Source organism: Ovis aries, chromosome 2 (assembly GCF_016772045.2).
Source record: "Ovis aries strain OAR_USU_Benz2616 breed Rambouillet chromosome 2, ARS-UI_Ramb_v3.0, whole genome shotgun sequence".
Lineage (NCBI taxonomy): Eukaryota > Metazoa > Chordata > Mammalia > Artiodactyla > Bovidae > Ovis > Ovis aries.
The window spans coordinates 205,628,831-205,765,004 of record NC_056055.1 but is presented as its reverse complement, the minus strand read 5'-3'; the positions used below and the strand labels follow the sequence as shown (position 1 = coordinate 205,765,004).

General features: G+C 41.0%; 1 protein-coding gene and 1 long non-coding RNA gene across 3 annotated transcripts; one reads left to right on the top strand and one right to left on the bottom strand.

Annotated features, from left to right (window-relative positions):
* Window positions 1–36,172: 36,172 nt before the first annotated feature.
* Window positions 36,173–68,365, bottom strand: CD28 (CD28 molecule). 2 transcript variants are annotated; one of them, NM_001009441.1, is given in 4 exon segments: window positions 36,173–36,301; window positions 42,347–42,471; window positions 42,723–43,076; window positions 68,041–68,092. In NM_001009441.1, coding segments are annotated over 4 exon segments (660 nt in total).
* Window positions 68,366–118,421: 50,056 nt separating this feature from the next.
* LOC132659328 (uncharacterized) lies at window positions 118,422–127,017 on the top strand. The gene is made up of 3 exons (XR_009599636.1): window positions 118,422–120,848; window positions 123,000–123,300; window positions 125,422–127,017. It is a non-coding gene; the product is annotated as an uncharacterized LOC132659328 (long non-coding RNA).
* Window positions 127,018–136,174: the final 9,157 nt, after the last annotated feature.

The following is a 136,174-nucleotide window of genomic DNA, read 5'->3' as shown; positions in this document are numbered from 1 at the left end:
TCACTACAACTGACTCAAATTCATTCCTTTTTATGGCTAATATACCATCACATATATATATATACATGTATGTATATATATACATACATGTATATATACACAGACACCATAATTTCCCCTTCATGGATCATAGCCTTGTCGTGATGAAGGGGCTTACATAACTCAAAACACCCTGCTTATTTAACTTACATGCAGAGTGTATCATGCAAAATGCTGGGCTGGATGAATAACAAGCTTGCTGGGTAAAATATCAACAAACTCAGATATGCAGATGATACCAGTCTGATGGCAGAAAGTGAAGAGGAACTGAAGAGCCTCTTGATGAGGGTGAAAAAGGAGATTGAAAAAATCTGGCTTAAAACTCAATATCCAAAAAACTAAGATCATGGCATCTGGTCCCATCACTTCATGGCAAATAGATGAGGGAAAAGTGGAAACAGTGACAGATTTTATTTTCTTGGGCTCCAAAATCACTGAGGACAGTGACTGTAGCCATGAAATTAAAAGATGCTTGCTCTTTGGAAGAAAAGCTATGACAAACCTCAGTTCAGTTCAGTTCAGTTCAGTTCAGTTGCTCAGTCGTGTCCGACTCTTTGCGACCCCACGAATTGCAGCATGCCAGGCCTTCCTGTCCATCACCAACTGCTGGAGTTCACTCAAACTCACATCCATCGAGTTGGTGATGCCATCCAGCCATCTCATCCTCTGTCGTGCCTTCTCCTCCTGCCCCCAATCTCTCCCAGCATCAGAGTATTTCCAATAAGTCAGCTCTTCACATGAGGTGGCCAAAGTACTGGAGTTTCAGCTTTAGCATCAGTCCTTCCAAAGAACACCCAGGGCTAATCTCCTTCAGAATGGACTGGTTGGATCTCCTTGTAGTCCAAAGGACTCTCAAGAGTTTTCTCCAACACCACAGTTCAAAAGCATCAATTCTTTGGCACTCAGCTTTTTTCACAGTCCAACTCTCACATCCATACATGACCACTGGAAAACCATAGCCTTGACTAGATGGACCTTTCTTGGCAAAGTAATGTCTCTGCTTCTCAATATGCTATCTAGGTTGGTCATAGCTTTCCTTCCAAGGAGTAAGCGTCTTTTAATTTCATGGCTGCAATCACCATCTGCAGTGATTCTGGAGCCCAAAACAATAAAGTCTGACACTGTTTTCACTGTTGCCCCATCTACTTCCCATGAAGTGATGGGACCAGATGCCATGATCTTAGTTTTCTGAATGTTGAGCTGTAAGCCAACTTTTTCACTCTCCTCTTTCACTTTCATCAAGAGGCTTTTGAGTTCCTCTTCACTTTCTGCCATAACGGTGGTGTCATCTGCATATCTGAGGTTATTGATATTTCTCCCAGCAATCTTGATTCCAGCTTGTGCTTCTTCCAGCCCAGCGTTTCTCATGACAAACCTAGACAGCATATTCAAAAGCAGAGATATTACTTTACCAACAAAGGTCCTTCTAGTTAAAGCTATAGTTTTTCCAGTAGTCAGGTATGGATGTGAGAGTTGGACCATAAAGAAGACTGAGTGCCGAAGAATTGATGCTCTCAAATTGTGGTGCTGGAGAAGACTCTTGAGAGCCTCTTGGACTGCAAGGAGATATAATCAGTCCATCCTAAAGGAAATCAACTCTGAATATTCACTGGAAGGACTGATGGTGAAACTCCAATATTTTGGCCACCTGATGCAAAGAGCTGACTCATTGGAAAAGACCCTGATGCTGGGAAAGATTGAAGGAAAAGGAGAAGAGTGCAGCAGAGGATGAGATGGTTAGATAGCTTCACTGAGTTAATGGACATAAATTTGGGCAAACCCCAAGACACAGTATAGGACAGGGGAGCGTGGCGTGCTGCGGTCCATGGGGTCACAAAGAGTTGGGCACGACTTAATGACTGAACAACAATCACAATTTCTTTAGCCGTTTATCTGTCTCATCTAGGTTGAGACACAGAACTTTTTAAAGTGAAGTACTTTGGTTCAAGGAGTTCTCATCAGTTGGGACAAACTTTTCCAGAATTGAACTGTGGTCCGACACACTTTATGCATGTTGCCGCTTCCTTCTCTCTCTTTCAGAGAAGTGGGAGCTTTATTTCCCCACTGCCTCTGTATATCTTCCCCAGTGGCTCAGATGGTAAAGCATCTGCCTACAATGCGGGAGATCCAGGTTCAATCCCTGGGTTAGAAAGATCTCCTGGAGAAGGAAATGGCAACCCACTCCAGTATTCTTGCCTGGAAAATCCCATGGATGAAGGAGCCTGGTAGGCTAAAGCCCATGGGGTTGCAGAGAATCAGACATGACTGAGCTACTTCACTTTCACTTTTCTGCATGTCCCTTCCTTTTCCTTCCTTCACAAGTATTTCCCCAATCAATCTAGTGCATGTTAGAAAAAACAGAAGATTCACTTTGATACTGGCTAAATCCTATCATATGGGAATTGGCAACCACATCCTTAAGGCAAAGTTTGAGGTGGACAAGCAGTAGATTTTAACTCCACTTCCCTGTATGATTCCTCAGTTTCCTCAGCACCCTCCAACACAAAAGCACTACTTACTTAACAGCTCCTCAACGCTCCCAAAAGCTTTTCATACATTCCTATCATGAATGCCTTCCATGTCTATCCACTTTAGACTCAACAAAGAAATCCTCTTTAAAGGATCCCTGCTGACTGCTATCCACAGTACCTGATACAAAGGTGTTAGGTCCCTAACAATGGTATGGCATAGGGTTTAAGTACACAGGCTTTGGGTCAGAAAGACAAGATTTAAATCTTGACTCTGCTCCTTACCATCTGTGTGTCACTTGGGCAAGTTACTTAACCACTCTGTGACTTGGTTCCCCATCTGAAAAGTAAGGATATTTATAATAGTACTACCTCAAGAGTTGTTGAGATTGAGGTCGATATGATTAAATGATTAAGAATTCAGTACAGGGAGATGCTGGGGCTTCCCAGGTGGTGCTAATGGTAAAGAATTCACCTACCAATGCAGGAGATATAACAGACGCAGGTTCGATCCCTGGGTCTGGAAGATCCCCTGAAGGAGGGCACAGCAACCCACTGCAGTAGTCTTGCCTGGAGATTCCTATGGATAGAGGAGCCTGGTGGGCTACAGTCAATAGGGTCGCAAAGAGTCAGATACAACTGAAGCAACTTAGCACACTTGCACACAGGGAGATGTTAATCAAAAAGTACAAACTTCTGGTTATAAGATAAATAAGTTCTGGGCGTCTAGTATACCCTAGAGTGATTATAGCTAATAACACGGTATTATAATACTTAAAAGATGGTAAGAGAATGGATCTTAAACATTCACACCACACCAAAAAAATAGTGATTATATGACATGATGGTGGTGGTAGCTAAAAGTATGGTGTAAAGGGTAAAAGTCATGCACACCTTTGGTGAAATTTATTCCTAGGTATTTAATGTATTTTGATGCTTTTGTAAATGGTATCTTTTTTACTTTATTCTGTTTCTCGCTGGTATATAAAAATACATTAGATTATATATATATATATATATATATATGTATCCCTTGTATATAAAGATCTTGCTAAATTCATATATTAATAGAGTTTGTAGATTCTTTTGGACTATCTGAATATGCAACCATGTCTTCTGTTAATAATGACAATTTTTTTCTTTCTTTGCACTGCTTATGCCTATCTTTATTGCATTTTATCTTTTAGTTTTAAATCCAAAATTCCAGTGGGTTGAGGTAATTTCAAGTCATGATTTTATAATCCAGAATGTTAGCTGCTTCCCCAACAATTTCTCAGATTTGCAAATGATAAGCATGCATTTTATGTGCTCATTCAAATCAGTGTCCAAAAATAATTTTTTAACAAGAAAAAACTGACAAAGGCATGGAGAATGCCCCCAGAAGACTTATTTTTAAGTTGAAACTAATCATTAACTAGTATTCTTTGGAGGCAAGTATTCACCTATGATTTGATTCATGTATACACTTCTCCACTCTCATCCATTTCTTCACTAGAATATCCCAAGATATTTTGTCAAACTTTACTTGAAATGCACATACACCTTGGGCCAACAATTCTCTTTATCTTCAGACTGAAGATCCTATGTAGAATGTATAGAGTTTATTTATTCCTTTCTCTTAATGAACCTATGCTGGCTTTTAAGCAAAATAACTTCTTTGTAAGTAATCATAAAATATCTGCTTAACAATTCATTCTGTCATTTTGGGAAGAGGCTATGGATATGAATTTTCTGGAAGCCACTTTCTGTCCTTTTGGGGGACAGCTGTTCATCTCTAGATTCCTGTCATGCCTCCTATCCACCACAATTTTTAAGAATTATTAACAATAATTCCTAGAGTGCTAATGCAAATGATTTCAGTTCCATGGGTCACAATCTGTATGTGTCTGAGAATGTAAATGTCCTGAAAGCAGAAAGGAAATGTCTTACTATAGCCTCACTTTTTGCATCTGTCAGAGTCATGGCAGAACACAGAATCCCCTCCTCACTCCCAGAGGAAGAGACTTTAATAGAAAGACTACTTACACGGAGGTGAGCAGGGTTAAGGAAACAAACATGGATGGTAAAGGACCAGAAATGATGGAAAGCTGGTAAGACCTTGAATCAATCAAGGGACCAGCAAGAACCAGATGACTAGAATAATGGCCCAGTGACATCTGGCCACTTTCTCATCCTCCATCCTTTAGATGTGGACTTTTAAACTCCAAGCTCACCAGCAAACCGTCCTTGCAACTTCACTGGTGCTGTTAGTTGCTTCTGTGTTTTCCTTACTGTAATCATTTTATATCATTTTGTCAACATTTCCTTTTAAGGGATAACCATCCACTTCGAATCCTCTCTCTCCTTTTGGAATCTCTGACCATGAGAAAAACCTCTGAAATATTTGAAGTCAGTTTATGTAACACAGACTAAGCCTGATATTGTCTTCAATGACTATTTTATGAGCTCTAAAATGGGTATATTCACTTTTTCCCCCAATGTTGGCTTAACTTTCACTGTAACTATTTTTTCATTGCTATTTAATTACTCCAGAGTTATGGTTCTCCTTATTGTGTACTCTTTATCCTGAAGGATTGGGTCACCAGGAATTTATGTTTAGAAAAATAACATATCAATTGTTTCTTTTAGGAGATTGAGACTAATATCAGTGTCTCTCGATTTCATGCTATTTTGTGCATAAAATATACCAACTTAATATATGCTGTGCTGTGCTTGGTTGCTCAGTCATATCCGACTCTTTGTGACCACATGGGCTGTAGCCTGCCAGGCTCTTCTGTCCATGGGATTATCCAGGCAAGAATACTGGAGTGGGTTGCCATGCCGTCCTCCAGGGGATCCTCCCAACTTAATATATACATGATAATAAACATCAACATAATAAACATACTGATGTAGAGTCCTCAAGCCACAGTGGTTCATCAGGGAGTCCCATATTTTGTAAAAAAGCCTGCATTACTATTCTCACCCTGTTTAGTCATCTGCAGGGAGCAGCTCATTAGAAATTTAGGCCTTTGTGTGAACGCTGTTGAATCCAATAAGAGGACAGCTGAGTGCATAGCCAAGCATGCTCCTTGAAGCAGGATAGCTGAGTGACATGTTTTCTTGGTCATCACAGCCACATTAATAGACTAAGACTAGAAAAGCTATACCATTATCTTTAAATGATAAAGGGGTAAAAAAGCTTATTTTAGTTCAATGTCTATTTGTGATTTTAAAAGAATCCTTTTTTGAATGGATACAAAAACAAGACCCCTATATATTTTGTCTACAAGAGACCCACCTCGAAACAAGGGACACATACAGACTGAAAGTGAAAGGCTGGAAAAAGATATTCCACGCAAATAGAGACCAAAGAAAGCAGGAGTAGCAATACTCATATCAGATAAAATAGACTTTAACACAAAGGCTGTGAAAAGAGACAAAGAAGGACACTACATAATGATCAAAGGATCAATCCAAGAAGATATAATAATTATCAATTTATATGCACCCAATATGTAAGACAAATGCTAACAAGTATGAAAGGGGAAATTAACAATAACACAATAATAGTGGGAGACTTTAATACCCCACTCACACCTATGGATAGATCAACTAAACAGAAAATTAACAAGAAAACACAAACTTTAAATGATACAATAGACCAGTCAGACCTAATTGATATCTATAGGACATTTCACCCCAAAACAATGAATTTCACCTTTTCCTCAAGTGCACATGGAACCTTCTCCAGGATAGATCACATCCTGGGCCATAAATCTAGCCTTGGTAAATTCAAAAAGAAACTGAAATCATTCCAAGCATCTTTTCTGACCACAATGCAGTAAGATTAGATGTCAATTACAGGAGAAAAACTGTGGAGGCTGAACAACACACTGCCAAATATCAACAAATTCAGCAACAATGTAATATCAACAAATCACAGAAGAAATCAAAATATGCATAGAAACGAATGAAAATGAAAACACAACAACCCAAAACCTATGGAACGATGTAAAAGCAGTGCTAAGGGGAAGGTTCATAGCAATACAGACTTACCTCAAGAAACAAGAAAAAAGTCAAATAAATAACCTAGCTCTACACCTAAAGCAACTAGAAAAGAAAGAAATGAAGAACCCCAGGAAAGAAATCTTAAAAATTAGGGCAGAAATAAATGCAAAAGAAACAAAAGTGACCAGAGCAAAAATCAACAAAGCCAAAAGCTGGTTCTTTCAGAAGATAAATAAAATTGACAAACCATTAGCCAGACTCATCAAGAAACAAAGGGAGAAAAATCAAATCAACAAAATTAGAAATGAAAATGGAGAGATCCCAATAGACAACACAGAAATACAAAGGATCATAAGAGACTACTATCAGCAACTATATGCCAATAAAATGGACAACTTGGAAGAAATGGACAAATTCTTAGAAAAGTACAACTTTCCAAAACTGAACCAGGAATAAATAGAAAATCTTAACAGACCCATCACAAGCACAGAAATTGAAACTGTAATCAGAATTCTTTCAGCAAACAAAAGCCCAGGACCAGATCGCTTCACAGCTAAATTCCACCAAAAATTTAGAGAAGAGCTAACACCTATCCTACTTAAACTCTTCCAGAAAATTGCAAGGGAGGCAAACTTCCACACTCATTCTATGAGGCCACCATCACCCTAATACCATAACCTGACAAAGATGCCTCAAAAAAAGAAAACTACAGGCCAATATCACTGATGAACATAGATGCAAAAATCCTTAACAAAATTCTAGCAAAAAGAATCCAACAACATATTAAAAAGGTCATACATCATGACCAAGTGGTTTTATCCCAGGGATGCAAGGATTCTTCAATATCTGCAAATCAATCAATGTAATTCACCACATTAACAAATTGAAAAATAAAAGCCATATGATTATCTCAATAGATGCAGAGAAAGCCTTTGACAAAATTCAATATCCGTTTATGATTTAAAAAAAAAAAAACCCTCCAGAAAGCAGGAATAGAAAGAGCATATCTCAACATAATAAAAGGTATATATGACAAACCCACAGCAAACATTATCCTCAATGGTGAAAAACTGAAAACATTTCCCCTAAAGTCAGGAACAAGACAAGGGTGCCCACTCTCACCACTACTATTTAACATAGTTTTGCAAGTTTTGGCCACAGCAATCAGAGCAGAAAAAGAAATAAAAGGAATCCGATTGGAAAAGAAGAAGTAAAACTCTCACTGTTTGCAGATGACATGACCCTCTACATAGAAAACCCTAAAAACTCCACCAGAAAATTATTAGAGCTAATCAATGAATATAGCAAAGTTGCAGGATATAAAATCAACACACAGAAATCCCTTGCATTCCTATACACTAACAATGAGAAAATAGAAAGAGAAATTAGGGAAACAATTCCATTCACCATTGCAACAAAAAGAACAAAATACTTAGGAATATATCTACCTAAAGAAACAAAAAACCTATATATAGAAAACTATAAAACACTGGTGAAAGAAATCAAAGAGGACACAAATAGATGGAGAAATATACCATGTTCATGGATCAGAAGAATCAATATAGTGAAAACGAGTATACTACCAAAGCAATCTATGGATTCAATGCAATCCCTATCAAGCTACCAACGGTATTTTCACAGAACTAGAACAAATAATTTCACAATTTGTATGGAAATACAAAAACCTCGAATAGCCAAAGCAATCTTGGGAAAGAAGAATGGAACTGGAGGAATCAACCTGCCTGACTTCAGGCTCTACTACAAAGCTACAGTCATCAAGACAGTATGGTACTGGCACAAAGACAGAAATATAGATCAATGGAACAAAGTAGAAAGCCCAGAGATAAATCCATGCATCTATGGAGATCTTGGGCTTCCCTGGTGGCTCAGAGGTTAAAGAGTCTGCCTCCAATGCGGGAGACCTGGGTTCAATCCCTGGGTCGGGAAGATCCCCTGGAGAAGGAAATGGTAACCCACTCCAGTATTCTTGCCTGGAGAATCCCATGGACAGAGGAGTCTGCCAGGCTACAGTCCACGGGGTCTCTAAGAGTCAGACACGACTAAGCAACTTCACTTCATGGAGACCTTATCTTTGACAAAGGGGGCAAGACTATACAATGGAGAAAAGACAATCTCTTTAACAAGTGGTGCTGGGAAAACTGGTCAACCACTGGTAAAAGAATGAAACTAGAACACTTTTTAACACCATACACAAAAATAAACTCAAAATGGATTAAAGATCTAAATGTAAGACTAGAAACTATAACACTGCTAGAGGAAAACATAGGCAAAACACTCTCTGACATAAATCACAGCAGAATCCTCTATGACCCACCTCCCAGAATACTGGAAATAAAAGCAAAAATAAACAAATGGGACCTAATTAAAATTAAAAGCTTCTGCACAACAAAGGAAACTATAAGCAAGGTGAAAAGACAGCCTTCAGAATGGGAGAAAATAATAGCAAACAAAGCAACTGACAACGAACTAATCTCAAAAATACACAAGCAACTCCTACAGCTCAATTCCAGAAAAATAAGCGACCCAATGAAAAAATGGGCCAAAGAACTAAACAGACATTTCTCCAAAGAAGACATACAGATGGCTAACAAACACATGAAAAGATGTTCAACATTACTCATTATCAGAGAAATGCAAATCAAAACCACAATGAGGTACCATTTCACACCAGTCAGAATGGCTGTGATCCAAAAGTCTACAAGCAATAAATGCTGGAAAGGGTCTGGAGAAAAGGGGACCCTCTTACACTGTTGGTGGGAATGCAAACTAGTACAGCCACTATGGAGAACAGTGTGGAGATTCCTTAAAACACTGCCATATGAACTGCCATATGACCCAGCAATCCCACTGCTGGGCATACACACCGAGGAACCCAGAATTGAAAGAGACACGTGTACCTCAATGTTCATCACAGCACTGTTTATAATAGCCAAGACATGGAAGCAACCTAGATGTCCATCAGCAGATGAATGGATAGGAAAGCTGTGGTACAGATACATAATGGAATATTACTCAGCCATTAAAAAGAACACATTTGAATTAGTTCTAATAAAGTGGATGAAACTGGAGCCTATTATACAGAGTGAAGTAAGCCAGAAAGAAAAACATCAATACAGTATGTTGCTGCTAAGTTGCTTCAGTCATGTCCGACTCTGTGTGACCCCATAGACAGCAGCCTGCCAGGCTCCCCGGTCCCTGGGATTCTCCAGGCAAGAATACTGGAGTGGGTTGCCATTTTCTTCTCCAATGCATGAGAGTGAAAAGTGAAAGTGAAGTTGCTCAGTCGTGTCCGACTCTTAGCGACCCCATGGACTGCAGCCCACCAGGCTCCTCCATCCATGGGATTTTCTAGGCAAGAGTACTGGAGTGGGGTGCCATTGCCTTCTCTGCAATATAGTATACTAACTCATATATATGGAATTTAGAAAGATGGTAACAATAACCCTGTATGCAAGATAGCAAAAGAGACACAGATGTATAGAACAGTCTTTTGTACTCTGTGGAAGAGGGTGAGGGTGGGATGATTTGGGAGAATGGAATTAAAACATGTATATTATCATATGTGAAACAAATCGCCAGTCCAGGTTCAATGCATGAGACAGGATGCTCCGGGGTGGTGTACTGGGATGACCCAGAGGGATGGGATGGGGAGGGAGGTGGGAGGGGGCATTCAAGATGGGGAACACATGTACACCCATGGCAGATTCATGTCAATGTATGACAAAACCAATACAATATTATAAAGTAATTAGCCTCCAATTAAAATAAATACATTTATATTAAAAAACGAAACATAAAACAAAATAAATAAATAAAAGAATCCTTAGCAAATAAAATTAGAAGTGAACATACTTAACTGGTAAAGAGCAGCAAAACAAAACAAAACTAGAGCAAATTTCAAACTTAATGGTGATGAAATCATTTCTTTTTAGATAAAAACCAACATAGGGATATCTACTCTCACCACTTCTATTCAGCATTGTATTGAAGCTCTTAGTTATTACAGTGAAAAGCAGGGAAAAGAAGTAAAAGGCATTAGCGTTGGAAAGGAAGCCATCATTATTCACGTGTGACTATATAACATGTATAACACAAAATAATAGCCAGAAAATTATAAGAATTACAAAGAGGGTTGGGTAAGTTGTTTGGATATAAGATCAGTGAATAAAAGTTGATTACATTACTGTATATCAGTAATAAAACATCAGAAAAATATATCAATAATAAAGGTTTATATCTCCTTTAAGTTATTATATTGACTATTTTCTCTAGATTTATTCCTGGATACATTTTATTTTTTAAAATGGTATATTTTAGGAAACTTACTATTATAAATATGCTAATTCTCCCCAAACTGACCTTTAAATTCAATGAAACTGCAATTCAATTCCCAGCAAGATTTCTCATAAACTTGACAAACTAAAATTAATATAGAAGACCAAATAGCTAAGGTACCCCTGATGAAGAAGGTCAGAAAGCAAGATTATACAGCCATTATCATTAGGGGCGGGTAGTTTTAGCTCATCAAAATAGACAACTGGACAACTGGAGCAAAGTAGAGAGCCCATAAATAGATCCATACCCATATGGAAGCCTGATGAAAAGGCAGCGCTGAATATCAGTGTAATAATCCTGGGACAAATGGGATCTATTCAGAAGAAAATAAGATTGTATCCCAGCCTCATGCTTTTTTCAAAAATCAATTTCAAATCAATTGTGAACTTAAATGTAAAAAGCAAAATTTAAGAGCTTTTAGAAGAAAATATATTTGTGATCTCAGGTGAGAGAAAATTTTTTAAAATGAGAAAAAGAAAACACAAAACTGAAGGGAAAGACTTATAAACATAAGTTATCCATTTTATCTTAGCCAAATTTATAAGGAGACACCATAAAAATCAGGTAGAGGTAAGCTACAAGATGATGGGAGAATATATTTATAACACACATAAATAACAGAGAACTGGGATTCAGAAAATATAAAGAATTTTTTTTAGATAAATGAGAAAACAACCCTCCAAATTTTTTTAATGGAGCTATTTCACAGAAGGAAAACCAGAAATGGTCCCCCAAATCAAAGAAAATGTGCTCAGTTGTAATCTGAAAAATACAAGTAAAACACATTAAAATACTATTTTATACCCATAAGACTAGCAAAAATTAAATGACAATGGTGTTGGCCATGGTATGGAGAAACCAAAGTCCTAAACATTGCTGATGGGAACGAAAATTGGCACAATAACTGGAAACATGTACCACTATTTGAAGAAAATTAGTATAACCAATAACACAACAATTCCTCTCCTAGGTGTATATATTTTTGGAAGAAAATCTTACATGCACACACAAAAAGATAATAGCCTTATCCTTAAAATGGGAGGGGAGGAACTCAGAAAACAACTTAAATGAGAGACTGGGCTGATAAATCGTCAAGACAATAGAAAAAATTGTAATTTAGTGAAAATGAATAGCATAAAAATGGAGAAATATCTCGTCTAATAGTGAGCAAATTGCACTATGAAACATACAACATGACTCTAAATAAAGGCCAAAAACATAAAAAATTTAAAAATATATTGTTTAAAGAGGCATACATACATGATAAAATTAAAACAAAACAAGAATATGACAAAAACACAAGCCAATATTTTTCTCCGGCAAGGAGAGACGGAGGTAGAAGAGGAGGGACACAGGAAGCTTCCAGAATACTGGTCATGTTCTAGTTCTTATTCTAGGACAGCTACACACAGGTCTTCATTGTATATTTTAGTTTGAACCACATGTATTGTGACCCAGAAGTATGTGCTTGCAGCTGGAATTAAATGCCAGGTGGATCGCATGTCCTTTCCATGTGGCTGTTCCCTGGATGGCTGTGGCAACATGGCTGGGCAACAGGGATTGAACTGAATCCAGTACGGGTCTGGACTCATTACCTCCACACCATCATGAAGCTGGAGCTGGAGAACAAGCTGCAGGTGAGCCGCCCGCCAGCCCCAGATGAGGAGCCCTCTCCCACCACCAGCTGCAGCCTGGCAGCAGCACAGGGTGCGGAAACACAAGACTTACAGGAGTTCATTACTGAGAACCAGACGGCGGTGATGCACCTGCAGAGCGCAGAGGAACTGGAGCAGCTCAAGGCGGAGGAGGACTCCAGCGGCTCCAGTACCAGCCTGGACTCTCGCATCCAGAGCCGAGACTCTGGCATCGAGAGCCTGGAAGTGTGCATCCCAAGTGACTGTATATATGCAGACACACACATACTGCATTTACATTATTTGAACACTTTTGTAAGTATGATGTATTTCACAGTAAATACAACACTTAAATAAGACAGGGACTTCCCTGGAAGTTCAGTGGTTAAGACCTCCCCTCCAATACAGGAGATATGGGTTCAATCCTTGGTCAGGGAACTAAGATCCCACATGCCTCCTGGCAAAAAAAAAAAAAAAAAACCACAGAAGCAATATTGTAACAAATTCAATGAAGACTTTTAAAATGAAAAAGCTCATGAAGGCTTTTGCCCCTACAATCTTCTTTCAGAATATTACACAGGCATGATTCAAGAAATAAAGCAAATAACATAAAACTTGGAGACAACAGCCATGTGCTAAAGATGGTGGCACAGGAGGATAGAAGAAGCCTGGTTTTGAACATGTGGTTGGGCTCCTGCACCATCCCTGTGCAGCCTAGGAAACTTCTGATGATAGGAGCGATTTGTTATTGAAGCAGGACTGTCTTTCACTCACAACTGAATGAAATCTTAGGAGATAGAGTATTAGTGAAACTCTGAGAATTCCAGTGCCTACTAGAGTCTTCAGTCTGGATGCTCTGATCACATTCATGTCAAATAAAAATTTTTAAAAAAATAAAAAATAAAAAAATAATAAATAAAAGATAAAGTTTTCAGTCATATTCCCAATAGCAGAGGAAAAAATGCTTTAAAGGGAACTATATTACTACATTTAGTATTATACATCATAATATATAATATTAAAAAATTGATCAGACTAACTTCATATGATGCCTTTTACATATTATTATTAAATTATATTCAAATAAAAAAAATGTGATGTATGGGCTTCCCAGGTGGCTCAGTGGTAAAGAATCCACCTGCTGTTATAGGATACATGGGTTCAATCCCTGGGTTGGGAAGATCCCCTGGAGAAGGACGTGGCAACCCACTTCAGTATTCTTGCCTGGGAAATTCCACAGACAGAAGAAACTGGTGGGCTACAGTCCATGGGATCGCAAAAGAGCTGGACACAACTTAGCAACTAAACAACAACCACATTCTTGTATCAAATCTGACAGCACACACAAATTACAACATATCCCCAGTTTCTCTTCCCCAACTTCCATTTTAACCCAAACTTTCTAATTCAACCACTTGTCTAATTAACTGTGTCTCTATTGGTATAGTTTATTATACTCCTGAATGTTATTACATATATTCCATGCAAATGCTGAAAATTCAGGAAAACTCAGCAAAGCTTGTATAGAATACATTCTAGAATATTATCTTCAAACTATCTCCTAGGAAAGACCTCCATAAAGTGGTTTCTATATGTATAAAGATGATATTTTTAAAGATCTCCTTACCTGAGGCAGGAAAAACGTGTGGCTTCTGGGCTTAGTGTGACCTGAATTTCTCTCCTCCATTATTCATAAGTCTTTTCCTTTTTATGGTTGTTTTTTGATTCATACTATGAAAATTCCTCCCACCCTTGAATTCAATAGGTTGACCTAAAAAAGTATGTTTCTTGACTCATGAAGATCTCATACTCTTAACTTATCATGCCTAACACAGCTATAGAAAGACATATTCACATTTACACACACGCAGAGGCACATGCATATGTATTAAAGATTAAACTTTTGATTCTTGAGAACAGTATTATGCAATTTTAAATTTCACATATCATTAAGAATTCTTGTTAAAAATGTTTGGCTCTGACCATTCAGAAATCCTACTGGAACCTAACAAACATTACTGTCCTTGTTTTAGCCATCATCTAATTACAGTGCGGTGGTAGAGAACCCTCAGGAGATGTAAGAGAGGCAGACTGGATCCCTGTGTTGGGAAGATCCCCTGGAGAAGGGAATAGCAACCCACTCCAGTATTCTCTGTTTTTCACCCCAGTATTCTTGCCTGGAGAATCCCATGGACAGAGGAGCCTGGTGGGCTAGAGTCCATGGGGTCACAAAGAGTTGAACACAACTGAAGTGACTTAGCACATATAATTACCGAATATAGGAATAAGACATTCTGCAATTCAGCAGCAGTTCTTGGCATGTTCTTTCTTCCCAATGACTAAACTGTTTAGATTTTAAAATTTAAGATTGATTAAGTCAAATCATAATAAGCATGGAGTCATTATGGAATCCATGTTAATGTGCGTGAGTCACTCAGTTGTGTCTGACTCTTTGCAACCCCTGAAGATTGTAGCCCACCAGGTTCCTCTGTCCATAGAATTCTCCAGTCAAGAATACTGGAGTAGGCTGCCATTTCCTTCTCCAGGAGATCTTCCTGACCCAGGGATCAAACCCACATGTCCTGCACTGCAGAATTTTTTCCCATCTGAGAGTTTAAGAAATTATCTTAAATTAAGAGAAGAGTAGGCTGGGCTGCTCCGGAAGGGCTGACCAAAGGACGCAGAGTCTGCCCATCTTCAATATCTCTTCTCTCCTTAAACTATTAAACACTTTGGTCTTCTTCAAAGCAATTCCCCAAAGGTGGATCCTGACCTGAGAAGGACAAGAAATCTCTAGCTGGGAGTGTTGATCATCCAAAGAGAGACTGGGCTGTTCACTGATATATATGTAGTTACACACTTCTCTCTCCTATCTCTCATCAATCTCCACCCAAATCAGTTACATTTGTTTAATCAGCTTAGTAGATTCACAAGAAACATTTTCAATAGCATGGCCAATATGGGCTTGTCATTTAGATGCAGAAGACTAGGGTTCAGCCCTTTTCTCATCTGCGTGTGTTACCATGACAATTTCTTAAACTCTCTATGCCTTGGTTTCCTGGGCTTCCCAGGTGGTGCTAGTGGTAAAGAACCCACCTGCCAATGCAAGAGACATAAGAGGCCTGGGTCAGGAAGATCCCCTGGAGAAGAGAATGGCAACTCACTCCAGTATTCTTGCTTGAAGAATCCCATGGACAGAGGAATCTGGCAGGCTATAGTCCATAGCATCACAAAGAGTCAGACAACTGAAGCGGCTTAGTGTGAACGCCTTAGTTTCCTCACCTATAAAATCAAAACAACAGCGTCTACCTCAGCGTGTTTCCGTGAAGATCAACAGGGAAAGTGTATGTGGACAGCATTTCACAAACTGAAAAATGCAATATGACATTATTATTATTATTATTATATTAATTATCAGCTTCAAATAGAGTAAGACTAGCAACCTTCTAAAGAGGTCAAGGGTAGAACCAAAGAGAGTCCCAGACCAAAATCCCCAAATATGGTACAGAACACTAGCTCCATGAGTTATTAATAGATATTGTGTATGTGTGTGTGTTTTAAGTAAAAGAATCAAAATTAGATAGGAAATACTTGTTTAAAAGATAAATCAGGGTTTTTTTTTTTAATTACAGGACTTCTCAGAACCTTTAATATGCAATGTACACAGTGATGCTCTGAAAGAAATATCATCTGTAGTATTTACTCCCAATTTTTGCACCCTCTCCATTTTCTTTTTGCAAAATGCAAACTTTAGGAAGTACAATTTTATCTTTTGCCCACTCTCTTCCATGTCTGCACTCCTATTTTCTTTTTTATTTTATTTTTATTTTATTTAAATATAAATTTATTTATTTTAATTGGAGGCTAATTACTTTACAATATTGTATTGGTTTTGCCCTACATCAACATGTATCCACCGCAGGTATACACGTGTTCCCCATCCTGAACCCCCTCCACCTCCCTCCCCATACCATCCCTCTGGTTCATCCCAGTGCATCAGCCCCAAGCATCCTGTGTCCTGCATCGAATCTAGACTGGTGATTCATTTCTTACATGATATTATACATGCTTCAATGCCATTCTCCCAGATCATCCCACCCTCTCCCTCTCCCACAGAGTCCAACAATCTGTTCTATACATCTGTGTCTCTTTTGCTGTCTTGCATACAGGGTTATCATTACCATCTTTCTAAATTCCATATATATGTGTTAGTATACTGTATTGGTGTTTTTCTTTCTGGCTTACTTCACTCTGCATAATAGGCTCCAGTTTCATCCACCTCCTTAGAACTGATCCAGATGCATTCTTTTTAATGGCTGAGTAATACTCCCTTGTGTATGTGTACCACAGCTTTCTTATCCATTCGTCTGCTGATGGACATCTAGGTTGTTTCCATGTCCTGGCTATTATAAACAGTGTTGTGATGAACATTGGGGTACATGTGTCTCTTTCAATTCTGGGTTCCTCGGTGTGTATGCCCAGCAGTGGGATTGCTGGGTCATATGGCAGTTCTGTTTCCAGTTTTTAAGGAATCTCCACACTGTTCTCCATTGTGGCTGTACTAGTTTGCATTCCCACCAACAGTGTAAGAGGGTTCCCTTTTCTCCACACCCTCTCCAGCATATATTGCTTGTAGACTTTTGGAATCCAGCCATTCTGACTAGTGTGAAATGGTACCTCATTGTGATTTTGATTTGCATTTCTCTGATAATGAGTAATGTTGAGCATCTTTTCATGTACTTGTTAGCCATCTGTATGTCTTCTTTGGAGAAATGTCTGTTTAGTTCTTTGGCCCATTTTTTCATTGGGTCGCTTATTTTTCTGGAATTGAGCTGCAGGAGTTGCTTGTGTATTTTTGAGATTAGTTGTTTGTCAGTTGCTTCTTTTGCTATTATTTTCTCCCATTCCAAGGGCTGTCTTTTCACCTTGCTTATAGTTTCCTGTGTTGTGCAGAAGCTTTTAATTTTAATCAGATCCCATTTGTTTATTTTTGCTTTTATTTCTGGTATTCTGGGAGGTGGGTCATAGAGGATCCTGCTGTGATGTATGTTAGAGAGTGTTTTGCCTATGTTCTCCTCTAGGAGTTTTATAGTTTCTGGTCTTACGTTTAGATCTTTAATCCATTTTGAGTTTATTTTTGTGTGCGGTGTTAGAAAGTGATCTAGTTTCATTCTTTTACCAGTGGTTGACCAGTTTTCCCAGCACCACTTGTTAAAGAGATTATCTTTAATCCATTGTTTATTCTTGCCTCCTTTTGTCGAAGATAAGGTGTCCACAGGTGTGTGAATTTATCTCTGGGCTTTCTATTTTGTTCCATTGATCTGTATTTCGGTCTTTGTGCACTCCTATTTTCTGTTTCTTAACTATTAGAGCACTTTCTCTAATTTCTGTTTTTGTTGGATTTCTGTTAGCAGGTGGAGAATAACAGATTTTTCCAAAACAGTGTTTTATTGGAGCAAAAACCCCATGGCTAAGCCCACTCTATATACTACAGTTACAGGAACTCAAGGGAACAAAATATTAACAGGAAACCAAAGCCATCGAAAACATGAATTGTGCTGTAGCAATACTTACCCCTCTCTGACCTACAAAGCAGGTTTTTGTAAAGGTAATTAATCAACCATCACTATTTATACTTAATTATCCTTTCCTATGAAGCAATACTATTATATGAAATCTTCACATGTCTCTTTATGCTAGATTTTTAAGATCTACCATCTCAGCTACATGTTTTCAAGTTCCATGGTAATTTTAGGAGCTTGTACTCTTTGACATGGAGCTCTTACAGGCACTGGTTTTACACTAATATAAAAACAGAGTGCAGAGTAAGTTTTTTCACATGGCATATTTTAGGCCTTAGCATAGCCTAAGTGACACTCACTTCCTTATTTGGGGCATGAAAAGGTTCTAGCACACTGTCAAAGTCATCAACTTGCTGTACTCTCTGCATGCATTCATATCTGCCTGAAGCACGCACCTTCCTCTGCTCTCAAATGTTTTCACATCTATGAGTCAGATCTCAAGTTCTTGGGCCAAACTCAACTCCCCTACCCCTCTTTTTTTTCCTTTTGTATCATATTTAGTATTACTTATAATCCTTCCCAAACACCCAGAGGCCACCCAGGTGTGGAGTGTCTCTGATCATGGCAGTTGTCTTTCTAAACTTCACCTACACCTCCCCCAGTGCGACCCCCACACTCCCACAGACCCTCATGGCTCATTTTCTCCACTCCCTTTAGGGCAGCCAGACACAGGCTCCACCTAATTTATAAATGACTACATCTGCAAAAGTCTGTCTAGAGTCAGAAAACAACTTGGGTTTGATTTGAGTGTGAAAACCAATGTACTCACTTGTTTGTTAAAAGATTTATGAAGCTGTATTAATCATTTCAATTTCTGGACCCCCCTACATCCCCTAAAAATGAAGGAAAAAACAAGTGGGAAGGAAACCTACAGTATTGTTTCATCTCCTTTTGCTACCATGCCTTGACACAAAAGTTCACAGACTTATAGAATCTCTGAATGAGAAGGTCAAGACGGTTTAAGCACCTAACCCACGATGAGATCAACATGTGTACTAGTGAAAAGAAAGTAGGCCTTAAAGCCACACAAAATGGGTTGGCTTTGCTGCTTCCTAGTCAAATGGCCTTAGACAAGTTACTTAACTTCCCTGAGTCTCAACTTCCTCAAATGAAAAATGAAGAAAGTAATGTGCAAAGGTTATAAGGAAAATATGAGGTTACATACTTGAGATGCTTAAAGTTGTGCCAAGCACCAAACAAATGGTAGCTATGATCTCATTTATTTAGCTATTTAATTTCTACGTATTTGATAAATGATCATCCTGCTGTCTTAACTTCAGGGATGAGAAACTCTGTGCTTCCTTAGTCAGCCCATTCCATCTTTGGAAAGTCCTCCAAGAAATACAAAGTAGCTCCTTATTGTTGGGATTGCCAAATTCCCAAGGAAGAAGAGATCAGGGTAAATGGTAGAGAGGGCTACATTAAAGAATAGCAGAGGAGGCTGTGTATTCAGATCGATCAGAAAAGAAAAAAATTCAGGCTCAGTCAGGTCAGTGTGTTCATTAACTCTCCTATTTGTGCATGCTGAGACACTGCAATCATGTCCAACTTTGTGTGACCCTATGGACCACCAGGCTTCTTGGTCCATGAGATTCTCCTGACAAGAATACCAGAGCGGGTTGCCATGCCCCTTTCCAGCTCTCCTGCACATGTATGCGTACCTATCTCTCAAGCCCCAAAGACTTGTTCAAAGAAAGTTCACTCTCCAGCTGTTTCGGTGTGGGTGGATTGGAGGGGGAAAGGCAGCTTCAATTAAAGCTGTTTAGTCACTCAGTTGTGTTCGACTCTCCGTGGCCCCATGGACTATAGCCCACCAGGCTCCTCTGTCCATGGGATTTTCCAGGCAATAATACTGGAGTGGGTTGTCATTCCCTCCTGCAGGGGATCTTCCCAACCCAGGGATCAAACCTACATCTTTCATGCTCCTGCATTGGCAGGTGGATTCTTCCCCACTAGCGCCACCTGAGAAGCCTCAGCAAGGAATCATTGTTTCCCATACTGCCATCTGAGGAAGTTTTGAAGGCATTTAGGAGATACTAGCTATTTGTCCCTCTTACGAGGCATGAGTTGTTAGCCAAAGCTCTGATGTCAAATAGGTGAATACTCATTCGAAGTCATTAGTAAGATCAGGTGACTTCCCCTATTGCTTTGGCTTGGAGTAAGGAATTTGAGGACCTTGCATTCTGGTCCCACATAATAAACAGATTACCTCTCCTGAGCCCAACCAAACCACCACATTCTTGCTTTAAACAACATATATATTTTGCCATTTTGGAATGAAAGGGACAGAAGCTTCAATAATCTTTCTGAATTTAAATTGATTCCTCTAGGATTTCAACTCATTGGTCCTCATTCTATTTAGCCCCTGGGTCACACACACAAAAAAGTCGAAACTCCTTGGCAGAGCTCATTCTCTAGGTAAGTGGGGGAAATTATCATATTCTTGCCTAAGAACAATTACAAATTACTACAAGACATAGGCCTTGATTGTTCTCAACAAGTTGAAAGAAAAAGACCATGTAAAGCAAAATGATTAAAAATGTGGCTCTGGAAAGATTAAAACTTTAATCTTTAATTTAAAAGATTAAATGATTAAAAACTCTGGCTCTGAGTTTGAATCCTTGACAAGCCATTTAGATTCTCTAAGTCTTAGTTTCATTGACTATAAAATAAACAAAATACTCTAATAACAAAGCCAAGTGCATAGATGAGTTGCAATGATTGGATAAAACCCTGTGTGTAATGCACATGTTATGGCACTTCTCTAAACATGGACCATAATATTATGATGGAAGCTTCAAATGTTTGCTTCTTGAATGCCAGGATATGAAAGCTATACTTATATACATGGCATTTGAAAGGAATTTAGAATTTATAGGAGCTTCTGAATGCCAGTGAAGGGTTTCCAGCCAACACTGACCTTTATGTTGTCTTTTGACATCTCTCCCTCCAAGGTTTAAGGCGTGGAGAGTGTTAAAATGATCTTACACAGCAAATTAGTATCACCAAGTTAAGTCCTCTGACTCCAAATTCTATGACCTATCCACTTTGCTTGTTTCATGGCACTGTGTTGATTTGGGATATAGCTATTTAAAAATTCTTTCCCCCTCCTTCCATCTTGAGCTAGGGACTAATTCTCCTGCTTTTGAATATGAGTTGGTCTTAGTGACTCAATTCTAACTTCTAAGGCAAACTACTTCTGTCTGGATCTCTCAAAGGATCCTTGCCCTTAAATTCCAACTGCCATACTATTAGGAAGCCCAGGGCTGCTGGAGAGGCTCTACATAGGCCAACAGCCTCCAGCTAACAGCATTCTCTGAAACCCCAACTGGAAGCCAACATCAACTGCCAGATTCTACAAAGAAGCTTTCAAGATGGCCCCAGAGACCCAAGAGAGGATTATTAAACTGAACCTAGTCAATCCTCAAACTGTAAGACACAGTAATAATATATTGTTGTTGTGCGCCACTAAGTCTGGGATGGTTTGTTACACATCAACAGTTATGTAGGTAACAGAATGGAAACAGTGGTGCAGAGGGAGGAGACGGCACTCACGCCTTCGGGTACCATTTGTAGATGTAGGCAAAAGCCCTCAAAAAGCCAACTGATCCCATGAAGGGAAGGCTCCACTGCTCTTCCCACACATAAAAGAAATATAATGCAAGCTCTGATGGTTTGTCTTTGCCCCTGTAATATCAAATCACCCTGTGCGCTTTGCACCCAGAGAAGAATAGAAGAGCTTGCTTTGCAGGAAGCAAATCCCCCACAGTACATTCATTGCCTAGTGCAGCAAAAAAATAAAAAAGAGTTGAGAGCAAATGAATGCAATGGCCTTTACCCACACGCTAAAAGTAATGATGCTCACTGCACCGTGCCTATATGTGTATGGGTAAGAAGGAGACCAGCAACCCTCTCCAGGCCAAGATTCTTGTTCCTCCCTCCCTACTGTCTACCTTCTCCAACTCTACCACCCCACCTCAGTGCTCAGGAGTCTTTTTCCATCTGTTATTTTCTCTTATTCTTTCAGCTTTCATTTCTCTGTTCCTACTAGACTCCCCCTGTCCTTAGACAGCTTAAATATTTGCCTTCTAACATCAGCAAAACTTTCCTTCACCTTATCATTTTCCTCTTGCTCTCCAATCAACAAATACTTGTAAGCCTACCATGGCCTCCGTTATCGCATCATGTGCTAGACTTTGGAAATACCACCAAGGAGTTCCCAGACCAATAAAGGTGCCAAGAAGCTTCTCTTCACAAAAAAATGTCTTGCCATAAGTTCTGCTCTTTTGACCTCCTGTTCTTCATTGTCTGATCACAATTTTCCCTGCTAGGACCTCACTTCTAGCCTCACTATCCCACTGAAACCAATCTTGCCAAGGTCTTAGTTGCTAATTACAAGAGCTGACCCATAGCTTATCTCACTTACCTAAAGTGTTGAGCACACTCTCAGATTTAGGATTTTCTTCTTTTTTTTCTTCTTTACATTGAACTACATGAAGTAACAGTTTCAGTAAATCAAAAACAGTCAAATAGTCAGGATTGGGGGGAAAGAAAGGATGAGTGGGTGGACCATGTGAATTTTTTAGGGAAGTGAAACTATCCATATATTATAATGATGCATGTGTTCAGTCATGTCTGACTGTTTGCAGCCTCATGGACTATTGCCCACCAGGCTCTTCTGTCCTGGAAGTTTCCAGGCAAGAATACTGGAGTAGTTGCCATTTCCTGCTCCAGGGGATCTTCCCAACCCCAGGATCAAACCTATGTCTCTTGCATCTCCTGCCTTGGCAAGTGGATTCTTTACCACTGGCGCCACCTGGGAAGCCCAATGTTGCATACACATCACTATTTATTTGTCAAAAATCTGTGGAAAGTATAAAAGCAAGAGTGAACTCTAATATGAACTATGGATTTGGCTGGTAATGATGTGTCAGTGATGGTTCATTGATTGCAATAAACGTACCTCTCTGGAGGGAGAAGCTGATGATGCAATAAGCTGTATGGGGTGTGGTAAAGCAGGGGTGGGGAGAATTTATGAGAACTTCTTGTACTTTTACTCAATTTTGCATTAAATTTAATAGTGCTTTTCAAAGTGAGTCTATTAATATTTTTTAATAAAAGGTCAAATGTCAGCAGTTTTACATGGTTCAACCTAACAGTTCTACTTGCTTCCTCTGGCTACTCCTGCTAGGTCGTTTTAGGCTTACCTCCCTCAGTTCCTGTCTTAGCTGTTGGTGTTCCCCAGGGTTCCATATTTTCATCTCACTATGAAAACCCCCACGGGAAAAAGAATTCTGCCCTGAGAATTCTGCATATCAGGCTCCAGAAAATGCTCTTCCACATCTCTTGACCTATGACCTCAAAATACTGGGCAACTGCCCTCCGAATGCCATAAATTCTGTAGTTTGCCCCTCTGCCAATCTCAGACAGAAGTTTGGGGAGGTCCGAGAGCCAGAAACTTTTCATCAAAGGAAAGGGAAAAGTAGCCTTTTAAATTCTTCCTCTCAGATAGCATGAATGCAATGGATTCTTTTACAAGAAGATATCACGTCCCACTACTGCTAAACATCCTTTTTCTTGTTTCTCTTTGGGCTCCAATTTGCAGTTCCAGAGGTTCTCACAAAGTAGCACTAAAATAGCATACTATTTTAGTTTCACATGATATTTTGGACCATTTTGCAATATAAAGCCATTTAAATGATCTAAAATATGTAAATCTGTAAGCCTAGAGAGCATACACGAAAGCTGATGCTGGTTTTTTACTATCATAGGTTTGGTTTCCTGGGACCAAACTCTGAGAGCCTGAAATTTATTAGAGTTTTTACAAGGAAAAAATGCTCAGTGGAAAAGAGCAGTGAAGGAAGCAGGATGGGGCCCAGGGAGAAATTGAACTGTGGAGCAGTCACTGTTAAAACAGAGCCGTGGTCAATACTATCACAAGTTTCACAACACTGGGGGCTGGTCCTTTAGCATTATCCCAATGGTGGTACCGCCAAACCGACCTAGCACTGAATAAAGCCTGCTCCCAGGGAGAAGGCATAACTCAGGGTGAGTCAGGTCCTTGCAGGAGAGAGCAGTTCTTGGAGAGGGGACCATCAGAAGCAAACACAGCAAGCCGCAGAAATAAGGCCTCAGTCCTGCATGGAGTCTGGATGGCACCTCTTTGTGTCCATCATGTTGACATGGCAACTAAATGGAAGCTAGATGGAAGAACTGCAAATTCTGATCTATTTAAATGTTTAAATTTAAAAGTTTTTGTGATAAAAGTCACATAATATAAAACATACTATTTTAGCCCTATTTAGCTGTACAATTCAAAGGCACGAAGTGTATTCATACTGCTGTGCAATTCTCGCTATTGTCCATCTCCTGAATTTTTCACCCTCCTAAACTGAAACTCTGTCCCCATGAAACACCAAGTCCCCAGTTCCCCTTTTCACCACTCCCCTGACCCCTGACATCTACCAGTGTACTTTTGATGCTATCAATTTGGCAAGTCTATGTATCTCATATAAGTGGAATCAAACACTATTGTCTGCACCTAATGTATATGGGAATACATTTTTAAGGTTAACTTAATATATGTCCTGGAGGAGGGCATGGCAACCCACTTGAGTATTCTTGCCTGAAAAACCCCATGGACAGAGGAGCCTGGCCAGCTACAGTTTATGGGGTTGCAAAGAGTCAGACATGACTGAGCAACTAAGCACAGCATAGCACAGTATATGTCCTACAAACAGATTTTTTTTTCCCTGTGCTGTATAGTAGGTTCTCATTAGTTATCTATTTTATACAAAGTATATATATGTGTGTGTGTGTGTGTGTGTGTGTATGTGTATTATATATATATGTTTACTTAAATCTTAAAAAAATTAAACAATTTTAGCTTTATTTTGTTCTTCTTTTTTTCATTGTAAAGGGAAAGCCTATGAAAGTGACACTAACAGGGTTGAAAATAAAAATGTATACAAGCCAGAATTTTGGCCAAAAATACAAAAGTCACATATGTCTCACTGTTTATATTTGGCACTGTGAGTTGTGAGTTCAAATGTGTGGAAAATAATGACATTCTTTGGAAAAACTCAAAGATTATGCAGTGTTTTATGGATCTTCTAAAACAGAGAAAGTGAAAGTCTCTCAGTTGTGTCCAACTCTGCAACTCCAGGCTAGAATACTGGCGTGGGTAGCTGGTTCCTTCTCCAGGGGATCTTCTCAACCCAGATCTCCTGCTTGGCAGGTAGATTCTTTACCACTGAGCCACCTGGGAAGCCCTCCTGGAAAGGAGAAGGGGACGACAGAGGATGAGATGGTTGGATGGCATCACTGATGTGATGGACAAGCTCTGGGAACTGGTGATGGACAGGGAAGCCTGGCGTGCTGTAGTCCGTGGGTTTGAAAAGAGTTGGACATGACTGAGTGACTAAATTGAACTTATAAGAGAGAAATCTTGATGAAATACATAGCAAATTCAACCTTATAACTGCTTTGAGTATATGATGAGAATGGCAACTAAATACTATTAATATTGCACTGAAGCAAATAGACTTAGATAAGTCTCAAATAGATAACACATTAGAATTATGTGAAACAATAGAAGATCCTCAAGTAAAGAGCAAATTGTGGTCTTTGTTAGAAAATTAAGTTAATTCTATACTTGTTCTGGTTATTTGGCATGAAATATTGCCTATCATTTATTACAAAAATAAAGAAATCTAAATGTGGATGTTTTATTTTTAAAACTACTTTAAAGTATTTTCATTTTAGAGTAAATTATTTTTCTAGATGAAAAGAATGCAAATGTGAAAAAAGAGGCATTTTAACAAAATATAAAGAAACTAGAACAAAAAGCAAAACTGTTTGCACGGACATGAAGGAAAAGATTCACATATAAATAATCCTGAAGCTAAATTCTCTAGGGACTATTTTCTGGCCATTTGAGATAAAGACACAATCTCAGTTGAGACTAAGAATGACAATGAACACAGATAAGTTGTTTCATTTAATCAGAACCCCAAGGAAAACAAGTTTTGCCTGGGGATCCACTACGAGTAGCTAAGAGAGACTGAAAAGATGAGGGTGCCAGGCCTGTATACTGACTGTGACTTTCTGATAAGATTATATTAGGAGAAAAATGGAGATAGATTCTGCCACTTGGAAAAAAAAATTATAATTGGAGGACTTCCCTGATGGTCCAGTGATTAAGAATCCACCTACCAGTGCAGGGGACCTGGGTTTGGTTCCTGGTGAGAGAACTAAGATCCCACAGGCCTTGGGGCACCTAAGCCTGTGCACCACGGCTACAGAAGCCCACGTGCCCTAGAGCCAATGCTCTGCAACAAGAGAAACAACCACAATGAGAAGCCTGTGCACAGCAACTAAAGAGTAGCCCCTAGTAGCCTTGCAACTAGAGAAAACCCACTCACAGCAGCAAAGAGCCTGCGAGCCACAGTGAAGACTCAGTGAAGCCACTAAAAAACGAAAAAGGAAAGAAAAGTTTAAGCCACTGATCTAGATTAACAATGTGATTTTTTATTTTATATTTTCATACATTTTTAATTTTAAAATCTAATATATTTTTAAAATATTTATTATTTTATACTTTCTAAGGCCTGTCTTTCCTACTTATTTAATAAATTATTAAATTTAAAAGTTATAGGAAACTTTAGCTTTATTCCAATAAACCGGATTGACAAATATCAAACATAAAATATTTATATCTATAAGACTTGGGAATGTGATGATGGGAGAAAAGCCAAAACAATGGCATTTATTTTGGGGAAATTATCCTGGAAGAGTTATAACAAAAAATTTGAAAACTCATAGGAATTAAATTTGAGGTTATTTGGTCTAGCCCCTTCACCTACTGATAACCATGAAACAAGAGAAGACTCTGCCATTAAGTGAAAAATTTCAGGGACATCCTAAGAGTAAACCCCAATCCTGATACTCTCCAGGTTACAAAAATTTGTTTTCCTCTGAAATCTGAACCAGGAAGTTTCTTCTCACTTTACTCCTAAAAGACAACCCCACCAGATGAATGTCAAGAAAAACCAACCAATTGAATTAAACTCTGTAGAAATGCAGGAAAGAGAAGACTATAGAGAAGGGCCCCCAGAGAGAAATTGTTATGGTATGCCATGTTTTTTTTAACTATTGTTCATCCTGGATCATTCCTGTTTTGAGATAAGGATCTAACCTATTCCATAAAGAACTCAGTAATCAAGCTTTAGAAAGTCAAGCATTCTATTAGGACTTCAATAGCCCTTCAGTTTCAGTTCAGTTCAGTTCAGTAGCTCAGTTGTGTCCGACTCTTTGCGACCCCATGAATCGCAGCACACCAGGCCTCCCTGTCCATCACCAACTTCCGGAGTTCACTCAGATTCACGGGCATCGAGTCAGTGATACCATCCAGCCATCTCATCCTCGGTCGTCCCCTTCTCCTCCTGCCCCCAATCCCTCCCAGCATCAGAGTCTTTTCCAGTGAGTCAACTCTTTGCATGAGGTGGCCAAAGTACTGGTGTTTCAGCTTTAGCATAATTCCTTCCAAAGAAATCCCAGGGTTGATCTCCTTCAGAATGGACTGGTTAGATCTCCTTGCAGTCCAAGGGACTCTCAGGAGTCTTCTCCAACACCACAGTTCAAAAGCATCAATTCTTTGGCACCCAGCTTTCTTCACAGTCCAACTCTCACATCCATACATGACCACTGGAAAAACCATAGCCTTGACTAGACCTTAGATGTTGTCATTACAGAAAAGTGCCCTTTTCAGGTGGGCATAGCTCTTCTAGGGGAGTAGCTTATTTTGTTGTCCTTCAGTTGCTAAGTAGTGTCCAACTCTTTGTAACCCCATGGACTGCAGCATGCCAGGCTTCCCTGTCCTTCACCATCTCCCAGAGTTTGCTCAAACCCAGGTCCACTGAGTCAGTGATGCCATCCAACCATCTCATCCTCTGTCATCCCCTTCTCCTCCTGACTTCAGTCTTTCCCAGCATCAGGGGCTTTTCCAATGAGTCTGCTCTTCACATCAGGTGGCCAAGGGATTGGAGCTTCAGTTTTAGCATCAGTCCTTCCGATTGATATTTGAGGTTGATTTCCTTTAGGACTGACTGCTTTGATCAGATCCTGACTGTGTCTTAGCCTCCTCATCCCTTTGGCTAGAGTCCTCGCTCAGGGCATACAGCACATAAGAGTTCACAGTGGCCCTGCGTGCTGGAGAAGAAAACTCTTGGAATTCCTGCGGCTATTCACCCAGACCCAGAACCTGAATGCCATGTACGAAGTGAGGATAAATCCATTCTACCAGAATCTGTTTTCGTTGCTGGCATCCTTGACTGTTGGCACAGTCATCTTAATCATCTGACCTTTTAGAGGCGATTTCCTCATCTTGGCTGGATAGCTCAGGTTAAATGCTACATTTGGCCCTATTTTTAAATTGCCCAGATGGTGTGAATGGGTGTGTGGCACAGGGTCCACACACAGGCTGGGGCTACTTCCAAGGACTATTTGTACCTTGGGTGTAACCAGCAGCTGTAGACAGAAGGGAATGGAGGTGAGGGAATGGTAAGGGTCAGGTCAGGGCCTTTCTTATCTGAGTACAAGTGATTTCACCAGTTACTTGGGAAATGCTGAGTCTCAGTTTGAATTTCAGAGGGATCACTCTTGGTCACCCATTAAATGGCAGCCAAGTGCAGACTGAAAGAATGTGATGGACAGAAAATAGGAGGCCAATGTTGTGCCAGCTGCTTCTGATCTCTGTCATTCCCCCACCCCCCGAGTTGGATTTGAGGGGGCTGGGTGTGGATGAATTAACAGGAAAATGGTCCTTCCTTTTCATTACATAAGACACAGGTCATTTTTTGCCCCTTCGTGCTGTGACTCAAAATGTACTTTGTTTCCCTGGAGATTAAACTGATGTGATGCTGAGAAAAGAAGAGAAAGAACAAACAGGACTAGAGAGAAGAGGAACCACAATTCCTAAGATTGGTAAGCTTTTAGCCGTAATGTCCAGGGCCACTATCATCCCGAACTGGCTTCTCTCCCTGTTTATTTATAATTTCCCATCTCTATCAAAAGTGATTTTCCCTCAGAGGAAGTTTCCTCTTCTTCTTCCACTGATCCAGGTCCTTGTTTCAAAACAGATACTTACCATTCACCACTCCCAAGTTCACACATATCCAAACTAACTCCTTCCAGCTCCAAAAGTATGGAGAGTGACTAGAACCCAAAGACAAGCTTGTAGCTAAAATTGTGGCTTGGATCCAAGTCAAGAGCCAGCAAAGGCCAAATCCAGCCCACCATCTGCCTCTGAGCAGCCCCTGAGCTAAGAGTCGGTTTTACATTATGAGTGGCTGGGGGTGGGGGAGGGCAGACTCAAAAGAATATTAATATTGTGTGATGTGCAAAAGTTACATGAAATTCAAATATCCACAAATAAAGATAAGAACACAGACATGTTCACTAGTTTCCATATTGTCTGTGGCTGCCTTTGGACTCCAGTGGCAGAACTGACTGCAAGAGTCAGTATGATCACAAAGCTTAAAATATTTGCTATCGGGCCATTTCCAGGAAAAAAATTTGTCAATCCTGAGCTAAGATGTGAAACATGTTTGAGATGGGAAATAAGAACATCTCAAAAAAATGTTTCAAGCAAACCCCAAATCAAGTAGCCACATTCAGGTCTGAACACATAATTAGGAATAAGTGGTATTATCCTGATTAGGGTATTTTTAAAAAGAAGAGACATACAACATCTACACTCTGTACTTGGTGAGCATCGAGATAGTAACACTGTGTTGCCTGCTGCCACGTGCCCATCCTAGCCTACTTCTTAGAGCTGGGCAAGTGCTCATTAAATAGTTATAAGGTGGATGGGAAAAAAAGAGAAGAGGAAGAGATATAGAACAAGTGAAACAAGAGTTGCATAGGGTTGGGAATACAAAGGGGACCCCAAGAAAACCTCAGATTTGTCTATTCGTCCATATTCATGGAATATGTCACAGGTTCTTGAAAGTTAGCAAGAATGCACATTTTGGAAGCTAACATATCAAATGCTAAGTGTGTGCCCAGGAGACCAAGATATGACTAAGTAACCATGGTAATTGCCATGACGCCTACTCAAGCCCACCTTGTCCCACCCCCTTCCTCAGTCACCAGACACTCATCTATTTAGTCCAGAGGCTAAATTCAGACTTGGAGATTAGCAAGGGGAAGGAAGTCAAATCTGACGCTCACGAAATAAACAGCACCACTTGTCACTGTTGATCTTTGATTAACTGGCTCTTCTTTCCGAACCAAGGCCTTTCTTTCTCTCTCTCTTTCTCTGTGCTTGCAGGTGACACCCACACATATCCTTCAGTGTTGGCAGAGATGCTCACTCAGATAACAACTGGAGTTCATGCTGCACATTTTCATCGTCGTGTGTCATCATCACCAAGCAAAACCACAACTATAGGAAAACAAAGCTGTTTGCTGCTCTTCTGTCTCAACTGACATTTCCACCTAGCTCTCACAATGTGTTCTTTGGAGCCAGAGGAGTGTTTCAATCTGCCACTGAGATAGCTCTGCCCGTTGAAGTGTAAGTAGAATCCAATCCACCCTTACGCAAAGATAAATTCACCTTTCTGTGACATTTTGTCCCCTCAAATTCCCAGCATTCCAAAACTTTTCACCGAGTTTATACAGGCAAATAAGATAAGGAAATGGACTTAGGAAGCACACATTCTGGCCTTTAGAGTGGCCTCAATAATGAGATTAGCTCAAAACAGATGACATATTCTTGGATCACCCATATTTCATCCTTAGTGTTTTTCAGGCATGGAGTCCAGTGTCTGTACTCTGAAAGGAACAAAAGTCACCCTAAGGAAGTGAGCTCCACTTTGCCCTGGACAGTGGCCTGGATCTCTAAGTGCTGAGAGCCTGGGAATCTTCAAAGAGAAAGCCACACATTCCTTTGGGATGCCAAATCTGAGAACCACCCACTGAGATTCATTCCAGAAGGGCTAAATTTCTGAGCACCACTGTTGAAAAGCTAAGAGTTGGTGCCTCAGCTAAAGAGACACAGATAACATGACCAACTAGTTTCTGGTAACTCCCAGATCATCCCATTTACTACTGCTTAATTTGGTGGTCAAGCCACCAGAGAAGCCCAGGGTAGGGGTTAGGGCCCCTATTATGATTGATCCAGAAGTTTCTTTGATTTTTTTCTCACTCATCCATTATCTCTGTTCCACACAAGGAGAGGAGAAAGTGTTCTGCTTTAAAAGGAATCAATCTCTCTTATCAGACTGGATTTTAAAAAGTGAATTCAGGGCTGTGGCACACTGGTCTCTTAGTTACATAGTTAGAACAAGGTGGGAGGTCTGTTAGGTAAAGTCATAAAAAGTTTGCAATTTATTTCATTTTGTACTTGAGTTACAAAGGGCTGAAATCTTTTCACAGAACCAGATTATACTATTTTTATTAGCCCAGTAAAGGAATATTTATTAAGTCTATTCATTTAATGCCTGATTTTCTTTTACCAACTTATCCTTTTCTGGTTGATTTGGTCTGAGTTACTAGCTAAGTTGAATCTTTCTTGGAGTAGGAGATTTTGGTTATCTTAAAGTTTAATGAGCTCCATTTCCACAAAGAAAATAGTCCATTTGGAGATGAAGTCATAGCACACCTAGGCCACACTCAAAGCACAATTTGCAATCAAGTAGTGGTAGCTATTACATGAAGTAATAGCTTGTGTCTCTTGTGCAAGGGCCTTTCCCTACCCCCAAGAGGGTAGCACCGTGTGTGGTGATTAATATACCTATTTGAATTTTTCAACTTGCTCCAAATGCCACAATTTTGTTTATTTTTCTACTTTTAAACTATTGCATGCCATTAGCCTGTTCAGTTAAGACAAGAGTATGACAGGAGAAGAAGCTTAAACTGTCTGTCCTCAGCATCCTTGAGTTCTTTTAGAATCATAGCCAGGCAAGGCATTTATAGAACTTAGTGGGTCAAGAAAAAAGGAAAAGAAAGAGCAGCGATTTTGTAGTAGGATGAGATTTTAACAGCAAAGCCAACATTTTCAGATTATTTATACTGAATGCATGTTTAAAACATAGTCAATACTCCATTAAGAGGCGATTTGGAGACTTCAATGAGAAATCGACTTAATCTCTAACTTAGCGTGACTTTTTAAGATGACTCTAACAGTATTGGTTTTTCTCACTGCACAAATATTTCTAAAATGTAAATGAACTTATAGCTATCAGGTTTTCTTTCACCAGGTTTGGCTGTGTATATGTTTTACTTCCTGTCTCATGAATAAAGTAGATTTTTGAGCTTACTAATAGGAAAGTGGAAAACAGAACTGGCTCTCTTCTTCTCAGAGTCTGATTACTTTCTTTAGACTGGCCGTTAATTTATGAAGGCTGGTGAAATTCATTCATTCGGTCAATCAATATTTGTTAAACACCAGGCTCTGTTCTGGACACTGGAGATAGGACAACAAACAAAGCAGTCAAAGCACCATCCCTCTTAGATCTAGTTTGGGGAAATAGGCAGGAAACAAATAAGTTTAAAAATCATGTGAAAGAAATTGTGAAACACTATGGGAAAAAAACAAGCAAGAAAAGCAGGTGTTTCTTGGAGAGATTTCACAATGGTAGAAAGTGACTCTTGAGCAGGGACCTGAAGAAAAGGAAGGAGGAAGCCAGGTAGATATCTGGGGGAGACGTTTCAGACAGAGGAAACAATATGTGTAAAGGCCCTGAGGCTGGAACGTGTAGGTGATATTTGAGAAGGAGTGCATCAGAAAGTATACATATACTTATAAGAAAGAGATTTCCTGAGCCTCAAGTGCCCTTACAGACACCAAGCCCCGTATAGTAACAAGTCTACAGCAGTGATGCCCTTGGTTCCAGGTTCATCACTGCCACCATCTCAACCTCCAGCATGCAGTTAAATTTAGCACTGTGGAGTCAGTCCCCAGGCCTGCCATGGTTCCTGTACAGCAGTACAGAAGGCTGAGATGAGGGATCTGATATCCATTTAACCACCAACATCCCCATTAAATTAACCATGAGAACTAGTGGCTCAGTTAGTTAACCTGAGGAACAGACAGAATCAAGGCTGAAGTTTGATCTTTCTGATTCAGCGTTTACATCACATAGAATGCACAGGTAAGCCCTGCCTGACATCTCAGAGACATAAACTATTGCTCTGATGAGAAGCTGTGACTAAAGCCATGCAAATAATCCAAAAGTGTACTTCCCTTTGAAGTAAAACTAATATTTAAAAGTCTGGATTTTTTTTAAAGGTTAAACTGGAGATTTACTAGAAGGGTTTATCCCATACTTTTTTTAAATAACAGATTTTCTCCAGATTCATCACCAAAAGTAAAGCATATCTGCTCTACCCAGTTAAAGCACAAATTTTTTTAAAAAGCACATGGTAGTTCAGTAGTTTTATCACTGAACACAGAACATCATGTACACTAAGTCTCTTTAAACTGGTATGTTCATCCCCAAATAAGTGAGCTCACAATCAAAAATTACAGAAACATTGTTAATTATAAGACTCTTACAAAAATAGCAGCAAATGGCATTGTTTTCTTCACAACTGCCATATCTGAAGCTGTAAAAGCCTTGCTCCAACCACTGTTTTTAAACCATTTCTTGGTTCATAGTAATAGTGAAAACGGACTTCCCTGTTAACATTTCTACTCTGGTTCTGTTCAGAGTGAGTAAGAGAAATCTAAAGTATGATTCATCTTCAGTAGACCTATTTTTCCCATCAGAAAATAAAACCATGTATTACCAAAGAGCAAATCTTTCCATTTTTTAATTTATTTTTTGCCATTGCCCTTTCTAAACATTCTCTAGCTCTGTCCTTTTCTAATTCAATCTGATAACTTGGATTAAGGAACTCTGTATGCCAAGAGCCTGGCAGTGTGTCACGTGCCTCACATAAATTCAACAGTTCTTCATCACCCAAGTACCGCTAGGTTTGACCTTCTTTGAAAATAATTAAACTCATGGAATGGAAACCCATTTTAAAATCAACCACAGTAGAATATCCTCTGTCTGGAATTATAAGATTTCTATTCTTCCATATGTTACCAAAAAAAGTTAAAGGAGACCTCTTTATATACATAAAAGTGGGAGGCAGAACGCTGTACATTTTTATTACAAGCTAAAGTATTTTGAAACAGGGAATGCGAGGGAGTTTAGAGGCTCTCAAATTTTGTAGCACCTCATCCCTGGGTAGTGGGTTTAAATTTGTGTTATAACAGTCTCTTCTTTCTCAGGTCATTGCCCGGCTTAATTTTTATACATAGGTTATCTACACGACGATAATAATAATAGCTAACATATGTCAGGCATGGTACTACGTGTCAGGGACAAGCAGGAAAAAAAAAAAAGACGAACTTGGGACATGCCCTCATGGAAATGATAGTATAAAAACAAACATTTTTGATCATTATCTTCATTTTATAGTTGGGGAATCAGAGTTTTAGAAAGGCAGGGACTCTCCTGAGGCCAACTAGCAATAGAACTTGAACCAGGTCTGCTGCTGCTGCTAAGTCGCTTCAGTCGTGTCCGACTCTGTGACCCCATGGACTGCCAGGCTCCTCCATCCATGGGATTTTCCAGGCAAGAATACTGGAGTGGGTTGCCACTGCCTTCTCCATGAAGCAGGTCTACCGGCCTCTAAAACCTGGACTTCTCCAACATCTGAATGAATCAAAGCCCTGAACAAATTATAACAGCAACAGTCAAGCTGTTCTTCAAGGTCCCCAGACATACTTCAGTTGACCCAAACTGGAACCAGAAAAATATCCATAGTGTGTCCAGGGTCTGGCCTTGCAGAGTGTCTTGAGAACTTTGATGCTATCTCAAAAGCATCAAATATTTTTCCATGTTGAAGGATCTCCAGGGTAAACAGGCAGCCGAACCACAGATTTCTGGAGCTCTGAGCCCTAAAGCCAAAAAATCCCAGAAAGGAGCTCTCATCATGGCTCTTTCTGCCTGCTGTTTCTGGAAAACTCCCACCAAATGCTGGCCATCCCTTCAGCACATGGCAAGAATTGTGTCATTCCCTTCTGTTCTCCCTCCTTCAGAGGTTTCTCAGGACTCATCCCTCCTGTTCTAAGGGACGCTAACATCCTTCTTTCACAGTATCTTTACTTCTCTCTCTGGATACGCCCTCTGCATCCCACTTTAGATTTCATGCAAACAATAAAGAAACCAACTGTGCAGATCTAAAATACATGAAACAGAAGAGGCCCCTATATGATTGGACTGAAATGAGCGGCTGAATAAATAGCCCTTCATCATATTCAAATAATTTTTGACCTAAAGCGACCTTATTTCCTGACACATTCTTCCTTGGTGTGGGAGGACTACTTTATTCTTTCAAAATCATATTGTGAAGACTACATTGAGTTCCCATCATAGGGAGTAAGGAAAGCAAGTTGGTTTGCCTCCCATGACTCTAAAGAAAATCTCTTGGTCAAAATGACCAAATAGGACTGGAATTCAAAAAGAGTATCTACATCTTTACAAACTAAAACAGCGTTAAATAGGAACTAAGTGGCTCATTTCATGAGTGAGAGACAGTGTTTTAATGGTTTTAAAAATGTTTACGTCTCACCACTCCCTCCCCATTTCTAACCTATCCCCACCTTAAATCCCCATTTTTTCAAAGGGAGTGATTTCCTAACTTCTTCTCCATCTAAAATGTCTTTCAATATCACGCTTCGCTTGACCACAACGTGTGGGTGAGTTAGAAAGGAGTGGAACTGGAGGCAGATTTCAAGGCTTAACAGAATGCACTCACTTTTGGTTTTCTGCCCTAACCTCTCAATCCAGTCAATAAATACACGGTGAGTTTGAATTTGGGCTGTGGCTCTCGGAGATAGAGACTGCCACAGTAGCCTTCCTTCACTTCATCTCAGAGTCTCAAAATGACGTTCTTTGGTCTAGTCATTCAAGAAAATTTGGCATCAGTGGCCTAACAGGAGGCCACGGTGGCTGGCTGAAGACAAGGCAGGCCTTTCCTATCCAGAGCAGTGGTGTTGAGCAGGTGAAGAGGGGCCAGCCGGCTTGCATCTGGATAGGCGTCCGTGTCAGGAGCGGTAGGCCGCAAAGTCTCGTGTTGGCGCATAGGGCTGGTAGTGCCTTCGGGTGGGCCCTGGCCTGCGGGGGGTCATGTTCATGTAGTCGCTCTGATGCATCCTGTTTCTCTTACTCTTTATCTGTGAAAAAAAAAAAGAAGTGTCATTGTGCAGGGGGTAGGACACAGAGAGAGGTGTCTGGGGAGGAGTTCTACGATTTGGGGACAACCACTCAGAGCATGGCCAGTCAAATGAAGCCATGAATTCACTGAGCACCTTGGAGTTCGATGGTTAATCCAACCCAACTACTTTGGACTCTTCCAAATTAACTTGAAAATTTTGAATCAAAGAAAGTGTTTTAGAGAAAGGCACCCCTGTTAGTCTCAATGCAGCCATGTGGATGAATTCCAAAAGCATGTCTAATTAACATATCAACCGTTGATATGTGAATATTCTTAAAGGTCCTTCCTCCTTTGAAAAGGTTAAGCATCCCCATGGCAATCTTCTTACGTTAATCATTTGCTTAAATAAGCCATTTTTCCCCATAATTAACCAGAGGAACTTCAGCCCTCCAGAGTCTGAAATAGTCACAAATATATAGCAGTGGAGTCCAAATTAATTGAGTGTTACATTCTAGGCAACTAGTTACATTCCTGTTCCTTTATGTGTATGTACATTTCCATTCGGGTTTCCCTGGTGGCTCAGGTGGTAAAGAATCCACCTGCAATGTGGGAGACCTGGGTTCAATCCCTGGGTTTGGAAGATCCCCTGGAGGAGGGCATGGCAACCCACTCCATTAAAAACAATAGCATCATTCATCTCCATTCCTCAGACTCAACTCCCTCTGGATGAATTTCTACCAGGGCTGAGGGAAATAAGGGTGATACTAACCCTGGAACAAGAGCTATATACACCATGAACCTTAGCAAAGTTTTGACTGAGGGTTAAGAACATCTTTTCTGGATCAATGTGCTGGTAAAATTTACTTGTTTCATAAAAGACCCATAAAAATTCTAAAAATAGAAAGCCATCCAGATTTCTGGATTTAGAGTTCTCTAAAATGAAAAAAAAAAAAAGTCTATTTCTTGGCATATAGGCCCTGATGCAAAAGTGAATACGTTGGACAGGAATGTCATGAACACCTGAATAAGCAAAAGACTGGCCTTGTTTCCATGCACTCCTACCTGAGCCCTTCCCATCTTCTTTGTGAAAGGGCCATGAGTTAAGTGCTGAAAGTTGGCAAAACACTTGTTTTCAGGCCTCATCTTTTGAATTCTCAGCTGCATTCTAGATGATCCATTATTCTCTCCTTTCTGAAACGCTCTGTTTTGCCTTCTGTGAGATGGTACTTCCAGGTTTCATCCTACCTTGAAGAAGGATGGCCACTGTCTCCTTGCCTCCTTTGCAAACTCATTCTTTCTTAACTAGACATTCAGTGTTAGAGTTCCTCACGGTCCTAGGCATTCTCCTCTACTCATCCTCTCTCCTAGGCAACTTCATGCATATTCACAGCTTCAGTTATCACCTATTCACCTGAATTTATATCTCTGGATTAGACCTCAAAGGTGCTTTAAACTCAACATGTTCAAAGGCATGAAGGCTGGTCCCTTCTAGTGTGTCTCATCCCAATGAGTGACACTATCCTACATATAGTCGCCCAAGCTAGACCTCCTAAGCTTCATCCTTGATACTTCCAGTTCCCTTATCCCCTGTCCGAGGGGACATCTGACAACATCTGAAGACATTCTGGGTTGTCACAACTAGGATGAGTGCTACTGGTCTCTAGTGGGTCAAGGCCAAGGATGCTGCTCAACATCCTACATTGTACAAGGCAGCTCCTGACGACAAAGTCTTATCCAGCTCAAAATGTCAGTAGTGCCAAGACCAAGAAATCCTGGTCTGAAGAGTCTGATCATGAAAAAGAAAGGAATGAAAAGGAAGCAATGGATACAAATACATCATCAAGTTAGAGTGAGTTTTGTTAGACTGTTTGGGTCCTCCTTCTTGCTCATACTCAGAGATGACTGATGATCGGAGCCCGGGTGACCAAAAGGATAGTGTTCCATCCACAGGTATAAGGCAAGAAGAGAGGTGAAGTAGGTTTGAGAGTGGCTCTCAATTCAGTTTCGGTTATTTGGGATTTGAGATGATGGATGGATTATCTAGCTGGAAATTAGAAGAGGACAGCATTAAATAGACATAACTGGGGGATTCATTCAGAGAGAGAGAGCTATGGAAACCAAGCGTGTGAGGGAAGTTGCCCTTGAAACATCTTGGTTCTACATCCTTTTGATAAATAAAAGACTAGAGTCCTCTTGAGCACAGGGTTATGGCAGGGAAGGGATGACACAAGAACTGCCCTGAAATAAATGTGAAAGGCTGCTGCTGATATCGTGGGAGGCAGGATAATACTTAGTAAGTTAGTACTTACTCTAACTCTGAGGACTCCTCTTGCCAGACTTCTAAGGACAGTTTTTGCCTCTGGACACTCAAATTAAACTATAGCCAATTAGAAGGACCCCCATAATGAAGATGTCTTGATTCTGAAGTTCTCTGGAGTGCACCAAAATTATGAAAAATCTGCTGCAGTCTGCTCCCATGCTTACCCTCTTGCTGTTATCAGATAGAAGATTTAGTCATTTTCACCCTAACTGTAAATACAACAGTGGGGTAGAAATGACACATGCATGGCTGGGAACAGTAAACAGAACCCACAGTGTCCATGAGCATGTAGCGTATGTGTATGTGTGTGCAGAGCACTCACTTTACATGCCTGGGTGACTAAGTCATTCAACCCTTCACCATTCACTCTATGCCACAGACGTGTGATTTTTATTTCAGAACCACTCCTCCCTTTCTCTTCCTCCTACCCCATCCTTACCCATTCATTTCTTGGAAGCAGCAGAAAGACACAGGTAAACATAAGACAATATATTTAAAAGACATGGTCTTCAAGAACCCACTGGAGGGACTTCCCTGGTGGCCCAGTGGTTAAGAATCCCCGTTGCAATTCAGGGGATACAGGTTTGATCCCTGGTCAGGGACTGAAGATTCCACATACTGCTGAGCAACTAAGCCCAGGTGCAGCAAGTACCGAAGCCCAAACTACAGGTCCATGTGCCGCAGTGTAAGATCCCACGTGATGCAACTGAGACCTGTTGCAGCCAAATTAATTCATTATTAATAATTGATTTTTAAAAGCATATCCACTGGATTTAAAGAGATACTACCGTACACACACTCCCCACATTCCCCACAGTGTGATTTATAGAGGAGAAAACTGTTTTTTAAGTGTTCCTTTAGACTAAGAAGGAGAGTGGGCTTACCAGCTCCATGGAGCAAATGGAGGATTGAGTGAGGGTGACAGGTGCTGGTCTGTGGCCGCCTGGCAGAGGAGAGCTCTTTGTTTACTCAAATGTCAGCAACAGGTCAAGAACTGAGATAGCATCTGCAGCTGCTCCCAAAAACCCACTCAGCCTAGAACTGCTTAAGGCAGTACATCACAGGTCCTCAGGAAGTTCCGGAAAACAGCAGCTTACACCAAGGCACAGTGCAGACCAGCCAAAAATAGGATCCTAGAAAAGTACCCCCGACATGGCTAAACCCTAGGGATCCCTAATGATCTGCCTGCCTATCTCAGTAAAGTGCTGGTTGCTTGAACAGTAACAGTATTGGACGAGCCCAGGTAAAAATCCTGTGTTATTCAATGAAATATGCATATATATTTATTCCATCCCCTTTTGGTCAGAGAGTACAAACACCTATGTTTGAGATGAGAATAAAGGGTACTTCTTATTGAGTAACCTCATTAACCACAAGAGGCCACAGAAGAAGATAAGGTATACCAAGCACTGAGACTTCCCAATTTTCAGGGAGCTCATGAGACAGAAAGAGACCAGAACAGGTTTGCTCAAGACAAAGCAAGATGAACCTCACTAGGAGTTAGTGTTAGTCAGTCATGTCCGACTCTATGTAACCCCATGGACTGTAGCCCATCAGGTTCCTCTGTCCATGGAATTCTCCAGGCAAGAACACTGGACTGGGTAGCCATTCCCTTTTCCAGGGGATCCTCCTGACCCAGAGATCAAACCCAGGTCTCCCAGATTCTTTATCATCTGAGCCACCAGGGAAGCCCTAGGAATTAGTAGTGCTGCCAAAGAAAAATGTATTGCATTATGATATTTCCAAGTTGAAAATCTACTTTTTAAACTCATTAAAAATGAGAAGCCACTTTTGTCCCTCTGGATAATTCGAGCCACTTAGTATATTAGTTATATAATATATAATTATATTATAGTTATATAATATATAACCAGTTATATATTATAGTTATATAATATATAATTAGTTATATAATATATAACCTAGTTATAATAACTGATACTCTAGTGCATATTGACAATACATTTTAAATGGTGAGTAATACCCTTCTGGCCTCAAAAAGTTAAAACAGTTTCCAAAATTACTTTTCACAAAGCTAGGAAAGTACATTGACCTAGGTCAGCATGGTACAGGGGAGTACCTGTCCTAAAATGTACCCCCAAAAGACACTGCACCTGGATTTTAATTAAGAAGTTGTTATTCTAAGGGGATCAAGATAAAAACAGGAACTGAGTTTCTAAATTATATCATTGACAAACTCCACAGAGGTTCAAAAATAGAAGGTATCTTGGATGAAGATAGCAAGATCCACAAAGATGAAGGGACTCAACTAACATCAGAGAAAGAACTTGGGCAATATTTTACTACATAAAAGTCCCCCAACAGGGCTGTGCAACTTGCAGAAGGCAAGGCAGGCACATTCTCAAGATAATATCTGGTATAAAGGATTTCCAGGAACAAGCAGCCACTTTGGTGCTTACAGATCTTGCTGGAGGTACAGATTAGGCAACAGGCTGCCTGACAAATGTCCATCTGTCCCTTGGTCTCCCCAAATGGGAGAAGCATGCGGGAAACAAGGGAGAGGCAAACTTTGGCCATAGACCAACAAGAGTTTAAAAGGATTACAGGCTGAATTCATCCTGGGCATGACTGTGAACCCAACTGCCCTCCCCCTCCACTCATGCCCTGCCCAGCACCAAGGCAATAGTAAATAGGATGGCTTCAACATGACATGACTCCCAGAAATCACTGATTCATGTACAAATCAGACGTATGGACTGTGCCTTCAAGAAGAGTATGGTGCGCCAAGCATACTCATTTAAGTCCTTAGTTTGGCCTCTCTAGGGGTTATCAATTCATAGGTATTCTATAAACACTAAACTAAGTGTATTTAATACCAGAGGGATGGTGAATATCCAGAGAAATAGTCTTTATCCTTGAGGAACATACATCTCTTGTTGAGGAAATGATTCATGCATGCATCTAACTACTAGAAAAAAAAAATTCAAAGACAATATGGAATGAATGCCATCCTGTGTACATAAGAACAGCAAGCTTCTGAGTAAGAAAAAGGAAAGAAAATAAGGAGGTCCCTGATTCACAGTATATATGGTTATCAATATGTGTTCAAACCTAGGCCGAAACTTAAATACTGAAGAAGATAGAGAAAAACACTATAAGTTAGTTGCGTGAACAATTGCAAAACGTTGTAAACTCCAATTCAGCAGTGAGAGCTCAGAACAGTCTAACTCCCATTATAGTTTCATAATGACAGCACCATACTTGGCCTCACAAAATTTAATTGCTTCAGAAGAGATAAAATATGACTCAGATAAACAGACCTAGTTTCTTTGCTAGGTTTGAATGTGTAATTTCAGTAGTCAAATTTCTCATGATTTTTGACCATGAACAAAAATGGTTCATTGGCTTCAGTTGCTTAGATTCCCAAGTCACTTATGTTTTTATACATATTTTATATGTCATAATGACATTGCAAAATGGCAAGAAGAAAACTAACGTTCTGCCTTACTTTGTCCCCCACCCTAATTTGCCTGTTTAGCTTCTTACTTGCCTAGCCACCTAATCAATGGCTTCTGGAACATAAAACTCACATCAGATTTTTATTTCAGGTAAAACTGAATAGTCTAAAAGAGAATCTAGCAGGGAAACCTACTCAAACCTAGCAGAGAAAAAGAAAATAATCACATGTTAAATGGAAAATAAGCCACATAGGCAAAATTCTTGAATATGTCCAATTGCTTATGCAATAGAAAAGTTACATGAAAGCAATGCTGTTTCTCTTACCCAGCAGTTACAAAGAGCCACTGTTACTAGCAAGCTATAGAAAACTAGCACTCCGTTTACCACCACCAAGGCCCAAAATGGCTTAGAAGACTCAGGAGACTGGGGAGATGGACAAAGATGTTTCTCTGAAAAACAGAATAGAGTAGATTAAACGATATGGGAATGGCATTTGAGTACGTTTCCTTCCTTCTTCCCAGGGCAGAATGTGAGAGGAAACAAAATTCGCAAAATATCACTAGCTTAACGTATGTAGACCTCCTCTCTGGTTTTCCTCTTTGAGAGTTAGCCAACCCCCACCACTGATCATGACCTAGTTTTCAAGACTGTAGTTGAAAACTGTTACTTGAGAGCAGACATTGGCCAAGTGGTACATTACCTTTCACATGGATAATGGTGCCATTACTCTTCTCATTGTCTATGTAAGGAGGAGGATAAAGAACCTCAAGTTTGCAGAAATAAATATCTGTTTGGTTGACATACAGATCCTGGAGGTAGAAAGTCACTGTTTCATTGCCTACTTTCACGGTGCAGTTGAATTCCTTATTTGTTGACTGAAGTGGATGGGAGTGGTTTCCATTCACAGCACAGACCTCCACAGCGCTATCTGCTCCCTTATAAAGGGATGCCCGGAACTCCTTTGAGAAGAGGTTGTACGTGTACTTGCAGCTGAGATTGACCTCATTGTCGTTTACCACAAGCATGGGCGACTGCTTCACCAAAATCTTGTTTTCTGGAGGGGGAGAAAATTATTTGCTTAAAAAAAGAGTATGCTAAGTCACTTCAGTCATGTCCAACTCTGTGCGACCCCATAGACGGCAGCCCACCAGGCTCCCCCGTCCCTGGGATTCTCCAGGCAAGAACACCAGAATGGGTTGCCATTTCCTTCTCCAATGCATGAAAGTGAAAAGTGAAAGTGAAGTTGCTCAGTCATGTCCGACTCTTCGCTACCCCATGGACTGCAGCCCACCAGGCTCCTCCGTCCATGGGATTTTCCAAGCAAGAGTACTGGAGTGGGGTGCCATTGCCTTCTCCAAAAAAGAGTATAAAGACTTAAAAAAGATAAAGAGAGAGATAGGGATAAGAGGAGAGACAGAAGGGGAGAAGAAAGCACTGATAGTTTGGACTCCATCCTAAGTTCTATTTGTTTGTCACTAGCTTGCTTCATGGGCTTCTCAGGTGGCTCAGTGGTAAAGAATACACTTACCAACATAGGAGATGCAGGTTTGATCCCTGGGTTGGGAAGATCCCCTGGAGAAAGAAATGTCAACCCACTCCACTATTCTTGCCTGGGAAATCCCATAGGCAGGCTACAGTCCACAGGGTTGAAAAAGAATCAGACGTGACTTAGCGAATAAACAACAACAGCTTGCTTCATAAGTTGCTTCCTCTCTTTAGTCTCAATTTTTTAATACACCGTGACTGCTGAGCAAAATAAAAATTCTAGGTTTATTAACTTTCTCTAAGTGAAAAATGGGTGAGAAATGGGATGTTAAGGTTATTCAAAAGTTAATATAGGTAACATATATAACTACTATTAATAATTAATAATAGTATCTTTGTTTGATTTCTTAGATTTCAAAGCACTTTTCAATATAACATCTCATTTTTTTCTTCCTCCAGTTCCACAAGGAAGGAGGGCATGTATCATAAGATGAAACTGAGAACCAGGGCTATTTTGTAGTAGAATTGGGACTTAAAGACTAACTCTGACTCTAACAAACCATGCTAACTTTCTAATTTGTAAGTAATTAAAGTAATGGAACACACCCAGAAAAAAGAATATAAGGACTTTATTTTTTTTTTTTTCTGAAATCAAGATATGTTAATTAACAAACAGATCTCCAGCAAAGACTTTCTCTTGGCAGACAAAGACACAGGAGCTCTTTGGGAGATAATTGCACTGAATGTTTACATTTTGATATTATTTTCATTCACCTTTGAATGGAACAGTGGAGTAAGTTGGAAGGCACTTGGAAGGCAGAAAGTGGCCTTCTGTTGCTACTGAACACCACAGCTATGCATTTGGAATTTTTTAATCTATGCTGAGATTTCTAACATGCTAATCATGCTTAATTGTATTAATTTACTAATCAAGTGGTTTACTTGAAAGTGGCTTTTAACACCTGACATAGATAAACAAGTAGATTTGTATTGATATTTTAAGCTATGATTCATCCTTTTATGAAGGAATTTAAGTGTTTTGAAACATTTTTATTTTATTGTCCACTCCAAGAATAGGATAAAGAGGTAACAAAAATGTTACCCAATGAATTTATCCTCCATAGCAAATTCTGAAGGCAACCTTCCAAGACACTTGCATATTTATTTCTTTAAATCACAGAAGACGGAAGAGGCCCAAGAGGCCCACAAGTTATTTCTCTAGTCTGTCTTCTACTTTTATGTTATCCTCAGTGAATGATCAAAGAATTTGGAGACCACCTAGTTCAGTCTCTTCACTTTTAAGCAAAGAACCTGAAATCTGCATAAGGGAAGAAAGCATATCTATTCTATCTTGTTTTTTCCCCACTATATCCCCATTCCCTAGCACATGACATTATATTCCCTTTTTGGGTAGTGACTATATGAGGCCTAGAAACACTGGATGATCTACCTAATATCACTGAGCAGATGGTGAGCAAAGTGAAGACTAAATCCCAAGTAAATTACAATCACTTGAAAAATAGGCCACTGAAGCACTGAGAATCAACTTTGCAACCAAGACTTTCCAAAATTATCTAAAGCAATAAACCACTTGGTGTCTTTGATTCAAATTTCAACACAAAATACTTTTTTTTTCCCTATTGCTTTGAGGTATACTAACAATTGTCTACCTATTTGCATTTTTTGAAAAGGGTTATTTGAAGCAATACACCCACATATCCATACTGAAGGGTCAATAAAATAATCTCTTACAATGAAATTTACAGTTGAAACTGGATTTGAATCTGTGAAAGTTATGACCAACCTAGCTAGCATATTGAAAAGCAGAGACATTGCTTTGCTAACAAAGGTCCGTCTAGTCAAGGCTATGGTTTTTCCAGTGGTCATGTACAGATGTGAGAGTTGGACTGTGAAGAAAGCTGAGCACCGAAGAATTGATGCTTTTGAACTGTGGTGTTGGAGAAGACTCTTGAGAGTCCCTTGGACTGCAAGGAGATCCAACCAGCCCATCCTGAAGGAGATCAGTCATGGGTGTTCATTGGAAGGACTGATGCTAAAGCTGGAACTCCAATACTTTGGCCACCTCATGCAAAGAGTTGACTCATTGGAAAAGGCCCTGATGCTGGGAGGGATTGGGGGCAAGAGGAGAAGGGGACGACAGAGAATGAGATGGCTGGATGGCATCACCAACTTGATGGACATGAGTTTGGGTGAACTCCGGGAGTTGGTGATAGACAGGGAGGCCTGGCGTGCTGCAATTCATGGGGTCACAAAGAGTCGGACACAACTGAGCAACTGAATTGAACTGAACTGAACTGAACAGTCTATGGGGTTGAAAAGAGCTGGACATGATTGAGAAATTTCATGTTCAAGATATAGTTCATATACCATAAAACTCATCTTTTTTAAAAGTTCACCCTTTTAAGTATATAATTCAACGACTTTTTATTACAGTCACAAAGTTGTGAATGGACCATCACTATCTGATTCCAAAATGGTTCATTACTCCCCCAAAAAATCTCATACCCATTAGCTGCCCCTCTGCAGTCCTTCTTTTTTCCAGCCCTTGGCAATCACTAATCTATTTTCTATCTCTATGGTTTACCTATTTCCATATAAATGGTATCATGTAGTATGTGTTCTTTTATGTCTAGCTTCTTTCACATAGCATGTTTTCAAGGTTGATCTATGTGGTACCATGTATCAGGACTTCATTCCTTTTCATGGCCAAATGATATCACACTGTATGGATATACCACATTTTTCTTCATTGATCAGTTGTTTCCACTAGTTGGCTATCTTATGAAGGCTGCTATGAACATGTACAAGTTTTTGTGTGGATGAACATTAACAATTCTCCTGGGTGTATGCCAGGAGTGGAACTGATGGTCATGACGGAAACTCTATATTTAACTTGTTGAGGAACTGCCAAAATGTTTTCTAAAGCAACTGCACCATTTTACATTCCCACCAGCAGTGTATAAGGGTTCCAATTTCTCCACATGCTTTCCAACACTTGTTGCTGTCCATCTTTTTTTTATTATTATTATAGCCATCTTAGAGATGTGAAGTGGTATTTCTTTATGGTTTGATTTGCATTTCCCTGATGACTAATGATGCTGAGCATTTTTTCATGCACTTGTTAGCCATCTGTATATCCTTTTTAGTGAAATGTCTATTCAGATCATTTGCCCATTTACCTGAATTATCTTGTTAGTATTGAGTTGTCGGAGTTTTTTACATATTTTTGATGCACATTCCTTTTATCAAGATATGTGAATTGCAAATATTTTCTCCTGATTCTGTGTGTCGCCTTTGGCATTAGTTTAATAATTCCCCCAGGTGATTCTAATATTCAGTCAGGATTGAAAACTGCTATAGCCTAAGAGAGTTCTCAAGCTGACAGCACATTAGTGACCTGGGAGCTTAAGAAACTCTTGATTCTCAGGCCAATTAAATCAGAATCTCTGGGTATAGGACCCAGACATCAGTCTATTTTAAATTTCTCAGGAGATTCTAATATGGCTTAACAGTTGAAACTCATTTCTTACCCCCAATTCATGGGCTTCCACAGGCTTTTCCAACCTCATTTCCTCAAACCAAAACCCCCCAGGTTAGCCAAATCACCTAAGGTACCTTCCCAGGACACACTGTGAGTGCCTCTCTACGTACTTTTCTCAGTGACTCCTTGGCCTACAGTGTCTCTCTTTTCTTAGGTCTCAAAACAATCACTCTCTGTTCTACATTTTGAATATCTCTTGTTTCAGAGGCTTCCAGTTGTTTAGCTTTTGATCTACATGTATTTTCTCTACACCCCTAGTTTCTAAGTCTCCTTTGAGCAAGGACAAGAGGTTACACTTTTTTGTACAATACTGTCTGAATAAGGGAGTCTCATTAAATAATTGACAAGTGAAAGATGGTGATAAGACTGTACCATTCCTAGCAGCTAACTCTGCCTAGTATCTCATTAAGTCCTTATTCGAAATCTGTGTCTCAATAGCAACTTTAACTTCATTTATTATTCACCCTAAAAAATCCTCGCTAAAAGCACTGAGCAGTTAACACGTAAAGACTCCAAAAGTTCAGCTTGTCTTGATAGGAAAATCCAACTCATCTTTTGTTTTATCTTCCATGGCCTTTTTCTTTGCTTACTTAGAAAGAATCACTGAGTTGGTTCTGACTGGAAGAATCAACCCCAGCAAGAAATGCTAGCATTGCCACTCCTTTTCAGGTTAGGTATCTGTATTTCTGCCTATTGAGGACCCTAGGAAGTGTGTTTCCGTGACTAATTACTTGAATTTTGTTCTAATGAGCATTCAAATTCTTCCTGATATTCTTTTGAAAGCTGACGTAAGAAAAAACTTCCTCCTCCCAGCAGCCACAGTGACATGGAGAGGGAAGGAGGGAGAGAAGCTCAAGCATCTACACCCCAGAAGTTTGCTTAGTGCATCTTGATAACTCAGGTGTGACACCCGTCCAAGATGCACTGGGAGAGAGAAACCAATTTCCCAAAGGGGAGCAGGGCTCAGCTTCTATCCTTGGGCAGCTCAGAATCTGGTGGGGAAGAAAGATACATAAACAGACAGCTCCTTTGTTTTTCTGTAATTGGAGGATAGTTGCTTTACAATGTTGTATTGGTTTCTGCCGTACAACAATGTGAATCAGCTCTAAGTATACATATAGCCCCTTCCTCTAGCGCCTCCTTCTCACTTCACCTTCCATCCCGCTCCTCTAGGTCGTCACAGAGTACAAAGCTGAGCTCCCTGTGCTGCACAGCAGCTTCCCACTAGCTGCTGTATTTTACACATGGTAGAGTATATATGTCAATACTACTCTTAATTCGTCCCACCCTCTCTTTCCCCCACTCTGCCCGCAAGTCCATTCGCTATGAACAGTCACTCTAAAAACAGTGGCACAGTGATCTGCATTAGTAGGGGCAACGAGGGAACCAGCTAAAGATTTCCGGATGAGCTGACTGCTGACCTGAGTCTTCTAAGGATTATGCAGATGTTGATTCAGCACATTTTTATGAAGTAAAATTTCCTAGCTGAGTCTTTGTTTTAGGGGATGTAGGTGAGGTAGGGGACTGTAGGAAAGATAAAGACAAAGAGAAAAATACAGAGTAAGGCAAGTGTTGGGAATTGCAGCTACCTCCATTTGCTGGACCTGAGTTGTTAAAGACAAGGTTGGCAGTGAGCACAGTTCAAAGCTTGGGCTCTCTCCTGCAGATGAGGAGGACCTGCTGAAGGAGTTTAAGCAGAAGAGTCATACACACAAGTTTTCATTTTATATAGGTCCCTGTAGCATAAATGTGGAAGGTAAATTTAAAGAGAACAAGAGTGAAAATATGGAGACCAGTTAGGATGCAATTGCAGTAGTCTAGGATCACTTTCCTGCATTGGAGAAGGAAATGGCAACCCGCTCCAGTGTTCTTGCCTGGAGAATCCCAGGGACTGGGGAGCCTGGTGGGCTGCTGTCTATGGGGTCACACAGAGTCAGATACGACTGAAGTGACTTAGCAGCAGCAGCAGCAGCAGGCAAGAGATGATAAGGGTCTGAACTATGGTTACAAAGAAGTGGGTGAACTCAAGAAATATTTACAGGCTAAAATTGGCAGAACTCAGCATGGGCTTAGATGTGGTGAGTGAGGGAGTTAAAAATGCTGTCCTCAGACCACACAGACCAACCAGTAAGTAACCCTGTTTTCCTTTTGCCTATGTCTTCATTCATTACATGACCAGAATAGACAACTCAATAACTGAGGGAAACGTTGGACGTCAGGGCTGTGAGGAAGACATTCTTCCAGCATAGGGGATCATTGCAAAGAAAAAGCAAATTCCCTCAAAGCTTCCCAGGCCCACAGTCAACTCTATGGAACTTAGTCAGTATTTGCTCTTTTTCAGAAGGGAGAAGCAGTAGTCATCCTCTGCTTTCCTTCACAAAGCATAATACAATGAGAGAAATGACAGATAGATTCTCTTTCTGTTTATCATGAAACCTCCAGTTCAGACCTCAGCAGTGTTATTACTGATCAATGAGATTTCTCCTGAGCCCACTCTCCTCCAATACTACTTCAGTTCAGTTCAGTTCAGTCCAGTCGCTCAGTCGTGTCCGACTCTTTGTGACCCCATGAATCGCAGCACACCAGGCCTCCCTGTCCACCACCAACTCCCAGAGTTCACTCAGACTCACATCCAGTACTACTTAGGGAAGAGCAATCCAAGATCCTAGTATTTAGGCTGACTGTTCCCGTCAGTATTCTCCTGGTTGATGGCTTATCCAGCAGTTGAGCAAGGGAAGGAAAAGTGCCTTCTTGCATGACCCTTTGTACCAATATTTTGTTGAGGAAAAAGCTCAAAAAATGGTTAAATGGCCGTTTGAGGGAAGAGAGATATCCAGTTCATCTATCAAGGTTTACTTTCCTCTCTCTTCCATATCAGCACATATCTTTTAAAGTTAGCAGCTATGCTTGAAGTAGTTCATTTAATATGTGCTAGTGTGGACAACAGCCTCCCAGTTTAAGGTTCAGGTTGAATTCATTCTGGCCAACAGAACCTCTTGTTTTTCAACGTGTATAGCCTTGTAGTACTTACTCCCACCTCGGTTCATTCATGTCCATCATTCAGAGAAGCCTAAGTGAGAAACCAGTTCATAGGACTTCAAAATCTACATCTGCTTTAGAGAAACGCTAAAGGAAGGAGATTACTTTTGGTGGTAGAAAAAGACAATCAGTTGTTCTAAGTGATATTGAATATATGTCATCACTGTGACTTCCCATAGACACAATAATTCTGACTCCTCTTACTTTCTTCTTAAAACGGAGCATGTGTAAAAAATGCACATCCCTTACTCTGTGATACTAAAGTAATAACATGGATCCAGCGAAGCAACCAAAAACCAGAACCCCAAATGATATTTGGATTTGATACACATTTTGATTCTCTGAGTTTTAGGGATTCCACAGTACTTCAAATAATTTAGGACATATTGTAAAATTCAAGGACCTATCTAGACTCAGAAGAAGAAACCAAAGAAATATTTAGCTTCCCCATACTAAGTTCTGTTTGATTCCTTTTTTCTTTCCAGTTAGTGTTAGGAGTGGAAAGCATCCTTCTCAGGTTAATTTTCTCTTAGCAGATCCATCTTTTTCCCTGGAAAATAGTTGGTTTTCCATCTTGTGAGTAGTTAGATAAGGTCTACCTAGGTCAAACCTACTAGATTAAAAGAGAGACATTGTCAATCCATCAGTTGTATTGACTTCTGATCTCAAAAGATTGGCTTGATTGACATGTCTCTAATTGAATTGGCAAGTTGTTTTGATGATGAATTTAGTGCTTTGCTTTTCAAAGCCTTTCCTAGCAGCTAACCCAGCTAGAGGTGTGGAGACAGGAAGCAGTAACCTCAAACCTCTTTCCCTCACAACTCCTCCTTGACAACAGGCAACATGAAGAGTAAGATGGGAGGTGAGAAGGTTCTTATCTGCTGCTTATGAGCAGGGCAGTGAGAATTGAAAGATTTCCCACAGATAATCTGTGAATTTTGTGATGTAGCTGACTTCTGGAAAATTGAAAGTTGCTTGTGCTTCCATGAGAAAGAGGGGAAGGGAGCTTGGTTACCAAAAACAAACCAAACAAAACTTTCCCTTTTGGCCTATTGTAAATGGGCCAATTACTATAAAAATAAACAATGCTCTGAACAGGTGGAGTGGATAACCATCTCTAAGGTGTGGTTCCAAACACCAGGGAAGGAGCCCTGACCCTAAAGGACACTCCCTGCCTGTTCAGTTAATGCTTTGACTTCAAAATAAAGTGAAGCCTAAAATGCAATGTGGGAAACACACTGACAAATTAGTACCTAGGGTCTATATTCATAGAGCTGCAAAGTGCTTTCTCCTATTTTATCTCATATGAGCTCCAGATTAACCTGTGAAATACAGGACAGTCATCTTTACACCCATTTCATAGATGAGGAAACAGGTCCAGAAGGCCTCATTCTTCCCCAAGGTTCCCAGACAAGTATGTGACCCTTAGGACTTGGTTCATGCCTCAGGACTTCTAGTGTTTTTGTTTTTGTTTTTGTTTTCTTAATTGAAGGATAATTGCTTTACAGAATTTTCTGGTTTTCTGTCATACCTCAATAAGAATCAGCTATAGGATTCTTGTCAGCTGTAGGAGCCATGTCCCCTCCCTCCAAACCTCCTTCCCATCTCCCTCCCCATCCCACCCTTCAGCCTGTCACAGAGCCCCTGCTGAGTTCCCTGAGTCATACAGCAAATTCCCATTGGCAATCTATTTTACATGTGGTATTGTCAATTTCCATATTCTATTCCCTCTTCTAGTTTGCATCAAAATTTCAACATAATTTCAGTGATTGTTTCTGCTGCTGCTGCTGCTGCTAAGTCACTTCAGTCGTGTCCAACTCTGTGCGACCCCCTAGACAGTGGCCCACCAAGCTCCCCCGTCCCTGGGATTCTCCAGGCAAGAACACTGTAGTGGGTTGCCATTTCCTTCTCCAGTGCATGAAAGTGAAAAGTGAAAGTGAAGTCGCACAGTCGTGTCCAACCCTTTGCGACCCCATGGACTGCAGCCTACCAGGCTCCTCCATCCATGGGATTTTCCAGGCAAGAGCACTGGAGTGGGGTGCCATTGCCTTCTCCAGTGACTGTTTCTACACCTTCTCAAAGTGGGACCTGATTGTTGGATGGCACATAAGTGAGAATTAGGGAGGAGAATACTGTTGAGTAGAGGAGTCAGTGGAGGGGGAAGAGGACAGGACCAAGATAAGTTTCATTTTCTACCCTATTTTCCTGGAGCACCATCCTACAAAAAGTGCTCAGCTGGAAGGAAAGTTGGAGGTGATCTCAGCCAATCCCTTATTTTCAGAAGAGGCAACTGAAAACCAAGGAAGGAAATGGCTTTGTAAACAAGGTCACACAAATTCGAGAAGAGCTAAGATATAATTTACGTATTCATGATTCTAGGAGTAATGTATTAAATCATGAATGAATAGAAAACCAATTTTGTACTTTTAGCAAGACTGACTTGATTTCATGGTCATATTTAGAAAAAGTCTCACCAAACTCACTTTGTCTCTACACAAAAGATCTTGCTTACAATGTCAGAGACTACCTAAAGGTCATAGATAGAGCCCAGACAAGGCCTACAGACAGGATTGCCACTGAAATGTCTCTTATCAGTTATTTCAGATCCACAAGCAATAATTATGCCATGAAACAATTCCATTTCAGCTTGCCCAAATGTCCAAGAGAGTTTGAACACAAACATTAGTCAATACACAAAGTCACTTTCAGTCTATACTTCACTGGGCAAATCCTAACTTCAAGGCCTTTGTGAATTACACTTATTTGTCATATTTAATTTACAATATTCCATCTTTCCATTTCTTTACCATAGCACCATAGAGAAATCCAATGGCATGCAGAAGCTTGTGAACCAAAACGGGAATAGACAGCACTTAAGACTGAAGGCTGTAAGGAAGCGCTAAAGAAGAGAGAATACATGTTGGGTTTTTTCTTTTTTGGTCGTTTGTAAATAGTGCATTCTTTTCACTTTTTTTTGTTGGTGTATAAATGCTTCACAATGTTGTGTTAATTTCTACTTCACAACAAACCACATCAGCTATATATATACATATATCCCCTCCTTCTGGAGCCTCCCTATCTCCCAGCTTCCCCTGCTCCTCCACTACAATCCCACCCCTGCTGCTGCTGCTGCTGCTAAGTTGCTTCAGTCGTGTCCAACTCTGTGGGACCCCATAGACGGCAACCCACCAGGCTCCCCCGTCCCTGGGATTCTCCAGGCAAGAACACTGGAATGGGTTGCCATTTGCTTCTTCAATGCATGACAGTAAAAAGTGAAAGTGAAGTGGCTCAGTCGTGCCAGACTCTTAGTGACTCCATGGACTGCAGCCCACCAGGCTCCTCCATCCATGGGATTTTCCAGGCAAGAGTACTGGAGTAGGGTGCCATCGCCTTCTCCAACCAGGCTCCTCAGTCCATGGGATTTTCCAGGCAAGAATACTGGAGTGGGTTGCCATTCCCACCCCTATGGATTTCCAAAGAGCACAGAGCTGAGCTCCCTGTGCCTTACAGCATACATGTTTCTTTACCAACATCATTTTTCTTCAGAACTTCTCAAGAAGTTCATTGGGGCCATTCTGTCAGGAAGATCCGCTGGAGAAGGAAATGGCAACCTACTTCAATATTCTTGCCTGGAAAATCCCATGGACAGAGGAGCCTTGTGGGCTACAGTCCATGGGGTCACAAAGAGTCAGACATGACTGAGCAACTAATACTTTTCCTCTGAACATCACAATCAGAGTTTCTTCTGCCATTCAACAATCAGATTGTAAAGATCTTAATCACCTTGTTTCCTTTTTAAAAATTTTAACTGAACAGAATTTAGCATGTTAGGCAGGAACCAAAAAAAAAAAAAAAAGAAAGAAATCCTTCTCTTCTCAACCATCTTGCCCTGTGATGTTTGTGAACATACTGTGAAGGTGAAGCTGGTTCCCCTGGCACAGAACACCTCCCCCTGACCACAGAGCTGGTGAAGTTACCGTAACTTTCCTCTAATCACATTTCCTGTTCATGCCAGGGATACCCTTCCACACGTGGCCATCTGACCACTGACTCCTTTTTCAGGCTCCACAAGGGGCAGGTGGCTCACAGTCCAGCCCATTATTTGCTCAGGAACTTAGAAGACAAACTGTGCTTCCTTGGAGGTCAGGGACACCCAGCCATCTGAGGCTCTGGTGACTCTAGCTGGTGGCTTGGTTTCACACAAATGTGAGAAAGAACACAAAACCTTCAGACTACAGCGTCTCTCACCATCCTTTTCAGTGAAAACAAAGAGGAAAACAAAGTTATCAAACTTTGAAAGGCTCCAGACTCTCTGAAATCCATATTAAAACAGGGAAATAAAAAAGGGGTAATTCACACGATGTTTCAAAATAACTTTGGAGTCATTTCATCTAGTTTTCTATTGATTGTCATCTTGAAACTCTCCTCATTTTCATAAGGAATAAATATTGATGGGAAGCCCCTCCCATCAAAAGGGCTTTGAAAAAGCATAGTCCATGTATGTATACTTTGTCTCATTCAGAAAACAGCACACTCAAAACTGGGCAACAGGAGGTGAGTAATTTATAATAATAATAGGAAAAGACTGTTGACAAAGGTTTGGAAGCACAAGCTATAGTATCAGTTTGGCCAAAACGTTCACAGCTTACAGAAAAACCCAAATTAACTTTTCGGCCAACCCAATACTAGAACCTGTAGCTAAAAGCGGCCGAGTTATAACCACCCCCAGATCTAAAGGGACAAGGGGAGGGCAAGGTTTCCAGAATCCGAAGGAAAAGAGAGTCACATAAAGGAGGCCACCATGACAGAAGCAATGACTTCTGTAGGGAAGAACAGTCAGGCCAAGCCACCAGCCCTGCCCGGGATTGTGTAAGCACCACTGTCAATTATATGTGTACATTAAGTCTTATCAAGAGCAAGTGTGACTTTCAAACAAAACCTAAAGAGACCTTAGTTCAAACAAGTACCTACAATGACAGATGATAATAGAAACAGAAATAGAAGCTTCTATTGGCCCTCACCAGTCTAAGCACCACCTTTAGCCTTGATCTGTGTTTTCACACCGCCAGACACTGTACTGTAGAGGACAGTCGTCCTTGGCCTTTTAAAACCTTGCTGTGCTCCAGGCAATTGTCAGAAAGTAACTCAGAGGTCAGAGAGGGACAAAAAGTCCCATCCAAGCACCTAGATCTAAGGCACTAATTCTTGAGAGAGAAAAATTATCAATACGATCAACGAATACTTTCTGAAAAGAAATTTTGATGTGTCAGAAAATTACTCTTTGGTATTCTGACTTCTCCCTTGACAATGTCAAGCTTTCACTCAGCAATAAAGTAATGGGGCCTACTGTACTAGGTTTCTGGGAGATGGGAAGATGTAAAGATGCAGTCTCTCCCTTCTAGGAGAGATCCTAAGGCAGCTTCACAATTAGCTACGCTCCAAAGCCAGGTACAGTGTGTGAGGCCTGCAGAGGGTCACTAACAGTTGTGCGGGAAGAGCCCTTGTTTCCAGACATGAGTCTGCTTTTGTGAAGACTGGGGTTTAACTGGGCCATGAACTTCTGGGTAAATTTAGACAGGCTAAGGTGAAGGAAATGCCCTTTAGTGTAAGGGTTTATTGGGGATCAGCTGAACATTGTATCTACATAGAAGGAAAATAAGTGAAGATGCCTGATGCCTCATGGCGAGCTTTTGATGCCAAGACAAAGGCACATGGATTTTACTAGAAAGACAATGGGAGACACTGAAAACACCTGAGCTGAGACTAAGGTAGTAAGTGCTGCTTTGGCAAGGTTAGCACAACAGCAGGGAGCGCATTAGCCAGGAGTGAGGATGGGGCTGAGGCAGAGGTGGGTAAGATCTAAGCCAACAGCATCACTGTGAGCTCCTAGGGCCTGAGGCTCAGAGGCAGCAGCTGAGATAGAAAGGGTGGGCGAGGTGTTGGTACTGGGTTATGCTTGGTGATGGTGAGCAGGAATCAAAATGACGTGTAGCTCATGGACTAGAGAGACCAGTGACAAAATTAGCTAAATGAAGAGAGGAAATTTGTTTGGAAAAAAGCTGTTGGGTTTTACATATGTTGTGTTTGAAGGGCAGGTAAGGCATCCTAGAGGAAAAGTCCAGGAGTTTGACGAATTGGACTAGAGCTCAAGAAAATCAAAGATAGACACATACATTCAAATGTCATCTATATTAGGGCAATAGTTATAATTAAACCTGCTAAATAAACACTGCCTGTACCATAATCCATCCCCACCATTCAGAGACACTACCCAGCCACATACATACAAAGCAACAGAAACTTGAGTGGTGGGACTTTTCTGGCAGTCCAGTGTTTAAGACTTCACCTTCCAATGCAAGGGGGTATGGATTAATCCCTGATCGGAATGCTAAGATCCCACATGCCTCGCCACCAAAAATCCAAAACGTGAAACAAAAGCAATATTGCAACAAATTCAATGAAGATGCTTAAAAAATGGTCAACATCAAAAAATCTTAAAAAAGAAAAAACTTGAGTATGATGGGACTCAGGCCCCACCATCAAGGCTTTGCATTATCCTCTCAGCTCCTAATGCTGGAAAGATCATCTAAGAGGACAACATGACAGGGCATCGTAATTTATATAAAAGAGTTACTTATGACAAAAGTTGGAGCTTCCCAGTGGCTCAGTGGTAAAGAACCCACCTGCCAATACAGGAGACACAGTTTCAATCCCTGGGTCAGGAAGCTTACCTGGAGTAGGACATGGCTACCACTCCAGTATTCTTGCCTGGAAAATTCCATGGATAGTGGAGCCTGGTGGGCTGCAGTCCATGAGCTGAGCAACTGCGCATGGATGATACCAAAAGCCACCAGACCAGTCTAAAAGTCAAACTTTGTTACCCTAAAATGTTGCTTATAGTTCAAGTGGTAGGTAACCAGGATTTTATAACTTTCTACATAAATAATATGGCAGTAATTCAGTTAACAGATGCCCATAGGTGTCAATGAACTGGCTGTGTTAATATATTGTATTCTAAATACATATTTTAATCCGGTAACCAAATCTTGGAACCTTGTTTTCCTCCTGAGCCACCATCAATCCGAGTCCTCATTCAAAACAACTCTGTAAAGAAGACAACAGTACTTTTCCCCTGTTTCTTTCTCCCTCAATCTTTGGGTGTGTGTGCTCAGTTGTGTCCAACTCTTTGTGACCCCATGGACTGGAGCTCACCAGGCTCTTCTGTCCATGGGAACTTTCCAGGCGAGAATACTGGAGTGGGTTGCCATTTCCTACTCCAGGGGGTCTTCCTGACCCAGGGATCAAGCCCTCATCTCTAGTGTCTCCTGCACTGACAGGCAGGTTCTTTACCACTGCGCCACCTGAGAAGTCTACACCTTTGAGAAGTCTGCTTAGGGTCACCTTGACTCATTCAGAATCTTCTAGGTAAGTCATCACCTGGAAGTTCGAAAAATAATTAGTGTTAAACCTTAGCATATGTAGGAAGATGGGGAGAACAAAGGCAATATTGTTCCTCAAAACCCTGCTGTCATTTCTAAGCATATTAGCATCTAAGACCCTGATTCACAATCTCTCCAATTTCCAAGGTGACCAGTTACAGTTCTTGTGTTTTCTCTATTATAAGAGCATCCACAAAGGGGTGGGGTGATCTGGTTGCCTTGCTAGAGCTAATAAAAGCTAAACCTTTTATCCCACTTAAGAAGAATTTTTAAGCCAGAAATAGACCTGAAATGTCTTCTTGTCCCAATCCCGTTGTATATCAGATGAGGAAATGAAGGCCTAGAAAAGTTAAGTCATAGTGTAACAAACTAAAACTCTTCATCATATTCCCCTCTCTTGATAAATCAGGGGTTTTAGCTTTTGAGTTTGGAAAAAGAATAACAGTCACATTCCCCCTAAAGCCAAGGGCAAGCCACCATGTCCTTCCTCTGAAAAACACAGACAAACAAACAAAACACAGATGCCAAGATTAACATCCCTGACTGGAAGCTGGAGCCCTGCCCATGATGCTGGGGAGGCTTGGTCTGAACCTTGTGATACTGTTATCAAAGCTGTGAGCTGAGGCCAAGTCTAGCCACATGTACAGTTTTGAAGACTCAAGCAAATTTATGGTACAAACCAACTAACTCTTCAAAGTTAAGGTATGTACTGTCCCAGTCACCATTGTTGAGATAGGTTTAACACAATGACCTATCTTGAGAGAAATCAAATATATATATATATAATTATATTTATACACATACACACACACACACATACACACACACATATATATATATCTATTTCACAGACATTTTCCATGTCAGGTTTGCCAGTGTAGAATCACTCGTCTACCCTGGCTTCATCCTCACACATCTCTCCCTCTGTAAACCTCTTCCCTTCCTCCCATTCTTCTTAGACCATTCTTCTTGGTGCATTCTTCTTTCCTCTCCTCTTTCTGATGCTCCCATTCTCCAAATCTCCATCCCCATCTCCTCAAAGAAAATTGCCCCCATTCTCTTGCTTTTCTCTCTCTCTTCCTCTTTCCTTTCTTAATAGCCTTCTCTCCCTACCACCCATGCAACACACACACACATTCAAGACCAACACGTGGCTCCTTCCACATGTCAAATGTAGTTAAGTCATTTGGCTTGGAAACATTACATGTGGACTATGTACAAATTACTATGATAAACTCTATAGGTGATATAAGTTCCTGATGGTCTTCACTTTATCTAGAAATTTCCTCTCCTTTTCACTATCTCGTTTTTATCCCCCTCCATCTCTTCTCAACCCTTTGAAGAGTTATCTTCCTTCACCATCTCTGCCTAAACTCAAAAAACCCCAAATGGCCTCCTTTCAGCCAAAATCAATAATCTTTCCAGGGCTTCCCTGGTGGCTCAGTGGTAAAGAATCCACCTGCCAATTCAGGAGACATAGGTTCAATCCCAGGCTCAGGAGGATCCCCTGAAGAAGAAAATGACAACCCACTCCAGTATTTTTGCCTGGGAAATCCCACAGACAGAGGAGCCTAGCAGGCTACAGTCCATGGGGTCACAAAAGAGTCGGACATGAATTAGCAACTAAACAATAGCAATGACTTTGCGCATCTGTATGTGTGTTATTCACTCCTCCTTCCCTTATACAATCAATGTATTAACCATTGCCTCTGTTTGAAACTCTTCTTCTGGCTCTGGTGACATTCCATGAGCCTCGTTCCCCTCTTCTCTCTCCAACACACTCTCTGTCCCCTTCACTAGCTCAGCCTCCTCTTCAGCTAAGCCCTAACTAGGCCTGTTTCCCAAACTTTCATTCAACTCTCTGTTTTTCTATAGTTGTCCCCTCTCCTTTCTACTAGCCATCAATTTCCATCACTTCAATTTTATTCCAAAGTTGAGGATTCCTAAATGTTTTCTTCTTACCTGGTTCCCATATCTTCAGCTATGTACTGACATCTCAAGTCTTTACTTCAAACTCAGTACATCTAAACTTAAACACTGTTTTCCTCCAAAACTCAGCTGAACAACAATATCTTGGTTTCAGGTGGTAACATCACCATTCCTCTTAAGCTAAAATCTTGACATCATTCTTTATCCCTCCTTCCCTTTCACAAGCCAGGTACTAAGCCCTGAAAGATCTACTTTCAAAATATCTCTCAGAACAGTCACTTCTTTCTATTTCCACCTTTGCCCAAATCCTATGACCCTCTTCCTGACAAAGTGACAGAGTGACATGATCTCCTGGTCACTAGTCTCCATACATTCTAGATCATCCTGCTTCTGCAACCTGTCAGCTGCTTCCCAATGTCTTGAAAATGAAGTTTGAATTTTCATTATGAGCATTCAATCTTTTTGACCTGACTCAAACCCATCACTCCAAGCCTCTATACCTTCAGACTGACCATCTGTTCCAAGAACATGGAATGATAATCCTGGTATAATTTCTTCATTTGTATTTCTTCTCCTTCCTGAGGCAACATAGCATTGGTAAGAACATGAACCCTGGAGCAAGAGTGCCTGGACTGACTCACTGATTAGCTGCATGACCACAGATAAGTTGTTCTATCCGCTCCATGCTTCAGTTTTCCCATCTTACAGACAAGATAATCACTGTAACTACTTCAAAGGATTTAGGGTAAGAATAAGTGATTTAATACAGAGAAGGCCAGATAAAACAGTGTATGGAACATTATAAGTGTAAAATAAATATTAGCTAGCAATTATTATTAATAACATCATGCATTCACATCTCATCTAGCTTTAAAGTCCAGCTTAACTCCCAGGTTTCCATAAAAGCTTCTATATTAACCTTACTAATTATTTTACAGGCTTCCCTGGTGGCTCAGAGGGTAAAGTGTCTGCCTGCAATGCAGGAAACCAGGGTTCGATTCCTGGGTTGGGAAGATTCCCTGGAGAAGGAAATAGCAACCACTTCCTCTTTTTAGTTCATTCATTTCCTTCTTCAACAAATATTTGCCCAACACCCATAACACATCCTGCACTATACATAGTTTTGAGGTTATAAGGATGGATATGATACAATCCTGTCTGTAAGGAGCTCACAGTCTAGAGGAAAAACACAGATGTACCAGCACACAATAATAATTTTAGGAATCCTGATGAGGAAAGAAGTCCCTCACTTTGCCATGTAGAGTCTCAGAGAAGAACTTCTTAGGTGAGAGGAGTAGGGAACATAATGGATTACAAAAATAATATATGTAAATCCATTATAGCATCAAATAGCGTGATGAAGTAGGAAACTGCCAAGTTTTATTTATCTGTTTCCAGCTGTTATATCCTGTTATATATAGTCTTTCCAACTAGAGCTGAAGTCTCTAAAAGCACAGAGAACTACTTAATTACAGAAGCAATTCTTGTGTGCCAATTAAGTCTATATCTCTTTTCCTGTTTTTATATTCCTTCAGATCCCAGTAGAAATCGAAATATAAGAGAAGTTTAACAGATATGTTAAATTGAGTTACACTCCCACTGGGACTCCTCTTTCAAGACCATAGGAAAGACTGAATACCAGGGGAATGCTTCCTCGGGGAGATGGATCTTGCACTAAAGACTTAAAGTGAAAGTTGATTGGCGTTTGGATGCATGGAAAGGAGGCATGCATGCTCAGTCGTTAAGTCACTGCTGACTGTCTGCAATCCCATTGACCATAGCCCACCAGGCTCCTCTGTCCATGGGATTTCCCAGGCAAGAATACTGGAGTGGGTTGCCATTTCCACCTTCCATTCCCTCTTCCATGGAAAGGAAGAGGGAATCCAAAATGGAAACAGCATCAGAAAGGTCATAAACATGGAGTACAGGTGTGTGAGACAGTGAAGAAAGCCACAATATAAGAAAGGGTTAAGGATCTTTTACTAGAGTATGAAAGGAGATAGATTGGGTAAGTAAAATGGGTCCAGTCTAAAAGCATCCCAAAATGCCAGGAAACATTGCAATGTCATCTTCTAGTAGCATCTTCTAGGAACCATCAACACAACTTCCTTTTCTATAAATTGAGAGATGTCTAAGTTTCCTCTTATCTTTAAAAAAAGTCTGTGGTTGAATTCAGCAATTCTATGGATGCTTCAGCTTATACCTGTTTTCCTTAAAATCTAGTAGTATAGATAGGAAATCATTCACAGTGTTCCTAAATTGAAAGAGGAAAAAAAATCTGGAAAGATTTCACAATTTTCATTTTTAACTTCACTGAAGCTCAAACTGGGTTTTGTATCAGTCACATAACCTAAAATAACATGTTGTTATTGTTTAGTCCTTAAGTGGTTTCCAACTCTTTTGCTACCCCATGGACGGTAGCCTACCAGGCTCCTCTGTCCCTGGGGTTTCCTGGTGAAGAATACAGGAGTATTCTGCCATTTCCTTCTCCAGGGCATCAATCCAACCCAGGAATCAAACCTACGTCTCCTGCATTGGCAGGTGAATTCTTTACCCCTGAGTCACCAGGGAAGCCGTAGAAGATGTTAATAAATACCTGTTGAATGATAACATGAAGATCTGTCTTCCCAAGGAGTAAGAAGGAGCAAGCACTTCAGAGAAGAGTAACTTACTAGCACCCATGTTAGTCTCCCCAAGAGCCTTATGGCGGGAGGAAACATTCTTCTCCCAAGATTCCATTCTGACCCACTTTCTATAGGATAGAGTCTGTGAATCAGAAATGGAATCCTCCTGGACTCAACATTCCTGAAGCTGGTCTAAATTATGTACCCTTCTTACTAGTCCTGTTCAATTTCAAAGCAAGTCATCAGGGTTACACAGAAGCTGCAAATACAGCCACAGTGATGTTCTGACACTTCAGTTCAGTTCAGTTCAATCGCTCAGTCATATCCGACTCTTTGTGATCCCATGACTTGCAGCACGCCAGGCCTCCCTGTCCATCACCAACTCCCAGAGTTCACTCAAACTCAGGTCCGTCTAGTCCGTGATGCTATCCAGCCATCTCTTCCTCTATTGTCCCCTTTCCATCCTGCCCCCAATCCCTCCCAGCATCAGAGTCTTTTCCAATGAGTCAACTCTTCACACGAGGTGGCCAAAGTACTGGAGTTTCAACTTTAGCATCATTCCTTCCAAAGAACACCCAGGACTGATCTCCTTTAGAATGGACTGGTTGAATCTCCTTGCAGTCCAAGGGACTCTCAAGAGTCTTCTCCAACACCACAGTTCAAAAGCATCGGTTCTTTGGCGCTCAGCTTTCTTCACAGTCCAACTCTCACATCCATACGTGACTACTGGAAAAACCATAGCCTTGACTAGACGGACCTTTTTTGGCAAAGTAATGTACACGTCAAATATCCCTAAGCAATGAAAAACTCTATCTTTTCAAGTTAAAACAAAATCACCCACCTAAGTTCTTAGCAGGGGAATCTAAGTCATTGTTAAAAATGTAACATGTGTCCATAATTAATATTCTTGTTTGAGTGAGTGGGTAATGACTAGGAGTTACTCTTATAATCAATACATTACATGGTAGATTGTGAACCAACAAGGTGACTCAGATATGCAGAAAGGGGCTCACGATTAGATTAGAGATCAGAGTGAGCTGCGAGTGGGTGACTCTTACGACACCATCAGGAACTATAAACCTGGTTACCTTGGCAACCAGAGTCCCCAAGATAATGAAGATGATGACAAATGAAAAAGATGACGGTAATGGTGATGCAGAGATAAAGTCGTAGCTCAGTTAAGTAAGAAATTCACCACCACCACTCCCTTCTCAACAATGAAAATATAAGCTAAAATAACCTGAATGGTCACACACAGACTGAATTAAGATGCCTAGGAAATTAGTATTGAAATCTTAATGTCCAAGAAGTCTAAACTCTTTCTCATATCCTCTAACAAGCGGCTGAGTAGCCCTTGAACGTATCCAGCCCACCTCTCTTCTAGTGCTGAGAGTCATCAAAATGAGAATTTAACAAACAAGCAATTAGATACCTACTTTCCATGGGGCCTGGGTTACCTTACTTCCGGCTTCAGGGACCAATTCTCATACAACGATTCTTAGACCGAAAACTCTGGGTACAATTTTTTTTTCATGACAACACCATGTCATTGACCAAAAAAGAGTCAAAGAAATTACCAAAAGAGACACAGATTCCTTAACACTTCTTAGAAAACCAGAGACCCCTCAGTCTGTCACACAGCCACCTAGCTGTTAATTTTTTTTCTCAAGTTCAGCATAACCGTCTACTAAGAAGAGAAGTCCCAGCCTCTGTGAACTTTCGTAACCAAGAAATTTCTTTTAGAAAATGGCAAACAAAGATTGAACCAAGATGAAAAGGAAAAAGGATAAATAACTGTGCTTTCAGAGGGCCTGCCCTCTGATTTTTAGACAAGAAAGTCTGCAGTGAAAATTGTGTATCGTTATCAAAGCCAATACGTGTGAATAAAGAGCTATTGTTTTAAAGATGATAAACCACAAACGGCATTTTCTTCTGGGATGTTGGTGGCATAATAATTTTCATTTTGTAAAAGTCAGCACATTGCAAGCAGGAAATACTTGGAGGAAGATAGCCACACATGATAAAAGCTGAATGGTAGCCATGGGGCATTTTGACACGAGAATAGAATAAGGATATTAAAAAAGAGGATGGTGTATGTTTAAAGGAGAGACAGTGAGGACCTTCCCCTCCCTATAGTAAAGGTTTGAATGTGGGAGCTTCAGAATAACCATTACAGATTCATTTCTTTTTCTAATCTACCTGTGAAAATGACTCATCCTATTTCCTGGTATTGATATATTGGCATTAATTTTACAATCCTTGTTGTAAAAGTTCTTTCTGTATGGCTGCCTTTAAAAAAAAAAAAAAAAGAGTATCTTTGGGTGTAAGAACAGAGTAAAACAATTTTTTTTTTTTTTAATTTTTAGTTGGAAGCTAATTGCTTTACAATGGTGTGTTGGTTTCTGCTGTACACCAACATGAATCAGCTATAAGTATACATGTGTCCCCTTCCTCTAGAGCCTCCTTCTCACCCCGCCTCACATCCTACTCCTCTAGGTGGTCAGAGCACCGGACTGAGCTACCCGTGTTATATAGCAGCTTCCTACTAGCTAGGTATTTTATACATGGTAACGTGTATGTTTCAGTGCTACTCTCGCAATTTAAAGCAAATTCTTAATTGCACTTTGGAAATGTCCATTAATTTTACTTGAAATGACAAAAATCACAGTCAATTTTTAGCAGTCAGAATAACTGGCTACTATGTATTGGTTGCCATATAGACACAGCAGTCTTGCATTTTCCATGTCCATCTTTCTCCCTAACTTCCCCAAGCCCAGCCTCAGAGCAATACTTTCCTGAGAGAAGTCAATGACTTTTGTGTACAACTACCTCGAGGGGTCATTTGCTGAACTAAAAATAAAGTATTTAATTACCTTGTTTTGCTGATGGTTTTTTCATTAAATACCAATCATTTTCCTGCCTTCTGTGCCTCTCTCAGAAAAAGAAATGCTGTGGGGAATAGAGCAGCACCAGAGAAATCAATCTTGTTCAAATTGGCCATTTTGGACAGTTTCCTTGCTAAATTTAGGGAAGAAATGAAAAGAAACGCTCTCATTGAAAAAAAAAAAAACAGTGTTGTCCTGATTTTTGCCTTCATATTGGATGATTGGCTTGCTGGAAAAAATAACCAATATTGACTGAAAAATCGATGAACAATACTATGTATTATAGGTACCCTCCTTCTATCGTCAACCACAAATTGTTTCCCTTTCAAGGGCCTCCAGTTCTAAGCTGGATTCATATTACAAAGTCAACAAAATCCTCTGTTGTGGATCTCAACTGCACAATTATCCAGTAAAAAAGGACATGCCATGTTAGTAAAGGAATTGTGTCAGCTAAGGTTTTCTTATGCTTCCTAAGTCACTCTTCTTTAATTTTACTCTAAAGATCTTTTATAGTGTCATTAAAATCATAAAGAATCAGGTTCAGGTTTGACCTTCAGAGGATAAATATTTAAAGCTATGCTGTGAGACAAAGAGTTAGAACGTTAAAATTGGTCAAAAAAACTGTCCTTCACACACAGACACATCCACACATCTCAACACAGAGATAGCATTAGGCTTTCACAGTCCGCAAGAGAATGGCTACACTTTGAACAGAGAATTTCCTTAACTATAACTTTTTCATGGAAGGTAAAGAAGAGAGAAACAAAAGCACATGGAAGATTTTGCACCACTGATTAGAAGGAACCAGACATTTTTGTATGTGGTAATTATTTTTTCTCATAAGTTTTCTTACTGAAAGAGGCATTTTGGTTTTTTGTTTGTTTGTTTTCAAGTTTTTTTTTTAATTTTTTTATTTTTACTTTATTTTACTTTACAATACTGTATTGGTTTTGCCATACATTGACATGAATCCATCACGGGTGTATGGATTCAGGATCCCAATCCTGAATCCCCCTCCCACCTCCCACCCCATATTATCTCTCTGGATCATCCCCATGCATCAGCCCCAAAGAGGCATTTTGAAAGTACCTTCTCAAAAAAAACAGAGAAAGAAAGAAATTGCCTTCTCTACCCCTTTCCTACTTCGTTAGATGGCCACTCAGCACCAAATGTTAAAAGTGATTTTGGGAGGTGAACTGGCATTTGAAACATAGATGTACCTCAAGTCAAAGACAGTTTCCATGGGTATGATCTTTTCATGGCTTCTCTCGCTATCCCCCTTTTAATAAATGCGCTAAAGGAAATGTATAAAGCCTTGAGTCTTACAAAACACATCTGCAAAAGAGAGTGAATGAATTGATGATGATGGCTGTGCACAAAGAAAAGTATTTTGTAGACAGTTGCCAATTTTAAATAATTTTCCATTGGAGTGAGGCTTCTCTCTCCTTTCTGCCCATTCTTTATAGCTTAATAAACTATGAGATTTTAAATAGTCTTTAAAAATAAATTTTAGGGATCCTTTAAAAAATAGACATTGAAGATTCTTTAAAAGTATGTTAGCTCTCAGTGCTGGGTATTAACCTACCTCATCACCAGCTCATGTCTTTTATTATATCAACACCTTTTATAAATACACAGAATTTTTAAGGTGCTCACTGGCACCTCAACAATGCAATGGATGGGTGTATTGCACAGGTTGGGTAATTACACTCTTTGGAACTCAGGCACATGATATTTAAAGGACAGTAAGAAATCATGCAATCCCCATACTACCAACATAAGTGAGAAAGAAAATGGAAGATGCTGGCCTTTCATTATATCGCCAATGGAAAAATAACTATCCTTACTTCAATATGCCAATTAACCCCTATCTGTCCAATTTTTGAGCCAAGTAGGACCATTTTCAAACTCTGAGAACAAGTTGAATGAACACCTGACTCCAGCCCACCCAAGTAAGCAACAAACTCTTTCTGTTGGGAACTGTGATTTACCAAAGATGATCTAACCCTGGACATATCTGGAGCTAAGAAATTGTAAAGCACACCCTATTAGGTGGAGTAGCAGAAAAGCACAGGCCCTAGAGTCAGACAAAGGTGGTTCAGACCCTGGTTCCAACAGCTCCTACATGTAGATCTTTAGCCAAACTAACATTCCTTCCCCCAACTCTTTATCTGAAATGGGGTTAACTGTGATCACATCAAGTTTTTCATCTTCATCCCCATCATCACTGAAAACTTAAAGAATTTCAGCCACTTGAAATAGATATCAACCAATTATTTAAAAAAAAACTAATTTATTAGCATCTGTATGGCACCAGCTTCTGTGACAACTCCAGAATTCATTTTGGCACCCTTTCAATTTCAAGCAGACACAGCAAAAGAGTCAGACAGGACTTAGTGACTAAACAACTAGACATGATAATTGTAGCCAACGTTTATCTTGCCGGCCAAGCACTGACTATGCTAAACATTTCACATGGTTTGTTTCATTTCATCCTCGCAATGACCTTGAGAAGAAGTTATTATCATTCCCATTTACAGATAAGGAAACTGAGGCTTAGAGAGTTTAAATACTAGTCTAAGCTCAGTTATCAAGAAATAGATCTGTGATATGAACCCAGGCAGTCTAAATCCAGAGCTTTCAGAACCAACATGCATACAGCAATTTCTTTATATTTAAAAATATATATGTATACACAAATGCTAAAAATTCTTGGGACATTACCAACTAATAGTTAAATAAATCTGATTTCATTCCAAAGAATGCTTATTTAAGTATTTTGCTGGCTATAGTCTGAGAATCAATGAGTTTCTTCAATAACAGGTTGCCATTTCATAGCAAAAACTACACTTCAAATGCCCAAATGTCCTGAGTTCTTTGAAATTTAAAATGAACCATTCACTGATAAATGAAGAAAAGTATTGCACCTTTTGAAATATACCAAATAGAGGGTGCATGATTTTAAAACATTTTTTCCTAAAAATTAAATGAAATTAAATGAACCAAAAGCCTCAAAAGAAAATACTGGAGGAGCAAAGAAATCAAAACTGTTTACCTGCTACTTGAATGGAGGGGAAGAAATTGAGAGCCAGGAGCAGCCTGAGGATCATGGTGCTGACGGTGGGCCACGGCTCCAGCCCCTCCTCCCTGAGAAGCCCAAGTGTGAGGTGAACCGAAGACACACTTGAGTGACTCGACTCGTCATCCACGGCCACCACCGCCAACTTACTTGTCTTGGGGCACATGATCAAGGGACTCAAACCTCAAACATTTCACACAGGATATTACATTGTTTTGATGACTTCTGACTTTTCCTCTTCTTTTAAAGGCAAAACTTTTCTTGTCACTGAAAGAGTATCAGCCACTCTATGATGGTCTCATGGAAATCATGCTCTGTAGAGGGATGTCGGAGCTGTGAAAAACAGGTGCTTGAAATCTGTGCTTGAAATCTAAAATGTAAGGGTAGACAGATGAGACGATTCTAAGAGGAGAGCTTTTCATAAGACAGGGGTAGACTGTGTCCAAAAGACACCAGTAAGAATTATACTGAGGGACTTCCCCACTGGTCCAGAGGTTAAGAATCTGCCCGCCGTGGCAGGAGACATGGTTTTGATTCCTGGTCCAGGAAGATCTCACCTGCTGTGGAGCAGCTAAGCCTGTGTGCCACAACTACTGAGCCCACATACCGCAACTACTGAAACTCACACCACACTGAAGAGTAGCCCCCGCTCACCGCAACTAGAGAAAGCCCAATCACAGCAATGAAGACACAGCATGGCCAAAAATAAGTAAATAATTTTTTAAGGGTTATATTGAAGATTTGGGAAATAATTGTTATTAGCATTGAAATGTATAAATATGAGGATTTGAACGTTTGTGTTGGACGTAGGCAGCCCCATGGAGCATGGAACATAAACTGTTTAGTTTATGCCAAACCTTTCCCAACTGACTTCAAGGAACTTTGAGAGAGACACCCCACTTGCAAGCACCCCACCTACTGAATATCTGGAGGAGGTTCCCTAAGCAAAGAGGGAGTCGAAAGTATCCTGTGTCTTTAGGGGGCAGTGAGGTGACAAAAACCTCTTGGTGTCTCGTGGTCTATATGTTCCTCAAGGAAATTAGAGGTTAAGTGGCAGGCATGAAAGGAGGCTCCAAGCAGCCTCCCCGAGGCTGGTGACCAAGCCTCTGCAGGCCTTACCTTCTGAGAAAGTCTTCTGTGTTTAGGGGCCTTCCCCTGTCACGGCCAGCCTCGCTATCCTCTTTTGGAGCCTGGGTCTCAGGATCTTGTAGTCCACAGCTTGTTAAAACACCTTCCAGGAACTTTTTTCTGCTTTCCTGAAAAATCTAAGCTTTATGTGATTAACTTAGTTTGAAGTCTGTGTATATGTCTTAAAAAGTAATAATAATGTTTTGTATATTGATTTTTATTCTGACTATAAATGATCAAACCAATCAATCCTAAAGGAAATTAATCCTGAATATTCATTGGAAGGACTGATGCTGAAGTTGAAGCTCCAATATTTTGGCCACCTGGTGCGAAGTGCTGACTCATTAGAAAAGACCCTGATGCTGGAAAAGATTGAGGGCAGGAGGAGAAGGGGACAACAGAGGATGAGATGGTTGGATGGCATCACTGACTTAATGGACATGAGTTTGAGCAAGCTCCAGGAGATGGTAAAGGATAGGGAAGCCTGGTGTGCTGCAGTCCATAGGGTCTCAAAGAATCAGACAGGACTGAGTGACTGAACAACAACAATTAAAAGAGGACACATTTCATATAGAAAATTTAGAAAAAGATACTTTTATTTTTGTAAATGTCAAAAGAATCACTAAAACAAAATTCACCTATGACCTTACCACTCTGATATAAACACTGTTACCATTCTGCTGCTGCTCCTGCTAAGTCCCTTCAGCTGTGTCTGACTCTGTGCGACCCCATAGACAGCAGTCCAACAGGCTCCCCCGTCCCTGGGATTCTCCAGGCAAGAATACTGGAGTGGATTGCCATTTCCTTCTCCAAAGCATGAAAGTGAAAAGTGAAAATGAAGTTGCTCAGTCGTGTCCAACTCCCAGTGACCCCATGGACTGCAGCCTACCAGGCTCCTCCGTCCATGGGCTTTTCCAGGCAAGAGTACTGGAGTGGGGTGCCAATTCTGGTCCTTTTCTATTAAGATTTTTACATATTTAATATCTGGTTTTATTTACAGTTTTCAACAGATCTACACTATTATCTGTTATATACTGAACATTTTTTTCCATGTAAGCATACTTTATAAACATTATTTGAAACTGATAAATAATGTTTCACCCTATAATCACCTCATAAGCTGTCTGTGCGTGTTAGTTGCTCAGTCATGTCCAACTCTTTGCAACCTGTGGACTGTAGCCTGCCAGACTCCTCTGTCCATGGAATTCTCCACGTAAGAATACTGGAGTGGGTTATCACCCTTCTCCAGGGGATCTTTCCAAGGATTGAACCCAGGTCTCCAACACTGCAGGCAGATTCTTTAGCATCTGAGCTACTTGGGAAGCCCATAAGTTGTCTTACAATCCCCTGATGGAATTAACAAGCTTTTGCTATTTTCAAGTACTACATTGAACATCTTTCATGATTCAGCTATAAGTGCAAGAAGACTTCATGTCCTCCCTTCTTCTTGTCTGGCAAATGACAAATCAAAAATATTTCCTCTACATAGAAAACCCTAAAGACTCCACCAGAAAATTACTAGGGCTAATCAATGAATATAGTAAAGTTGCAGATATAAAATCAACACACAGAAATCCCTTGCATTCCTATACACTAATAATGAGAAAGTAGAAAAAGAAATTAAGGAAACAATTCCATTCACCATTGCAATGAAAAGAATAAAATACTTAGGAATATATCTACCTAAAGAAACTAAAGACCTATATATAGAAAGCTATAAAACACTGATGAAAGAAATCAAAGAGGACACTAATAGATGGAGAAATATACCATGTTCGTGGATCACAAGAATCAGTATACTGAAAATGAGTATACTACCCAAAACAATTTACAAATTCAATGCAATCCCCATCAAGCTACCAGCCATATTTTTCACAGAACTAGAACAAATAATTTCAAGATTTGTATGGAAATACAAAAAACCTAGAATAGCCAAAGCAATCTTGAGAAAGAAGAATGGAACTGGAGGAATCAACTTGCCTGACTTCAGGCTCTACTACAAAGCCACAGTCATCAAGACAGTATGGTACTGGCACAAAGACAGAAATATAGATCAATGGAACAAAATAGAAAGCCCAGAGATAAATCCACACACATATGGACACCTTATCTTTGACAAAGGAGGCAAGAATATACAATGGAGTAAAGACAATCTCTTTAACAAGTGGTGCTGGGAAAACTGGTCAACCACTTGTAAAAGAATGAAACTAGATCACTTTCTAACACTGCACATGAAAATAAACTCAAAATGGATTAAAGATCTAAATGTAAGACCAGAAACTATAAAACTCCTAGAGGAGAACATAGGCAAAACACTCTCAGACATAAATCACAGCAGGATCCTCTATGATCCACCTCCCAGAATTCTGGAAATAAAAGCAAAAATAAACAAATGGGATCTAATTAAAATTAAAAGCTTCTGCACAACAAAGGAAAACTATAAGCAAGGTGAAAAGACAGCCTTCTGAATGGGAGAAAATAATAGCAAATGAAACAATTGACAAACAACTAATCTCAAAAATATACAAGCAACTTATGCAACTCAATTCCAGAAAAATAAACGACCCAATCAAAAAATGGGCCAAAGAACTAAATAGACATTTCTCCAAAGAAGACATACGGATGGCTAACAAACACATGAGAAGATGCTCAACATCACTTATTATTAGAGAAATGCAAATCAAAACCACAATGAGGTACCACTTCACACCAGTCAGAATGGCTGCGATCCAAAAATCTGCAAGCAATAAATGCTGGAGAGGGTGTGGAGAAAAGGGAACCCTCCTACACTGTTGGTGGGAATGCAAACTAGTACAGCCACTATGGAAAACAGTGTGGAGATTCCTTAAAAATTGCAAATAGATCTACCTTATGACCCAGCAATCCCACTGCTGGGCATACACACAGAGGAACCCAGAATTGAAAGAGACACATGTACCCCAATATTCATCGCAGCACTGTTTATAATAGCCAGGACATGGAAACAACCTAGATGTCCATCAGCAGATGAATGGATAAGAAAGCTGTGGTACATATACACAATGGAGTATTATTCAGCCGTTAAAAAGAATACATTTGAATCAGTTCTGTTGAGATGGATGAAACTGGAGCCTATTATACAGACTGAAGTAAGCCAGAAAGAAAAACACCAATACAGTATACTAACACATATATATGGAATTTAGAAAGATGGCAATGATGACCCTGTATGCAAGACAGCCAAAAAGACACAGATGTGTATAGCGGACTTTTGGACTCAGAGGGAGAGGGAGAGGGTGGGATGATTTGGGAGAATGGCATTGAAACATGTATACTATCATGTAAGAATCGAATCACCAGTCTATGTCCGATGCAGGATACAGCATGCTTGGTGCTGGTGCATGGGGATGACCCAGAGGGATGTTGTGGGGAGGGAGGTGGGAGGGGGATTTCATGTTTGGGATTGCATGTACACCCGTGGTGGATTCATGTCAATGTATGGCAAAACCAATACAGTATTGTAAAGTAAAATAAAGTAAAAATAAAAATTAAAAAATATATATTTCCCATTCTAGTAGACCCTCTTTGTCCATATTTTAATTTTCTCACACAGTTTTTGTGACCTTCCCTCTCCCATACCAATATATCTTTCTGCCATTTGGAGTAATCTGTCCTTGGAAATGATTCTCTTATACCTCTGAACTAAAGGTAAATGATGAAGTCATGCCCCCAGTCATGAGGGGGACATCTTCAAGAGAAGATTCATTTCTCAAATTTGACCCAGTATTCCTAGTTCCTCGAAGATATAGAGGAACTTCTAACTTACCCTAATGTCTTTCTAGCAACAATTTGTAAAAGGCAGGATATGACTTCGCTGGTGGTCCAGTGACCAAGACTCTGCTTTCCCAATGGAGGGGGCCTGGTTTCAATCCCTGGTCAGGGAACTAGATCCCATGAGCCGCAACTGAGAGTGTGCATGCTGCAAGAAAAGACTGAAGATCCCAGCACCACAACTAGGACCTAGCACAGTCAAATAAATAAATAAGTCAAGATACCCTTCTCCAAAAGTTTACCCCTATGCTGGAGTCCCCACACCACCCAGATCCAGAACAAGAGACTAAAATTCAGCATAGAGATTAAGAATGTGTACAGTAGAAACAAAGACTCCCCCATATTTTCTGTGATTGATAACAAAAGATTAAAGAGCAAATTAATAGCTGCATAGAAAAGAAATATGCTTCAAGCATAGAGCATCTAGTTGATATTATGTATGTGGTAGTGCTTAATTGAATCAACCTTAGTTGGCAAGGTGTGCAGTGATGTGGACTGGCTCCTTTATTTTGTGAAAGAGGATGTTGATGCCCAGAAAAGTTAGCTGATTTACACAAATCCACAAAATAATAGTTAAGTATACTTGATTTTATTACTTGACTAAGGATATTTGATGTTCACTCTTTAGAATATAAAGAAACACAAACTTTGGCATTTGCCTTCCCAGTTCCCTGGTGGCTCAGAGGGTAAAGCGCCTGCCTGCAATGCAGGAGACCTGGGTTCAATCCCTGGGTCGGGAAGTTCCCCTGGAGAAGGAAATGGCAACCCGCTCCAGTATCCTTGCCTGGAGAATCCCATGGGTGGAAGAGCCTGGTGGGCTACAGTCCATGGGGTCGCAAAGAGTCAGACACTACTGAGCGAGCTCACTTTTTTAACATACTAAAGAAACAAATCATTTCATTACAGACCTTTCACATTTACTCCTGAAATTCAATGGCATTCACATACACTAAGGAGAAATGATAGAGATGAAATAAGAGGCTTTCAATCCATCAATTCATGGAGTACTGAGACCATCCTTCTTGCTGTTGTTGTTCAGTAGGCCGTGTCCAAATCTTTGCAACCCCATGGAGTGCAGCACACCAGGTTTCCCTGTCCTTCACTGTCTCCTGGAGTTTGCTCAAACTCATGTCCATTGGGTTGGTGATGCCATCCAACTGTCTTACCCTCTGTTACCTGCTTCTCCTCCTGCCCTCAATCTTTCCCAGCAGGAGGGTCTTTTCCAGTGAGTTGGCTCTTCCCCTCAGGTGGCCAAAGGATTGGATGACATTTCCCATAATAATAATAGCACTTATGAACCAAGCACTTTACACACCTGATCTCAAAGTACACTCACACAATCTATATAAGAAACATGCTCTTATATCCTCATTGTACAGATAAGAAGACTGACACTGAGAGCAGGTTAATAAGTCTCAGGAAGCAGTGGAGCCAGGATTAGAACCTAGACCTTTCTAACTTGAACTACCATGCCATAATCACAGCCCTGTACTGCCTCCCCACTGTCAGCCCCCTCCAGGACTGTCAACTCCTTCAGGACTAAAGGATAGGGAATATGCATTGCCTTTCTGGTGCGTGCACGCTCAGTTGCTTCAGCTGTGTCTGACTCTTTGCGACCCCATGGACTATGGATTGCCAGGCTCCTCTGTCCATGGGATTCTCCAGGCAAGAAGAGTGGAGTGGGTTGCCATTTCCTCCTCCAGGGGATCTTCCCAAACCAAGGATTGAACCTGATTCTCCTCCATCTCCTACATTGCAGGCAGATTCTTTACCCACTGAGCCACCTAGAAAGACTTAAAGAAGACGTGGCATATAAACACAATGGAATATTACTCAGCCATAAAAAGGAACAAGTTTGAGTCCATTGTAGTGAGGTGAGTGAACCTAGAGCCTATTATACAGACTGAAGTCAGAAAAACAAATATCATACATTAACACATATATATGGAATCTAGAAAAGTAGTAACAAGATCTCTTATGAGACATGTGTGACCAGAGGGTGGAGAAGAAAGAGAATAGTGACCCAAGATGGCACTGCTGCTGCTGCTGCTGCATCGCTTCAGTCGTGTCCGACTCTGTGCAACGCCATAGACGGCAGCCCACCAAGCTCCCCCGTCCCTGGGATTCTCCACTGGGAAGACTTAATTAAACAGTACTTCATAAAAATTTTCATAAAAATTCAAGATTCCTTAAACCCACATACACTCTTGCAATTCAAGGACATATGCTCTATGATGGAACAAATGACCTTAATAAATCAACAGGTGTACTAAAGTCCACACTACATGACTCATCAGAGAAAAACACAAGTGACCAAATTCTATAGGCTGTTTGAAACATAATAGGAACTAACCCTAGGGGTAAGATCCTTTAAAAGAAAAAAGTCTCAGGGTATGTAATATTGTGATATAGTAAGAAATATGTATTTTGGTCTTCATCCCTGGCTCCTACCAATAGCTCCTAAAACTTTTTCAATTCCCTAATCAATAAAAATGCTAGGAGGATCTTTTGTTTCAATATTTGGTCTTTGGCCCCAGTTCCTGACACAGAGCTCCTAAATCCCTTGGAATTTCCTGGATGATAGGAACATTTTTTTTTTCTAATGAGGTAACTCTTGCTGGGTCCCTGGAGAGCTTTCAGAAGCAAGTTGGTGACCAAAAAGTTCAAGCTATGATCAGAAGCTTGGAACTTTTAGTCTCATCCCCTATTCTCTGGGGAGGAGAGAAGGGCTGAAGATTGAGTTAAAAGTTAATCACACCTAAGTGATTAAAAAAAAAAAAAAAACTTCATAAAATCCCTGAACTACAGGTTTTGGGGAGCTTCTGGGTTGGTGACCACATCACAAGCAGGGAGGGTAGGGCACCCCAGTTTCATGGGACAGAAGCTCCAGCACTTGGAATCCAGAATCACTCTACATCTGTCTCCTCCCGTGGCTGTTCAGTTACCAAGTCCTTTATTGTGTAATAAACACTCAGGAAGCATGAGTATTTTTCTGAGATCTGTGAGCCACTCTAGCACATTACTGAACCTGCAGGGGCATTGTGGGAACCAAATTTGTAGCCAGTTGGTCAGAAGTACAAGTGACAACAGGGACTTGCAGTTGGCTTCTGAAATGGAGGTGGTCTTACTGGACTGACCCCCTAACCTATGGATCTGACGCTGCTGCTGCTGCTCCTGCTGCTGCTGCTGCTGCTAAGTCCCTTCAGTCGTATCTGACCCTGTGCGACCCCAGAGACGGGAGTCCACCACACTCCTCCGTCCCTGGGATTCTCCAGGCAAGAATACTGGAGTGGATTGCCATTTCCTCCTCCAATGCATCAAAGTGAAAAGTGAAAATGAAAGTCAAGTCTCTCAGTCATGTCCAACTCGTAGCGACCCCATGGACTGCAGCCCACCAGGCTCCTCCATCCATGGTATTTTCTAGGCAAGAGTACTGGAGTGGAGTGCCATTGCCTTCTCGAATGGATCTGACACTAACTCCAGGTAAATAGTGTCAGAACTGAGTTGAATTGTAGGACACCCAGCTGGGAGTAGGGGGTGGGAGGCGGGACAAGAATCACATATTTGGGAACTCCAATGGCAAAAAGCAAAGGATGTGAAGTCCCACAGTCGTAGGAGTCAAAGCCCAGCTGGGTCACCTTGTAGCCATATAATCTTAGAAAGTCATAATGTCAATTCCTCATGTGTAAAATGAAGATCAAAATGCCTCCCTCAATAGGGTGCATATGTCACACAATGAGTGAATCTCTCCACTCTTAAGCCCATCAGGCTCCTCTCTGTCCATGGAATTCTCCAGGCAAGAATATTGGAGTGGGTAGTCATTCCCTTCTACAACGGATCTTCCTGGCCCAGGTATCGATCTTAGGTCTCCCACGTTGCAGGAAGATTCTTTACCATCTGAGCCACCTGGAAAGCCCACTCTAAAGATAGAAATAAGATTTAATGAACCTCCATGTCATGTTTATTACAAGAGATGAATAAATATTGGGTCAACCAAAAGATCATTGAATGTTTGATCTGTTTCTGTGGATTCACTTTACTTCATAGCAACAGTGCCACCAGAATCATTTCAGAAACTAGCATAGTATTCCTCCTTGCCAGGCAATTCTTTAACAATAACATAAACCAATATAAACTATATGAATTATCACTGAAGAAACTTCAAGAATCAGAGTTGCCAAGTCAGTCAGTGGGAAACCCTTGTCAATCTCTAACTCGTATAAAGCAAGCCTACGAGGATAAAATCTTCTTTGATCTGAATTCCTGCTAGAAGCTTATCTTTCATATTAGTTTCTAATTTTTCCCAAACATCTGCCTCACAGAGGTTCAAATGCTCACATGGTGGGTGTAGGGAAATAATGAGGCCTGAGATTCTCCCTTTGAGCTATGGGGTATCACTCCAGCTGTTTGTATGAAAATCTTATTCAAAAGAGCAGATAAAAATGAGGTTTAAAAACCTGTATATTACCACAAGCCAGCAGAACCAAAGCCTGAAAAAAATTAGGCTACCACTAAAAGAAATTAAAAACCACTAAAAGAAACAAAAACCAAGAAATAATTGCCATATTGGTGGACTAATCCTAAGTAAAGAAATATTAAAAATGACATATTTGCAGAAAGAATCTAGGGGGCTTTATCAAGGATTTCGTGAAAAGTACAGTGAAAAGTAACTTGAAACAATTATCTAGGGACTTCCCTGGCAGTCTAGTGGTTAAGATTTCACCTTCAAATGCAGGGGGTGCAGGTTTTCAATCCCTGGTCAGCGAACTAAGATTCTACATGCCTCCCAGTCAAAAAACCAAAATAGAAAACAGAAAACAATCTAGTAACAAATTCAACAAACACTTTTAAAATGGTCTACATCAAAAAACTCTTAAGAAAAACAATTACGTAAAAATCTTTTAGGGGCTTCCCTGGTGACTCAGTGGTAAAGAACCTGCCTGCCAATGCAGGTTCAACCCCTGGGTCAAGAAGATTCCCTGGAGGAGGAAATGGCAACCCACTCCAGTATTCTTGCCTCATGGACAGAGGAGTCCATAGGGTCGCTAAAGAATCAGAAATGACTTAACGACTAAACAACAACAAAAATCTTTTGACCACTTGGCCTGGGTGGGAGGGGGACTGGAGGAGAATGGATACATATATATGCATGGCTAAGTCCCTTCACTGTTCACCTGAAACTATTACAGCATTGTTAATCGCCTATACTCCAGTAAAAATAAAAGGTTTAAAAGAATCTTTTGACCAGTAACAGAGGCAGGCCTGTCTCTCCACGTGTAAAAGCAGTATCTAGAATAGCATTTCCTGGGAGCTGCCTGCTAGCAGGTATGTGCTCAGCATCACGCACGCATTATCTCCTTCAATCTCCACAACAACCCAAGGTGGTTGGTACTATTAATATCTCCATTTTATAGGTGAGGAAACAGAAGTTTAGAGAGTTAACAATCTACCCACGATCACACAGTAAGTAGCAAAGCTGGGATTTGAACTAGATTTGAACATCATGGGAGAAGAAGTCACCATCCCAAAATAAAAAAAAACCAACAGCTTGACTCTATTACTGACAGGGCAGTGGCTAAGAGCAAGGTTTTTAAAGAGGCATGCATCGTCCTGATGGACACATCTATGCTTCAGCAACAACTTCATAAACGTTCTGCAAGAATTCTATAAGATGTGCAGAGCCTTCCTTCAGTCAGCAGCATGGGGTTCTCATATTTCTCTGTGCTTAGTTGCTCAGTCATATCTGACTCTTTGCGACCCCATGGACCGTAGCCTGCCAGGCTCCTCTGGGGCTTCTCCAGGCAAGAATACTGGAGTGGGTTTCCATGCCCTCCTCCAGGAGATCTTCCCAACCCAGGGAGCAAACCCAGGTCTCCCACATTGCAGACGGATTCTTTGGCATCTGAGCCACCGTGGAAGCCCATATTTTTCTGCTGATCCTATATTCAAGCAGACCCAGTCAAGAGGAAAAAACAAATTTTGTGTAGTTGTGACATCATCCTAGAGGATTTAATCCTGATGAGACCTGGAATTTGTGTGCTGTCAACAAGGATACATCACAAGCCCAGGCAATGCTGATCTAAGCTTTAGGACGGTTCTGTGACAACAAGCTCATCCACTTGGTCATCTGAAAAAAAGCAGAAGGGGAGGGGTAGCTACTGAAAGCATCATCACTGTCCCTAAAGATCGAGAGACTATTACCAATCAGACCCAGGCTAAACCACTGTGTGACAAATGGCAGTCTTAGGATCCACAGATATTGTTATCAGGGAAGTCTACTGTGCCATTCTCCAATCCTCTCATTCTGGATATCTAATGGTCTTATGAAGCCGTGTTCCTTCGGCCTCAGAAGGCCAGCGCCTGCCTATGGCAGTCGTTATACAGAGTTACCGAGGGCCCTGAGTCGGCCGAATTTTTTATTTTTTTGGAAGCCGCTGGGACATTTTGGATATTTTCTAGAAAGAGGAATGTTAATTAAACACGATTGGGGTTGGGAGGGCAAGGTGAGGAATGTATTTCACTTCACATCTTGTTTTGAACCTGATCTGACCCTCTTCTATTCCCTGCTGTGCAATCAGAGGGATGGTGAGGAGATGACCTCTGACCTCTCCAGGAAGTGCGATCTTGTCTGGGCCTTGGGAAAACTGTCATGCCTGGTTTTCCTCCTTTCAGAAAAAATGTAAGGACCTTCCTCCCCCTCACATGTGTTTTAGCACAGACCCTCCAGGAAATAGAACTGTTAACTTCAACATTGCTTTCAATGCTCTCTCGTATTACTGGGCCCCCATGGGAACCTTCCCACCCTCCCCCTTGTTTTATCTCCCTCCCCCCTACCCTTTCCAACCGTTCCCACACTCAGTGAATAAGGAAGGTCAATCTGAATACATTTGTCCCCATTTCTGGAAGCCACAGAGGAGAAACAGCTGTTGACCTCTGTTCAGAACACATGATCTGTTTGTCCCAAAAGTAGCTTGGGTGAACTCCAGCTAATATATACAATCTCCACTTCCTATGGAGAAGGTAGGTCCAGGGCAGTATATTCCCCACACTTGCTTTGTTATAAAGACAACCTGCTTCCAAATCCTGGGTCCTATTCCTACTAAGAATAATACTGATAGTTATAAAGAGAACTGCAGCTAAAATTTATTAAGCATCTGCTATATTAAAGATAAAGAACAAAGTTAGATGCAACCCAAGGTTTAGGCCTTAATTTTTCTTGTAAGTTTTGGGAAAAGTAGTATTTTTCTCTCTTTCTATACTTGCACATCTTAATACACACAAGAGAGACTAAAAACCTGTACTAACCTCCTGTGTGTATAGGCAATAAAATTGAGGATTTTTTTCTTCTAGAAATATTGGAAGGGAAAAAAAGAAAGTTGAGGAGGGAAGGGGAAAAACTATAACTGGGATATTACAAGAAGCCCAGTAGTAAGAGTACAGAGCAAGAGTACAGAGGCTATGGCCCAGCATCCAGACAAATCTAGGATTTGTCTAGAAATTCATCCACTAACACCGCAGTGCATCTCATGTCTTATATTCACCGTCTTAAGGAAAATTCTAGACTGAACTTGTCCTCAGAGCATTTAGCTTCTGTTATAATACAGGCTTGAGCAAACTCCAGGAGATAGTGGAGGACAGAGGAGACTGGTGTGCTCCAGTCCATGGGGTCGAAAAGAGTTAGACACAGCTTAGTAATTCAACCACAACAGCATAATATAGGCTGTTCAGGATTGGGGCAACCAAAATCCATTCTTCCCTGAGGGGCCAGAATCGACATTGGAAACATAGGGAAATCTCATCCACATCAGAAATCTAATCTATTCTGGTTTCACTGTATGAAATTTGCCCAGTTTTGCTATTCAAAATTGTTATAAAGGAACTTCTAGAAAAGTTGAAATTGTTTAGCTGGCTTGTTAGAACTAACAAGAGGAGGAATGTCTGTAGCACCCTTGAAAATGCACTCATTCATCCAAAAAACCTGGGTTCCAGGCCCATGAAAGGAAAGACCTTGTTCTGCACCCTGAGGAGTGAGGGGAGAAAAAAGCAGCATCCTCGTCCTCAGGGAACCCAAGTCTGGAAGAGCACCGAGGAAGAAGCCCCTCCCTTACCAGGAGCGGCTTTCAGGGCAGGAATGCTATGATGTGCAGGGTGAACGAAACTGGCCAGACTAGCAGTCGGGGGGAAATGGGACTTCCCTTCCAGGCCAAGCATACACTATTTGCAAAAGCCCTTATGCATGGTTTGCATTGGTGATGTCATCCAGCCATCTCATCCTCTGTTACCCTCTTCTCCTTCTGCCTTCAATCTTTCCCAGCATCAGGGTCTTTTCCAATAAGTCGGTTGTTCGCATGAGGTGATCAAGTATTGGAGCTTCAGCTTCAGCATCAGTCCTGCCAGTGAGTATTCAAGGTTGATTTCCTTTAAGATTTTTGGGTTTGATTTCCCTGCTGTCCAAAGGAGTCTCAAGATGCGATGGACATGAATTTGGGCAAACTCTGGGAGATGGTGATGGACAGGGAGGCCTGGCATGCTGCAGTCCATGGGGTCATAATGGAGTCACAAAGAGTCGAACACAACTGGGCAACTGAACAACAACAACATATGCATGGTTTGCTGAGGGAAACACAGGGAGCGCAGTATGGCTGGCGTAGAAACAACACTAAGGAAAGGCAAGGGAGGTGACAGGCAGTCAGAGGCTGGTCAAGCCATGGTGAGAAGTTTGCCCTTTGTACTAAAGACAATGAGGACCCCTCACTGTATGGGTCAGAGAGCAGGTTAGGAATGCTATTACTGTTTTAGGAGACATCAGCATATGGGATCCCGGTTTTCAAATAGGTTTAATCTCTCTCATTAACTCCAACTGATTGATCTCGACTGCCCAAATCACAGTTGAATGGGATTTCTGAGACCTCATACCAGTTTGATGGGAGCATGGCAAAGACATGGGGGAGGATAGGAAAAGCTCTCTGGCTCCCTGACCATGACTGTGGATCAGATTGCAGGCTGCTCTTCTCCACCTGTCCCTTGAATCTTGGCATTTTCCCATCATTGATATTTGAGGAGGCTAACAAAGTGCACCCTTCTAGTTGCTAATCTGGGGCTTCACAGGTGACACTAGTGGTAAAGAATCTGCCTGCCAATGCAGATGACATCAGAGACTTGGGTTCCATCCTTGGGTTGGGAAGATCTCCTGGAGAAGGGTTAAGCTACCCACCTCAGTATTCTTGGGCTTCCCTGGTGGCTCAGACAGTAAAAAAAATCTGTCTGCAATGTGGGAGACCTGAGTCCAATCTCTGGGTTGGGAAAATCTGCTGGAGGAAGGCATGGCAACCCACTCCAGTATTCTTGCCTGGAGAATACCCATGGACAGAGGAGCCTGGTGGGCTATAGTCCACAGGGTCACAAAGAGTTAGACATGACTGAAGGGACTTTGCACACATCCACGCCCTCGATAATTCAGTTATAAATCAAACCAGAGAGACTAGGAAAGACAAAGGAGTCGTGATGGTGGAAATGCTTAGATCCCCAATAAAGTACTGCTGGAGAATGTGGCTAAGTGTGTGGCCATAACTAGCACCCCAGACTCACACAGACTTACCCACCAATCATAGGCATCGCTAGAAATCCACAGCCCCCACCCACAAGGGCAGAGTCTTTACCATTCAGCTCCCATGACGCCCAGAGCAGAACACTGTCTACCTGCAGGAAAGCAGGTCTCAAAAGTGGGGGTGGGAGGCAACAGGAACCAGAGGAAGAGGGGAAGTCAAGACAGGGTTTGTTTGTGAGGAGACAGAGGGAAGCACGTTTTCATGCTCAGGTATGGAAGACATCACAGAGAGAAAGGCTGAAGAAATGGGAGAGAGAGGATAATCTGTGTGTGGAGGGGGAGGGTGGAGGAGATGATAGGAATACACACAGGACATAAGCTAATACCTTAGCATTGACGAAAAAGAAGGAAACTACTTTGAGGCCATCCCACTTGTCCAGGAAAATGGAAGTTAGTTGAGAATAACTAACGTGGACCAGGCATGTTTCAAGTCACGCACATTATCTCATAAAAACCCTCTATAGGAGCCATTATTTTTGGTACATTTGATGGATGAGAAGACCTAGTAAGTAACAGAAAAGGACTAAAACACACTTCTTTCAGTTCTGAGATGGTTCTCTTGGGAAAGGGGAGACAAACTCCTTGAGTCTGACTCCTTGCTCTTTGACAATAAACTGCCACATCAGAAGAAGCTTCCACTAGACTGCATGAATCAATCAGGCATCTGCAGAAACGATCATTCAGTTTTTGTGATGGAGCCTGAGGGTCGGAGTGATTAAGTTTCAATTCAGTTTTTATAATCGCTTAAGAGGGGAACAAACATCTCTTCTTCCCTCTCTTTCTTTTCCTCCTTTCAAGATACAGAAGTAGACACATGTAATTTCAGTAGAAGCATTTTAATGTCAGCATTTTCATTTCTCTGGATGCCACCTCAGACTTTTGGGAAACTGGGTTGACTTCTCAGGGCTTCGCCACTGGTGCTATGTCTCTGCTGAGAAATTAGACTTCCTAAAAATAGCCTCCGTCAGGTGAGAGAGCAGTAGGCGGTGGCAACTGGCTCCTGAGCTGCACTGGCCTTGTCTCAGCCAGATTCTCTATGTACCTGAGGCTTCAGGCCAAAGGAATAGAGAGGGCTAAGGCTGGCCGAATGGACTGTTGCCAGGCCCTGGAGGTCAGAGTTTCATGAAAATGATGTCTGTTTCCCCAGATCTCTGCTTAGGAAAGGTTTGTGGAAATGTACGCTGTGTAGCCAAGATGATGGGTGTGTTCTATTGGATCTATGCCTGCTCTCCCTGGATCTATCACTCTCTTTTTATTTCTCAGAAGTTCAGTCTCTCAGTTGGCCTACAAGCTTCATAAAAATATGTATGTGCTGGGAATTCCCTGGTGGTCTGGTGATTAGGGCTCTGTACTTCCAACTGTAGAGGGCAGAGGTTCAGTCCCTGGCCAGGAAACTAAGATCTCACCGGCCACATGGCATGGCCAAGCAAACAAACAAAGCCATGTATGCATTTCTGCACAGACATGGGATTGGCAAGTACTTATTTTCTCTTTCCTTTTTCTACTCGGTCTAAATGCAAAAATGCCTCACACGAAAGTGGGTATATGGCTGTTTTGTCCCCGACATTCCCATTACTTTACCCAGCTGGCAAGACCGTCTAATAAGTCTGGCAATTCTTAATCATTTTTTGTGTCACGGACCCCTTTGGCAATCTGGGAGCCTAAAAACCTTTTCTCACAATCCTATTCTGAAACGCAAACAAAAACAAAAACAAAAAAACCCACATAGGACTGCAAAAAAAAAAAACCAAAATTATTGAAATGTAGTTTTAAAATATTTTTTAAATGTGATATAGTAAAAATTTGCTTTATTAATACATTAAACGAAAAGATCTAGCGATGGTGTGGTAACTGTAATTTTGAAGTAATGATAAACATAAGTGATACTTTGAGATACCTGCAACAACTCCACGATACAAAAATATCTGTGATTTCTATTGATGGCAAAGTCACCAGTACTGCTAAAATTACTGTGATTGGTTGCTTCCATACATTGCTGAAATGGTAAATTTCAGTTAGAGAGGGTAGTGAAAATGAACATATCATTTCTTTCCTGTCCAAGATTACATCAGATTCCTGGTCAAGAACCCTGCTTAGGTCAGCCATCAGCATCTCATCAGTCTACACATGGAACACACACACACATATACACACACACATATACACACACACACACCCCAAGCAATGCATGCCCTGAAATCTCAGTATTAGAATCTGACAGCATCTTAATGGCACCTATAAAGGACACCTCCCACATGTCTCTGGCTTCCCTGGTAACTCAGCTGGTAAAGAATTTGCCTGCGATACAGGAGACCCCAGTTCAATCCCTGGGTCAGGAAGATCCCCTGGAGAAGGGACAGGCCACCCATTCCAGTATTCTTGGGCTTTCCTGGTGGCTCAGACAGTAAAGAATCTGCTTGCAATGCAGGATACCTGGGTTCAGTCCCTGGGTTGGGAAGATCCCCTGGAGGAGGTCATGGCAACCCACTCCAGTATTCTTGCCTAGAGAATCCCCATGGACAGAGGATCCCAGCAGGCTACAGTCCATGGGGTCACAAAGAGTTGGGCACAACTGACCAACTAAGCGCAGCACAGCACACATGTCTATATCCTGGACAGATATATACATAAGATTAAGGAGCAGAAAGAGTAGGTAACATTGTAGATCTCAATGTCAGTTTTCTCTTTAGCCTCTAGTTTCAAACACTGACCTGACTTGGTGGCTCATTTTAACCTCATACGCAGGAGTCAGTCCTAAGCTCTGCAGGTCTGCCTACATTTGCTTTTCTCCTGCATTTCAGATGTACTCCAATTTTCCATTCTGCTCACCATTACTCAACAGGATGAGACATACAGTAGCTGAGACAAGACTTTGAGCATGTAGTGGAAGGACCATACTCAGGCTCAGATCTCAAGCTCTTGTTGGTGATGTCAAGCCTCTTGACTGCCCTGTAAATTCTCCACACCTTCCACCTGACATCCTGTCCTCCATGGTAGTAAATCCAAAAGTCTTTGAAGGACTTCTGCCACCTCTCCTTGTCACTCACTCTGCTGCAAACTCATGAGCATTGTTTTGTTTTTTTTTATCCTCTGAAACACCAGTTTCTTTTAGGTATTAGGTCCTTAATATGAACGTTTTCCTCTGCCTAGAAAGTTCTTCCCCTTCACATCCTTCCCAGGCCTTGCTCCTCCTCCTGATAGTCATTTCTGACCCCTTCATGTAAATTGGATGCTTCTTTTATTCCTTACCTCAATATCCAGTTTGTTCTTCTTTAATTGCTACAATTTGTAATTTTTCTCTTTTCTAGTGTGTGTGCTTGGTCTATCTCTTCTGTTAGAGGCTAAAATCTTAAGGGCAGGTACCACCACCTGGCTTGCTCACCCCCAAACTCCAGCCCAATACAATGCCTAGCACAGAGAAAGCACTCAATAAAACTGCGGTGAATGGATTAATCAGTCATGAGTATTGCCTTTTATGATATGCTGCTCTGTAATCTGCAATGTACATGCTGTGATCCTAAAGCAGAGTAGCAAAGGGAGGTAAGGCAGGGTGAAGTATCAGATGGTATATATTAAAAAGCATTTCTGGGACTGATGGTCCAGTGGTTAAGAATCCGCTTTGCAATGCAGGGGACACGGGCTCGATCCCTGGTCAGGGAACTAAGATCCTACATGCCACAGGACAACTAAGCCCATGTGCCACAACCACTGAGGCCCTTGTGCCACAGCTAGAGAGTCCGTGCACAGCAAGAAAAGATCCCACATGATGCAATTAAGACCCAACATAGCCAAATAAATAGATGAATATCTTATACATATACAAAAGCATTCCTCTGCTTCAGGACCAGAATTGGTATTTCATTTGGCCTTGTCTGATTGTCTGTCTCCTGTTGATCCAGCTGCCCCAGTTCACTTTACTTGCTGTGCCAGTTTGTAGCACATTTGTCTGGAAAATTCTATGCCTATCTCTCCAGGGAAGATGGAGGTTGAAAGCACAGAACTGTTTTAACCTCTGGAACCATGGAGTTTGGTAGTTCAGGGATGCCCCAGTCTTGGCTGGCCAGATATGCCTTCTGGCAGACTCTTATCTCAGTGTCATGGTACCAAGGAAACCAGTTTCAGGGTAGTTATCCCTTCCCTGGAATTCACTTCCTTGGCAAGCTATAGCTTTCACCCACAGATGGTTAGTGAGCATTGCATTCAGTGATGGGCCCATTAGTGTGGGCTGGGAAGACAAAGGCCAATGAAGCATGCCCTCCAGTGGCTTGACAGACAGGCAAATCAATTCAACTTGTACAGGTAAGTTTCTGCTTTTACATGGGTCGGGGCAGACAGCATTATCTCAGGTCCTATAAAAATTCTCCTTCTAAAACGTCTATAAGACTATTTAATGAACCAACAAGATAAGGACACCCACAGATGTTACTGTGTATATGTTTAGTCACATTTTATGCCTCTCATAAGATCCTGAAAGTATCAAGCAGGAAATGGATCTCCCTCCAACGGGTACATGCATCAGATTCATCGTTCAGCACAATTACTGTTCCTTTAAGGAGATGTCTGGAGCTGCTGCACTGCCCAACCCAGTAAGCACAACGGAACATTTTCTTTGGGATTACCTCACTCCCAGTGACCCACACAGGAAATAATTATTTTGGTAGTCGCCAGTAAACAGTGAAACACACTTACTTGAAAAATAAGCTCTTTTTTGACCCTGAAAGACAGTGGCTTCACAAGCATAGCTGGACCTAGTTTCTTCCCAAATTCAACAATTTTGTATGTAAATGGTGACTTATTCTTGAATTGTGGGTTCCCAGATCCAGGCACCACTTCAGAGTTCTGCAAAAAAGCCATAGCAAACAGTGGTTTTCTTGTGTCACTGGCTAAAGAAGCATGTGGCATCAAAGAAAATTTTCTTTTCCTGGGATAGAATATGGAAATTTCATAGATGTCCTAGCAACAAGTTCAAACACTGTAGTCATGTCTGAGAAGGCACTTCTACCCTTACAGACATCAATCACGGGGTGTGCCAGAGAAATATGCCACATTTGGAATAAGTGACAGTTCTAGGCAGGATATTTGAGTCTAAGTGAGAAATCTAAACCTCCACTCCCTATTCTATGTGAGGCCTAATTTAATGGCCCTTTCTTTCTCTGTGAAACGCACCCCCTCCAAAAGGCAGCACCATAATTGGAAGCTACACAGCTCTGAGAAGAGCAAAGTTACCTGTTGAAACAAGACGAGTTGAATTAATAAGGCAATGTTCTCAACTAAAATAGACTCTACTCTACTGAAATCCAAAGTCATCAACTTAGGATAGTCCTGAGACCTGAAATAATAAGAGTCTAAACACAATAGACAGTTTCTCCTTTCTCATCTGACACTCCGGGGGTAAGTAGCCCAGGGCTGATGCGGCAGCTGGAGGCCCAGCAATCCAGGTGTCTTCTATTAATATCATGTAGCTTTGCCATTACTGAACCCACGTGATCAAGGATAGATCACCCTCACACTCACATTCCAGCCAATCAGAAGGCAAGATGGAAAAAGAGAGGGCCTGCCTCTAAACATTAAGGACATAACTCAGAAATAGCATCAACAGAGGATGAGATGGTTGGATGGCATCACTGACTTAATGGACATGAATTTGAGCAAACCCTGGGAGATGGTGAAGGACAGGGAAGCCTGGCATGCTGCAGTCCATGGGGTCGCAAAGAGTCGGACAGGACTTAGCAATAGAACACACATACTGCTTATATCTCACTGGCCCAAACTTAGTCATATTACCAATAGAACTTCAAGGCTGTTCCTGGCTATATACTGGGGATTCTGTAACCATGGGGGAAAAAAGCAGGGGCAGAATAAACATTGAGAGACAGCCAGTGCTTTGCCACAAATGGTCAATTTTCAGATTATTCCTTTGACAATAGATAGGTTATCATAAAACACAGCCTGTTTGCCTCCAAGGCTATCGCACTGTGCTCCTCTCCAGAGTTACTCCATGTATCGGACCACCTAGGCCTGTATGGTGTATGGTTTGCTCAAGGAAGGAAAACCACGAGGGTAAAGCTGTGGTGTCCATGCACCTTTGTGTGCTGACATCTGACCGGATCAGTAAGCTGGGCTGTACCTCCTCCTGGGAAGCCTCCCCAAAGATGGCTCTGAGTAGGCCTGCGTAGCATCACCAGTTATTCTACAGACCAAAGGCTCTGCTTTGATTTAGACTCAGAGGTTATCCCATCATTGTGAGGATTAGCTTGTCACATTTTGTCTTCTCTCTAGCCCTAAAAGGAAAATAAACTGAGTCAGGAGTACAAAACTCCCAGGCAATTTCAAGTTTGGGAAGGAGAGGGGATTTCTCCAACCCTGAAACCCTGTGTAACCTAGTACAAGCAAGAGGATTATATGTGAATGTAGAACTTTCCTGTGTGTTTCTGAGTCATTCCAAGGTGAATGCGGAAGGCTTGGGAGTCACTGAATCTAGCCCTCTTCCTGGGTCCTTTTAGAGTGAGACTCAGTGATGTCAAAGGTTTTGGAGAATTTCTGAGCAGGGACTTCCCAGAGACTTTCATTCATTAGGAGGAAAGAGTAAGGGACTCTGTGCTGAATGGATTAGAATCCCACCTGGTGTTTACACTGAAATGCAGGATGTGCTTAATATCCTGGCATGAATAGGCCATCACTTGGCAGCAGCAGGCAGCACCTGCTTACAGTATCCAGTCTGGTCCTACAAACCTAATGATACCTCCTCTAAGATCAAGTGATTAAAAAAAAAAAAAACACCAGATATGGAGGTTCAGTATCTCAAAGATGAGCTGTGAGATGATTCACCAAAGGGGGTCAAGTTGAAACAATTTCTACTCAGAGGTATAAAACAGAAAATTAAACTTGTCTTCTGTTATCAGCAGACATTTTGATCTATTACTATAAAATTATTATTAATTCATAGCAAAAAAAGTGAGAGAATTCCACTTTATAAAGAGAAAATCATCTTCATTTGACATGAGACCTATGAGAGAGAGAAGTATAGAAATTTAGCCAACCTCACAGCTGATTTTAGTGATTTTTTGGTAGCACAAGTATCACAGCTGTTATAAAATATAGCTGACACACACATACACATATTATAGGACAAGAGTCTTAGCAATGATATTAATCACAAAACTATTTCAAATTCCAACTTGGGTCTCTAGTTAGGGAACATTAGGACATCCTCTTCCTGTTTCTGCCTAGTCCAAAAGTTGGAACAGAACTCTTGGAAGGGGTCCAAGAGGTCAGGAAGAAATTATTTTAAGCGCTGTTATGCTTGGGAGGGGCAGCAGAACCACATGAATTGAGCTCTGTATCTGACTCCATGTACAGGAATAATAAAGACATCACTATGTTCATCTGCGGCAATGGACAAGGGAAATCACACAAACGTTGTACTCACAGATGTGTTTAGTCACTCCTTCCTCTGCTCCCTTAGCACGCTGTACATCCCTCCATTAGCACTTACCTCATTCCTTACACTGTAATCATTTGTTCACAAGCCTGTTTCCAGCACTGGCCTGTGACATGGAAGAGAGTTAAGAACACTACCTCTGGAGCCGCACTATAGGATTTAAATGCTACCTCCAATCCTAACTCATCTGTGACTTTAAGCAAGTCCCTTAACTTTGCTAAGCCTCAGTTTCTTCAAGTTGTAATGTAATTTTAATTTAGTAATAGTATCTGTCTGATATGGTGGCTGCGAATATTTCATGGGAAAGGAATGAAAACTACATCCTGCCTTAAAGAACATCCTCAGTAACTGTTATCTGTTCTTATTTTCCCCATCTAGGGATAAATCGTGTGCTTTTCATCTTTGCATCCCCAGCATCTATAGGATGCCTAACTCCTAAAAGCATCTAGGTTGAATGGGCCAGTGAATGAGAGACTGTAGTGGAGAAAAGGCAGTCCCCTCCCATGCCTTTCCTTCTCTCTGCTGTGTGGCAGTGGAGAGACTCCTCTGCCTCGTAAGTTTGGGAAGAGAAACTAGGCATGTGTGGTCCAGCCTCACCCTTTTTCCTCCTGGGTGTAAGCTGCCCATAATGGGCCTGTTCTGGGGTGTGTGCTCCTAGCTTTGCCCTGGTGGGTGGCCCTGCCGCTTTGCTCCCCATCATCCTTTGGGGAAGGGAGGTGAATTGCCCACAGAAAGCACAGGTTCTTGGACTTCCCTGCCGGTCCAATGGTTGAGAATCCACTTGCAAATGCAGGGAATACAGGTCTGATCCCTGTTTCAGGAGGATTCCATATGCTCTGGGGCAACTGGGCCCATGCGCCACAACTACTGAAGCCCACGTGCTCTAAAGCCCATGCTCTGCAACTAGAGAAGCAACTACAGTGAGAAGCCTGTGCCTAGCAACTAAAGAAGAGCCCCAGCTCACTGCAACTAGAGAAAGCTGCACTCAGCCAAAATTTTTTAAAAGAAAGAAAGAACACATTCTCTACTTTCTCTCTCACATGATTTGGCGCCATTGAGAGTGGGTGGAGAAGACTGACAAATCAAATTTGGGGCTCAGCTGATAGACTGATAGGTCCTCCCACCAAGCTCTGTCCTCCAGCCTAAATGAACCAATCACAAACATGGTATTTTGGCTAGACTGATAGGTCCTCCCACCAAGCTCTGTCCTCCAGCCTAAATGAACCTATCACAAACATGGTATTTTGGCTTCCCTTGGTGGCTCCAACATTCTCTATTACTAAAGAATCTGCCTGCAATGCAGGAAACCCAGATTCAATCCCTGGGTCAGGAACATCCCCTGGAGAAAGAAATGGCAACCCATTGCAGTATTCTTGCCTGGAGAATTCCATGGACAGAGAAGCCTGGCGGGCTACAGTCCGTAGGGTCACAAAGAATCAGACATGACTGAGTGACTAACATCACTATATTCTACTTATTGAGCCCATTTCTAAACCCTGCCAGTGGCTTCATAACAAGAACTTTTCCAGATTTTTAATTGAATCGAGGAGTTGAAAAAGTCAGGTGCTGGTTGCTCTCTTTTTCCTTTCCAGATAGAGTCTTGGCTTTTCTCTTTCTTGCTATGAGGTTGACCACTCTAGGCTCTCTTAACTTCTGGCTTCCTGTTGGCTTCCACCAACTGGACAAGGCTGGAGGGTGAGAAGAGAGAGAGACCAGGATTTTGTTCTGTCTGCTCCGCCTGACTGCAAGGTACTGGCCATGGCACACTCCTCTACACGGGGCCACAGCCCCTGTGGTGGTTGCTCCTCTCCATGGCTACGGCTCGTCCTGGGTTTTCTGTCTCCACTCACTCCCCTTGTCCCTTCAGGCCAAGGAGCAGTAATAGCATCCAGCGATGCTAGCCCCCTAGGTGCTTTGTCATCTTTGCTAGTTCCCTCAACCCTGCCCTCACCCCTGTAAAGAGTCTTTTTGTTAGTCCCTTCAATGAAACTTGCGACAATTCCATCCTTTTCCCACCAGGACCCTGATTCAAATAAGTGATGACAAGTAATAGGAAGACCTTTTTGGAGATGAACAAGTGTGTAAACATAGCCTGATATCATCAGATATTTGTCTTATCAAAAAAAAAAAATTACCCTTATTCTGATTACACCTCAGCTGGAAGCTTTCTCATAACTTGACTTTCCATGTTGTTCTAGCTTAAGAAATAGAAGACCCTGGTCAGACTGTCCCTATATATATATAAGTTCTCATGAAAGTTCAATATCTCTTCTCAAATCAGTAAATTGTTATTGTGTTTTATAAAAATAGTGAATGGAAAGCCAAAGGGAAGTGGAAATGGCAGAATTAACTTAGTTTACTTTCAGTTGTATGGAAAAAAAAAAAAACCACACACACACACACACACACACACACACACACAAATCTGAAGGGGTGGCATTCTAAGATAAAGTGTTCTAAGATCAGGGTTCAAAGATAAAGACTGTGAGGTTTACCAGACACAAGCTTCTGAAAATATAGCCTCTTGGGTACACGCTAAATTTTTGTTTTCTAATCTATTTCCACCTGTCATTTTATATTTTAATGTGTTTGACTATTTCCCTATGTTACAAGTATAGGCAGTTTCTCACAGCCTCAAAGCTTCGAAGCGAGAATGAATCTGACTCACAGGATAACATCAGTAAAGATTAGCGCTTTGAGAGAATTCGAAAAGGCAGCCAAACAATCATTACTTTTCTACAGAGAAAGTGAAAAGCACAGAAGCAAAAGATCCTCACTCCAGCATTCCAAACCTTTCACAATCCAAAGCTGCCACTCCTGCTAAACTAGCTGACCTCAAAAATCTACTACACGCCTTCCTGCCATGTGGCCTTCGCTTATTCTGTGACCCATACAGCCTGAAACACCTTCCCTTGTCCTCTCTGTCCATCCCAGCCTGGCTCTTCAGCCTTCAATGCCCAGGGGTAACCCTGTTCCTCCACAACACTTCTCCCAGCCGTGGCAGCCCACAACCTTCTCTGTCTTTTATACATTTGCCACTAACTAAATCTCATGTCACTCTTTATTCCCTGAGCCACTTCACTGTCCCCCTCCAATCCTATTCCTGGGATAGTTCTTGGTGGCTTCGATATCCGTCCCCAATATAACCTGGCCTCTCATATCCTTTTCATTCACCCTGAGCTGTCCTCTGCAACACTACAGCCACCAATCCTACCTAGCCATTACCACGAACGATACCTCCTCCGTAATCTCCACTTCAGGCATCCCATTCTCCAATTACAACCTCCAATATTTCAGGTGACTCCCCTACCCTCAATGCCCTGCATATGACCAAGCCTGCCCTCTTTTCAATGTCTCTCACAACCTTCATGTTCTCATTTTCCTCCTTAGCCATCCTAAAGTCTAATATCCACCACTACATTCACTAACTCACATTCACCTTTAACTCCCTAGATCTTCTTTCCCTCCCTCATACTCCTCTGATAAAACCCCCAAATTGGCTAAATCCAAAGCTCTACCTTCTTTGCACCTGAACTCGAACATGGCTGGGGACAAGCCTACAGCCTCCTTGACTCTTCTCAACTTTAATTTGTTACTTTACTGGTTCTTTCTAAAGCATTCATCTTGGTGCTTGTAGAAACAATAATCCTCTCTCTGTTTGCTTTCTTAGGCTTCCCTGCTATTTTGTTGAGTAATAACTAAGATAGTAACACATGCAAATGATAAATTAATAGGCTCAGGAACAAACCAAGTTGACTCTTGTTAAGCATATGACTCAACTGGGAAGAACATAAGCATAAGCTGTAACAGGGAGTAGCCTACTAGTCTGGAGTTTTCCAAGCGCCACAGACATCAGCCAGGATGGATCACAGAGGATATGGAGAACCTCTGCCAATCTGTCAAGTTAATTAAAGGAATGGCTACTGCACATGTACACATGAAAACTACAGATTCAGTAAATAAGCGAAATGGATTTACCTCCTACCACTTTTTTATGGCCAATGTGAAAACTCTGTTTGGGTCCTGGCTTGTTAGATTTACAGAGAAGCTACTGCTTCCCAGGTGGCACTAGTGGCAAAGAACCTGCCTGCCAATGCAAGAGACCTAAGAGACAGGGATTCAATCCCTGGGTCAAGAAGATCCCCTGGAGGAGAGCACAGAAGTCCACTCCAGTGTCCTTGCCTGGAGAATCCCACGGACAGAGGAGCCTGATGGCCTACAGTCCACAGGGTCATGAAGAGTTGGATACGACGAAAGCGACTTAGCATGCATGCACACAAGGTTACTGAGGAGCCTATCAATTTGCCTCAAGCTCATCCATCACTTACTAGTTATGCTACTATTTTGACTTCATCCCATCATGGTAATTTCCTAGTTGATGCTGTAATATAAATATCAAATTCTTTAAGATTTAAGTAATTTCACCAGAGATAAATTATCTCCTCTACAAAGGTACCATCAAAGGCAGTGTTTCTCAAGCACTGGTTTTCACAATTGCCTTCCCCGAAGGACCTTTTTAGGCATAGTTTAAATCACTCCCCTCCTCCATGAAATGTTAACAATAGAAACACTGGGTATAAACTAGTCGTCAACTCCTTGGGGATGAAATCATCCCACCAAGAATACATGATTTAGAGCATATGAAGTGCATCTTATATAGGTTTTTAATTAAAATTATATATATTTAAGGCATACAACATGTCTGATATACATATACATACTGAGATGATTACTACTGTCAAGCTAATGAACATGTCATCTCCTGACAGTTACCTTTTGTGTGCATGTGGTAAGAGCACCTGAACCTACTCTCTAAGCAAATTTTCAGTATTCAGTACGGTATGGTGAACTGCAGCTGTATGCTGTGCATTAGCTCTCTAGACAACATGTCTTACATGTTTATATACTTTGACCACCATCTGCCCACTTTCTCCACCTGTGATAACCACTGTTCTACTCACCGCTTCTTTATACCATTCTTATCGGGCTGTTATCTGTGGCCAGAGAGGTGAACAGAGGCGGCACATTGGTTTGAGGAAGTATCTGCTTTAGGGGTGACAATGTCAGTGGTGTTTCACACTTCTCTTTTCTCATTTCTTTTATGCCATCTTCCTTCACTTTCTATGTTTATTCTTCTCAATTCGGCTCTAGTATTTTTATTAAAATGGTAAGCAATTCCAAGTCAGACTAGGACAAAAGATCTTATTTTCATCAAGAAGAGCACAACATAAATTCATTCTCTAAGTCTGTGAGTGTGTTTCTGTTTTGTAAATAAGTTCATTTGTATCATTTTTTTTTAGATTCTGCATCTCCAAGAGGGAAGGATGGCGGGAGGGAAATTTAGGGAGTTTGGGGCCGACACGTACACACTGTTATATTTACAATGGATAACCAAAAAGAACCTACTATATAGCAAAAAAAAAAAAATTAATATGAATAAAATGTGTTAGTCTTCTGTCAAAAAAAGAAAGAGAAGAGCGTGAATATATATATACATATACATATATACACACACATATACATATGTATATATACACACACATATATAACTGAATCACTTTGCTATATACCTGAACTAGCACAATGTTGTAAATCAACTATACTTCAATAAAGATAAATTTACAAGAGAAGAGCATGACTTTAAGCAACAGTAGTAAATAAGTCTTTCCTTTTCAGATTATTAGCAGTTTCCTCAACCCAAGAAATAACACATCTGTGAGAAGTATTCTCCAACCCCATTACCCTGGGTCGTGCGCCCTCTTACCCTCATACTTGTTTACTGCCTATAGCATGTGTATCATGAATATTAGCAACACAGCTCAGAGACCCACATGACAGCGCTCAGGAAAAAAAGAGGGAAGGGAAGGAAAGGAAGGAAAGGGAAGGGGAGGTGAACAGAGAATAAGAAAGGAAAAAGAAAAAAACAGAAGGGAGGCAAACAAGAAAAAAATAAAAAAGAAATGAATTCTGGATTTTTTTTCTAATTTATATCCACAAAATTCAAAGAAGACCATGAAACATCAACTGAACAGTAGTGTGTCATCCTGCCATAATAAAGAAGTTCGTTTGCTCCTACAGTGTCCACTTTCTAATACTACAAGGTTATTTTATTTTCTTAGGTCTTTTAAGCCAGAACAAAATATGTTGTGCTATGTATAATTATTTCGTGAAGTCCCTGAGAGTAGTCCTCCCGACATTTGGACAACTGTGTGAGAGACCACTACTCGTATTTTCCATCACTGTATCTATTTGTCTTTTCATATTCTTAATATGCAAGAACACCCACCCCTGATTATGAGTGTTGGTAATTTTTCAGAGCTCCAAAACTTGCATGCAAAAATGGATTTCTGACTCACTAAATGTCAGCACTATTGGGAAACAACTGTGGGGTAAATCAGGTGTGTGTTTACCTCGAAATGGGTTTTGCCATTAGCCATGGAGTCAAGTCAAGCAATAAAATAACTAAAATAAACAGTAATTCATGCTATTTTTGCTAGAGAAATCTCGAGTTAAAAACTTAATTATTACAGGAGGATGGGAGGAAGAAGGGAAGAAAACATGAGATGCATCCAAAAACTTAACTACTATCAGTTCAGTTCAGTTCAGTCGCTCAGTCGTGTCCGACTCTTTGCAACCCCATGAATCGCAGCACGCCAGGCCTCCCTGTCCATCACCAACTCCCGGAGTTCACTCAGACTCACGTCCATAGAGTCAGTGATGCCTTCCAGCCATCTCATCCTCAGTCATCCCCTTCTTCTCCTGCCCCCAATCCCTCCCAGCATCAAAGTCTTTTCCAATGAGTCAACTCTTCGCATGAGGTGGCCAAAGTACTGGAGTTTCAGCTTCAGCATCATTCCTTCCAAAGAAATCCCAGGGCTGATCTCCTTCAGAATGGACTGGTTGGATCTCCTTGCAGTCCATATTCAGCTAAAATCTTGTAGTTCCATGTTTTTACCTCCATTGTCTCTTTCAATAGACTTAGGAATTAGATACCCGAGTGATTATTATCCGTGTTCCTCTGTCAGACTATACACTTAGCAAGAGCCAGTACAATGTCTATTTTATTGACCATCATATCTGCATGACAAACACAGGCCCTGCACATGGTAGATGCTCAATAAATTTGTTAAGGATTTAAAATTGTATGGGAGGAAGGATATTTTGATATAGTTCTCTCGATGCAAGGTGATGCTGTAAAAACCGTTCTTTTCTTTTCCTTTATCCATCTTGACTTCTTTATTTACTCATTATAGAGACAGAGACTATTAAGACATTAACCCTCATAGAAAACACAGTTAAGGTTGCCAAAGGGGATATGTGTGTTCAGTCACTAACTCGTATCCAACTCTGTTGGACATGGACTTCAGCACACCAGGCTTCCCTGTCCTTCACTATCTCCTGGAGTTTGCTCTAAGCCATGTCCATTGAGTTGGTTATGCTATCTATTCATCCCATCCTCTGTTGTCCCCTTCTCCTCCTGCCTTCAACCTTTCCCAGCATCAGGGCCTTTTCAACAAGTCAGCTCTTCACATCAGGTGACCAGAGTATTGGAGCTTCAGCTTCAGCATCACTCCTTCCAATGAATATTCGGGGTTGATTTCCTTTAGGATTGACTGGTTTGATCTCCTTGTTGTCCAAGGGATTCTCAAGAGTCTTCTCCAACACCACAGTTCAAAAGGATCAGTTCTTTGGTGCTCAACCTGCTTTATGATCTAACTCTCACATCCATAAATGACTACTGGAAAAACCATAGCTTTGACTACACGGACTTTTGTCGGCAAAGTGATGTCTTTGCCTTTTAATATGTTTATTTAGGTTTGTCATAGCTTTTCTTTCAAGGATAAATCACCTTTTAATTTTCTGGCTGCAGTCACCATCTGCAGAGATTTTGGAAGCAAAGAAAATAAAATCTGTCACTGCTTCCACTTTTTCCCCATCTATTTGCCATGAAGTGATGGGACTGGATGCTATGATCTTCATTTTTTGAATGTTGAGGTTTAAGCTTTTTCACTCTCCTCTTTCACCCTCACCAAGAGGCTGTTTAGTCCTTCTTTGCTTTCTGCCATAAGAGTGGTGTCATCTGCATATCTGATGTTATTGATATTTCTCTCAGCAATCTCGATTCCAGCTTGTGCTTCATCCAACCTGGCATTTCACATGATGTACTCTGCATATAAGCTAAAAGAGCAGAGTGACAATATATAGCCTTGACATACTCCTTTCCCAATTTTGAACCAGTCAGTTGTTCCATGTAATGTTCTAACTGTTGCTTCTTGACCCTCATATAGGTTTCTCAGAAGACAGGTAAGGTGGTCTGGTATTCCCATCTCTGAGAGTTTTCCACAGTTTGTTGTGATCCACACAGTCAAAGGCTTTTGCATTGTCAATGAAGCAGCTGCTGCTGCTGCTGCTAAGTCGCGTCAGTCATGTCTGACTCTGTGTGACCCCATAGACGGCAGCCCACCAGGCTCTTCTGTCCCTGGGATTTTCCAGGCAAGAACAATGAAGCAGAAGTAGATGTTTTTCTGGAATTCCCTTGTTTTCTCTATGATCCAATGAATGTTGGCAATTTGGTCTTTGGTTTCTCTGCTTTTTTTAAACCCAGCTTGTACATCTGGAAGTTCTCAGTTCACATACTGCTGAAGCCTAGCATGAAGGATTTTGAGCTTAACCTTATTAGTACTGGAAATGAGCATAATTGTCTGATAGTCTGAATATTCTTTGGCATTGCCTTTCTTTGGGACTGGAATTAAAACTGACCTTTTCCAGTCCTGTAGCCACTGCTGAGTTTTCCAAATTTGTGACATATTGAGTACAGCACTTTAACAGCATCATCTTTTAGGATTTTAAATAGCTCAGCTGAAGTTCCATATTTTGTCAGAACCCTCCACTCTGACCTCTCTATCTTGGGTGGCCGTGCGCAGCATGGCTCATAACTTCACTGAGTTACAGAAGACTCTTCACCATGACAAGGCTGTGATGCATGAAGGGGCAATAGAAGGCATATATAAGAATAAGGCAATGTAAGAAATAATAGATGTCTATGCAAGGGGTGGAAAAAGAGATAGCAATCTAATTATCTCCTCTTGAAATTGGAATTGTATCTCTGGCAGGCAACTATCAAATAGTAGGAAAATGAAAGATCAAAAAACTAAATTTCTGTCTTGTTTTGTAACAAGAACACTGAAAGTGAAGCCAAACTAAACTGATGACTGTTCATCTACCTCTTTCAGGTCTTGGCTTAAACATCACTTCTTTAGGGGAATGTCTTTGGATTCCTACACACACACATGCATATACACACAAGTGCTCATGCATGTGCAAGCATACACACACACACACACACACACACACACACACACACACACACTGAATTGTCTTCTGTCATCCTTTCCACTGGAATGAGTGGGAAGCCCATGAGGCCAGAGAAAAGTGTGCTAGTCCACTGATAATTATGTATCCAGAACCTAGAACCATCTCTGTCAAATAGTGGGTGCTCAAAAAGTGTTTGATCAATAAAGTCTTCCTTGCAACATTTTCTTTTTCTCTTTTCAGACCAATTTATCTCCTCTTTCTAGTCTATAAATAGAAAAGGCAATTCCCCTCCCTAAATTATGCTCTTTGCCTTTTCCTTCAAGATGGTTGTTTTTCTCATTTTCAAGACATTATCATTCAATAACTGGAAGCAAATTGCATTTTCTGCATCTATGCACAGTGGGGAATTGGACTGAAGAGTATACACGAGGCTCCTTCCCCCGCCCTCACCAGGTACGCTAAGGCCTGGACCTATTCATAGACTCTCAGAAGAGGTTCCCCTGGGGTTTCTCTAAGTCTCTATTCACACAATTTCTAAAGGATTTAGAAGGAAAAAGGGAGACTTTCTCCCTGAAAGCAGTTAAAGGCTAGTGCTCTTAGGGGAATGGCAAAATATCGACATTCATTTTCTGTGCTCCTCCAAATCAGTTCTTACCCTCTGCTTTGACTGAACGTAGGAAGAAAAAAGAAGCAAGATCTTGGTGTAAGTCTCCAGATATTTAAAAACCAAAGCTCAGGGAGTACTCTGAAAGAGCTTTCAGACCTAAGACACCAAGTTCTGAGGTCAATGAGGCCTGTGTCTGGTGCTTCTTCGGGCCATCTGGCAACCAGAGAGAGATATTTTAAGTCATGTCAAGGCTGTGTGGCAACCTCAAAAACCACACCCGTTTAACATCAGCCTTCTCCACTAACATGCAGCAAGTCTGATGTATGGCAAGAAATAAAGGTTGTGCTTTAGGGGTATAGGCTCCCCTGAAATGCTGTTCCCTTAAAAATAATGATTAGTATAAGTTCCTCCTTCTTTTATTTACTAAATGTGCTGAAAACTAGAAAACTCAAATTTGGATGTTTCCAAATGTCCAGATGTGTCCTAGATACAGCCTAGATGTCAGGAAGAGACTTGAATGGATTTAAATATGAGGTATTTTTTCCTCAATGTAGAAATATCTCTTCTGAATTATACAGTCTTTCACATGACCCTTGGGGGAAACAAGGAAATATAGTAACTGAAGAGGGATAATGGCCTTCATAAATACTGGCTAAAAGCAGACATATGATTAGAGTAGAAAGTTTCAAAGTTTCTGTTAATAGTGTCTTTTTCACACATACATGAAAAGAAAGTGAAAGTGACAGTCACTCAGTCATGTCCAACTCTTTGCGACCCCATGGCCTATATAGTCCATGGAACTCTCCAGGCCAGAAGACTGGAGTGGGTAGCCTTTCCCTTCTCCAGGGGATCTTCCCAACCCAGGGATCGAACCCAGGCCTCCTGCCTTACGGGTGGATTCTTTACCAGCTAAACCACAAGGGAAGCCCAAGAATACTGGAGTGGGTAGCCTATCTCTTCTGCAGTGGATCTTCCAATCTAGGAATCGAACCAGGGTCTCCTGCATTGCAGGTGGATTCTTAACCAAGTGAGCTATGAGGGAAGCCCTACACATATGTATACATTGCTATAAAGTTGCAACATGTGAGAAGATATTATAATATCACTTACAAAAAAATAATAATAATATTATGTACCAACTGTAATAATTAATACAACTGAAAACTCCTGACATCACCTATTATTTATTATTCCATCTAGAGAAAGGGAAATTTCTCTTGACATCCTTGTGTTACACTAACTCGGATTTAGGGGAAGTGAACCACCTTGCTAGGTCCTGAGATGGAGCAAGTAGAGCATCTCTGGGTGATCTGGGTTCTAGTACTAGCTCTGCCACTTACTACTCACCTGTAATAATGAGTGTATGCATGCTCAGTCGTGTCTGACTCTTTACAACCCCATGGACTGTAGCCCACTAGCCTCCTCTGTCTGTGGAATTTCCCATGCAAGAATACTGAGGTGGGTGCCAGTTCCTCCTCCAGGGGACCTTCCCTATCCAGGGATCAAACCCGCATCTCTTGCATCTCCTGCACTGGCAGGCAGATTCTTTACCACTAGTGCCACCAACCTCTAAAGTAGACCAAAGAATATCTCGAAGAGTCCTCATGCCAGCCTCCCACAGTTTTGTAGTCCTGAACAATTATTTTGGAGACAAATCAGGGAAGCATAGATTCAAGTGTTTAAGACTTGTCTGCCTAGATACACCATGCAGCTATTTCCTCACTGGAGTCTTGTCCCTCTCTCTGAGACTTGTGATACTATGTATTTTGGGTTTTGTTTTTACTTTTGGTGAGTAGTATACCAATGGGTAACAGGAAATACTGAGCTATGTTTCCAAAATGGTAATAAATTTGGGAGTCATAAGCTTATAAAATTACAGTTGAAGTCAGAAGTTTTAATGAAATCACCATGTGAAGATATATAGAGGGGGAAAAGACAGAAGACTGAGGGCCAAGTCCCCTTGATTATAGGAAACGGGTAAGCATGAGAAATCCTAGAAGAAAACTGAAAAGGAAAATCAATACAGATAGTAAGTAAACTGTGGTGTTTTGGAAGTCAAGGGAAGAGATTGCTTTAAAGAATCTGTAGTCAACAGAGTCAAAGCTTTCTGCAAGTTGTGCAGGACAGGATTAAGTAATTAAACACAACACTATGGAGCTGCTATTAGCAACAGAAATTTCCATAGGCTGATGATAGCAGAAGATAAATGAGAAGTGTCTTAAGAAGTACATGAGAGCCGGGGCTGCAGACTGAGCTAACATTCGTCCTCTCTCCATTATGAACACTCAAACAAAATGTTGCAAAAAGGCACAATACATAGCTGAGCTTTACCAGAGACAGGGGCTTCCCAGGTGACACTAGTAGTAGTAAAGAACCCGCCTGCCAATGCAGGAGACATAACAGACGTGGATTAGATCCCTGCATCACGAAGATCTCCTGGAAGAGGGCATGGCAACTCACTCCAGTATTCTTGCCTGGAGAATCCCACGGACAGAGAAGTCTGGCAGGCTACAGTTCATGGGGTCGCTAAGTCAGACACAATTGAAGCAACTGAGCACACACCAAAGAAGGACGGTAAGGCCAGTTCCAACTAATACTATAGTGACCCAAATTGAGAGTGGTCAAAAGGCTAGGTTACAGAGTCTAGGCTGGCTCCAAGGAAATTATGCCAGAAGATTGCTGATAGGGAGGAAACCTAACAGCTGAAGAAATAAATCAGTCAAGGAAATGAAAGTCCAATGGGGTCCCAAAATAAGTGTGATAGCACTGAGAGCAAAGAACAAGTTTGATTTCTATCCAATTTAAATTCAGATCTAAACAGACCATTGCTGCTGCACCTGCTGCTAAGTCGCTTCAGTCGTGTCTGACTCTGTGCGACCCCATAGACGGCAGCCCACCAGACTCCCCGTCCCTGGGATTCTCCAGGCAAGAACACTGGAGTGGGTTGCCATTTCCTTCTCCAATGCATGAAAGTGAAAAGTGAAAGTGAAGTCGTTTAGTCGTGACTGACTCTTCGGGACCCCATGGACTGCAGCTTACCAGGCTCCTCCGTCCATGGGATTTTCCAGGCAAGAGTACTAGACCATTAGTTCTCTTTTAAAAATCTTGTCCAACCTTCCTGTTTTTTGGTTTAGTCACTAAATCGTGCCCAACTCTTTGTGACCCTATAGAGTGTAACCTACCAGGCTCTTATGTCCATGGGATTTTCCAGGCAAGAATACTGAGTGGGTTGCCATTTCCTTCTCCAGGGGAGTCTTCCTGACCTAGGGATTGAACCCACATCTCTTGCACTGGTAGATGGATTCTTTACCATTGAGCCACCAGGGAAGCCCAACTTTCTTACTATAAATAATCTATGAGGCTCCGCAAGATGGAAAGAACTAATTCACCATTATGTACTCCAGAGTTGAAGTGTGTCTTAGGAAGTTCTCAGTCTTTTAAACTATAGACAGCCTTGAACTTATTTTACAGTTGTGCCAAGAGAAAAACCAATTATCTGGTCAACAACAAAAAACTTTATTAGCTCTTGTAGCAATCAGGGCACAGAAATCTAACAAGTATCTAGGCAACCACTGACCTTTCATGTAATAAAATGTAACACACATTTCCTTTAGTAAAGTTCACTTCTATTTTTCTGCATTGTACATCACTGATGAGGAAAATAACACAATGCTTACAAGGCACAGTAAGCGGAAACTTTAGTTCTAGGCTCAGTGTATTAAGTCAGTAGCTATAAGCCCTTCAACAGGCCTCCATCTAATGAACTGTTTTTAAAGTTTCAAATCACATACTACATCCTCCTTAAGCCTTCCCCAACTTCCTCAAGCAGAATGTGTCATTGTTTCCTCTGCATCCCTCTTTACATTGGTAGTATGATTAATATATCAGATATTCTAGTTCACTTACAGTACCAATATTTATGTGAATCCTCATCTCTCTTAAGCTTATAGGCATTGGAACATCCCTGGTGGTCCAGTGGTTAAGAAATCACCTTGCAATGCAGGAGAAGGAGGTTCAGTCCCTGATGGAGGAACTAAGATCTCACAAGCCACTCCAGAGCCCATGGACTAGCTCACGTACCACAACAAAAGGTCCTGCATGACACACAGAAGATCCTGAGTGCCGCACCTAAAACCTGACACAGTCAAGCTGCTGTATTAATATGGACTATAAACAGCTGGTCCATCTTTAGGATAAGGAAGCATGATTTTGTTTTCTGGGCATTTTATGTTTCTTGGCCTAATAGTACCAGGCAACATAAGAAGACAATTAATCTTCCAAAACGTGCAACCAAAGTTCAGCTCAGTTACTCAGTTGTGTCCGACTCTTTGTGACCCCATGGACTGTAACACGCCAGGCCTCCTTGTCCAACACCAACTTCCAGAATTTACTCAAACTCATGTCCATTGAGTCTGTGATGCCATCCAACCATCTCATCCTCTGTTGTCCCCTTCTCCTCCCACCTTCAGTCTTTCCCAGCATCAGGGTCTTTTCAAATGAGTCAGTTCTTCACATCAGGTGGCCAAAGTATTAGAGTTTCAGCTTCAGCATCAGTCCTTCCAATGAATATTCAGGACTGATTTCCTTTAGGATGGACTGGTTGGATCTCCTTGCAGCCCAAGGGACTCTCAAGGGTCTTCTCCAACACCACAGTTCAAAAGCATCAATTCTTTGGCACTCAGCTTTCGTTATGGTCCAGCTCTCACATCCATACAAGACTATTGGAAAATACATAGCTTTGACTACACAGACATTTGTTGGCAAAGTAATGGCTCTGCTTTTCAATATGCTGTCTAGGTTGATCACAACTTTTCTTCCAAGGAGCAAGCGTCTTTTAATTTCATGGCTGCAGTTACCATCTGCAGTGATTTTAGAGCCCCCCAAAATAAAGTCTGTTGCTGTTTCCATTGCTTCCCCATCTATTTGCCATTAAGTGATGGGACCAGATGCCATGAACTATCTCCACTCAAAAGAGCTAGAGTACCAACAAACAGAAAGATTTAGTTTAGTGTATTTTGATATTTCATCTTTCTAATTTTTGCCTTAATTAGAAAAAGGTTTGACCACTACCCCTGTCTCTTTTTCAATGATTTGCTAGGAATAAATCCCTGGATAACCATATAAACCAGGCCTGTCCTCCAGGTGTACCAACCCTCCTTATTAAGTCCATGATGAGAATCGATTATCTGAGTGATTCAGGCAAAAGCTATCAAAACATGGGCCAGTGTTCACAATGCCTAGTGGAAACCTTCCTGAAATATTTTCCTCTCTTTTCCACCTTCACCCGAGGAAGAGGACATTTGGTCATGAGCCAAAATTTCATCGGCTCTCAGGGCAATCCTTGTCAGGGGTCCTAGGTTAGGATTAGATTATTACAGCTACAGCTGTGGCAGGTCTTGGACAAGACAAAGCCATAAGAATACAGTGCCAATTATTGTTTAAAAATAATACAAACTGTTTTTAGGTACCAGAACTAAAATCTAAGAGTCAGAACCTAAATCTCAAGTCTCCAATTCCTGTTTCCTGTAGCATAGCAAAGAAATTTGCTCTCCAAACAAAACAATCTTCTGTTTTCTGGATCAGTGGTTCTGCAAATGTGAATTTCCCAGATCACCTTCACCAGGGAGCTAGTTGGAAATGGAAATTATCAAGCCCCACCTAAGACCTACTGAAACAGAAACTCTGCAGGTGAGAACCAGCAGTCATGTTTTAACAAGCCCTCCAGGAGATTCTGGTGCACAGTAAAGTCTGAGAACGACTGCTCTAGACTAGACCAAAGTGTGGTTTGTGAACTAGGGCATCAGCATGCCTGGGAGCATGTTAGAAATCCATAATATTAGGCCCCATCCTAGACCTACAGAATCAGAAATTGTACTTTAACAAAAATCCCCAAATACTTTGTATATACATTAAAGCTTGAGAAGCACAACCAAGGATGAAATTGAGAAAATTAGTAATCTGAATAAATAAATAACACTGTGGAGTTTACAAGCCACACCTTATTCATTTAATTGCACCTCATTGAAACAATTCCTCATTGTACCTTCCTCATTTAATCCTCTTAATAACCCGGTGGACCAAGTATTGTTGTGATTTCCATCTCACATATGAGACACAAGGAGACTGGAAAACTGACCTAATGTCACAAAGGTAGCAAGCAGAAGAGCCATGATTTGAACATAGTTTGGCTCTGAAATCTAGGCTCTTAGCCACCACTGATAAATTTTACTTTCTTGGGCTCCAAAATCACTGTGGATGGTGACTGCTGCTATGAAATTAAAAGACATTTGCTCCTTGTAAGAAAAGCTGTTATAAACCTAGACAGTATACTAAAAAGTAGAGCTATTACTTCACCAACAAAGGTCCATACAGTCAAAGCTATGGTCTTTGCGGTGGTCATGTATGGATGTGAAAGACCATAAAGTAGGCTGAGCAATGAAGAATTTATGCTAAGGACTTTGATTGATTGATCAATTAATGCTAACACTGAAGGTTTTGAGCTGTGGCATTGAAGAAGACTCTTAAGAGTCCCTTGTACAGCAAGGAGCTCAAAACAGTCGTTTCTAAAGGAAATCAACCCTGAATAGTTATTGGAAGGACTGATGCTGAAGCTGAAGCTCCAATACTTTGGCCACCTGATGCAAAGTGCTGATTCACTAGAAAAGACCCTGATGCTGGGAAAGATTGAAGGAAAGAGGAGAAGAGGATGACAGAGGATAAGATGTTTGGATGGCATCACTGACTCAATGGACATGACTTTGAGCAAACTCAGGGAGATAGTGAAGGACAGGGAAGCCTGGCATGCTGCAGTTCACAGGGTTGCAGTGAGTCAGACACAACTTGGTGACTGAACAACAACAACAACATGGACATATGAGACACAGGTTCAATCCCTGAATCAGGAAGATCCCCTGAAGAAGGACATGGCAACCACTCCAGTATTCTTGCTGGAGAATTCCATGGACAGAGGAGTCTGGCAGGCCAAAGGCCATAGGGTCTCAAAAGTTGGACACAATCAAAGCAACTTAGCATAGCACTTATCTAGTCTGCTTAGAACACCAGGGACAGGAGTTCTTTTATTTTTAGCCACATCACATTGCCTCTCTAATGACAATTTCATTCATGGGTAATCAATTAATCCTTTTTTAAAGATAAAAATAATATTATATCCATTTTAGTTGAACAAACATTTTTTGAACTCTATTTATAACAAACAACCCTGCTTGGTGGAGCTCACAGTACTACCCTAATAAGAATAAATGCTCAATAAATATTTGCTAAACCAATGAATCAGTAAAAGACTGATGACTTTATCATGATATGCTAAGTGATACAAGAGCAGACTTGGGGTGACGGCTTATATCCTGAACCCCAAGACCTTTCCTGTAATTGATTAATGGTTTGAACCCATAAAGAAATGAAGGGTCAACCAGACCAAGAATGCAAAGGAGATTCTAGGCATTCAAAAGAACTTGGGCTTTATCTGAGGATGATGGAGATTCACTACAGCAATAAAGGGGGCAAAATAGACTCAAATAGATATGTTCAATAGTATACATACATGAACTGTTACTTACAATAAGTTCAAAATATCAAGGATGAATCCCCCAAAGCCAACAGAACTTCAAGTCTAAACCTAAGCCATCAGGATTTTAGATTATTAGCAATCATATCCTGTCAGAGGATGGGAATATGTGGTTTATGATTGAGGTCTTACCTCCCCGTACATGGAAACAGAGATCCCCTGGAGAAAGAAATGGTAATCCACTCCAGTACTCTTGCCTGGGAAATCCCATGGACAGAGGAGCCTGGCGGGCTGCAACTCATGGGGTCACATATAGTTGGAGACGACTTAGCAAATAAACAACAACAACAATCGTCAGGTGCCTGCAAAAGAGAAAAAGGTCAAAAGGAGGAAACAAAGACTTGGCCTGGGAATTGTCAGAAAAGAAGACAGAAGCCCTACCCTAGTTTCAGAATCAGCTCTTAGAAAGAGTTAGAGAAAATAGAAGCGTAAGTGCTATATCACTTCAGTCAAGTCCAACTCTGACCCTATGGACGGTAGCCTGCCAAGCCCTTCTGTCCATGGGACTCTCCAGGCAAGAATACTGGAGTGAATTTCCATGCCCTCTTCCAGGAGATGGAGCTACATTTGAGTGACACACCAATTTTTCCTTTGATACTCCATTTAAGTGATACTCCATTTAGCTGTCTGCCCCTGAGAATTCCCAGAAAGTGGAATTCTTCTCCTCTTCAGCTTTGAAGCTAAAGCTCTTTAGTAGCTTCTCTGACTTTTAATTTTAAAGTAGATTTTCTTGGAAATTTTATTAAGAATTATAGACACTCAAGGAAGAATTTCCATATCTTAGTGTCTATAAACAGTACTAGGGAAAACTTATCATTTTCCCTTCTCTGCTATTTTTGCTTACATTATGCTTTATCTCTAAAGAATCCTAAATGCATTAAATACAGGTTAAGTAACAGTGTTTAGGGAGACAGGGTTACTTGTATCATCTGTTTTATGCCTCAAGATTTTTCTTCATCAAAGAAACCACATTTTTCTTGTGTTCTTTATTAGAGCTCCAGTATTAAAATCATTCCCCTTGAGGTGTTTTATAAAGCACAAATGGTTCAAAAGAAAAATGCTTTCATTTTCAGTTGCCCAAGCCAAAGTTCAGACTTGTAAGGCTCCCGCTTCAATAGGGTGTGTTGGAATCTGAACTAGGACACACAGTCAAGCGCACCACAGTCAAAAGAGCAGGCACAGTGTTTCTCCCTTGTCCAGATACCGTCACAAACTGGGAATCCTCAAAAAGAGACATGACCCAAGAGATCAGGGTTGCTGGGAGGTCCAGCAGAGATCAAAGCAGTCCTTCTTCCGAGGGACCCCTCAACTCTGCAGCCTGTCCTTAGCGAACATCATCAACAGTCTGTGCGAGGGCAGAAAGAAAGGAGATGAGGGGTGAGGTGGGGGTGGCCGGTTCACTTCCTGCCAAACGACATGAAAGCAACTCGAGAGAATGTCCACCCACCTGCAACAACCTTGTTTGCCCTTAGGCTTTTTATTCCATCCATATCCTGGCACCCCCCAGTGAAAAAAAGTCATCCAAATAGTCTAATAAAAGATCTTCTAAGCACCGACTCAGGACTGGAACCAAACCAGCAAAGCAATAAGAAACCCCACCTCAACTGCTCCTTATATAAAGACTTGGTTCAAAGATCAATTCTCAACATTTTTGGGGTCATAAAAGTACTAATCACATTGAAGGGAATTTTGATGAATAATTTTTAAAATTATCTACCACTTTAGCACAGATATTTTCATGTGTGTTTCACTTCATTATAAAGCAAGTAAATACATATACAGTTAAGGGTCTATTTTTGAAACTACCTGTGAAAACTTCTTTCTATTTTACAAAATACTAAAGTAAAATGAATACTAAAGCTAAAAAGCATATAAAGATTGTGTCTAACATTACACCAAAATTATTATCTATTCCCATTACCCTCACATTTTAGAGACATAAATAAAGATGGATAAATAGACATTTGATAAACAACATCTGCTTGGTTTCCTACCCTTTAAAACACCATGTGCTTTTGTTTTACCTCAGCAGTTTGACATTTCTTGGTCATATATTTTTTTTAAAGTGGGGTTTTGAAGAGACTAACATACTCACATTTCATTTGTTAAACAATTTTGACTTCTAAGAAAAGTTAAGAAATGACAATTGCCAGACAATGTCAAGTGGTTGATCATTTAGTGTGAATATTTTGTCTCTGTGAGTACAGTTCATGTATGGACTGTGTGAAGCCAAGGTTGTTCCCCATTATGGTAAAGAATAAATGCTCCTCTTCTATTTGCCATGTTAGGGGAAAAAAAGGGTGCAGTTCTCTAATGAAAGGCGAATCTCCCCTAATGTGCTCTCAGTTCTCTTTCCCATTTCCTCTGGGAGCTTCTAAACCATCCCTTATTCCAACACCATCCCACTCTAACCCATGTTTCGATACCAGTGCTGAAATCATTAATGTCTTACCATAATCCTCAACTCTTATTTCATCTCTCATCACATCTCTTGGAATCTATGCCCCCTGCTTCAACTTCCTCATTTATCCCAACTCAATCTCTGCAATTTTTCAGAACCTGTAACTATAAACCAAAACATTTTTTCTTTTCCTCAAAGACACCGACCTCCTGCATGTGTGAGTGCTCCGTAACTTCAGTCGTGTACAAGTGTCTGTGACCTTGTGGACTTAGCCCACCAGGATCCTCTGTCCATGGGGATTCTCCAGGAAAGAATACTGGAGTGGGTGGCTGCCGGGGTCCAGCCCCCACAGGATCCAGGGAAACCTGAAGGAAAAACGGCGTCGGCGGATGATTTAGAGAGAGATAAGGAAAGAATATTGTAGATAAGAAAATAAAGGGGAGAAAGAGGCTGATATTCCTTGGTTTACATAGAAAGCCAATAAAACTTCGAACAAGAAGTTTGCCCTGTTCACGGAGGCCACAGGTGCTTTCCTGGTCTCCCGAGGGGGTGAAGACGCAGAACGTCTTTCCATTCAGGTCTCAGAAACCCGGGCAAATAACTGAACGCAGGGAGCCTCTATGCTCCAAGAGATCAGCCTGAAAAAGAAAGTAAGAGAGAAAAAAAAGAGAGAAAAGAAAAACACGGGGTGACCAAGCTTCTTCAAGTGAGGCCCATTGTTTTTATTTTCAAAAGGATCTTTTATACCTTTACTTGTACATAGAGGGAAATGAAAGATGCAAAGTCATACAGAGTCAGCCCAAACATTACATCGGTTTTGTCTTTATCAAAACCGGGATTTTTTTCTGCAAACCTTTCCCATAAACAATTTTGTGTACATTATCTTCTGGCCTTGGAGGCCTGTGAACATTTTATGACCCTGTTTTGATAAAGGCTTCTCAACCAGAAAACTTATTTTCCCTTGAAATGTTTTTTTCTTTTATTTCTAATCTACGTCAGCCTCAAAAAGTATTAAACAGAGTTACAGTCTCACGAAGCAAAGGTGCAGTGAGTTACAAGAAAGAACCAATTAGCTCAAAAATCTGATGTGGTTAATTTCAAGGCTACACTTGTTTTTCTTACTTTCCAACTATGTTAACTAATGCACTCCCAGGTGCACAGTGGATAAGAGATATGGGAACTCAGCAACAAGCATTGGCCCAATAATGAAATCCTACATTAGCACTACTCTAATAACTTTTAACTCTTTGAAAGGCTCTATGTTTTAGGCTTTCTGTGCCTCTCACAGTTGGGAGGCTGTAAATAATCACATGTGTAGCTGTTAAGAGTCTGGATATATCTGCCAAGCAAGCTAAAATGCTAACAAAGGGGTTTTGATTGGAAATATTCTTCTCATGTCCAGAAGACTTATTAGCTATAGCCCTAAGTTGATTTTCTCCAGAGAAAGGTGGTCAGGAATAGCCCCCTGTTAATGTTAGAGGAGTTGGTGAAAGTCATGAAATAGTAAAACAGACAGATTCTGGTTTGGGGGTAGATGCTCGAGAAAGCCTAGGGAGCCCCTTGAGTTCTAAAGCCTTGCTTAACAGTTCTCTTCCACATGACCTTGTCATGGGTGGGATCTCCCATGGTGGCTCCTGGCAGGTGGCCATACCCACTTCCAGGGGATCTTCCCCACCCTGCGCTCAAACTCAAATTTCTTGTCTCTTGCATTGGCAGGCAGGTTCTTTACCATTAGCACTGCCTGGAAAGACCCACAATCGTCCTGCTAATGATCAATTTCACTCCTGCCTTCTTAGCCCTCATTCTCATTGGCTTCTCTTCTGATCTGAAATTGGTACCATCCCAGTCTAGGCTCCCATTTTGCCTCGTCCAATATGTCCTTTCATCTGGCTCTAGTTTCTCCTTCTGTCTCTATCTCCCTTACAGGCTCCATGTTCTCTTCTTGCCCCATGAATAAAGGCTTTATGTGTGGATCTGACTGGAGCTTCTCATCTTCCTGGACTTTGTACTTCTGATGATCCTTTATAGACAAAAGATTCCCAAATGTGCCAGTTCTGATCTGATTCCCAGGTCCATATTTCTCAGTGCTTGCTAGAGATCTCCACCTACATGCCTCTCAAACCCAATGTGTCCAAACTGGACTTAATATTCTGCTAAGCCTGCTCCTCTTTCCTAGATACTAGGAGAGTCATCTTCTGATGACTGAGTCATCTTCAATTATCTCCTCTTTCCCAACATCCTCATTTAGTGACTGTCCTATATATTCATACACGTTCCCACTATCACCACTGCCTTTTGTCTGGATTATTCCAGAAACCCAGAGATGGTTCCATGTATCCAGTCCCTCCTTCTCTTCTGACCCCCAATATACTGTACACTCTGCTTCCAAAGTAACCCATTGGAATATGATTTGTATGTTAACATTCCCATACAAAATGGAGCAAATATTTTAACATGCTATTTAAACCCCCAGAAAATGGACCTGTCCCACGTGCTTAGTCACTCAATCATGTCCAACTCTTTGCGACACCAAGGACTGTAGCCCACCGGGCTCCTTTGTCCATGGGATTCTCCAGGCAAGAATACTGGAGTGGGTTGCCATTTCCTTCTCCAACCTGTCCCACTGCAACAGCTTATGAATTCTCCACCACAATGTTCCTGGACAAATGAGCCACCAGAGTACTGCTTTGCCATTGTTCATGACTGTAACTTCTGCCTGACATGTTCTCCGCCTCCAAAACCCTCTCCATCCATAAGGAGCATTTCAACTACTGCTTTTTCTATGAAGGCTTCTCGGTTTTCTTAATATTTCTCCTTTCTTTACAGGACTTAGAACTCTGTTACATTAAGGTAAAGAAATGTTTTTAATAAACTTACCAGTGTGTGCTAGAGCTGGTCTCCATGGCACAGGGAAGAAGCACATAATCCAGCCTGGGGCATTAGGATGACTTTCCACAGGAGTAGCTAAGCTTGCCATCAGGAAGAGAGGGGCATGAAGGGTTTTTCAGAAACAGATAAAGACTATAGAAAGGCATGAGAGACCACGTCCCATTTTAGGAATTCAGGTATCAATTGCTTGGAGGGACATGAAGTGTGTTGGGGTAGCGGCGGTGGTGGTATTCAGTTGCTAAGTCGTGTCCAGCTCTTTGAAACCCCATGGACTGTAGCACGCCAGGCTTCCCTGCTCTTCGCTATCTCCCAGAGTTTGCTCAAACTCATGTCCAAAGAGTCGATGATGCCATCCAAACATCTCACCCTCTGTCACCAACTTTTCCTACCCTCAATCTTTCCCAGCATCAGGGTCTTTACCAGTGAGTCAAAGCTCTTCTCATCAAGTGACCAAAGTATTGGAGCTTCAGCTTCAACTGATTGGTTACAGTTGATTATAAACTCTTGAGCAAAGGGTTTGTATTTTACTTATTACTATATCTCAAATAGTAGTTAGTATAATAAACAAAAACACATACTCAAAAAATTTTGGTAAAGTAAAACTGAATCCCTAGTTTGCATAATAATTTATTATATACACCATCACTGAATTTTCTAAACTCTTCTAAATTTTATATTGTCAAACTGTATCATCCTTGGAGTATAGTTCTATTTATTTATTATCTACTGTGCAAAATAACAGATCCTTTTCACTGCCTAAATACTAACTCTTTAAGCTTAACGAGACAAATTCTAATGTTGAAAGGAATGGTGAAAAAAAATCTGTGTTTTTTCCCCCTGCCCTTCATAAGTTTGCAAATTTTGAACTATTCCTCATTCTTCCAGAGAAAAGACTTCTTTGTCTGCCCTCCAGGTGTTTAAACAATGTTCCCTCTATACCCTCCTCTCTACCCTTCCTCATTCTTGAGGAGGAGTAGCCAGAACTGCCTTCAGAATTGCAGGGGAAAATGCTCTGGTTTGGGTTTGAGGTTTCCCAAACATCATTACAGACTCTGGGTACTGAAGGGGTAGGTTGAACCAAAGCCGTTTGTAATTTGGCACTGAGAAACAGGCCGCCTAAATCCCCATTCTGAGTATATCCTGCCTCCTTGTGCCCTCACTCCCCACAGTCCACCCACAATTCACGTCTAGAAGTCCTGCCCAGGGGAGTAAACTTTCCCTGGGCTTCAAGAGGCAAATACCCTGGAGTCGTCTTTGTCTCTCTCTTTCACACTCCACGTTCATCAGTTCTATCTTTAAAATCCAGCCAGAGTCTGACCACTTCTCACCGCTACCACCACTACCATCCGGGTCCAGGCCACCATCGTCTCCCACCTGGATTATCAAAATAGCCTCCTACCCACTCTCCCTGCCACCATGTCTCCCACAAAGCAACCAAAATAGAAGCCTGATGATGTCACTCCTCTGCTTGAAACTCTCCAGTGGATTTCTCTCACTCAGAATAAAAGCCAAGTCCTACAGTGATCTATAATAAGGACCAACGTGATTCTCCCCACACCCTCCATCTTATCACCTAACCAGTGCCATCCTGGCTCACTCTGAAACAGTCACAGTGGTCTTCTTGCTTCTCTTGAGCTTGCCAGTCATGCTGCCACCTCTGCTTCCTTGCCTTTGATGTTCTTCAGCCTGGAATACCTTGAATAGACATTGGAAGGACTGATGTTGAAGCTGAAGCTCCAATGCTTTGGCCACCTGATGCAAAGAGCCGACTCATTGGAAAAGACCCTGATGCTGGGAAAGATTAAGGGCAGGAGGAAAAGGGGGCAACAGAGAATGAGATGGTTGGATGGCATCACCAAATCAATGGGCATGAGTTTGAGCAAACTCTGGGAGATAATGAAGGACAGGGTCGCCTGGCATGTGGCAGTCCGTGGGTTCACAAAGCACTGGACACAACTTAGCAACCGAACAACAGCAACAATCCTGGAATACAGTTGGCACAGATACCCACATGGTTCATCTAAGTGCCCATTATGAATTAGCCCTGGTGTCTCCCTTTCCACCCCATGACTCTCTGTTCCTCCTTTTCTACCATGTCTTATACTTGCTTATTATTCATCCCTTCTAGTAAAATTTAAGATCAGGGACAATGCAAACTTACCCCCTTACTGTTATATCCCCAGAGTTTAAAATTTAGACTCAGTACATGGCAGACCATCAACAAATGTTTGAACCAGGTAGCTTTGGTCCAGCCACACCCCATATAAGTGCTAGGCACAGGTTAACTCTGACATATGCTGGGTTTTATTCGTCCCTTCTCTTTCTGGCCTATTTCTCAAAACTACTCAGAATTACATTTGCCTATGCTACTAAGAAAGTTGAGGAATGAATTCTGCAGTATTTAAAAAGGATTGACTAAAAATATTTGCTTTAAGAGAAAGGGAAAGAAAGTTTTTCAGCTGAATTCCTAAATTAATGTGCATATAAATAAAATAAACTTGCCTAATCTCCTTTGAATCACTTGGGGAACTTTGAACATGGAGTGATAATACCACAAGCTTCTCTAAATGCATGCCAGGCACTTGTCAACCTGATCCTTTAATACCAAACAAGTGACAACTTTAAAGTATATATATTTAATACTGTTTTCCACATATCCACCTCTAAATCATCAAACTATGAGAATCCTTTGAAATTCTTGGCTCATTATCCAGCCTCTACCAAGCTAACTCATGTCTAAATGTCTCCCAGAGCAGTCAGCTCGGTGTCACTACCATGAAAAGCATTGTCACCCCACCCAGAGAAGGATAAAGGTCTGCTTCAGAGGCCAGTGTAGGGCCATTTGGGCAAGCTCCCTCCAGATGTATTTTTGGTTTTTCATTCTGTTCTTCCTTTTATTGTGATTTATTTTTCAAGTATATAAGGCAATGGTTTCTAAACATTATGCTGTGGCACCCCAGAAACTGAACCCTTCACCAAATTTTGAAAAAAAAAAATAATATTTGATGCAACTGAGTATACATACTGTCACTAAGAAGTCAAGATTCATCTTGCAAAGAGTAATAGCAGACCAGCAACAAAGAAAGATTGTATGTTTTTTAAAACATGTAACTAGTTTTTTCCATAAACATGTTAGACATCACAGTAAGGGTAGGAAACAGCTGTCCTTGAACCTAGACATGGCACAGAAAGGCAAGCACACAAGCTGTGACCTGCTGTAGTTATTTTTATGAACACCATGAGATACTGTTTTATTATTATGTGGTTGGTGGTATAGATTTTATTCTCTGAAGCCCTTTGTGTTGCCAATAATTCCGGCACTTGAAAGCATGCTACAAACACGGAAGATTGAGAACCTCCAATATAACAGAAAGCTTTATGCTTTTGTGCAAGACCTGGGGAATACACACAGATCTTGGCTATCTGTATGGTTATCTGATTTTGATTATCCAAACATATTCCGTTGCAGGAAACATGGAGTTAGAAGGCTTAATTTAAGGATGGATTCTGCACCCCAGAGGCCATTTTCAGAACTGAGTAGTCAAAGTAAATTTGTGTTGTTCAGTCATTAAGTCATATCCAACTCTTTGCAACCCCATGGACTGCAGCACACCAGGCTTCCCTGTCCATCATCTCCCGGAGTTTGTTCAAACTCATATAAGTAAATTCAGTTCAGTTCCGTTCAGTCACTCAGTCATGTCCGACTTTTTCTGACTCCATGAATCGCAGCACACCAGGCCTCCCTGTCCATCACCATCTCCCGGAGTTCACTCAAACTCACATCCATCGAGTCAGTGATGCCATCCAGCCGTCTCATCCTCTGTCGTCCCCTTTTCCTCCTCCCCCCAATCCCTCCCAGAATCAGGGTCTTTTCCAATGAGTCAACTCTTCTCATTAGGTGGCCAAAGTACTGGAGTTTCCACTTTAGCATCATTCCTTCCAAAGAACACCCAGGAATGATCTCCTTTAGAATGGACTGGTTGGATCTCCTTGCAGTCCAAGGGACTCTCAAGAGTAAATTAGATCAACCCTAAATCTAATGTCACCAACAGAGAACATTATATGATCTCAGAAGTTCTCTGAATTCCAGTTTCTGCTTTGAGATGTCCTTCAGGTTGCCAAAAATAGAAGACTGTGAACATCAGAGTGCTCAAAACTCCCAAAGTGTTCTCCTCCTTCTGTCTCTGTAGCTTCCAACTAAATAGCATAGACAGACTTTCTCCTCCCCTGAGCCAGATACAATGCTGGGTCCTCTTTTGAAGAAGATTTGGCTTCAGTAAATTGTACCAGAGAAATAAATACGAGAGTTTCCCGTCCCTGGCAATATCCATTCAAACTAAGAGTATTTGTGGAAAAGTTTCTTTTCCACACTCCTACACACAATACTTTGTATATTGCTCTATTACAACATATTTGATTTTGGCTTATATTCTTAGGTGTCTTTCTAATTAAAATGTTAGTTCCCTGAAAGGTAAGAACTGTCCTGCAACCCTGCAAGGATCTTGTAAACTGTATCTGTCCCACAGTAAACTTGCCAGGAGCGGAGGTTGTGAGGAGGGAAGACAGAGATTGGGGAGGAGGTAACGTCAAGAATTGTTCCCTTGCAGCTGGTATTGCTCCCTAACAACTGTTCCTGCCAAACAAAAGCTCACTTCAGAAAATCAGAGACAGATAGAGGCCAACAGACAGCCATCATGATTGTCGCATTTTATAATCACAAACAGCTCAAATTACATTTGCTCAAGCCAATTTAAGTTTCTCAGTTGTTTTGTATAAATATAACCATTTAACATTCTGAACTATAATAACATAATATTAGTACAATGACAAAGAAATAGTGCCTGCTGATATCTACCACCTAGCAGACTTCTTATCTTCTACTTAGCTTCCACTATGCTGGGGAGAAAAGATGTCCTAACACAGGGAGGCAGTGTAGCGCAGTGGTTAAGAGCACAGGCTTGGCCTGCTAGCAGCACACTGCCCCAGCTTTGCCTCTTCCTGTGTGACCTTGAACAAGTTTCTCAGCCTCTCCAAAGGCTCAGTTTCTTCCACGGCTAAATGAAGATTAAAACTTACCTGTTTGATGGTATTATGAGAATTAAGAAAGAGATTACATGTAAAATGCTGAGCACAGTACCTGGCCCAACAAAGAGCACCTAGTCAATGTTTGAGCTTGTAGTCAATAAATGAAGAAACAAATCATTTGTTTTTCCCTTTAGACTTCTTGTTTCCTATCCTCATCCCTCCCCCAGTCTAAGCCAAAAGGAGGGGAATCTTTGGAAGCAGTCTCAGCATGCTTGCCATGTCATGCAGCATTGCTAACGGAGAATGCAATGTCTCTAATTGGCTGGACTCAGCTTGGCTGTTGGAGCAGAGACCTGCTCCACAGCTGTGCCTGCCTCTGTGGACTCCTCCCCTCATGTCTCTGGAATGTCCCCTCCCCTCATACAGCAGCCACCATGCCTGTCCACGTGGGAGGTGATTATTCTGTGTAAGCACTTAGGTAGGTCCCATTCAGGAAACAAGGATTACACAACTTTTATGTAGAGACATAGTCTCCTGAGGCAAAAGTCCACAGTGATAACAAGGCATGGGGTGGGGTAGGGTCACAGGCCTTCTGAGAAAAAAGATATGCCTTTTTTTTTTTCAATAGACGAAAAATATGAAGTGTTTCTAGCTTTAGATCTTAGCTATTTCCATAAGATGTTTACTTAACTGTCTATAACTTCTTCAGAACAACGTCAAGACTGACCACATTGCATAACCAGAAAAAGACAGGGGAACTCTATGTAGGTCTATGTGAACAATGAGACCAAGGAGGAATTTTACAATTACAGGTTTCCTATGACAAAAGGCCCCCTGCATGCCAAACATTTTAAGACTACTTTGGCCTCAGAAGAAGTGGGTGGAAAAGTCACTTGCAACGGTCCATAGACTGTCTGAATGTCTGCATAAAGGAAAAGAAATCTGGCACGTACGTAATCTAACTGCTGCTTCTAAACGTTTAAAACAACGTTTTTAAAAATGCTTCCTAAAGGAATATAGAACGCACAAACGGGAGGGTAGTCGCCTCTGTCAGAAGCTATAGAAGTGCTAAATGACGCAGAGCTTAGCTGGCCTAAAGCCAAGTGAGGCACTTTGCCCTGGAGGAAATTATAGTGCTGTCACTGTGTTGTAATAAGCCTCTACAAAACGAGGCATTGTGTTTCTGCTGAGTCTTGAACGAAAAATGAATCAGGATTTGGCTTCCTTAGAGGAAGGGGGAGAAGTGTGTCTGCTTCCATAGAAGAGGATATGCACTTGGTCTCATGAAGTATGTATTTTACTCATCATTTTTTTAATTCTGCTTTTCAAAGAGAGCTATCTTTGAAAAGATTTGTGAATACTTATTATGTGCAGAAGATGTTGCCACCTTTGATGCCATAGATTTTTTTTTTTTTTTTAGAAGAGCACTCACTGTTTATCATCAGCTTATTATACAAGAAGTTCAGGTGAAGGGAAGAAAGTATTGAAAATATGACACACGAGTGATGCTAAGTTTTTCTGAGCCACCTCTAGCAGCAAATACGGAGACCTGATCAACGCTTTAATGAGCAGATCCATAAGATGTTCCCACATTTTTAAGACTCAATGGTTACATGGAAAATAAGCTCAGATACATATATATGCTCAAGTATAATGAGGCAAGCCTGGTGAAAACCCAAAATGGTCCGAGTGCAAAAAAGGTTACAGACTGTTGTCATTACAAAAGGTCAGTTGCTAGTTAGGAAAGAACAAAGATCACAATAGTTCAACTTTCACATTTTTTAAAAAATTCCCTGGAATTGTATAATGAGGTACTTAAGGCTAGAGACTATCTAAACTCAGTTTTTAATCAAATAAAATCCTCGATATTTACTTCTACTTGGCCCAATCCTATTCTTCCCTTATTTCAATAAACTGAGCACCTCTTTTAGTTTTGAAAAAGAAAAACCTAATTTTTATCTACAAATATGTTTTAGATTGATTTTGTTAAGCATCTCAGACCTAATCAACATTAACTTCTAGCTTCTGGTTGCTGCCAATCCAGAAGTTAATGTGTCCACTAGAGTAGAAGACAGAAATAGCCAGTGACATTGTGTTTTGTTTGGTGGGTTGGGTTTTGGCTTTTTTTTTTTTTTTTTAGTATATCAGTTCCTTTGATGAAATAACAGTTACAGCTACTATTTATTAAGTATTATACTAGGCACCATGCTAAAGGTTTTAAAATACGATCTCCTTTAATCTGTACTTTTTGAAGTCAAATATTATCTTCATTTTACAGAGAAGAACATTAGGATTTAGAAGAGTTACGCAATTTGCCCAGGGTTATAGAGCTAACAAATGAGAAAGCCAAAAGTTAAACTGGCTGATTTAACATCCATTACACAATACTGCCTCCGAAACTCCAAGTCTGTTTGCCCTGGGCAAATATTACTCTTATATTCAAAAGCCAAAGGAAAAGAAGGAGGTGGAAGCTGCTAAATGAGGGAGAAGCAACGGAAAATTTTGTGGTTGTTCATCCACAAAGTTTATTGTGAGACAGACAGGCACAGTTTACAAGATACTTGCAGGGTTGCAGGACAATTCTTGTCTTCAGGGAACTAATATTTCAATTGGAAAGACACCTAAGAATATATGACAAAATCAAATATGTTTCAAGAGACGATATACAAAGTATTGTGTGTAGGAGTGTGGAAAAGAAACTTTTTTCTGACAGCTTGGCACACAGTTGGAAAGACTTCTTAATTGTTAATGTCACGTCTGTTTTGATCTACTCAGTAAGAACACTTGACACCTGTCTGCCAAAATTAATGTTTATTAGGACTGAATATCTGAAGACTTTCAGGTCAGTGAGCTGAAGGATCTGCTACCATATTCTCCAATGCTGTTGGTAGAAATGAAAATTGATAAAACAAAAAAGTGTTTGGAAAGCGAATGAGTGACATAGATCAGACTTCTGGGAATTCGTCTATTCTACTGGTAAGTTCTTCAGATAAAGGTACAAGAATGTTCACTCAGCACTTGCTTATTGTCATCATAAACTAGAAACAACCTGGGGCTTCCCAAGTGGCTCAGATTGTAAGGAAGTGAAAGTGACAGTTGCTCAGTCGTGTCCGACTCTTTGCGACCCCATAGACGGTACTCTCCAGGCCAGAATACTGGAGTGGGTAGCCGTTCCCCTTCCAAGGGATCTTCCCAACCCAGGGATCGAGCCCAGGTCTCCTGCATTGCAGGCGGATTCTTTACCAGCTAAGCCTCGGAATCTGCCTACAATACAGGAGACCCGGGTTTAGTTCCTAGGTTGGGAAGATCCCCTGGAGAAAGGAATGGCTACCCATTCTAGTATTCTTGCATGGAGAATTCCATGAACAGAGGAGTCTGGTGGTCACAAAGAGTCAGACATGATTGAACAACTAACATTTCACTTTAGAAACAATCTAATATCCATTATTTGGGAATTGAATTCTGATATGTCCAAACACTGGGCGGTTATGTAGCTGTTAAAAGGAATTTGACGCTTACTAAAGGAAAAAAAATTTCCATGGCAGATCACTGAGTAAAAAACAGGGCACAACAGAATATTGTATCATTTACATAAATACACACACAGACATAGATGGACAAAATAAACACATAGAGACATTAGAAGGAATGTTTACCAAAATGTTAACATTTCTTGGGTATCAGGATGATTTAATTTGGGGGAAGGAGGAATATATCTCCTTCCAGACTTATATATCACAATATGACACATTCCAGAAATAACATTTCAAAGTATATTTCTATCGCAGTAATCACAACTCACTTTGAACAAAACCTTTTCTGTCAGATCATAGAGTCAAACTTGTTTTGTGGGTTTATCATCATCAGAAAACTACAACCATATCAAAGACAATGGATGTGGGGTTGGCCTTGACTCTCTCATTCTTTAATGCAGAAAGACAGTCTGCATTAAAGCAGGGAAAACATTTATTTATGTCCACTTTGGAGGAAACAAAGAATTAAGTATCGCTAACTTTGAGGGCCTTTCTAAGGCAATTTTGCTGACTTGAAAGCTGGCATCTTGCTGAAAAGCCCAAGTAGCTGATAGAAATATGTGCTACGCTTCCTTCTTTCCTTACCAGTGATTCTGTGTTTATAAGAGCTTCCCTGGCAGCTCAGTGGTAAAGAATCCACCTGCAATGCAGAAGCCACTGGAGACATGGGTTCGATCTCAGGTCAGGAAGATCCCCTGGAGGAGGGCATAGCAATCCACTCCAAAATTCTTGCCTGCAGAATTCCATGGACAGAAGAGTCTGGCAGGCTATAGCCCGTGGGGTCGCAAAGAGTTGGACATGCCTGAAGCGACTTCGCATGCAAGCACGCTAAGGACAAACTAAAGGAAAAGAGAGTCCAAAAGATGTTCCCAGCTTTCAAGCATTATAATACACATCTCCAAAACCAAAGCGACAAAGGGAGCCGCCGTTACAGACTCATCTAATCAATACTAAAAAAGACTTCATTTACTTTAGATTATACGACTCGGATTATGGGCTGATGAAAGAATCCAATTTTCACCAAGATCCTTGGGCTTCTGTTGTCTCCTGTGCATAGTCTGCTTTCATGGCTACTATTCTATGTTTATCTTGTTTATAGCTCTAGCAAATGCACTCTTGAGGGTTTGAAGTTGTACTATTCTCAATACATAGCACACAGAATGGAGTTTCTTCCATTTATGGAAGTAAACATTATATGAGGAGTACGTGTTCTTGCTACATTCCTGTCATTACTAAAAGAGCACAGTTAACAATCTCTAAAATACAGTTAAGTGGATTTGATGATGCCATGTGCTAAGATGTAATGAAAATGTAACTCAGTAACAAGAAGTGGAAAAAAAATTATCAAGACATGGTAGATAAAGGTAACCTGTGAGCATTTTCGTTGGTATTAGCCAAAATGAATTGAATGGGGCAGGACCTTATCTCAAGAAATCACGAACTTATCTAATTTATGTCTATACCTTCAAACCAACTTTTGTTAACAACTGAATTTAAATGGTAAACAACTATGAGTTTATGCAAAGGATAGGTGGTTTGTTTTCAAAATAATCCAAAGGCTAGTGTCTGAATACTACCTTCCTTCTCTTTCCAGGTAATTGTGAATGCTGTATCCCCATGCGTGCTTGTGTTCAGTCACTCAGTTGTGTCCAGCTCTGCGACCCTGTCGATCGTACACAGCCTGCCAGGCTCCTCTGTCCACAGGAATTTCCCAGGCAAAAATACTGGAGTGAGTTGCCATTCCCTACTGCAGGGGATCTTCCTCATCCAGAGATCAAACCAGGGTCTCCTGCATTGTAGGCAGATTCTTTACCATCTGAACCACCAGGGAGGCCCCAAAGCATTTCCCCATGGACTGTAGCCAACCAGGCTCCTCTGCCCATGGGATTCTCCAGGTAAGAATACTGGAGTGGGTAGCCATTTCCTCCTCCAAGGGATCTTCCAAACCCAGGGATCGAACTCACATCTCCTGCATTGCAGGCAGATTCTTTCCCACTAGAGCCACCAGGGAAGGCCCTGTATCCCCATAGTTGTACATAAATCCTTTTTCTTTTCAGATGCTAGTGTGAGCCTGACAGTCTCCTTGGTAATAATTCTCACAGCCCCAAACCTTCTAGAGTGCAGTATAAACTTCTTTCCTCTTGTCCTGTCATTTGCGGAGATGGAAAACAACCGATGTCTTTCTATAATGACCCTTCCAATCTGTTAGACCTTTATTCTCTAAGCTAAATAACCCCACAGCTCTGTGGCCTTTGCTCTCAGCCCTGTTTCCCAAGCCTTAATTACATTTTTGCTCTTCTCTGGAGTTCTGCCAGTTCCCCACATCCTCCTTAAAGGGGAGACACAGAGTGGCCGCAGTTGGGGTCAGACCAGCACAGGGAAAAGCTAACAGGCCACTTCCTGCCCTTGGCCTTCTCTAGGTCCCACTATCTTATTGGTTCTATAAATAAATCAGTACTCATTCATCTAGTTCTACGAAGGTCACCACATGAAGCTGAACTCCACCTTTCCCTATCTTGCGCTGTAGTGTTTTGATTTTGTCCTGTGAACTTTTTGTACTTACCCCTTGGAACTTAATCTAATTCAAAATATCTTACCCAGTGCCTTGTCTGAGTTACTTTACGTTTAATCCCTCCTTTCTCCACTTCTCCACAAAACGTTTTGCCAATTCAGAAAATTCCTTCCCAGAAGCTGAACCATGCATCAAGATTTACTGAGAGTTAGATGAGACCTTGGAACAGAAAAAAGGACAGGAGATAAAAACTATGGAAATCTGAATAAAATGTGGACTTCAGTTAATAATATAGCTACTGCTGCTGCTAAGTCGCTTCAGTCGTGTCCAACTCTTTGCGACCGCATAGACGGCCGCCCACCAGGCTCCCCTGTCCCTGGGATTCTCCAGACAAGAACACTGGAGTGGGTTGCCATTTCCTTCTCCAGTGCATGAAAGTGAAAAGTGAAAGTGAAGTCACTCAGTTGTGTCCAACCCTTAGCCACCACATGGACTTCGGCCTACCAGGCTCCTCCGTCCATGGGATTTTCCAGGCAAGACTACTGGAGCGGGTTGCCATTGCCTTCAATAGTGTTGGTTTATTAATTGAAACAATTGTAACTCCCTTTATTAATTAACTATATTAACATATTAACTATATGCTAATCCTAGGAGAAACAACACAGGGGCTGCCTAAGAACTCTGCATACTGTCTAGCTCAATTAGTCTATGAATCTAAAACTAGTATGAAAATCAAAGTCTAAGCATGAAAAGAAAGAAATGGGGAAGAGAGTCTAATTTAAACAGGCTGGCCTGAGAAAGCCTCTCTGGGAGTTAATTTGAAGCCTAAACTTGAAGGTCCTGGTCAGATGAGGAAGAGAGAAAGTGCTCAGATCTTAGGAAAGAGTACAGGCAAAAACTCTCCAGGGAGGGGAAAAAAAAAAAAAGATTTACAAGCTTTTCCCTGTGTCCCCCATCATCCTCAAGGCAAGTGCTGACGCTATTGTGATAATAACCACACTTTACTGAGAGATTATACTAGGGAATTTTACATACTACATACATTATTTCATTATTTCCTCACACTAGCCATATATAAGGTAGATCTTATTACCCCCATTTTATTCGAGGATCCTAAGGTTAGCTGGATGTAGTCATTTGCTACAGCCACAGAGAGATAGTCTCTCTGTCTATAGAATTCAGTGTGCCACAGTGCCAGGAAATCAGTGCTCACTGACATTTGGGTGTAACCCACTAGACAAATATGACTACACTTGTCAAACAAATGTATGGTTTATCTCAAAAATCAACAACCGGGACTTCCCTGGCAGTCTAGTGGTTCAGACTTCGCCTTCCAATGCAGAAGGTGCAGGTGTGATCCCTGATCAGGGAGGGGGTGGGGGGAGCTAAGATCCCACATGCCTCACAGCCAAAAACCCAAAACATAAAACAGAAGCAATATTGTAACAGATTCAGTAAAGACTTTAAAATGATTCACATTTTTTTTTAAAAATCTTTTAAAAAGATCAGCTGCAATCATGGGAGAATAAGACCAGAAGGAAAGAAGAGACGATAAGGCAAGTTTGAAGAGCATCAAAATCTGTTTCAGGTGCCCTGTTCTTTCTGATCATAAAAATAATAGCATGGGATAGAAACAAATTAAGGGTCTGGACGGAGTGTGGCACATCTCCTATATTCCCCTGGACACTAACGAAGAATCACCCACCTGTGGACAGGAGTAATAGGGCCATAGAAGAGATTCCCTAATGAGATACATGTGTTTAACTTCTTGTTTCAACTGTTAATTTACTACTAACTAGCTGGAGGAAGTAAACATTATTTATCCTTTTAAGTCTGGTACATGTACTGCTTTACTGACAAAATGGATTTGGTGATTGAATAGAAAAGTAAAGGGGGAACTCAAAAATCTATATGTGCCAAGACAGTTGTTTATGCAAAGCACCACGCACAGAACTATGGTGTTGGAGAAGACTCTCGAGAGTCCCTTGGACTGCAAGGAGATCCAACCAGTCCATCCTAAAGGAAATCAGCCCTGAATATTCCCTGGAAGGATTGATGGCGAAGCTGAAACTCCAATACTTTGGCCACCTGATGCAAAGAACTGACTCATTGGAAAAGACCCTGATGCTGGGAAAGATGGAAGGTGGGAGGAAAAGGGGATGACAGAGCATGAGATGGTTGGATGGCATCACCGACTCAATGGACATGAGTTTGAGTAAACTCTGAGAGTTGTTGATGGACAGGGAGGCCTGGCGTGCTGCAGTCCATAGGGTCACAAAGAGTTGGACAAGACTGAGCAACCTAACTGAACTGAACTGAACTGAACGCACAGAAGTATAGCTGGAAGTAATGTTGGGGGGAGTGGTGGGAACAGTCTTTCAAACAATACCATCTGAATCTTTTATTAGAAGATGTTTGCATATTATACAGTTTAATTATTCTTAACATGTCACCTGACCCAAACCCATTTTAAGGAATCTTATCATTTAATAGAAAAAGTGTCAGTTCTATAGGCAAAATATTAAAGAAAATACAGTAAAAATAATGTAAAATAAAAGTTAATAAGAAATTGGATTTGAGGAAGGTTGGCTTTAAAAACTGATTCTCTAAAATCAATTTTTAAAAACTCCTAAGCAGAAATAGAATTCTTAGTCCTGGATCGATATCAATTCTACAACCCAATATTATTAGGAAGAGTGACCCAAATGTTAAACTTTTCCTCAAGGATTTGATGAACTTTCTCTACTGTTTAAAAAAAAAAAAGTCCTACTTTTTGTTATCAATTCTGACTAAAGCTGGACCCATACTAAATCAAATAAAAATTACTTTAACTTTTTCAAACAAGTTGCATGAGTTTTCTCATAGCCTTAACCTTACATATCTCAGTAACATATTTTTAGAGAAAGCTGAAAATTTATTAATGCTTATTTAAATGTCAATATTTATAGAACCTCTACTGTGCAGACTTAGATATTTATCTTATGGAATAAAGACATTTAACTCCCTAAAGAAAATGCTTTCAAGGTTTCTCAATTGTCCTTCCAAGCCTGCTTGCCTCTGTAATCTGCTTGTTTGCAAAAATAAATTCGTTTCAATCACTGCCTGGCCAAAGTTTTAACTTAAAAATAGATCTTAGCAGTTAATCAATAAGTTTATCTGCTGATGCAGTGGAGTGTGGCTACACCTGGCTAGAGGGCATCTAGTTAAAACAGTAAACAACTTATACACGAGGCAATTCAGCACTGAGAATCCAACCTAGCAATAAACTGGCATCACATGGATTAAGTTATATGCAGGTCCTCCCTCAATCAATGTTTTGTTGAGACTGATGTCTAATCTAATACCTGCGTGTAAACTTCTTCCACTGCCTGATATGAAGACAATAATCTGTAAAAGGTTAGGTCTACAATCAAGGTATTGTCTGTTTCTCTGCAACAGAATTCCTTGAACTCGATATGTTTGTTATTAAATGGTGTGAAAGAGTAAATATGTAAGTCCAGAGCCCAAGCCAAAATTAATGTTCTGTGTTCATGGATGTCTCTATACAAGAAAGGTTTTCAATGAGAAAAAAATATAAGTTGTTCTAGGCAACCTATATGACATTACCTCAATTTAAGCATGATCTAATTAGGCCACCTTCTGGTTGAATCTGCACCCAACTTAAAATTTGTATGAATAGTGTTAAATTTAAATGGCAAACATCTATTCTTGGTTTTGTTCTTAGAGGACTGTGTAGATTGTCTGAAGGCTCAAAACATTCAGGAATCTTACACAGTACCTTTGAGAAAAACTTGTAGTCAGTTTGGGTTCACAGTAAATTTTTCTCATATGATAGTGACTGAAAGAGCCAGCAAAATACTAAACAATTTACCATCAGGTAAGTTCCAGATCTCTCATTTTGGAAGTAAATGAGTCCAAAATCTACTGAACCAAGGCCAGTGAGGCCAGAGAAGTAATATCATTAATATTTAATGAAAAGTGACAGGGCCAAAAGTCCTGAATTTCCTTCCTTCCTCTGCGAGAATGTGATGAGCACTCCTGGAGATATTTTCATGGTATTTGTGCCTCGTCTTTCCCTTCTTTGCTCACAAGTCTCCTTTGAATTGTTATTGTTGTTGTTTAGTCACTAGTCGTGTCTGACTCTTTGTGACCCCATGAACTGTAGCCTGTCAGGCTCCTCTGTCCAAGGGATTTCCCAGGCAAGAATATTAGAGTGGTTCTTTTCTTCTCCAGAGGATCTTCTGGACTCAAGGATAACCCGTGTCTCCTGCTTTGCATGAGGATTCTTTACTACTGAGCCATCTGGGAAGCCTGTCCTTTGAATTAGATACAAGCATTTGCAAGTATTTTGAGTGTCTTGAAATCAACATCTAGGCAAACATGCCATCTAAGGTAGATGTCCATGTACAAACATAACAGACAATGAGGTAGGGTGATGGCAGTGTTCCCATGCTTGGTCCCAGCCTCAGCGTGGCAAGGCCAGGAACTGAGATGTTCAAATAAAAATTTTGAAAGCGTGGTTGAAGATGAGGGCCCTGAAGCCAGACCACCTGGGTTTGTCCCACAGCTCTGATACTTCCTAGCCAGGTAATGCTTACAAAGTTTCTTTATTGCTCTGAGACTCAGTTCTCTTGTCTGAAAAAGAGTGATATTTAAGAACGCTGTTGAAGGGGAATTCCCTGGTGGTCCAGTGGCTAAGACTCCATCCTTCCCTTCGCAGGGGGCCTGTGTTCAATCCCTAATCAGGGAACTAGATCCCACATGCCACAACTAAAAATATTGCATGCTGCAATGAAGACTGAAGATCCTGCATGCTGCAACTAAGACCCAAAACAGCCAAAGAAAATAAATAAATAAAAATAAATATTTTCTTAAGTGCTGTTGCAAATATTAAATTAAATAATGCTCATAAAGCACTTACAACAGTTGTTGGCACATCAGAGCATGCAGTTAATATTGACTAGTCTTCACTATAACTCAGTATCCCTTTGTCACTGTAAGTCTACAAAAGGTTTAATGCTTGGATTTATTATCATTGATTTCTAAGCCTCTGTCTCTCCCTCTCTGAACCACCTTGCAGATGTCTGCCAAGTCAAGCTTTCTAGAAAGTCTCTTCCGTCATTTTACATCTCTGCTCAAAAACTTTCAAGGGTTCCCTACATCAGGAAGATGTCTGAACTCCTCAGGCTAAAAACACTGCACGTAACCTAGCTCTGCTCTGCTTTTCCAGCCTCCTGCTCCAGCTAGAATGATGGCTCTTTTCTTTGTATCACCCGTCTAATACATATTTCTGTTTCACTTTTCATATACAACTACTAGGTAGGCAATAAACAGTTGGAAACTATTTGCAAGTGTTATTTTTGCTCTGGCAGTCTGGAGTAAGGATGTTTATGTCTGACCACAGCAAAAGATCCTGAAGGCTATGGTCTAATCAGAGGAAACTTTTGCACAGAAGCTCCAGTCTGAGCACAATGGATGCTGGGAAACTCAGCAATAGTAAGAGGGGTGAGCTGAGGCCAGTAGCATGGAGCTATCATAATGTTTAGCCTCAGATGTGCTCAAGGGATATATACCATGTGTTAAAGCTATTTTTAACATCAAGGGCTTCCCTGTTGGCTCAGATGGTAAAGAGACCTGGGTTCTATCCCTGGGTTGGACGTTTTCCTGGAGGAGAGCATGGCAACCCACTCCAGTATGCTTGCCTGGAGACTCCCCATGGACAGAGGAGCCTGGCGGGCTGCACTCCATGGGGTCACAGTCAGACGCAGACTAAGTGACTAAGCACAGCAGACAGCAAAGCTATTTTTAAATAATATCCCTAATGAAGAGTTAAGAAATTCTCCAGTGAGAGGTCTCTAGGGCCCTAGAGGATAGAAAGCCATAGGTTATCCCAGCTGTAGATCTTAGGCATTCAAGTTTCTCCCCATAGGAGCACCTATGTTAAGAAGAATTTATTTTTATTTATTTACACAGAGCAACAAAGTAATCTCTCCTTCTAATCAACAAAAACTTCCGGCCCTATTCACAAAATTGACTTAAAACTTAACTGTTGTGATGGCTTGTTTCCTTCATGGAGCCACTGGGATTTGGAGAGGACAGAGCAGGGAGCAGAGTGTGCCTAGAATTAAGGAGAGGCCCAGAATGGTGTGCTGATAACCCCTGAGGTGAGGGTGGGTGACAGAGGGGGATTACGGAGTGTTTGCTCTAGCTCTTCATTGAGGAAGTGAAGGGCAGCCCCCCCCCCTGACAATTTCCAAGATGAATGTCTTCCTTCCAAGGATGTAGTCTTCATTTTTCAACAAGAGAAAAAGAACAGGGGAAAAAAAGGAATTTTATATAATCTGACATCATGACAGGAAGTTTAGACAATAGCTTTCCCTTATGTAAAGCAGCTTTACAAGCCACTTTCAACAAATAAACACAGCCCCAAATTTCAGACCCTCAAAGTTGAGTTCTCAGTAGATAGCAGTCACAAACTGACAGCTACAGAATAAAATGCAGCTCACAGGTACAGTTTGTTTGATAGGCATGGTGTTTTTAATTTTTTTTTAATGCCTTTATACCAGATAAGTGTGTTGCAGTTTGACATGGTCCCTGACATTCTCTATAGTCTCATACTCTCTAACATTTATATTATCTACTAGTCCCTGCCTGGAGGCATTTGAGTTTGCAGTTCCTACCAGAGTCTGCCTTTTTGATGGGCCTCTTATGGTTGGACTTAGGTGATACATCCAGCATGTGACCCTCACATGTACCCTCATTTCCCTTCTATCTCTGCGCATCATTTTCTTCCAGCCTCTATCAAATTTATACTTGGTTCCTCTTATGTGCAATCCACTTCAGAGGTCCTTGGAGACTCATTTTCTTAAAAATCATGCAAGTAGAGGCCACCCCCCTCCCCTTTACAGTTATTAACTCTGCTGACCTCACCCTCACTATATACACAGAGCTCAGCCAGACTGATGGGGCTTTAAGAAATCAGTTTCTGTTCTCACACTGAAAAACCTAGCCTTGGATGTGCCATTAGTAGCTTTTCTTTTTAATTGAAAGATAATTGCTTTACAGTGTTTCATTAGTTTTGCTTTACAATGAAGTATACCTATATCCTTTTGATGAAAGTGAAAGAGTACAGTGAAAAAGCTGGCTTAAAACTCAACATTCAAAAAATGAAGATCATGGCATCTGATCAATTCATTGTAAATAAATGGGGAAACAATGGAAACAGTGACAGACTTTATTTTCTTGGGCTCCATAATCACTGCAGATGGTGACTGTAGCCATGAAATTTAAAGATGCTTGCTCCTGGAAGAAAAGTTATGACAAACCTAGACAGCATATTAAAAAGCAGAGACATTACTTTGCCGACAAAGGTCTGTCTAGTCAAAGCTATGATTTTTCCAGTAGTCATGTATAGAAGTGAGAGTTGGACCATAAAGAAAGCTGAGCTTTGAAAATCTGTTGCTTTTGAACTGTGATATTGGAGAAGACTCAAGAGTCCCTTAGACAAAAAGGAGATCAAACCAGTCAATCCTAAAGGAAACCAGTCCTGAATATCCCCTGGAAGGACTGATGCTGAAGCTGAAGCTCCAATACTTTGGCCACCTGATGTGAAGAACTGACTCACTGGAAAAGACCCTAGTGCTGGGAAAGATTGAAGGCAGGAGGAGAAGGTGGAGACAGAGGATGAGATGGTTGGATGGCATCACTGACTCAATGAACGTGACTTTGAGCAAGCTCCAGGATTTGGTGATAAACAGGGAAGTCTGGCGTGCTGCAGTCCATAGGGTCGCAAAGAGTCAGACATGATTGAGTGATTGAACTGAACTGAACTGATACATATACCCTCCCTCTTGGGCCTCCCTCCCACCCACCCCCTCATCAATAGCTTTTGACTTGACAATATCTTAAGGAGAGGAAATTATCTTTTCTAAAAGGAGATGCAGAAGATGGTAAACTGGACTCTTAGTTGTTCACCATTTTCAACCTGTCCTGGAGCCCCTCCCCAGTTCTCTCCTACCACCTGCTTTGTCTGGCCCACCAAGAGGGTGAAGTGGGGCTTTGTTGCCTTGGGTTTCACCCGAACATTTCATGTTGAGTAAAATGCATGGCATTCCATTTCTTGGCCACAAGAGAGGATAAAGCACAGAGTCAGCTTTTGACATAAACAGGATCATCCAATAAGTAGCCAGAAGAAGATGTTGGCAACATGTAATTAGCCAGCTGGTCAACCTCTATTTAAATCCATCCTCTACTCTAAATGCCAAATTTTGAAGAATTAAATATTTTAGCATACCAGGCATAGTTCAAAGTCAGATTTTTAAAATACATTCTCTTGTTGCCCCCTCTCTCTTTAACCAGTTGCATATACAAACTAGGGGTCAAGTAAGTTAATACCTCAAATAGAAGAGTGCTGGAACTTTTGGTCAGAGCCAATTGTGAAGTCAGTATAAACTTTTCTTGAACTCTTGCTCAAGAAGAAAACTTCTTGCATCTTCATTATCTTTGAGGCTGGAATGCTCACAGCTCATCCCACAAATCTGGTCTAGCTCCTTTGGTGGGACAAATATTTCCCTTATGCCTGGGTTACAAAAGAAATGCTTGGTTATCAAAACAGACTCAAAGCCCGCATGAAAACCATGGCTGCACTTGACAAGGCCCAGGTCTCATCTCTTTTTTGCCCTTGCAAATCCCAATCTCCTGTTCAGAAGTCTGGGGAGTAAGCAGTCTTTCCTGGGAGTTTGATAGATCTGCATCCCAGGGCTCCCCCTTCTTCTAGTTCAGCATTCCTCAGGCTACCTCCTCCTCATGTTTCTCCTCCACTTGTAATGTATTTACTTCAATTAAACTAAATTCAAATGGCATGACCCTGAGCCAAGCAAGAGCATTTCAGTTCATTCATTTCTCCTTTAACCTTCTGATATTCAAGTCTGAAAATCTCCATAAGTTTGGATGTTCTTGGTCAAGAAATAGATAGTAAGGGATTGCGAACATGAAAGGGTTGGAGTCCCTTATCTTGGAAATGTTACGATTCTACACCACATTCTTCTCAGGTTCACCAGTGAACAGTTCATTTGAGATTTCAGGTAAAATGACTCTCCCAAAAGAACAGCATATGGAAACCATTCCTCTTTGAGGTGTTCATTTATGGAGATAATTTCCAATTTTTTTATTATTAATTGCTCTTTACCATGAATAATACACATTTTTTAAATTATAGTTTTAAAGTGAAGCTACAACATGTCATCTTCTGCTCTTCGAAACACAGAGCTATACATTGCATATAAAATTTCATATATAGCCTCTCATGAATATTTAGTCTTTGCTAAATATGCTACCTATTCTTGTGGGATTTATATGCCAGAAAATACATGATTAGGACAACTGTAGAGTATAGCTCAGTGTGTTTCCCACAGAACAGAGTCAACACGTATTTTCTCTTTTGACTCCTAGTAGAAAAATGCTTAGCTCTTTTCCTACCTATTTTATGCCAGAACTTCTGCTGTGGATTTGGGGTCAGATGCTAAGTAAAGTAATGGAAGATCCCCTGGAGGAGGGCATGGCAACCCACTCCAGTATTCGTGCCTGGAGAATCCCATGGACAGAGGAGTGTGTCAGGCTATAGTCCATAGGGTCACACAGAGTCAGACATGACTGAAGTGACTTCACACACATGCACACACACTAAGTAAATACCATGAGCTGAAGATGACCAGACACACAAGTGATAAACAGGGTGGACAAGATGGGGGTGGTTCGATAGATGTCAGTAAATTACTCTACTCCCTCAGTAACCCCAAATTCCTCTCTCCTCATGCCTGGCAACTTGGCCCAATTTCTGAAACTCAGTTTCTTCCTTTCTTATTCTTTGTACCCACGTGCTTGACTCTCCACGTTACCACCCAGTAGTGCCGACCCAGCACCTCTACTCCTGGCCCCTTATGGCTGGTAGTGACTCGGGTGCTCTCTCAGCCTAGTCGTTATATTACACTGGGTATAGGGCTGGGTTATGGCCACTTCACTCAATTTCAAATTCACTATAGTTTCTGTTGTGAGTTGAATTGTGTCCCCTAAAAAATACATATTCAAGTCCTAATCTCAGTAGAAATGGGGTCTTTGCAGACATTGTCAAGTTAAGATGAGCTCATACTGAATTTGGAGAAGGCAATGGCACCCCACTCCAGTACTCTTGCCTGGAAAATCCCATGGACGGAGGAGCCTGGTAGGCTGCAGTCCATGGGGTCGCTAAGAGTCGGACACAACTGAGTGACTTCACTTTCACTTTTCACTTTTATGCATTGGAGAAGGAAATGGCAACCCACTCCAGTGTTCTTGCCTGGAGAATCCCAGGGACGGGGGAGCCTGGTGGGCTGCCATCTATGGGGTCGCACAGAGTCGGACACGACTGAAGCGACTTAGCAGCAGCAGCAGCATACTGAATTAGAGTCATACTGAATCCAGTATGAATGATGTCCTTAAAAGAAGAAAGCGATGTGGACACAAGGGTGCAGAAGAGACACATCCGGAGAGAGTACCGTCGTCCTAAAGCATAAGTGGAGTCTATGGGACAAATGTCAGTCATGGGATGTCCAGGATCACCAGCAACCACCAGAAGTCAGGAGAGAAGCATGGTACAGACCCTTCCTCAAAGCCCTCCAGAAGAAACCAACCTTCGCAATTTCAGGTTTCTGACTTCCTGAATAGTCACCCAGTTTGCTGTACTTTATCATGGCAACCCTAGGAAGCTTGTACAGTTTCTCTCACACTTCGGGTGACTTGCTCGGCTTCTTTAACAAATATTTATTCAGCACCTGTCATCTGCCAAGAGCTCAGCTAGGTGTTGTGAAGACTAGCCCAAGTGAAACACAGTCTCTGCCTCTCCGACTCTTACCTCATTGGTGAAACAATGTCTCGTGATATGGACAGTGATGGAGACATGCACAGGGAGGACACGTACTCCAGCTCAGGATTGGGTGGGGTTGGGGGGAATCTAGAGAGAATGTCTGAGAAGAGCCTGGAAGGATCCGCTTCCTAGAGGAAATCTGCAGGAGACAGCCACTCCTCTTCACACCCACCTCTGAAAGCAGCCTCTTCCTGCAGCAAAAGTGTTTAAGTAGCAAATTCAAGCCTTGTTGCGCCATAATATGATCTATTTCAAGTGTTTGTCCACAGCCTGAAGTTTCTTGCCAGTTGTTTTCGTGAGAAAAGAAAAAAAAAAATATCAGTAAGTCCATTTGTTGTTAGGCTTATTAGGCAGGAGTGGGGAAAAGCCATTTATTTTTTACCTTCTGTATCTAGAGTTCATACAACTGGCTTAATGCAGTAACATTTGTCTTTGTAGATACTATTGCCCTATGAAACACAAAATATTTTGAACAAAGTCCAAGAAAGTTAGGTGTAGCCTCTTTCAGAAAGGAGAGTTTATTGAGTCTTTTCCCTTGCAAAAGTAATATGACATATAAAACTAAAATAGCTAAAAATAAACTAAAGTAATATAACTGAAAGAAAAGGTATAGATAATTAGGAAAACAGAAAACCGGAGAGGCGATTTTAAAAAATGCTATTAGCCCCACTATCCAGAGACTATCATTGTATAAATATTTCAATGGATTTCCTACTAGATAGTTTTTCATACTTGGTTTTTACTTTTTTTGTTTCTTCATATTCTGTAAACAATCTTGAATCCTGCCTTTTTCACATAGCGTCATAACATAAATATTTTCCCAAGATTTTAGAAACTCTTTGTAAACATAATATTAATGACTGTAAAATGTTTGGTTGCATAGATGCCCACAGTTTACTTAACTGGGCCCTGTGTTGGTGATTTAGATTAGATCATAACTTTTAAAATAGCCTTCAGATAAACTTAATGAGTTTTTACATGGAGATTTTAAGTCGTTTCATCATAGACACATCCATGACATGATACATGGACTATTTTATCATCAGGAAGTTGATTTTAAAACAAACAAAAGAAGACAAAGATATTGACAGCATCAGCAACTGTCCTCTCTGCCTCTCCACTTCCTCCCACACTGAGTGTGTGTGTGTGTGTGTGTGTGTCCCCACCTGAGAGATTTCCCTTCATTGGCCCATGGCTCTCTACTGCTGGGTCACCCTCCTGTCCCCACATATCCCACTCAGCCCCCATTTCCTAGTCAGCTTGATGTGAAGAAAAAACTACTGGGCCACAGTATTGATCATGTCCCCTGGTCATTCTGACCCATGATAAGTGCATCAGCAATAATTCAGAGGACTTC

Coding starts and splice junctions, on each gene's coding strand:
- CD28 (XM_042242669.2), bottom strand. CDS start 68,230: ATGTGCCCCAAGACAAGTAAGTTGGCGGTGGTGGCCGTGGATGACGAG. Junction 42,472..42,722: donor CACCATTATCCATGTGAAAG/GTAATGTACCAC, acceptor TCTGTTTTTCAG/AGAAACATCTTTGTCCATCT. Junction 38,323..42,346: donor TGGCTCTTTGTAACTGCTGG/GTAAGAGAAACA, acceptor ATTTCCAGCTAG/ATAATCCATCCATCATCTCA.